Source organism: Xenopus tropicalis, chromosome 9, assembly GCF_000004195.4.
Source record: "Xenopus tropicalis strain Nigerian chromosome 9, UCB_Xtro_10.0, whole genome shotgun sequence".
Taxonomy (NCBI): domain Eukaryota; kingdom Metazoa; phylum Chordata; class Amphibia; order Anura; family Pipidae; genus Xenopus; species Xenopus tropicalis.
This window is the reverse complement of record NC_030685.2, coordinates 89,183,845-89,295,430: the sequence shown is the minus strand read 5'-3', so window position 1 is coordinate 89,295,430 and position 111,586 is coordinate 89,183,845. Positions and strand designations below refer to the sequence as shown.

The following is a 111,586-nucleotide window of genomic DNA, read 5'->3' as shown; positions in this document are numbered from 1 at the left end:
GAGAGAGACTCCTGGAGTCATGTGCTTTAGTCCAAAGACATTCCATCGTTTTCCCAACCTACAAAATGAGGATTCTGAGAGGATGAACTCTTGGGGGTTAAGATGGAGAGGGAAGAACTCCAGAGAGTAGATCGTGAGATCTCTCTGGAACAGATGGAGGTTACAGCAGTCAGACATTAGGGGACCCAGGAGATTGAACCCCAAAGGTAGTGGGGCATATGCTGTGGCATTGAGCCCATTTCATGCCTCTTTGGCTGACAAACGCAGATAGTGCTGGGCTTATTTTTAATGTAGACCTGACCATAGATGAAGAGACAGTCCACCTTGGAGATGAGGATCCTATACCTGCAGGGGTCCAGGTTAAAAGATTTGGAGAAGGGATATGTGATGGTGAAAGTGAAGGGAAGAAGGCCAAACAGAAAACATCATAATGGCTACACAACCAATCAGAATTTACACATCTAATGTGTGTAGCATACGTTCACCAAAGGCCAGATTTCTAACTTTTTCTAGTCTCTCGTCTTCAGGAGACTCGACTGACTACAAGGCTGACCTTCAGAGGGCAGCTTCAGAGTGGCACCAGGGGCCTTCATTCTGGTCAATAGCAGCTGAGCCATGTGTGGTGTGGGGTGCTGTTTAGATCTGAATTGAATGTTGTTGTACATCGACTTGTGGAATCCAGGTAGGCAGGTGTCTCCTTCTTGACATCACAGCCAGAGGCAGGAAGATGCGCCTTATTAATATCTATGGGCCCACAGTCTTGCCAAGGAAGAAATGCACTGCTGTCTGACATGAGACAGTACCTGCATACTTCCCTTCCAGTGTTTCTGGCTGGAGATTTCAACCAGGTATTAAGGCCACAAGATAGGACGGGAACTAGAGTAAATAACTCAGAAGGTTTCCTAAACCGTATCATCCGCAGGCAGACCTAGTGGATGTTGCTATCTACAATGGTCGTGCTGGCAGGCATACTTACCATTGTGCAGGGAGGTCCAGTCGTCTTGAATATGGCCTCTTGTTAAGAAGGGGAGTCATTCACTGATGTGCGTAGCAGCCTGTGGAATACTCTGACCACTTAACAGTTTTCTTTCCTATGGGGGGCTTCTTCCATCCCTAGTAGGGGGAGAGGGTGTGAGGCTTAGTACCCGTGTCCTGGCAGGGGAGTCATCAAAGCGATCTTTATGATGCGTCTTCAAAGAGCGAGATTGGTCGGGTTGACTTTTATGACTCTGTGTCATCGTGGTGGGGGATGCCAAGGAGTCTTTTCCGAACTCTCTTCAGAAAAACTATCTGTACGTAGGGGGGAGAGAAATACAAAAGATACCTGTCCCTACGAAAGAAGTTGGAGGCCTGTATTTCGGACGGGGTGGATGGGTCAAAGCTGAACCAGCTGAAGGCTGAGATCAGGCGGCATCAGTACAGCCGGTACAGATCTTTGGTTCTGGAGAGGGACTACGGGAGTTTTCACTCGCGCGGACCCTTTTTCAGAATTACCGAGAATCTGTGGCCAGGAAGTTAGTGACCGGCCCTCATGGACACCCAGGGTAAGTTGCAGAACACCAGGGAGGGCATCCTGGGTGTTGTGAGGTCTTACTATGCTGACCTTTTCCGGAACAAGGCTTGGATGGGGAAAGGCTAACTGACTTCTTGGAGGTGACTCCAGGGCCTGACACATCTAATTTGGACTTTTCCCTTTTGGAAGCAGAAATCACGGAGGCCGAGGTAAGAGCAGCTATTGACAGCCTTCATAAAAAGAAGGCGCCAGGCCCAGACGGCTTAACAGCCGAGTTTTATAAGACCTTCAAAGATGAGTTGGCCCTGGTCCTCGTGGATGTCTTTAGAGACTGCCTGGCGGAGGGCATCTTGCCCCCCTCCATGAGGGGTTTCTTCTTTGATCCTGCTTTCAAAGGGTAAGGACCCAGAGCATATTGAGAACTGGAGGCCTATTGCCCTTCTCAACAATGATAGAAAGATTCTCGCAAGGGTATTTTTTGATAGACTTATTCAGTTCTCAGGCACATTATTGTCAGGCTTTCAATTCGGCACGATGAAAGGGCGGAGCATCTTTGGGGCTCTTCTTACTATCAGGGAGACCTTAGAAGTATGCAAAGCTCAGAGCAAGGGCTGCTACCTTGTCTCTTTGGATCAGGCCAAGGCTTTTGACCGGGTGAATCATCAGTACCTGTGGTCTACTTTGGCTAAGTATGGCATCCCGGGCAAATTTATCCAATGGCTGGCAGTTTTGTATGAAGGGGCCGTAAGCTTCCCACTTGTCAATGGTTGGAGGGGAGATGATTTCAATGTGGAGTCTGGTGTGCGACAGGGTTGCCCCTTGAGCCCACTCTTGTACGTATTTGCCATAGACCCATTCCTGCGCAGTCTGGAGAGTTGTGGCTTGAGGGGTATATCGGTCCCCAGATGCCAGACATTGACATCCCTCGCCTACGCGGACGATGTGACAGTTGTGGTATCCAGTCCGAAGGACAGGAGGCTGCTTAACGAAGCCATCGGAAGCTACTCTGAGGCCTCTGGGTCAATGATTAACCGTGACAAGTCGGAGGCTTTTTGGACGTTGAACGGTGAGCCCGATTTTCATCTCTCCGAATTTTCAACTGCCCCATCCCACATAAAGATCCTGGGGATAAAGTTTGGGAGGGAAGACAATTGCAGGCTAAATTGGGATGAGAAACTGAATGCCGGAACAGCAAAGGTCCAGCGATGGAAGGGATGGAGGGCTGGCTACAGGGAAAGGGTGAAGCTTATCAAGGCCTACCTGGTCCCTCTGTTTTTGTTTGTAGCGTACGTGTACCCATTGCCAGAATCTCTCTACGCCAGGGTCCACAGCCTGTTTTTCCAGTTGCTCTGGGGACACAGGCTGAATCCAGTCAAAAGGGGGATAACGTACCTGCAGCGGAAGGAGGGAGGGCTGGACATGCTGTGTCCTGTGGCTTTCTTTGGGTCACTTTTCCTGAAGTTTAACTTTGGGGGCTTGGCCCAAGGAAATGATTCCCTGTGGGAAGTTTGTATCAGGAATTGGATATCACCTTTTGTAGGGACATGGTTTCAAGGCGATAGAATGAAGAGATTTCGGATAGTACAGGGATCCCTCCCATCACACCTAGTTCTCGCTCTGAAGATTCTGAAGAGGTGGGATGTCAGGATGAGTGAGTTGGCCACATCTCCCCGAAGGCAGTTGTATCACAGGGTGATCAGGGACTATTTTGCTGTTCCTCTCGCTTTAAGAGACTGTGTGGGGGACATCCTACAGGAAAGCCTTCGTTATCTTAATGGCAAGAGACTCCCCCCTAAGTTCTTTGACAACTGTTGGCTTTCTCTCCAAGGGAAACTCTATGTCCGGGGCAACTTGAATTACCTTAGTATTGGCAGCAAAAATTGCCCCTGGGAGTGTGGGGTGGAGGAGACCCAGGAACACTTTTTGGTCAGTTGCCCCGTGACTGGAGATGTGTATGATCAGTTGGCAGCATCTCTTAAAGTTCCCCTCTTAAACAACTTGACCTATACAGAGTCAGCCTATGGGGTTTCTGCCAGGCAACATCTACTGGACCGTGAGACCCTCTACATTATCATTGCCTGCACACGGTACCAGATCTGGCAACAAAGGTGCAGGAGAACTTTTGGTTATTCTGGTGCTACTCCTGACAACATTGTGAGAGCAACTCTGGTTCAGTTGAGTTTCCTGAAGGAAAATGATATAAGGAGGTCAAACACTAATGAAATAAGATGGCGAGGGTTGTACCTTTCTCTCATGAGCATGTCCTCTTGTTATGTGCTGTATGGGGCAACTGTAGTATCTTTATTAATATGGTCTCCTGTACTCTCATACCACTCTCCTTTTCTTCTCAGGGTGATGGTGGTAACATTTTCCAGCCTGGAGTACAAGGATTGGCTATTGTTTTTGTGTGTTGGGGTGGTATAAAGGCCATATGGACAATAACAAGACTTTGCAAGTTTGGCCTTATGAATTGGTGGGTTGGAGGACTTTTCTTTGGACTATTGCCTATGGACAGAGGGATGGACTCTGCGGGCAGGAGGGTGTATGGGTGGGTTTGTGACTTTCGGATTTGCTGATTATATGTTATGTTTTGATGAATTAATGTAAGTGTATTTTTATAATAGAAATTCCTATATATTAGGTACCTACCTAGTGCTACCAACCCCTATTTCTGTAGGGAAATGAGAGCAGGGCAGGCAGTAACCCTTCCAACACTTTCCCCTGTCTCTGCCCCTATATATTAGGTACCTACCTAGTGCTACCAACCCCTATTTCTGTAGGGAAATGAGAGCAGGGCAGGCAGTAACCCTTCCAACACTTTCCCCTGTCTCTGCCCCTATATATTAGGTACCTACCTAGTGCTACCAACCCCTATTTCTGTAGGGAAATGAGAGCAGGGCAGGCAGTAACCCTTCCAACACTTTCCCCTGTCTCTGCCCCTATATACAGTATTAGGTACCTACCTAGTGCTACCAACCCCTATTTCTGTAGGGAAATGAGAGCAGGGCAGGCAGTAACCCTTCCAACACTTTCCCCTGTCTCTGCCTCCTATATATTAGGTACCTACCTAGTGCTACCAACCCCTATTTCTGTAGGGCAATGAGAGCAGGGCAGGCAGTAACCCTTCCAACACTTTCCCCCTGTCTCTGCCCCTATATATTAGGTACCTACCTAGTGCTACCAACCCCTATTTCTGTAGGGAAATGAGAGCAGGGCAGGCAGTAACCCTTCCAACACTTTCCCCTGTCTCTGCCCCTATATATTAGGTACCTACCTAGTGCTACCAACCCCTATTTCTGTAGGGAAATGAGAGCAGGGCAGGCAGTAACCCTTCCAACACTTTCCCCTGTCTCTGCCCCTATATATTAGGTACCTACCTAGTGCTACCAACCCCTATTTCTGTAGGGAAATGAGAGCAGGGCAGGCAGTAACCCTTCCAACACTTTCCCCTGTCTCTGCCCCTATATATTAGGTACCTACCTAGTGCTACCAACCCCTATTTCTGTAGGGAAATGAGAGCAGGGCAGGCAGTAACCCTTCCAACACTTTCCCCTGTCTCTGCCCCTATATATTAGGTACCTACCTAGTGCTACCAACCCCTATTTCTGTAGGGAAATGAGAGCAGGGCAGGCAGTAACCCTTCCAACACTTTCCCCTGTCTCTGCCCCTATATATTAGGTACCTACCTAGTGCTACCAACCCCTATTTCTGTAGGGAAATGAGAGCAGGGCAGGCAGTAACCCTTCCAACACTTTCCCCTGTCTCTGCCCTATATATTAGGTACCTACCTAGTGCTACCAACCCCTATTTCTGTAGGGAAATGAGAGCAGGGCAGGCAGTAACCCTTCCAACACTTTCCCCTGTCTCTGCCCTATATATTAGGTACCTACCTAGTGCTACCAACCCCTATTTCTGTAGGGAAATGAGAGCAGGGCAGGCAGTAACCCTTCCAACACTTTCCCCTGTCTCTGCCCCCTATATATTAGGTACCTACCTAGTGCTACCAACCCCTATTTCTGTAGGGAAATGAGAGCAGGGCAGGCAGTAACCCTTCCAACACTTTCCCCTGTCTCTGCCCCTATATATTAGGTACCTACCTAGTGCTACCAACCCCTATTTCTGTAGGGAAATGAGAGCAGGGCAGGCAGTAACCCTTCCAACACTTTCCCCTGTCTCTGTCCCTATATATTAGGTACCTACCTAGTGCTACCAACCCCTGTATCTCTCAGTCGGTGCCCTATGTGGCCTGTAGGTGGCGCTGTGCCCGCGCAGGCAGATGCTCCGTACAATGTAATTGGCAGCCAGGCCTCGGCGCTGATCAGACCCTAATACCACGACTAGTAATTTAATCAGCTTATCCCGTTGATCTGTCCCCTTTATTGCGGTTATTGTCAGCGCCGGTGTTTTATTCCATCATGGAAAATAAACACCATTTATCATCATTGTAACGATTAGCAGCTGACAGCCGGGGTGCCGCTTTGCATAAATGTGTATTAATGTCGGGGGAACGCGGCGCAGACACGGCGGCTTCTCGGGGAGATTAAACTGTGTCACCGTCGCTTTAAGGAGCCTCTTATCACCGGCGATAATCAAAGCCTGAAACAAAGTCATTTATTGTGGGCGCCCGGTGTTTGATTGGGAAGTAATGGGGATGGGGGGGCGAGTGTATCAGGAACCGGGTCAAGAGGGACGCTCTGCGGGGTAGTGAGAGGGGAAAGAACTATATAGGGGCAGAAATGCACATTACTAATTGCTTCACTCTCACCATCAGCATAGGAAGGGGTTCCTTACTGTAAGGGCAGTCAGGTTATGGGGTTCCCTACCAAGAGAGGGGGAATGAGTGATTCATTGGGGTGGGAGGGAAAGGGGATCTCACCATCAGCATAGGAAGGGGCTCCTTACTGTAAGGGCAGTCAGGTTATGGGGTTCCCTACCAGAGAGGGGGGAATGAGTGATTCATTGGGGGTGGGGAGGGAAAGGGGATCTCACCATCAGCATAGGAAGGGGCTCCTTACTGTAAGGGCAGTCAGGTTATGGGATTCCCTATCCAGAGAGGGGGAATGAGTGATACATTGGGGGTGGGGAGGAAAGGGGATCTCACCATCAGCATAGGAAGGGGCTCCTTACTGTAAGGGCAGTCAGGTTATGGGGTTCCCTACCAAGAGAGGGGGAATGAGTGATACATTGGGGGTGGGGAGGAAAAGGGATCTCACCATCAGCATAGGAAGGGGTTCCCTTACTGTAAGGGCAGTCAGGTTATGGGATTCCCTACCCAAGAGAGGGGGAATGAGTGATTCATTGGGGTGGGGAGGAAAGGAGATCTCACCATCAGCATAGGAAGGGGCTCCTTACTGTAAGGGCAGTCAGTTATGGGTTCCCTACCCAGAGAGGGGGAATGAGTGATTCATTGGGGGTGGGGAGGAAAGGAGATCTCACCATCAGCATAGGAAGGGGCTCCTTACTGTAAGGGCAGTCAGGTTATGGGGTTCCCTACCAGAGAGGGGGAATGAGTGATACATTGGGGGTGGGGAGGAAAGGGGATCTCACCAGCAGCATAGGAAGGGGCTCCTTACTGTAAGGGCAGTCAGGTTATGGGATTCCCTACCCAGAGAGGGGGAATGAGTGATACATTGGGGGTGGGGAGGAAAGGGGATCTCACCATCAGCATAGGAAGGGGTTCCTTACTGTAAGGGCAGTCAGGTTATGGGGTTCCCTACCCAGAGAGGGGGAATGAGTGATACATTGGGGGTGGGGAGGAAAGGGGATCTCACCATCAGCATAGGAAGGGGTTCCTTATTGTAAGGGCAGTCAGGTTAAACAATCAGTTACTGATGAAGGGAACAATCCATTAGGGATTTTGGGGGGAAGCACTGGCCCCCAGTTCCCTCCCAGTCGGGTACAAGGATGATGAGGAAAGAGTTAAACAACAAATAAACCAGAGAAGTTCTGAAGGTTCTGGCCCAAAGTTGCAGTTTTGTGCTGGATAATAAGTGCCGGGTTGTGTTCCCATTAGCGCTAATTGGAGCTGATTGGATTAATGGCGCCGGGGGGGGGAGCAGATTGTCGGGGGGGGAAACAGATGTTATTTGTGATGTTTCACTTGAATATTCATTGGCGCTAATGCTCAGAGTTACATTATTATATTGTACCCGGGCACCGCCCCCCCCACGGGCAGGGACACAGCGCTAGTGTGCCAATAATCCCCATTATTTGTAGAGTGTAAGCTCTTTGGGGCAGGGCTCCCTTCCCCTCCTGTATCGGTTACTGATTGCTTTATATGTTACTCCTTGTAGAGTGTAAGCTCTTTGGGGCAGGGCTCCCTTCCCCTCCTGTATCGGTTACTGATTGCTTTATATGTTACTCCTTGTAGAGTGTAAGCTCTTTGGGACAGGGCTCCCTTCCCCTCCTGTATCGGTTACTGATTGCTTTACATGTTACTCCTTGTAGAGTGTAAGCTCTTTGGGGCAGGGCTCTCTTCCCCTCCTGTATCGGTTACTGATTGCTGTATATGTTACTCCTTGTAGAGTGTAAGCCTCTTTGGGGCAGGGCTCTCCTTCCCTCCTGTATCGGTTACTGATTGCTTTATATGTTACTCCTTGTAGAGGTGTAAGCTCTTTGGGGCAGGGCTCCCTTCCCCCTTGTATCGGTTACTGAATATGCTTTATTAATGTTGACTCCTTGTAGAGTGTAAGCTCTTTGGGGCAGGGCTCCCTTCCCCTCCTGTATCGGTTACTGATTGCGTTTATATGTTACTCCTTGTAGAGTGTAAGCTCTTTGGGGCAGGGCTCCCCTTCCCCTCCTGTATCGGTTACTGAATTGCTTTATATGTTACTCCTTGTAGAGTGTAAGCTCTTTGGGGCAGGGCTCCTTCCCCTCCTGTATCGATTACTGATTGCTTTATATGTTACTCCTTGTAGAGTGTAAGCTCTTTGGGGCAGGGCTCCCTTCCCCTCCTGTATCGGTTATTGATTGCTTTATATGTTACTCCTTGTGAGTGTAAGCTCTTTGGGGCAGGGCTCCCTTCCCTCCTGTATCGGTTACTGATTGCTTTATATGTTACTCCTTGTAGAGTGTAAGCTCTTTTGGGCAGGGCTCCCTTCCCTCCTGTATCGTTACTGATTGCTTTATATGTTACTCCTTGTAGAGTGTAAGCTCTTTGGGGCAGGGCTCTCTTCCCCTCCTGTATCGGTTACTGATTGCTTTATATGTTACTCCTTGTAGAGTGTAAGCTCTTTGGGGCAGGGCTCCCTTCCCCTCCTGTATTGGTTACTGATTGCTGTATATGTTACTCCTTGTAGAGTGTAAGCTCTTTGGGGCAGGGCTCTCCTTCCCTCCTGTATCGGTTACTGATTGCTTTATATGTTACTCCTTGTAGAGTGTAAGCTCTTTGGGGCAGGGCTCCCTTCCCTCCTGTATTGGTTTACTGATTGCTGTATATGTTACTCCTTGTAGAGTGTAAGCTCTTTGGGGCAGGGCTCCCTTCCCCTCCTGTATTGGTTCTGATTGCTGTATATGTTACCTCCTTGGTAGAGTGTAAGCTCTTTGGGGCAGGGCTCTCTTCCCCTCCTGTATCGGTTACTGATTGCTGTATATGTTACTCCTTGTAGAGTGTAAGCTCTTTTGGGCAGGGCTCCCTTCCCCTCCTGTATCGGTTACTGATTGCTTTATATGTTACTCTGTATGCCCAATGTATGTAACCCACTTATTGTACAGCGCTGCGGGATATGTTGGCGCTTTATAAATAAATGTTAATAATAATAATTCTGCCCCCCCATGGGGGCTCAGTCTCTGGGTAACCCCTGCTACTCACCAACTGGCACTGGGCAGTGGGTATCAGTATATTCCCTGGCAGAGAAATACACAGGTGCCCAGACTCCCCACTGTCAGTCACACTAAGCCCCTCCCTCATCTCCTGCCCCATGTGCCCCCAAACCTTCTCCCATTCACCTGTGTTATGCTTCTTGCCCAGACCGCTCTCCCTTGTTTCTTTCTCCTTTCCCCCAACTTCTTTTCCTGCACCTCCTTTTGCTCCTCCCTCAGCTCCCCCCCTGCACCTCCTTTAGCTCCTCCCCCTGTACCTGTGTCTCCCTCAGCTCCCCCATGCACCTCCCTCAACTCCTCCCCCAGCTCCCCCCTGCACCTCTCAGCTTCTCCCCTGCACCTGTGCCTCCCTCAGCTCCCCCGTGCTTCATTTAGCTCCTCCCCCTGCACCTCCTTTAGCTCCTCCCCCTGTACCTGTGTCTCCCTCAGATACCCCCTGCACCTCCCTCAACTCCTCCCCCTGCACCTCCCTCAGCTCCCCCCTGCACCTCCTCAGCTTCTCCCCTGCACCTGTGCCTCCCTCAGCTCCCTCCCTGCGCTTCCTTTAGCTCCTCCCCCTGCACCTCCTTTAGCTCCTCCTCCTGTACCTGTGTCTCCCTCAGATACCCCCTGCACCTTCCTCAACTCCTCCCCCTGCACCTCCCTCAGCTCCCCCTGCACCTCCTTTAGCTCCTCCCCCTGTACCTGTGTCTCCCTCAGATCCCCCCCGCACCTCCCTCAACTCCTCCCCTAGCCCCCGCACCTCCTTTGCTCCTCCCCCTGTACCTCCCTCAACTCCTCCCCCTGCACCTCCCTCAGCTCCCCCCTGCACCTCCTCAGCTTCTCCCCTGCACCTGTGCCTCCCTCAGCTCCCTCCCTGCGCTTCCTTTAGCTCCTCCCCCTGCACCTCCCTCCCTGCACCTCCTTTAGCTCCTCCTCCTGTACCTGTGTCTCCCTCAGATACCCCCTGCACCTTCCTCAACTCCACCCCTGCACCTCCCTCAGCTCCCCCCTGCACCTCCTTTAGCTCCTCCCCCTGTACCTGTGTCTCCCTCAGATCCCCCCCGCACCTCCCTCAACTCCTCCCCTAGCCCCCGCACCTCCTTTAGCTCCTCCCCCTGTACCTCCCTCAGCCCCTCCCCTGCATCTGTGCCTCCCTCACCTCCCCCCTGCGCTTCCTTTAGCTCCTCCCCCTGCACCTGTGCCTCCCTCAGCTCCTCCCCCCTGCGCTTCCTTTAGCTCCTCCCCCTGCGCCTCCCTCAGCTCCTCCCCTGCACCTGTGCCTCCCTCAGCTCCTCCCCCTGCACCTGTGCCTCCCTCAGCTCCCCCCCTGCGCTTCCTTTAGCTCCTCCCCCTTCACCTGTGCCTCCCTCAGCTCCCCCCCTGCACCTCCCTCAGCTTTATCCTGGCACGGTAATACAGGGGGGCACTCTCACTCCAGCAACTCCCAGCATCCCAGTGACAGCCGATTGGCTCGTCCCTCTCCATAAGAAACACAGAGACAAAGTGCAAAAATGATGGTTTAATTATACAAAACGGTGTCTCTGTACAGATGCGACTCACAACTCAATTCTTTTAATGTAAAAAATGCTACAAATGTTCATGAGTTAGAAATTCCGGAGCGTTTGCCCCGGCGCCTTTATACACACTATGTACAGGAATGCAGGGGGGCCCCAGTCACTGTATTGTACCGTATGGACCAGGCGGTTAACCCCTGACATGCAGCCCTCTCCCTGGGGCCCTCGCTTGCAATGCATTGTGGGAGACAGGAATCCTGTTATTGCTTTGGATGGCATTATGTGCCAGGCTGAGTTCCATGACAAACAGTAGGGGCAAAGGTCTTGCTGGAAACCCAATGGGCATGAAGGGCAGATCTGCATCCCTGTGTGTTCCTGGCACTGGCTTAATGCCAATTTGTGGCACGGGTACTGGAAGGTGGCATATGTTACAGTGTCAGTGTGTGCCTGGCCAATCACAGCCCCCATATGCCAAGTAACCCCGTGGGTATGCTGTATATCTGTAATCAAAACAAGCCACTGTATACTGAGCTGCTCCTTATCTTAAAGCCTAACAGGCTGCAGCTGGGGGGGGGGGGTGTTTATACAGAGGTATCTCAGTGGATAGCTGATTTGATTGTGCTTTACACAAGCCCTATTCATTGAAGCTAATGTTAAAAGGAGGGGTCTTTGTAGGAATTTACTGTGGCTTCTGTCTCATCTACACACCCAAGCCCCCCCCCCCCGAGCCAATACTAGGACTTACCCAATTACCCCAAAGCTACAGCCCCAAAGCTCCAGTCCATGTAACCTGCCTCCCCGGTCTATTACTGTGAGTGTGTAAAGCAGCTCTTTGCTCTCTCCCCCAATAAGATGGGAAGATGAGGACCAAGCCCCCACCCTACTGGCCAATAACAGTTTCGGGGAACACCCCCCTCCCTTCCTCACATGGAGATCTGATAACCAACTCTGCTCCACGTACCAGTAACTTGCCGATCCCCGGGGCCCTACTTGCACCCCAGTTACCCTCAGTGGCAGGACTATAGCAGCTCTCTATTCTCCCCCCAGTGACCCCAATATAAAAGACCCTCTTTCTGCTCTACACCAACCAATGAGGAGAAGGAGCTGACCTTCTGCTTTACTCACCCATGACTTTTAGTGGGAAGTCTCAGTTCTACACCGATAACCTTCAGTGCTAGGGTGATACTCTGCACCCCAATAACCTTCAGTGCTAGGGTGATACTCTGCACCCCAATAACCTTCAGTAGCAGATAATAACCAGCTCCCTACTCAATGCGCCGGAGTGGGAGGATGATAATCAGCTTTATTCTCACCCCACCAATGATCCTAAGGGTGGGAGACTATAACTTTCTGTGCTACTCGTTAAGTGATGTTACCCAGCTCTCTGCTCTACTGAAATGATACCAAACTCTTTACACCCCAATAATCTTGAGTTTAAGATAATACAACCCAATAACCTGCTAACCAGCTCTCCACCCTGCCCCCCAATGCCCCTAAAGGGGTCACCAACTATCAGTTCTACTCACCATCAACCTTCAGTGCTGGGATCATTCCCAACTCCCTACTCTGTACCCCAATAATCTTTCCTCACACTCCAATAAGCTTGATAATCACCCCAACAGTGACCCCAAGAGGGAAGGTAATTGCCAGCTCTCTGCTCTACTAAGATCTATACCTCGATCGCTTTCAGTGGCAGGACCATACCCAGCTCTCTGTCCCACCCACCCATGACCTTCAGTCAGAAGATATTAACTAACTCTCTAGTCTACTAAGATGGTACCCAACTCTTCACTCTACACCCCAATACCCTCAGTGGAAGATCATAACCATCTTGCAACTTTACATCCCAACTAACTTTAGTGGCAGGACCATACCCAGCTCTCTGTCCCACCCACCCATGACCTTCAGGCAGAAGATAGTAACTAACTCTCTAGTCTACTAAGATGGTACCCAACTCTTCACTCTACACCCCAATACCCTCAGTGGAAGATCATAACCATCTTGCAACTTTTCATCCCCACTAACTTCAGTGGCAGGACCATACCCAGCTCTCTATCCTGCCCACCAATGGCCTTCGGGGGGAGGATGGAAACCAACTCTTTGCTCTACAACTACTACTGATACTGAGCTCTTTACTCTACGCCCCAATAACCTTGAGCAGAAGAATAATGATCTACTCATCCTACCAGTAACCTTAACCGATAGGAATGTGACCTTAATTGGAAAGATTGTGACCAACTCATCGCTCGCCAACAGTCTACTGAGCAGATATTTGCCCCCACCACGTAGGGAAGATCTGCTCTTGGGGATCCATAATGTCCTCTCTGGTTTCCAGACCTTGGGGGTTAAAATGAGTGTATTTAGTGCTTTAATATGAAAGGGTCTCAATTACTCTCCTTATTGCTCTTAGTTTATATATATATATGTGGCCTGGGCAAATGGAAGGCATTGAGGTGGGAAGGGGCCAAGAATAGTGTATTTACAAGGGGGGCAGTTAGTGGGTCAATGCAATGGGAGCGTCTCAGAGCCCTAATGTCTGGGGCATCAGGTTGAGAAACTTGCTCTCCTCCGCCAGGGTAGTGAGCATGGAGCTCATGTCTCCTATGGCCATGTTGCCTATCCCGGCGGGGATGGAGGGGAGCGTCAGGGAGTTCCTGGGAGTTGTAAGGCGGGAGGAGGTCTGGGAGAAGCTCTGCAAGAGGCCGGGGCTCAAGGTTCCTGACATGAGACTCGAGTGATCCCCGTCGTCCATCATGGCGTCAAAATCTATAACGGGGGGTTGTTCCAGACCTTGGGAGTCTACGGTGCTCGTGACCTGATTTGCCCCCGGAGAGGGCAGGGTGGGCAGTTGCCGGGCCGTGCAGTCTATGCCAGGGCTGAAGGTTCCATTTGGCTCGAACATGTGAATCTGCGCGGAATAATAAAGCAAAGCGTTGTCTTTGGGGCTCGGATCTGCCTCCTCGCTGGGTCTTTTTGGTGTTGCCTCTGCCGTTTGTTGGGCCGGGCTCAGATCCCCGACAGGGTGCGGACTCCGCATGTAGGAAGGCTGATGTCCCGGGTGGATGTTCCTGGGTCGGTTAGGGGGGTGTGGGGCAGCTGGGGGTCTTGGCTGGATCATTCCGTGGTTGAACGGCTGCCCAGACATTCCGAGAGTGTTCTGTTGTGGCTCCAACCCATTCTGCTGAGTCGGGACTGTGTAGGCGTTGGGGGGGCGGAGTCCGTCTTGGTTAATGGGGAAGTTATTTGCGAAGCCCTGCGTGGGTGCTGCGCGCGCAGCGAGGTGCTGGTGACTCAGTGTGTTGCTTGGCGCCGAATGCGTGGGAACGCCGGGCCTCTCCGCCATGTTGTTACAGGATGGAGAATGCTGGCTCTGGCCGTCCTGCATTGCTCTCGGGCTCAGCATTGATTGGTTCTGGCTGTAGCTCTGTTGGGGGCCCAAGTCAGAACCGACATTTTGGCACTGGCGCAACTGCGGTTGTCTTTGTTGCATATAATTAAACCTCTGTCCGTTAAGACTGAAATTCCTCTGTACCGACTCCTGGCCCATAATATTGGGGGGCCCCTGGGCAGGCGCTGGGGTGAAGTTCTGGTACTGGGCAAAGTTCTGCTTCTGCTGGACAACCGCTAAGTTGCCTGGGGCAAGCGGCTGCTTGGGTAGATCCCCGGCATCAACCGTGCCCGAGCTGACTTCATTCCACTGGACTGGCAAGTGGTTCTCCTGCAGGTTAGCCGTCTGGCCGAGGCATTGGGCCAATGTAGGGAAGTTCCTGCCGGAGTAGGGCCCGGGGGCCCGGTGTTGTTCCGGTGGGTTGTGATGGAACGGTTTCATGTTGCTTTGCAGATTCCGGCCCAGACCGTTGTACTCAGGCAGGTTCTGCTCCGGGGCCTCCCGGTTCTGAGCTCTGAGGTACTGAACGACATCATCAGGGAGCATGAGGTCATCGTCCCCAGCGGGGACATCGGCGTCACAGGACATGGCCTCCATGGCCACATTTTCAGTGATGCTGGGGGGCCGGGGGGAATAGAGGTGCCTGTGGAGGCTGCCGTCGGAGCGGGTGTAGTGCTGCAGGCCCCCGTTTCTCCGCTCCAGTAGGGCCGGGGGGTGCAACGAGTTCATACTGTTCATGCTATGGAAGCGCTGGACCCTTGGGAGAGCTTGGCCCTCCGGCCCCCCAATCCTTCTGACCGGGTCACTAGCCCGCCTGGAGTTATTCCCCAGAATTTCATGGGGGAAGGCGGCGAGCCCCGGGTTTGCATCCCCATCGCTGCAACGTCTCGGGAGGGGGAGCTGCCGGAACGGAGGCAACGGAAAGTCTGTTCCATCCATCAGGGACAACTTGTTCCTCAGACTTATCCTGTCCATGTTGGGAAGAGGAGTGGGGGGCGGGCCGCCGGTGGCCGCGGCATACTTGGCCTTTAATCGGTACTGCTGGGCGGGGGTGAGGTTGAGCAGGTTTGGAAGGCCGCTGTGCTGGCTAGCCTCGCTGGAGCGCCTCGACGCATCGGTGGAAATGGGGTCGTAAGAATCCGCCGAGCTGGAATTATTCAGGCGGCCCCCAAACTGCGAGGTTTCGCTCGAGCGGCGACTGGAGAAGTAGGGGGAGATGCCGGAGGACCGGCGGCTGGTGTAGGCGGAGCTTACGGTGCTGCCGGTGCTGTCGCGCCGCTCATTCAGGTGGTTCAGCACCGTCACCTCATTCATGGACAGTTCCGCTGCCCGGCCGCCGAGGAGCACATTGCTGGGGACACCGAGGGCATCGAGTGACGGACCTGGGAGCGGAAGGAAAGAACATTAGGGCATTAGTGGGGTACAGCTATCATCCGTTAGACTGAGGGTAAATGGGCATTAGTGGGGTACAGCTATCATCCGTTAGACTGAGGGTAAATGGGCATTAGTGGGGTACAGCTATCATCCGTTAGACTGAGGGTAAATGGGCATTAGTGGGGTACGGCTATCATCCGTTAGACTGAGGGGAAATGGGCATTAGTGGGGTACAGCTATCATCCGTTAGACTGAGGGGAAATGGGCATTAGTGGGGTACAGCTATCATCCGTTAGACTGAGGGTAAATGGGCATTAGTGGGGTACAGCTATTATCCGTTAGACTGAGGGTAAATGGGCATTAGTGGGGTACAGCTATTATCCGTTAGACTGAGGGTAAATGGGCATTAGTGGGGTACACCTATCATCCGTTAGACTGAGGGTAAATGGGCATTAGTGGGGTACAGCTATCATCCGTTAGACTGAGGGTAAATGGGCATTAGTGGGGTACAGCTATTATCCGTTAGACTGAGGGTAAATGGGCATTAGTGGGGTACAGCTATTATCCGTTAGACTGAGGGTAAATGGGCATTAGTGGGGTACACCTATCATCCGTTAGACTGAGGGTAAATGGGCATTAGTGGGGTACGGCTATCATCCGTTAGACTGAGGGTAAATGGGCATTAGTGGGGTACGGCTATCATCCGTTAGACTGAGGGTAAATGGGCATTAGTGGGGTACGGCTATCGTCCGTTAGACTGAGGGTAAGTGGGCATTAGTGGGGTACAGCTATTATCCGTTAGACTGAGGGTAAATGGGCATTAGTGGGGTACGGCTATCATCCGTTAGACTGAGGGTAAGTGGGCATTAGTGGGGTACGGCTATCGTCCGTTAGACTGAGGGTAAGTGGGCATTAGTGGGGTACGGCTATCATCCGTTAGACTGAAGGTAAATGGGCATTAGTGGGGTACGGCTATCGTCCGTTAGACTGAAGGTAAATGGGCATTAGTGGGGTACGGCTATCGTCCGTTAGACTGAGGGTAAATGGGCATTAGTGGGGTACGGCTATCGTCCGTTAGACTGAGGGTAAATGGGCATTAGTGGGGTACGGCTATCGTCCGTTAGACTGAGGGTAAATGGGCATTAGTGGGGTACAGCTATCGTCCGTTAGACTGAGGGTAAATGGGCATTAGTGGGGTACAGCTATTTCTCACAAGAGCCCTGTACCACCCCTGCATTATTAGCCTGGCACTGCCAACCCCGCGGGCACCGGCTTGGGACCCCCACGTACCGTTTGCGCTGATGGTTGGCAGCCGGGTGTTCCTGACTGGCGGCGCCGGGTTCATGAATGAACAGGAATCTTTCACCGTTTTCAGTTTCTCTTTCTTCAGCTGCTCCAGTCTCTGCACCGCGGTTCCGCCATGTTTGCGCAGTTGCAGGCCGATCCCTGCGCCGCCGGACGACACCGTGGAGTCTACAACCGGGCTGGTCTCCTCCAATCCAAACAGCTCTCCCAGGCCCCCCTCGCCGTGCAGGCTCACGTCTACTCCACTGTCAATGCCATAGGGGGACGGCTCACTGCTGCAGGACGACTGCCCGCCGGGGCTGGACTGGTGCATCTGGCAGGGAGATGACAGTTAGTGAAGAAGGGCTGGGGGTGCTCGCAGCCCCCACGTCACAAATCAACCTTTTCCTTTTATTGAATATTTAATGGCAAACAGGATAGTTTTCAGCAATGATCTGCTGGGTTTAACATTAGCTTTACAATAGGAGGCCAGGAGCAGCCTTGTGCAGATAGGAGAGTATAAAGGCAAATTACTATCACTTTCTAATACCCATTGCTGCCCCAATCCTACTGCCCCTTGTTCATTAGCTCTACCCACGGCTTCTCTCACCTTGGCACAGCCTGTCCATGGGGGGCGCAATACAAACAGGGAGAATAACAGGAAGGTTAGTTACACAAAGAGCAATGAGTGATTAGTTACACACAGAGAGTTACACAAACACTGTGCCCTAGTGAGCAAAACTGCACAAGCACCGACCCCCCCCAGGAAACATGGACACACCCCCTGGGAAACATGGACACACCCCCTGGGAAACATGGACACACCCCCTGGGAAACATGGATACCCCCTCCCCGAGAATCACCAACATTGGCTACCATTATGAGATATCCAGAAACCTGTTATCTAGAAAGCTCCAAATTATAGGAAGGCCGTCTCCCATAGATACCTGTACTTGATCCCAACTAAGATATAATTACCCCTTATTGGGGCAGAACAGCCCTATTGGGTTTATTTAATGGTTAAATGATTCCCTTTTCTCTGTAATAATAAAACAGTACCTGTACTTGATCCCAACTAAGATATAATTACCCCTTATTGGGGCAGAACAGCCCTATTGGGTTTATTTAATGGTTAAATGATTCCCTTTTCTCTGTAATAATAAAACAGTACCTGTACTTGATCCCAACTAAGATATAATTACCCCTTATTGGGGCAGAACAGCCCTATTGGGTTTATTAATGGTTAAATGATTCCCTTTTCTCTGTAATAATAAAACAGTACCTGTACTTGATCCCAACTAAGATATAATTACCCCTTATTGGGGGCAGAACAGCCCTATTGGGTTTATTTAATGGTTAAATGATTCCCTTTTCTCTGTAATAATAAAACAGTACCTGTACTTGATCCCAACTAAGATATAATTACCCCTTATTGGGGCAGAACAGCCCTATTGGGTTTATTTCATGGTTAAATGATTCCCTTTTCTCTGTAATAATAAAACAGTATCTGTACTTGATCCCAACTAAGATATAATTACCCCTTATTGGGGGCAGAACAGCCCTATTGGGTTTATTTCATGGTTAAATGATTCCCTTTTCTCTGTAATAATAAAACAGTATCTGTACTTGATCCCAACTAAGATATAATTACCCCTTATTGGGGCAGAACAGCCCTATTGGGTTTATTTCATGGTTAAATGATTCCCTTTTCTCTGTAATAATAAAACAGTATCTGTACTTGATCCCAACTAAGATATAATTACCCCTTATTGGGGCAGAACAGCCCTATTGGGTTTATTTCATGGTTAAATGATTCCCTTTTCTCTGTAATAATAAAACAGTACCTGTACTTGATCCCAACTAAGATATAATTACCCCTTATTGGGGCAGAACAGCCCTATTGGGTTTATTTAATGGTTAAATGATTCCCTTTTCTCTGTAATAATAAAACAGTATCTGTACTTGATCCCAACTAAGATATAATTACCCCTTATTGGGGCAGAACAGCCCTATTGGGTTTATTTCATGGTTAAATGATTCCCTTTTCTCTGTAATAATAAAACAGTATCTGTACTTGATCCCAACTAAGATATAATTACCCCTTATTGGGGCAGAACAGCCCTATTGGGTTTATTTCATGGTTAAATGATTCCCTTTTCTCTGTAATAATAAAACAGTACCTGTACTTGATCCCAACTAAGATATAATTACCCCTTATTGGGGCAGAACAGCCCTATTGGGTTTATTTCATGGTTAAATGATTCCCTTTTCTCTGTAATAATAAAACAGTACCTGTACTTGATCCCAACTAAGATATAATTACCCCTTATTGGGGCAGAACAGCCCTATTGGGTTTATTTCATGGTTAAATGATTCCCTTTTCTCTGTAATAATAAAACAGTACCTGTACTTGATCCCAACTAAGATATAATTACCCCTTATTGGGGCAGAACAGCCCTATTGGGTTTATTTCATGGTTAAATGATTCCCTTTTCTCTGTAATAATAAAACAGTACCTGTACTTGATCCCAACTAAGATATAATTACCCCTTATTGGGGCAGAACAGCCCTATTGGGTTTATTTCATGGTTAAATGATTCCCTTTTCTCTGTAATAATAAAACAGTATCTGTACTTGATCCCAACTAAGATATAATTACCCCTTATTGGGGCAGAACAGCCCTATTGGGTTTATTTCATGGTTAAATGATTCCCTTTTCTCTGTAATAATAAAACAGTATCTGTACTTGATCCCAACTAAGATATAATTACCCCTTATTGGGGGCAGAACAGCCCTATTGGGTTTATTTCATGGTTAAATGATTCCCTTTTCTCTGTAATAATAAAACAGTACCTGTACTTGATCCCAACTAAGATATAATTACCCCTTATTGGGGCAGAACAGCCCTATTGGGTTTATTTCATGGTTAAATGATTCCCTTTTCTCTGTAATAATAAAACAGTATCTGTACTTGATCCCAACTAAGATATAATTACCCCTTATTGGGGCAGAACAGCCCTATTGGGTTTATTTCATGGTTAAATGATTCCCTTTTCTCTGTAATAATAAAACAGTACCTGTACTTGATCCCAACTAAGATATAATTACCCCTTATTGGGGGCAGAACAGCCCTATTGGGTTTATTTCATGGTTAAACGATTTTTAAGGAGATCCAAAATATGGCATGACCCCTTATCCGGAAAACACCAGGTACTGGGCGTTCTGGATAACAGGTCCCAGACCCATAGAGCCATAGCCATAAAGCAAGGTGCTGCTAATGCTGCACAGGGTTAAGGACCCATGGGGCTGACTCGGGGCAGTTAATATGAAGGGGAGGGCGCCGCAGGCTGCAGAGCTATATTTTGCCATTAGCGCTGCTGTGTTTCTGCCCATAAAACCCAACTGCTCTCACTTTACTGCATCACAAACGTCTCCCATAAATACGCAGCTCGTTGCGGTTTAACGACCTGACTGTGTGACAGCTTTATAAGCAGCCGCCTCCCACCCCGGGCAGAATTTATACAGAGAGGTGCCCGACGTGCCCGACCCAATGTGCCACCCAACCTGTTAGCTACGGGCACGCTCACCATGTTGTCTTCGGTTTTGATGCTCCTGGCCTGCAGGCAGTCCTCCCGCTCCCTGGGGGCGCTGTTGGGGTGCTCCCTGCCGCTCAGCTTGGCGCTCGCCTCGTTGTCCCCGTTCTCCTTGGTTACGGAAGGTTTTTGGATGATGTCATTGCGGTGCTTCTTGGTCACATGGGCCTCCGGTCCATGTACCGTTTTAACGTGTTTCCTGAGAGAGCTGGGGTCCGTGTAGCGCTTTGTGCACCCCGGGATCTTACAGATGTAGGGTTTCTGCCAAGGAGAAGCCATTGAGATCAATATGGCAGCTCCCACCAATGTGCCAAGGGGCAAAGAGCCCTGCAGGGGCACCTCACTATGGATGCAGTGCTGCCCATTACCCACAGTGCAACAGCTCTCTGTATGGGCCCTAAGGGGTGCAGTTTTGCTCTAGCGCTCACTTTTGGGGGGCAATAATCAATGAGGCCCTAGACTGGCATTTAGAGTTAATGTGAGACACCATAAAGTGCCAGCGGGCCGACAGCGGGTTCAGGCCAAATGCCACCCAACCGTAACCAAGCGGCTCACATTTAACTCTATGGAAAGGGACATGGGGGTGATTTCCAGAGCTTTGGTTATAATATGTGGGGGGACCGTAAGCCTTGGGGGTGCGTGTATTTAATATCAGGACTGAAAAGAGCAATTTCTGCCCTAAATCCCAAGGGGAGACTTACTGAGCCCCGGGGTCCCCAATGGAAGAAAAAGGAGATTTCTGGGCCGATAGTAAAGGGGAAATAAAGTCCCCGGAGAGAATTGGGCCAATAATATCTGGATGTCAAGCATAACATGCGCTACTGAGGGGCGGGGCGAGGGGCGGGGCAGTTGCTGTCAGCACAATGGGGGTTATAGATGGGGGTTAAAGAATGGGGTTACAGGTGGGGGGGTTACAGAATGGGGGTTATAGATGGGAATTACAGAATAGGGGGTTATACTGTAAATGGGGGTTAAAGTATGGGAGTTATAGATGGAGGTTACAGGATGGGGGTTATAGATGGGGTTATAGAATGGGGGTTATAGAATGGGGGTAATAGATGGGGTTACAGAATGGGGGTTATAGATGGAGGTTACAGAATGGGGGTTATAGATGGGGTTACAGAATGGGGGTTACAGAATGGGGGTTACTGAATGGGGGTTACAGAATGGGGGTTACAGAATGGGGGTTACAGAATGGGGGTTATAGATGGGGTTACAGAATGGGGGTTACAGAATGGGGGTTACTGAATGGGGGTTACTGAATGGGGGTTACAGAATGGAGGTTACAGAATGGGGGTTATAGATGGGGTTACAGAATGGGGGTTACAGGAAGGGGGTTACAGAATGGGGGTTATAGATGGGGGTTACAGGAGGGGGGTTACAGGATGGGGCTTATAGATGGGGTTACAGGATGGGGGATACAGATGGGATTATAGATGGGGGTTACATATTACAATACTGCGGGGGGCCCGGGGGAAGGACGGGGTGCTTTGGGCCGGGCTCTCACCTCGTTGGAATGGGTTCGGTTCTGGTGTTTGGCTCGGTCGGACGCGTTGGAAAAGGCCTTATTGCAGCCCTCGTGCTCACAGACGTACGGCTTCTCCCCCGTGTGCGAGCGCAAGTGCGTCTTCAGGTTCTCCAGCCGGGAATAGGCCTTGTAACAGCCCTCAAACTGGAACAGACAAGTCAAGAGGTGGGGTGAGAATAAGCCCTTCCGATCCAAGGGGAAGTTAACTTTCATAGCGCCTGTTCTGCTCAGCTTTCACATGGGGGTCACTGACCCCGGCAACCAAAACCTATTGCTCTGTGAATCTACAAATCAGTATTACATGTCTTTCTATCCAGGCCGTGTCATTATCCAGACCCTTATTCACCCTACTGGCTGGTTGCTACGGTAAATTGATCCCTAGCAACCACCTGGAGAGCTGCTGAGCTAAAATGAAGACCAATGGCAAACTGTCACTGCCTTCACCATACTATAAGTTAATTTAAAGGTGAAGTAGCCCTTTAAAGGGAATTAATTCCTTAACAAAGCCCAAAGGGGTTGAAAAAAGGGTCTCTTTCCGTGACAGTTGCCCTTTAAAATACATTTTAAACAGGAACAGACGTCTTTGTGCTATTGGGTAGGAAGCGCCAGTTGCTGAGCTCGGCAGCTTTACCCCCGGAGTCGCTTACGGTGCATTTGTGCGGTTTCTCCCCCGTGTGGCGTCTCATATGAACCACCAGCATGTACTGCGCCTTGAAGGGTTTCTGCTCCCGGGAACAGTCGTGCCAGCGACACACAAACTCCTTCTTCTCCCCGTGGATGTGGTCGTTATTGATATGCTGGGGGGGACACAAAGTCACATTTGTTTAATTTTGTACTTACAAAGCATTCATCGACATCCCTGAAACAAAATCTGGCCTATTGACTGTAGCAAAGGAACAGATATACAGCCCCACCTGCTGGCAGAGGAGGGCATTGCATCAATAGTTACAGTATCCACCAAATGAACCAGAGCTGCTATTATTATTATAACATGTGTCTCTATACAAAATCTGGCCTATTGACTGTAGCAAAGGAACAGATATAACACCTGCTGGCAGAGGAGGGTATTGCAGCAATAGAATGAAACCAAATGAACCAATGCTGCTATTATTATTATTATTATTAATAACATGTGTCTCTATACAAGTAAAGGGAAACGGGTTCTAGTAGAACTACAGCCCAGTGAACTGTGTGGCCTAAGGGGATTATCCTAGTGCCAGGGGGGCCCTGTGAGGCTACAGGAGGACCATGGGCTCATACAATACAAGGCAGAACATGTATAGAATCTGGGGAAGACCCTGCAACAGGAATATTCTCACGCGCTTTGCTGTTTATAGTCCCAGCACAAAGGGTTTACTTTGCCTTTAGACTAGAGAAAGGTAATAGCGGCCCCAGAGGGGATGATGGGAAGCCTTACATGGACCAGCTGGTCCTGGGTATCGAACTCATGGCTGCAGCCGTCCCAGTGGCAGTTGGTCTCGTATATAACGTCGGGCTCCTGCTTGCACTCGTCCTTATCCAGATCCTCCTTCAGGTCGGTCAGGTGGTCCTGGGGGGGCAGAAGAGGCACAGTGAGTGGGGAGCTCTGTGATAGGCCAGGGGGCTGGTACAAACATGGGGGGGCAGAAGAGGCACAGTGAGTGGGGGGCTCTGTGATAGGCCGGGGGGCTGGTACAAACATGGGGGGGCAGAAGAGGAACAGTGAGTGGGGGGCTTTGTGATAGGCCGGGGGGCTGGTACAAACATGGGGGGGCAGAACAGGTACAGTGAGTGGGGGGCTCTGTGATAGGCCGGGGGGCTGGTACAAACATGGGGGGGCAGAAGAGGAACAGTGAGTGGGGGGCTTTGTGATAGGCCGGGGGGCTGGTACAAACATGGGGGGGCAGAAGAGGAACAGTGAGTGGGGAGCTCTGTGATAGGCCGGGGGGCTGGTACAAACATGGGGGGGCAGAAGAGGAACAGTGAGTGGGGGGCTCTGGGATAGGCCGGGGGGCTGGTACAAACATGGGGGGGCAGAAGAGGAACAGTGAGTGGGGAGCTCTGTGATAGGCCGGGGGGCTGGTACAAACATGGGGGGGCAGAAGAGGAACAGTGAGTGGGGAGCTCTGTGATAGGCCGGGGGGCTGGTACAAACATGGGGGGGCAGAAGAGGCACAGTGAGTGGGGGCTCTGGGATAGGCTGGGGGGCTGGTACAAACATGGGGGGGCAGAAGAGGCACAGTGAGTGGGGGGCTTTGTGATAGGCTGGGGGGGTGGTACAAACATGGGGGGGCAGAAGAGGCACAGTGAGTGGGGGGCTTTGTGATAGGCTGGGGGGGTGGTACAAACATGGGGGGGCACCTACCGGAGGGCTGGGGGAGTCGCGCTGAAGCCCCTCGTCTTCCATCTTGACTTTGCTGCGCTTGGGAATCACCTGATTGACGGTACTGCTCACCGCCGACTCGCTGCTCCCCTTGTTCTGCCCAATCACAATAAAGGAGATTTACCCTTACGGATTAGCTGTACCCCCAGCGCCCAATCCTACACTCTGGGGGTCACATGTCACGTGTATCCGGGGGTCACATGGTCATACAGTCACACCGGGGATTGTTGGGGTTCAGAGATTATAGGTTTATAAACCCAATAAAATGATATCAGATTGCAAAATTACTTCTTTCATTTGTAATTTGGGGAACTTCCCCTTTAAATCAGACTTTCATCCTAATAATGATAAAGGGATAAAGTTTCTCACCAGGACGGAGTCAGGGGTGGAGCTGTTGTTGCTCGGAGGAGCTGGATTGGCTGATGTGAGTGCCCCCTGCTGGCGGGGCGCAAATGTCGGCGATGGGTGGAGCAAAGGGGCGTGTCCAAACGAGGAAGTCAGGCTGCGCTGCTGGCTCAGGAGCTGCTGATAGGCTACAGGGTTTATGGGGTGCGGGAAGCTAAACGCCGGGCTGGAAAACACAGAAATGGAGTCGGAATCTCTGTTCCCTGCGTTTAACTACATTATATTCCTACCCTCAGGTTTCCCAGTGTTATTAGACTACAACTCCCAGCAACCCCTGCAAAATGATGCACCTGATGGGAATATTTCACACCCCAGTATCCCAGCCGTACAATGCTGCCCCTTACCTTATTGCCCCCGCAGAGAGGTGCCCATAGGATCCGCTGGCGGCCGAGCTGCTCCGGGAGTTGTTGATGTAGGCGACCAGGGAGTTGGGGGACGTGCGGATCATGGTCTGTAGGTCAATGCTGGCGTCCGACAGGGGGGAGATGGAAAGGGCCCTTTTCCGGCTTAGTCTCGGTGTCACTCGGGGGCTGGAGAATCTGGATACTGCATTATGGGAAACAATGGAATGGATATTGAGGAGTTGTATCAGGAGTCAGAACCAGCAGTGCAGAGAAGGGAAAGGGACAGACACAGTGACAGTTACACATAACTATAAACCCAGTGAGAATGAGGAATGAATGGATATTGGGGAGTTGTATCAGGAGTCAGAACCAGCAGTGCAGGGAAGGGAAAGGGACAGACACAGTGACAGTTACACATAACTATAAACCCAGTGAGAATGAGGAATGAATGGATATTGGGGAGTTGTATCAGGAGTCAGAACCAGCAGTGCAGGGAAGGGAAAGGGACAGACACAGTGACAGTTACACATAACTATAAACCCAGTGAGAATGAGGAATGAATGGATATTGGGGAGTTGTATCAGGAGTCAGAACCAGCAGTGCAGAGAAGGGAAAGGGACAGACACAGTGACAGTTACACATAACTATAAACCCAGTGAGAATGAGGAATGAATGGATATTGGGGAGTTGTATCAGGAGTCAGAACCAGCAGTGCAGGGAAGGGAAAGGGACAGACACAGTGACAGTTACACATAACTATAAACCCAGTGAGAATGAGGGATGAATGGATATTGGGGAGTTGTATCAGGAGTCAGAACCAGCAGTGCAGGGAAGGGAAAGGGACAGACACAGTGACAGTTACACATAACTATAAACCCAGTGAGAATGAGGGATGAATGGGTATTGGGGAGTTGTATCAGGAGTCAGAACCAGCAGTGTAGGGAAGGGAATGAGGAATGAATGGATATTGGGAAATTGCACGGAATTACATTTTCTTTCATTTGGCTGAGTTGCCCTTTAATTAGATATAAACACTGATGTGGCTAAAAGTATTTACAGAATCAGAAAGACAGATCCCCATTTAAATGGCCAATAAAGGGCCAATTTATATTCCCCCCCCCCAATAATAGCGCCTGGCCCAATCCTTACTACCCCCACATGGGGCTGCAGGGAGGATGCATAGGATGAGGGGGTTAATCTGGAATAACGGAGCTGCTTTGGGGTTTGGGATCCTATGGGGAGGGGGTATATATATTTAATACTGGGAAGGGAGAGCAGGGATTGGCTAAACACAGAGCCGGGGCAGAATGGGCACTAATTACCACGCTATAATTACCCCGGGGCCGATGAATAATGACATGAGATTTGGAGGCAAAGTATTTAGATTTGTTTCCCCCAATCCCGGCGCCATTAGCGGCAGAAAGCAGGGCAGGCCTGGCAGGCAGTTTGTCTCTGTTACCCCCCCGCCCCCGGGGAGCGCTGTTTATTAATGTGCCACTTGCCTTGATAAATTATTAAACACAAAGAAAAACCTTGTACTCATTATTCTCTGCTCTGATTTATGTCTGTGATTGGCTCCCCCCGGCCCCATTACACTGCGGCTGGATGTGCCGGGGCCACTCAAATAGTCCGGCATCAGACTGCCCCATGGAACCGGGGCCACAGCACCCCCCCATCCAGTCCCTTAGAGCTTCATATCCCTAACAGCCCCCAGACACACATAAACCCCCAGCGGTCCTTCTATCAAGGGTGACACACGGAGCGACTTAGTAGCAGCTACTGAACCCCAGGGAACCCCCTGCCATAGACAGTACTGAGAATTCCCTCTGCTAAACTCACGTAGGGGCAATTATCAGCCACTGATCAGCACTGTCTGTTTCTGTAGCTGCTACTAAGTAGCTCCGTGTGTCTTCACTCCAATAATCACGGCTTGGCTACTATGACTCAATACTCATGCCCAGGGGCAACTCATGGCTCGGCTACTATGACTCAATACTCATGCCCAGGGGCAACTCATGGCTTGGCTACTATGACTCAATACTCATGCCCAGGGGCAACTAACGGCTTGGCTACTATGACTCAATACTCATGCCCAGGGGTAACTCACGGCTCAGCTACTATGACTCAATACTCATGCCCAGGGGTAACTCACGGCTCAGCTACTATGACTCAATACTCATGCCCAGGGGTAACTCATGGCTCGGCTACTATGACTCAATACTCATGCCCAGGGGTAACTCATGGCTTGGCTACTATGACTCAATACTCATGCCCAGGGGTAACTAACGGCGCAGATTACTATACTCATACTGCATCCAGGGGCACTCAACGCGCAGCTACTATGCTCAATACTCATGCCAGGGTACTCATGGCTTTGCTACTATGATCATACTCAATTGCCCAGGGCTAACTAACGGCGCAGCTACTATGATCATACTCATTGCCCAGGGGCAATAACTGGCGCAGCTACTATACTCATAGCCAATGCCCAGGGGTACTCATGTTTGGATTACTAATTGACTCAATACATGCCATGTAACTCATGGTTGGCTACTAGATTCAATACTGCATGCCAGGGGCACTAACGACAGGCTACATGACTCAATAATCATGGCCCGGGTAATCATGGCTCAGCTATATGATCAATATAGCCCGAGGGTAACTCACGCTCAGCTATATGGACTCATATCATGTGCCGGGGTAAAGATCATGGGCTTGGCTACTATGACTCAATAAGCTCATTCCAGGGTAACTCATGATCAGCTACTATGACAAACTCTGCCGGGGGTAACTCATGGCTCAGCTACTATGTAATCAATACTCATATGCCCAGGGTACTCAGGCTTCAGCTCTATGATCAAGTACTCATCCGCAGGTAATTCATTGGCTTGGCTAACTATGATCAATACTCATGGCCAGGGGTAAGTTCATGCTGCAGGTACTAGATCAATATCCATTGCTCCAGGGGTAACTCACGGTCTCAGCTATATGATCAATACATACATGCCAGGGGTAACTCATGGCTTGGCTACTATGAATCAATACTGATGCCCAGGGGTACTATGACAGCTACTATGATCAATACTTCATTGCTCCAGGGGCAATCATGGCTTGGCTATATGACTCAATACTCATGCCCCAGGGGCACTCATTGCTTTCAGCTCTATGCTCGAATACTCATGCGTCAGGGGTACACTAACGTGGCGCTCTATGACTCAATACTCGCTGCCAGGGGCAACTCATGGCTCAGCTAATATGACTCATACTCATGCCCAGGGGTAATGACCGGACTAGTATGGACTTCAGTACTTCATGGAGGGGTAACTAACGGTCGCAGCTACTAATGACTCAATATCTGGTCCAGGGGTAACTTCATGGTTCGCTACTATGGACTCAAGTACTCATGCCCAGGGGGTAACTCATGGTTGGCTTACTATGACGTCAATTAGCTCATGCCCAAGGGCAACTGCATTGGCTCAGCTACTAGCTCAATATGCTGCCCAGGGGGTAAATCAGGCTTGGCGTACTATGATGCTTCAATACTCATGCCAGGGTAACTAACGGCGCAGCTACTATGACTCAATACTCTGCAGGTGTACTTAACGGCGCTGCTAATATGATAATATCAGTGCCCAGGGCAAACATGGCTGGCTACTATGATCAATAGTATGCCAGAGGGCAACTCATGTGGCTCAGCTACATGACTGTCAATAGTCATGCCAGGGTAACTAACGTGGCGCAGCTACTATGAACTCATACTTATTAGCCCAGGGGCAACTCATTGGATTGGCTATGATGACTCAATACTCATGGCAGGTGTAACTAACGCGTGAGCTACTATATCAAGTATCATGCCAGGGGTAAGCGTAATCGCTATTTGCTAACTATGACTCATACTCAATGAGCCAGGGTAACTCATGTCGGCTATTATGACCTAAATCATGCCCAGGGGCAACTCATGCTCAGCGTACTATGTATTCAATTACTCTTGCCAGGGGTAACTATGGCTTGGTACTATGACTCCAATACTTCATGCCCAGGGGTAACTCATGGCTCAGCTACTATGACTCATATACTATGCCCAGGGGCAACTCATGCTTGGCTACGATACTCATCTCGCCCAGGGCACTCATGGGCTCAGCTATTTTCGCTTGACTCATACTCCATGTGCAGGGTAATCTTGCCCAGGCCTTTACTAAATGAAAATCCAATGCTCATGCAGGGGTCAACTCACGCTGTGTACTTATGACTCAATACTGTTGATGCTGAATCCGAAGGCGAATTCTGGGCAGAATTTCCAGGGAAAGGGAATGGTGTTATTTTTTGTTTATTTGAGCAGCGGGTGATGAATATGAGGGAAGGGGAGAGAGCGTCGCCTTGTTCCACAGGAGGTGTCGGAATGTGCCCGAAGTTGGCACCGGATCTAGGAATTAGGCGATCTGTGTCTGCGCTCGGTGCCAGAACAAACGTCAGTGCCGGCTCTGCGCAGCACAAGGACAGAGCATCAGTCGTAGTCGTCGGACTTGCAGTCTGAGTGAGATTTATTCAATCGGGGCCTGTGGCTGCAGGCCGGGGGCAACGCTTCGCATAACGAGCAAATTCAATGTGCAGCATTCTCTATGGCGTCAACTGCCGTACTCGTGCTACAAAAAGCCCTCGTTCCACCCCTTACAGACAAACTGCGTATAAAGGAGCGTTACCTACAGTATGGCCCAAATCGAGCGTTACCACAGATGTGAGCTACTGATTGTTACTACAGATGGAGCACCAGCAAATATACAGATGAGCAACTCGTCGTTTACTACACATGAGCTAATCTGAAGCGGATTACCTACAAGATGAGCTTGAGGCGGTCCTACAGATGGAGCAATGAGCGGTTACTACAGATGGAGCCCACTGAGCGAATTACCTACAAAATGGAGCCAACTGAGGGGTTTACCTATAAAGATGGAAGCAATCTGGGGGTTACCTACATGATGGGAGCAACTGAGCAATTAACTAACAAATGGAGCAACTGGAGTCGGTTACCTACAGTGGAGGCAACCGAGGCAGTTTACCTACTAGATGGATGCAACGAGCGGTTACTCAGAATGGAGCAACGAGCAAATACTAAAGATGGAGCCAACGCGAGGCGTTTTACCTACAGATGGAGCTAACTGAGCGGTACAGTAAGATGGAAGCTTGTAGTGGTTAAGTACAGATGGAGAAACTGAGCAGTTACCTATCAGATAGAAGCCAACTTGGAGCAAATTACCTACAATATGGAGCCAACTGAGGGGTTACCTACAGATTGGAGCCGAAACTGATGGTTTTACTTACGATGGAGCCAATGATGCAAATTACTGACAATGGAGCGCCGGCGTTACCTACAGATGGCCCAACGAGCAGTTACTACAGATGGATGCACCGAGCGGTTTACTAAGAGATGGAGCCGAACCGAAGCAATTAACCTACATATTGGGGCCAACCGAGCATTACCTACAGGAGGAGCCTAATACTGAGCGTTACCATACAATGGAGCACGAGCGGATACTAAATGGATTGAACCGAGTCTGGTGGGGGGTGGGGGGGGGGGTGGGGGGGTTGGGGGCGTGGGGGGGGGAGGGGGGGGGGGGGGGGGGGGGTGGTGGGGGGGGGGGGGGTTTTACCTTACAATGGAGCCAACCGAGCAATTACCGTACAATGGAGGCCAACCAAGCAATTAAGCATGACAGATGGAGCAATGAGCGGTTACCGTAGAATGGGCCCAACCGAGGATTATCTACAAATGGAGCCAATCCGAGCAATTACCTACGATGGGGCCAACGATGCAATTTAACTACAGATGGAGCCAACTGAGCGTGTTACCTACAGTGAGCCAACCGAGCGGTTACCTACCAGAATGGAGCCAAGATGGCGGTTACGTACAGATGAGCAACTGAGCGGTACCTACAGTGGAGCCAACTGAGGGGGCGTTGCCTAATAAAGATGGAGCCAAATGAGCGGTTACTACAGATGGCCACTGAGGTTACTAGATGGGCAATGAGCGGTTACCTCAGGATGAGACAACCGCATTTACTTAGATGTAGCAACCGAGCGGTTACCTACAGATGGAGCTCAAATAGCGGTTACCTACAGATGGAAGCAAACCGAAGCAATTACTAAAGATGGAGCAACCGAGCGGTTACTAAGATGGAGCACTGCGGGGTACTACAGATGTGATGTCAAATGAAGCGGTTGACCGTACAGATGGAGCAAACGAGCAAATTTACCTATCAGAGGAGCAACAGAGCATTAAACCTACAGATGGAGCCAACTGAGCGTTATGCAGATTGGAGCCTAACTGAGCGGTTCTAAGATGGAAGCAACCGAGCGGTTTAATACGAGATGGAGCAACTAATAATACTACAATGGAGCCTAATTGAGCAATTACTACAGATGAGCAATAAGGCGGCTACTAAGATATGGAGCAACTGAGCAGTTACCTACAGAGGAGCCAACGCGAGCGGTTACTATCAGATGGGAGCAAACTGAGCGGTTTACCTACAGTATGGAGCCAACAACGCGGTTACTACAGATGGAGCATCTATAATTACTACAGAGAATGAGCCAACTGTAGCATTTACTACAGATTGGGAAGCAACTGAGCGCTAACCTACAGAGACTGAGTCCAACTAATAAATTACCATACGAGATGGAGCTACTGAGCGTTAGCCCTAAGATGGAGGCCAACTGATGGTTAGAGCTAAGATGGAGCCAATGGCGTTAACTACAGATGTAGCAACCAGAGCATTACTTACAGATGGACTACTGAAGTGCGCTTCATTTAAGATGAGCAAATGAGCGGTTAACTACAGATGATGCTAACTGAGTGGATTACCCTAAGATGGAAACGCCAAATGAGCGGTTAACTAAGATGGAGCCAACTGAAGCGGTTAACTAAAGAGGAGCAAACTGAGCGTTAACCAACAGATGGAGCAAACTGGCAGTTACCAAACAGATGAGCAAACGTGAGCGGGTTACACAGATGGAGCAACTGAGCGGTACTACAGATGGAGCAACTGAGGTGGTTATCCTACAGATTGGAGGAACTGAGCTCGGTTTAGCACTTACAGATGAGCACCGATGGCGGTTACTACAGATTGAGCACTATAAATTACCTACAGGAGGAGCAACTGAGCAATTTACCTACAATGGAGCAACTAAGGGGCATCTAACAGATGGAGCAAAGCTGAGGAGTTACTACAGATGGAGCAACCGATGGTGTACTAACAATGGAGCAAACTGAGCGGGATTTCCTACAGATGGAGCCACCGAAGCGGTTACTTAAGATTAAATTACTACAGATGGAGCAACTGAGCAGATTGTGAGACTGAGGCGCTACTACAGTAGATGAAGCGAATTACCTACAGATGGAGCCTACTGAGCGTTACCTACAGATGGCGCAACTGATACCACGATGAAGCCAACTTCCCTAAGATGGAGCCAACTGAGCGGTTACCTACAGATGGAGCCAAATGAACGGTTACCTACAGATGGAGCCAAATGAACGGTTAACTACAGATGGAGCCAACTCAGCGGTTACCTACAGATGGAGCAAACTGAGCGATAACCTACAGATGGAGCAAACTGAGCGGTTACCTACAGATGGAGCAAACAGCGGTTGATTACAGAAATGGAGCAAACTGAGCAGTTACCTACAGATGGAGCAAACTGAGCGGTTACCTACAGATGGAGCCAACCGAGCGGTTACCTACAGATGGAGCCAACAAATAAATTACCTACAGATGGAGCCAACTGAGCAATTACCTACAGATGGAGCCAACTGAGCGGCTACCTACAGACTGAGCCAACTAATAAATTACCTACAGATGGAGCCAACTGAGCGGTTACCTACAGATGGAGCCAACTGAGCGGTTACCTACAGATGGAGCCAACTGAGCGGTTACCTACAGATGGAGCCAAATGAGCGGTTACCTACAGATGGAGCCAAATGAGCGGTTACCTACAGATGGAGCCAACCGAGCAATTACCTACAGATGGAGCCAACTGAGCGGTTACCTACAGATGGAGCCAAATGAACGGTTACCTACAGATGGAGCCAAATGAACGGTTAACTACAGATGGAGCCAACTCAGCGGTTACCTACAGATGGAGCAAACTGAGCGGTTACCTACAGATGGAGCAAACTGAGCGGTTACCTACAGATGGAGCAAACTGAGCGGTTACCTACAGATGGAGCAAACTGAGCGGTTACCTACAGATGGAGCCAAACTGAGCGGTTACCTACAGATGGAGCAAACTGAGCGGTTACCTACAGATGGAGCCAACCGAGCAATTACTTACAGATGGAGCTAACTGAGCGGTTACCTACAGATGGAGCCAAATGAGCGGTTAACTACAGATGGAGCCAACTCAGCGGTTACCTACAGATGGAGCAAACTGAGCGGTTTCCTACAGATGGAGCCAACTGAGTGGTTACCTACAGATGGAGCCAAATGAGCGGTTAACTACAGATGGAGCAAACTGAGCGGTTACCAACAGATGGAGCAAACTGAGCGGTTACCAACAGATGGAGCAAACTGAGCGGTTACCTACAGATGGAGTCAACCGAGCGGTTACCTACAGATGGAGCAAACTGAGCGGTTACCTACAGATGGAGCCAACTAATAAATTACCTACAGATGGAGCCAACTAAGCGGCTACCTACAGATGAAGCCAACTGAGCAATTACCTACAGATGGAGCCAACTAAGCGGCTACCTACAGATGGAGCCAACCGAGCGGTTACCTACAGATGGAGCAAACTGAGCAGTTACCTACAGATGGAGCCAACTGAGCGGTTACCTACAGACTGAGCCAACTCTGCTCCATCTGAGCCAATCTAAGGCGAATGCCCGGTAACACTGACTCCACCTGTACTTCTACTCCAGGTGTAAACTACAACTCCCAGCATGCTCACACCAACTGCATCATTTGGTTAATCTCCCCTTTAATGTGTAACAGTTCTTCCCAAGGGGCCGGGAGTGCCAACACCTCCATACTGAATAATCTGTAGGGTGCGCTACTCCTTTAAGGGAGAAATCTGTTTTTTTATATGCGGTCGCCTCTGGCAGAGAAGGCGTTAACTTCAATTACCCAGCACCCCCTCCTACTCACTCCAAGTTATACAGAGGCTTGGCTGCCATAGTGCTTGGCACTGGATTTGCTTGGGTTTCACACAAAAAGCAGAATGCAGAACAAACACAGGGCGTCTCCATGGTTTCCTCCAATATGGGGGAGTTGGGAACCTTAGGGGGGCACTTTCAGGTTTATATATATATATAATTGTATTAAAGCGCAATAATATGGGTTATAAACAGATAACAGTGCTCTTGGGGGATACTGGGAGTTGTAGTTGAACAGCTGCGGGCTGGGCCCCCCCGGGTTACAGATACCTGGGTAATACCCATCATGCCCATGACTCTCCTTACTGAATAAAACTGGGGGTTCCCTGTGGGGGGTTCCCTATCTGGCCACTAGAGGCCAGTGCTTCATATATTTGCTGTGTCCCCCCCCCAGTAGCTCAGTCACCGGCAACTCCAGGCAGCAGGACTGAGCCATTCAGATAAAGGGCAAATCATCCCGTGGCCCTAAATAGAGCTAAACTCCTTGCCATAAAGCAAGATGGGGCTGTGGTGCTTTTGCCTGGAAGGAAGTAGAGACACAGACCCTGGTCGGAATCGATTCCAAGACCCCACGTTACTGACCCTTTCCCACAGTGGCGCATCGCTCGGCGCAGCTGCAATAATAAAGTCGCATTCAGGTCCTGGGGGGGGGGGTAATGTATCTGGGGGGGTATCAGGGGCAAAACTACAGCGCATCGGGGCCCCAGTATTTACAAACAGTAACCAGGAGCTGAAGTGTTTTGTTTCTTGCTGTAGGGGTCTGGGGGGGGGGGGGGGTAGAACTGAGCCCCCGGGGGGACCCACATCTTTCTGCAAGTAATTACCCCCAGATTCTCTCATTTCTCTTTGTTTCATTGCGGAGACTGATAAGAGGCTACAGCTGACGAGGGCCCGGCCTGGGAATACTGGGAATATAATGGGAATACTGGGAATATAATGGGAATACTGGGAATATAATGGGAATACTGGGAATATAATGGGAATACTGGGAATACTGGGAATATAATGGGAATACTGGGAATATAATGGGAATACTGGGAATATAATGGGAATACTGGGAATATAATGGGAATACTGGGAATACTGGGAATATAATGGGAATACTGGGAATATAATGGGAATACTGGGAATATAATGGGAATATAATGGGAATACTGGGAATATAATGGGAATACTGGGAATATAATGGGACGGGCTGGGACTGACACACTGGGGCCTCTGTGTTGGGCACAGGGAAACCCTACACCCCGGCCGACAGCAGGAAGCCATTAATGACATTTTGTAACAATACAAAACATTGTGCGAGTGTAAGGGGCACAGGGGCGTGTGTGCGGCCCCCCGGGGGTAATTGCACTGCGACCGCCCCAACCTCACAGGGAAACTCTGGGTATTGGGCTGAAAGCTCAGCCCCCCCCCCCCAATCCCTCCAACAAACAGTTTGAGAATAAGCAGAACTGGGTCTATCAGCTGGTACCATCTCAGCTGGGAGTCGGAACAGGGAGTGCAGGAATGTCACTGTAATACAGGGGGGGGGGGTCATATAAACAGCAGTTATAGGGAGGGTTAAATGGGGCAACAAGAGGAGTTACAGGGAGGGTTAAATGGGGCAACAAGAGGAGATACAGGGGGGGTTATATGGAGCAGTAGGAGGAGTTATAGGGAGGTTATATGGAGCAGTAGGAGGAGTTACGGGGGGGTTATATGGAGCAGTAGGAGGAGTTATAGGGAGGTTATATGGAGCAGTAGGAGGAGTTATAGAAAGGGTTATATAGAGCAGTAGGAGGAGTTATAGGGAGGTTATATGGAGCAGTAGGAGGAGTTATAGAAAGGGTTATATAGAACAATAGGAGGAGTCTTAGGGAACAAAAAATAATATTGCAGCTATAGTTTCCCTTTAACCATTAAACACAGGGCCAGTCTGTGACAGAGGAACCAGCCCCCCAGGCGTTATAATGAGCAGGTCCAGACTGGGGTTCTAATGAGCTCCTGTCACTTACCCAGAGGCCCAAACAGGCCAATAAGTAGTGTCTATGGCATCTCCCAGCCCCCCCCTGGCATTCCCTGTACCCACAGACTGCCAGTCTGGTGGGGGAATCCCAGGAATGGCAGCCAGTCCTGTTTGTACTGAATGGATATAGGGGATAGATGTTACCTGCCTGTCACAGAGAGGGTTAAACAGACACCTGGGCAGTTGGGCAGATACGGCAGGCACAGGGTTAAACAGACACCTGGGCAGTGGGGCAGATACGGCAGGCACAGGGTTAAACAGACACCTGGGCAGTGGGGCAGATACGGCAGGCACAGGGTTAAACAGACACCTGGGCAGTGGGGCAGATAGGGCAGTCACAGGGGAATAATGGGGGGTAACAGTACATGTGGCACTTACCATCCATGGGGGTGAGGTACTCGTGTAGATGCGCCGTGTTCCCCGCCGCCGCCGCCGCGCTCTGTACCAGCAGCTCCCCGTACGGACTGGCGTGACTGGCCAAGATGGCCATTTGGTGGCAGTATTCTGTGGGGGCGGTACCAGGGGGCGCTAAGCCAAAGATGCCCCTTTCTTTTAAGTGCTCATGGGCCACTGTAGGAGAAACAGATCAGAAAGACTTTATTCATCCGGCCCCACGGGGCAGTCATGTCAAAGGCAGGGGCCCCCCAGTTACTCAGCCAAAGGCAGGGGCCCCCCAGTTACTCAGCCAAAGGCAGGGGCCCCCCAGTTACTCAGCCAAAGGCAGGGGCCCCCCAGTTACTCAGCCAAAGGCAGGGGCCCCCCAGTTACTCAGCCAAAGGCAGGGGCCCCCCTAGTTACTCAGCCAAAGGCAGGGGCCCCCCAGTTACTCAGCCAAAGGCAGGGCCCCCCCAGTTACTCAGCCAAAGACAGGGCCCCCCCAGTTACTCAGCCAAAGGCAGGGCCCCCCCAGTTACTCAGCCAAAGGCAGGGGCCCCCAGTTACTCAGCCAAAGGCAGGGCCCCCCCAGTTACTCAGCCAAAGGCAGGGCCCCCCCAGTTACTCAGCCAATGGCAGGGCCCCCCAAGTTACTCAGCCAAAGGCAGGGCCCCCCCAGTTACTCAGCCAAAGGCAGGGCCCCCCCAGTTACTCAGCCAAAGGTCTTGGCAAATGGTGCCAAAAGGGCATTTATAGGGGTGATATACAGATATCTGCTCAGTAAAGGGAAGGATTTGCTGTCTTTACTTCCCCTTTAATATCAGCTTGAGTCCTAGTCAGGGTAAAGGGAAACACATGGAGCAGTAGAAGTTCTGAGCCAATGAGAGTATTTCCCCCCCAGCTGCAGCCCCTCAGCCCAACACCCTGAAGAGATGACAGGGGGGGGGGGCACTTGGAGTAAAAAATAAACACCCAGAGTAACGGCCGCTCTCGGGCATTTAGGGGAGACATGAGGTTATTTTGTAAGTGCAGAGACTTGGTTGGGGCATTTGGCTCCCGGTGGTTCTTAATCACCTCTGTGCCTGAACCCCCCCAGCAACACCCCAAATCTCTAGTTTTTATGCCCCCCAAGTAAGTGATTGGGCAATTTCCTCTTTAGTTAGTGCTGAGGCAGTGCCAGTGGGTATTGGGTTTAATACTGAGCAGGATGGGGGGCACTGCCAGTGGGTATCGGGTTTAGTACTGAGCAGGATGGGGGGCACTGCCAGTGGGTATCGGGTTTAGTACTGAGCAGGATGGGGGGCACTGCCAGTGGGTATCGGGTTTAGTACTGAGCAGGATGGGGGGCACTGCCAGTGGGTATCGGGTTTAATACTGAGCAGGATGGGGGGCACTGCCAGTGGGTATCGGGTTTAATACTGAGCAGGATGGGGGGCACCACCAGTGGGTATCGGGTTTAATACTGAGCAGGATGGGGGGCACTGCCAGTGGGTATCGGGTTTAATACTGAGCAGGATGGGGGGCACTGCCAGTGGGTATCGGGTTTAATACTGAGCAGGATGGGGGGCAGTGCCAGTGGGTATCGGGTTTAATACTGAGCAGGATGGGGGGCACTGCCAGTGAGTATCGGGTTTAGTACTGAGCAGTGGAGTACTGAGCAGGGGGGCACTGCCAGTGGCGGGTGCCTGTACTGAGCAGGATGGGGGGCACTGCCAGGGTATCGGGTTTAGTACTGAGCAGGATGGGGGGCACTGCCAGTGGGTATCGGGTAGTATAGAGCAGGATGGGGGGCACTGCTGAGCAGGATGGGGGAGTGCAGGGTATCGGGTTAGTACTGAGCAGGAGTGCCAGTGGGTATCGGGTTTAATACTGAGCAGGATGGTGCCAGTGGGTATCGGGTTTAATACTGAGCAGGAGGGAGCACTGCCAGTGGGTATCGGGTTTAGTACTGAGCAGGATGGGGGGCACTGCCAGTGGGTATCGGGTTTAATACTGAGCAGGATGGGGGGCACTGCCAGTGGGTATCGGGTTTTGTACTGAGCAGGATGGGGGGCACTGAGTGGGTATTGGGTTTATACTGAGCAGGATGGGGGGCCACTGCCAGTGGGTATCGGGTTTTGTACTGAGCAGTGATGTGCAGTGGTATCGGGTTTAGTACTGAGCAGGATGGGGGCACTGCCAGTGGGTATCGGGTTTAGTACTGAGCAGGATGGGGGCACTGCAGTGATAGGGTTTAATACTGAGCAGGATGGGGGGCCTGCCAGTTATCGGGTTTAATACTGAGCAGGATGGGGGGCACTGCCAGTGGGTATCGGGTTTAGTACTGAGCAGGATGGGGGGCACTGGTATCGGGTTTAGTACTGAGCAGGATGGGGGGCACTGCCAGTGGGTATCGGGTTTAGTACTGAGCAGGATGGGGGCACTGCCAGTGGTATCGGGTTTAATACTGAGCAGGATGGGGGGCACTGCCAGTGGGTATCGGGTTTAGTACTGAGCAGGATGGGGGCACTGCCAGTGGGTATCTGGTTTAGTATGACTGAGTGGGGGTTTAATACTGGGGGGGGCAGTGCCAGTGGGTATGGGTTTAATACTGAGCAGGTGGGGGGCACTGCCAGTGGGTATCAGTTTAGTACTGAGCAGGATGGGGGGCACTGCCAGTGGGTATTGGGTTTAATACTGAGCAGGATGGGGGGCACTGCCAGTGGGTATCGGGTTTAATACTGAGCAGGATGGGGGGCACTGCCAGTGGGTATCGGGTTTAGTACTGAGCAGGATGGGGGGCACTGCCAGTGGGTATGGGGTTTAATACTGAGCAGGGGGGGGCACTGCCAGTGGGTATCGGGTTTAGTACTGAGCAGGATGGGGGCACTGCCAGTGGGTATCGGGTTTATACTGAGCAGGATGGGGGGACTGCCAGTGGGTATCGGGTTTAGTACTGAGCAGGATGGGGGGCACTGCCAGTGGGTATCGGGTTAGTACTGAGCAGGATGGGGCACTGCCAGTGGGTTCGGGTTTAATACTGAGCAGGATGGGGCAGGCAGTGCCAGTGGGTTGGGTATCGGGTTTAGTACTGAGCAGGATGGGGGGCACTGCCAGTGGGATCGGGTTTAGTACTGAGCAGGATGGGGAGCACTGCCAGTGGGTATCGGGTTTAGTACTGAGCAGGATGGGGAGCACTGCCAGTGGGTATCGGGTTTAGTACTGAGCAGGATGGGGGGCAGTGCCAGTGGGTATCGGGTTTAGTACTGAGCAGGATGGGGGGCACTGCCAGTGGGTATCGGGTTTAAAACTGAGCAGGATGGGGGGCACTGCCAGTGGGTATCGGGTTTAAAACTGAGCAGGATGGGGGGCACTGCCAGTGGGTATCGGGTTTAAAACTGAGCAGGATGGGGGGCACTGCCAGTGGGTATCAGGTTTAAAACTGAGCAGGATGGGGGGCACTGCCAGTGGGTATCGGGTTTAAAACTGAGCAGGATGGGGGGCAGTGCCAGTGGGTATCGGGTTTAAAACTGAGCAGGATGGGGGGCACTGCCAGTGGGTATCGGGTTTAAAACTGAGCAGGATGGGGGGCACTGCCAGTGGGTATCGGGTTTAGTACTGAGCAGGATGGGGGGCACTGCCAGTGGGTATCGGGTTTAAAACTGAGCAGGAAGAAACAGGTGGGATAATGGGACCCTTTCCCACAACCCCTTGACAGCTGCTGTGTGTTGCCAGCGTGCCCAATACAGATGGCATATACTGGGTGCTGTGGTGCCAATGCTGCGTGCATTCCTACAGGCGGAGGTGGGCACCCCCAGGCTGCTATGGGATTAGGGGGAGTCGGTGCCAAACAACATTCCTGAATCTCATTATGAAGCATTTCCCTACGTTCCCTGGGTATAATGATGCCCTGGCACCAGATCACAGCCGCGCTGATTGGCTGCCAACCCTCTCTGCCTCATTTATAGGAAAAAAAACCACTGCAGACCCCCACTATCCAATGGGCTAAATGCATCTAGCAGAAGAGCTTACAATCTAAATGACAGCGTTAGGCTCATAGTGTTTTGGAAACCCCCTTACCTTCTGCTGGGCTGAGCCCTCGGGCGGCCGAGATCATAGACAGGGTGGGGCTGCCGTGCACGGAGCGCAGGTAATGCTCCATGTGGGGGCTGACATAGTGGTGGGCGTGGCCAAACTCGGCGGTACCCAGCGAGTGGGGGGAGAGGCGGATTAAGGAGATGTCTGAGATCACGGGGCTACCGCTGAGAGTTGGGGGGCTGCAAAGAGAGAAATGTGGGTTATTAGCACAGTAAAACAAAGCATTGATAGATATATATAGTGAATAAAGTACCCCCTATTGTAAAATATAAGGATATTATAAGCCCCCGAGTAGTTCCTTATAATATATAGTGAATAAAGTACCCCCTATTGTTATATATAAGGATATTATAAGCCCCCGAGTAGTTCCTTATAATATATAGTGAATAAAGTGCCCCCTATTGTAACATATAGGGATATTATAAGCCCCCGAGGGGTTCCTTATAATATATAGTGAATAAAGTACCCCCTATTGTAACATATAGGGATATTATAAGCCCCCGAGGAGTTCCTTATAATATATAGTGAATAAAGTGCCCCCTATTGTAACATATAGGGATATTATAAGCCCCTGAGGAGTTCCTTATAATATATAGTGAATAAAGTGCCCCCTATTGTAAAATATAAGGATATTATAAGTCACCAAGGAGTTCCTTATAATATATAGTGAATAAAGTGCCCCCTATTGTAACATATAGGGATATTATAAGCCCCCGAGGAGTTCCTTATAATATATAGTGAATAAAGTGCCCCCTATTGTAACATATAGGGATATTATAAGCCCCTGAGGGGTTCCTTATAATATATAGTGAATAAAGTACCCCCTATTGTAACATATAGGGATATTATAAGCCCCCGAGGTGTTCCTTATAATATATAGTGAATAAAGTACCCCCTATTGTAAAATATAAGGATATTACCAACTACTGAGGAACTCCGTATATTTTATACAGATCACGGAACTCCAAAGTACTTTATTTATTATAATATACAAGTTGACTCAGTGAGTCATGTGACAGAAATGACATCACTAAGCTCCGATTATAACTGATGACATCACTAAGCGCCGTTTATAAGGATATAATTTACAGTTTGGTCCGATAGAGCAAACTGTGTATTATAGAGATATATTGAATAGAGTATCTAGTGGAATTAAGTCAAGTGGTGAAAAGTTTTCAGAAAAGTCCAGTTGTTTAGGGCTCATTAGGATAAAGGTTGTTGCTATGACGACAGGTCCGTTTGGCTTCTCCGGACAGACATGTCGTGGGGGTTCTGCTCACAATCACCGCGTTACCCTACGACTTATTATTCCTCGCCGAGACAGTTTCCAGTCTGGAAATAATTCCCATAAACACGGAGCGTTCCATCTGCCGCCAAACCCAGTAACCCTTTCCCTGCCGCTGTTCCCAGCTGCTGCAGAACCTCTTAAACCCACAAGCGCAGCTGCAGTCCCTGCGATTTCCCCGTTCCCCTATGGTGGTGCCACGGATGGTACGGCCTATTCTAAGCAACTTTTCAATTGGTCTTCATTATTTATTTGTTATAGTTTTTTAATTATTTGCCTTCTTCTTCCAACTCTTTGCAGCTTTCAAATGGGGGTCACTGACCCCGGCAGCCAAACCCTATTGCTCTGTGAGGCTCCAGTTTTACTGTTATTGTTACTTTTTATTACTTATTTTCCTATTCAGTTCCTCTCCTATTCATATACCAGTCTCTCATTCAAACCCCTCCCTGGTTGCTAAGATAACTTGGATCCTAGCAACCGAATGGCTGGTGAAACTCCAAACTGGAGAGCTGCTGAACTGAAAATTAAATATCTAAAGAAAACTACCAATAATAAAGAATGAAGACCAATTGGAAATTGTCTCAGAATATTACTCTCTATGTCAGTGACCCCCAACCCCTTGGGTGTTGCTCTCAGTGCCCCCAAGCCAGGTAGGTATTTTTGAAAAGACATAAATGAGCCCTTTATTCAGAAAGTACTGAGACTGAACCCCCTTATTCTCATATCTTTTTGGTGAACCCCAGATAGTCACATAGTTCCTATGCGTATAGTATATAGTATATAGTATGTATAGAATATGTATATATAGTGAATAAGCAGGTGCAGGGTGCTGGGAATCCTGTTCAGCTTATTGCCCCCCCCGGGGTACATCTGTTCATGTCTCCAACACCTCATTCCTGTGGAGATTTGGCAAACTGCGCCGCTGGTTGATTTGTCAGGGTTCTGCCTCCTATTCGTCCCCACGCGGAGTTGCCATGCAGCGCCCCCCCCACCCTTTATTCTCTGAGCTGCAGTGGAATTAATTGTGATACCGACTTTAAATTCTACCCCCCCAATAACCCAAGACTTTAGTTATTGCCCTAATAATGAACCATTTGCCCTGAGTGTCCCGTCCCACACTAATCCCCTTCTCTTGTTCCCCCCCCCCCCCATACAATGGGACCTGTCATTCTGTTTTACCTGCTGCAAACAACTCGGTCATTGTGTCGGGCAGCCGAACCCCCCAAATCTCTAACTCGCTCCCCAATCTCAACCAACTGCTTCTCCCACAGCCACCTACGGGATAGACCTAGGGGTATCTGCAGGGGGACACAGGAGGCTTCTGGTTAATCAGCTCCGCAGCCAACACATTCCCCAAGAAAGTGTTAGTTCCCCTTTAAATGGCTGAGATCACAGTAACCGAGACGCCTCCCGATCCTTCTTGTCCTGAGTTGCACTTGAGATGTTTAGACTGAGAATCAACTGCTCCCTGACAGTCTAAACACTTTCTGCGCTCACAGGATTCATGTTCTGTCCCGATTCATCTCCAGACACCAGAACCGCCGCTCAGCCGAGCCGGAAGCCAGGGATTCGGGAAAGGGGAAAAATCACACAGACCCTCAAAAGCAACAGAAAGTCTCTGGCTGTTCTTGGGCCATGTAATCTAGATAATCTTGGTGGTTGAAGGGTTAATGTACCCTAAAATGTACAGGGGAATCCCTATGTGCCATAGTTTTATGGTATCTCTCTGTACAGGCTATGGGCAAACTTAGGGGGCTGTTCCTGCTGAATTGTGCTTAGTACAGGGGAATCCCTATGTGCCATAGTTTTATGGTATCTCTCTGTACAGGCTATGGGCAAACTTAGGGGGCTGTTCCTGCTGAATTGTGCTTAGTACAGGGGAATCCCTATGTGCCATAGTTTTATGGTATCTCTCTGTACAGGCTATGAGCAAACTTAGGGGGCTGTTCCTGCTGAATTGTGCTTAGTACAGGGGAATCCCTATGTGCCATAGTTTTATGGTATCTCTCTGTACAGGCTATGAGCAAACTTAGGGGGCTGTTCCTGCTGAATTGTGCTTAGTACAGGGGAATCCCTATGTGCCATAGTTTTATGGTATCTCTCTGTACAGGCTATGAGCAAACTTAGGGGGCTGTTCCTGCTGAATTGTGCTTAGTACAGGGGAATCCCTATGTGCCATAGTTTTATGGTATCTCTCTGTACAGGCTATGAGCAAACTTAGGGGGCTGTTCCTGCTGAATTGTGCTTAGTACAGGGGAATCCCTATGTGCCTAAGTTTTATGGTATCTCTCTGTACAGGCTATGGGCAAACTTAGGGGGCTGTTCCTGCTGAATTGTGCTTAGTACAGGGGAATCCCTATGTGCCATAGTTTTATGGTATCTCTCTGTACAGACTATGAACAAACTTAGGGGGCTGTTCCTGCTGAATTGTGCTTAGTACAGGGGAATCCCTATGTGCCATAGTTTTATGGTATCTCTCTGTACAGACTATGAACAAACTTAGGGGGCTGTTCCTGCTGAATTGTGCTTAGTACAGGGGAATCCCTATGTGCCATAGTTTTATGGTATCTCTCTGTACAGGCTATGGGCAAACTTAGGGGGCTGTTCCTGCTGAATTGTGCTTAGTACAGGGGAATCCCGTACCTGGTTAAACTTTTCCGGGAGCCCAATGAAAACAAACATTAACCCCTTCGCATTTTTATTAGACCAACAAAATAAAACTCAGGTCGAGTTGCCCGTTTGGGAAAAACAAACCAGGAAATAAAGTTGATTGTCAGGGAATGCTGGGAGTTGTGGTCCAGCAGGAACAGCAGGGGGGCAACAGATCTGTTAATTCAGCAAATGGGGGAACCTGATCCCAAAGGAACATGGGAAAATCTCACACTTTCTGACACACTCGGCCTTAACGAGCGAATACTAATTACCTATCTCTGCCTCATTGCTCCTAATTTACTGCAGGAAAAGCCCGAATCCCCTCGTTACCGGATGTAATTAAGCGCTTTGTCCGAGTTCCCACTTACTGTGATTATTTAGCCCACGTGGAGCCGAGATCCGACTCCTGAGTCCCGACGAGCAGAATTTTATTATATTATTACCACGAGGGCGAGTCGGGCCTGTGACCTTATAATAAAAAGTGCAAACCAATCAGGTACTTGCCTTTACTGGCCAGCTGTTTGGTTGCTATGGGTTACTAGACCTCAGCTAACCATACATTTATTACATTGCCTTTAGGTTGCTACAGAATGCCCTATTTCTAGCAACTTTGCAATTGGTCTTCATTATTTATTTTTTTTATAGTTTTTGAATTCTTTGCCCCTGTCTTCTGACTCTTTGCAGCTTTCAAATGGGGGTCGCCGACCCCGGCAACCAAAAGATTATCACCCTGAGAGGCTACAATTTTATTGCTATTATTACTTTTTAATCCCTATCTTTCTATTCAAGCCCCTTTCCATCAGTCTCTTGTTCAAACCACTGTCTGGTTGTTAGGGTAAATAAGACCCTAGCAACCAGATAGCTGCTAAAATACCAAACTGGAGGGCTGCTATTTAACAAAAAGCTAAATAACTGAAAAACCATACAAATAGTTGGAGACCAATTGCAAATAGTACACATGGGTTTTGGGGGGGCTGCAGTAAAGTCTTCTTCTGGATTCCGGGTGGGTTTGGGGGAAATGTAACTGGAAAACAATGTTGAATGGGGGGGGTCTCTCCGTAGCCCCCCGAGCCCTGCGTATGGCATTTCTGCTCATTCTTAAAGGGCAAGTCGCTATAAGCCGAATGCAGACAGTGCTGATCTCAGCCAATTTGTATTAACTCTTTCATATCTCTCCATTCTATTAAATTAAAAAGGGAAAAAAGTAGACCAATCGCAAGGGGCTGGAGGGGGGGGGGTTCATGCTCTTTCCACCCCACCCTAAAAACCGAGCCTGATTAGAGGGGATTATGGGGCAGCGCAGGGTATCCGCAGGCAGATAATTGCCCCTCTCCCTGACACGGAGCTCTGAGCACTTCATTTGCTGCGCTGCTGTAATTAGGGGCTGCGGGGCCCGGGCAGTGGGGCTGGGGGGTTTGATAGATGAGGGGCCCCTGACACTCTCACATCACATTAATCATAGGAGCCAAAGAGCAGACGCTTTATTTCTCCGGCAAACATTCCCCACAAATGACTCTCTGATAAATAACATCCTGTGGGGAGGGGGGGGCAGGGGGCTCTTGCTCTGGGGCCACTGACGGGGCCACTAAAGGGCCAAACAGGAGCGTGGCTTCTATTGGGCAGCGGAAATAACGCCAGCGGGGCCCCCGGGGCAGGAGCGGCCCATTAGGGGCCCCGGGAAATGATGATGTAGAATAACGGGGGGTTCAGCGCTGTCAGGCAGGGCCCCGGGGCAGGAGCGGCCCATTAGGGGCCCCGGGAAATGATGAACTAGAATAATGGGGGGTTCAGCGCTGTCAGGCAGGGCCCCGGGGCAGGAGCGGCCCATTAGGGGCCCCGGGAAATGATGAACTAGAATAACTGGGGGTTCAGCGCTGCAGGCAGGGCCCCGGGGCAGGAGCGGCCCATTAGGGGCCCCGGGAAATGATGATGTAGAATAACGGGGGGTTCAGCGCTGTCAGGCAGGGCCCCGGGGCAGGAGCGGCCCATTAGGGGCCCCAGGAAATGATGATGTAGAATAACGGGGGGTTCAGCGCTGTCAGGCAGGGCCCCGGGGCAGGAGCGGCCCATTAGGGGCCCCGGGAAATGATGATGTAGAATAACTGGGGGTTCAGCGCTGCAGGCAGGGCCCCGGGGCAGGAGCAGCCCATTAGGGGCCCCGGGAAATGATGATGTAGAATAACTGGGGGTTCAGCGCTGCAGGCAGGGCCCCGGGGCAGGAGCGGCCCATTAGGGGCCCCAGGAAATGATGATGTAGAATAACGGGGGGTTCAGCGCTGCAGGCAGGGCCCCGGGGCAGGAGCGGCCCATTAGGGGCCCCGGGAAATGATGAACTAGAATAACGGGGGGTTCAGCGCTGTCAGGCAGGGCCCCGGGGCAGGAGCGGCCCATTAGGGGCCCCAGGAAATGATGATGTAGAATAACGGGGGGTTCAGCGCTGTCAGGCAGGGCCCCGGGGCAGGAGCAGCCCATTAGGGGCCCCGGGAAATGATGATGTAGAATAACTGGGGGTTCAGCGCTGTCAGGCAGGGCCCCGGGGCAGGAGCGGCCCATTAGGGGCCCCGGGAAATGATGATGTAGAATAACTGGGGGTTCAGCACTGTCAGGCAGGGCCCCGGGGCAGGAGCGGCCCATTAGGGGCCCCGGGAAATGATGATGTAGAATAACTGGGGGTTCAGCCCTGCAGGCAGGGCCCCGGGGCAGGAGCGGCCCATTAGGGGCCCCGGGAAATGATGATGTAGAATAACTGGGGGTTCAGCCCTGCAGGCAGGGCCCCGGGGCAGGAGCGGCCCATTAGGGGCCCCGGGAAATGATGATGTAGAATAACGGTCCCCCGGCGGCGGCAGTTGGACAGCGCTAATACATCACCGTATTTAGGGAACGCTGGCCTCTGATTGGAGCAGGCAGTTTGGTGGTGATGTTAACCCCTTGGGAACTGCATGCATGGATATACCGCTGCACACACACAAACCAGTGGCAGCTAATGAGCCGTTTCAGTCACTAAGTGGTTAAAACCCCCATGAGGGTTTGGGGCCCATTAACAGCCTTCTCTCTGCACATTTTCTACAAATACCGTTATTTTCTTACTAAAATAAAGAATTTTCTTGATTGTGCTTGACACATTTTCCCCCCCAAACAATCGGCCACTGTGAGAGTTGCCAGAGGGCAGACTGTACCCCCATATACCCCATATACCCCATATCCTTATCAAACGCTTTGGGCCTTCTGTGGGCTGAGCCCCGTCCCTCGGGAACTGGAAATGGGGTCGATCTGATTCTACAGAGAATAAAGTGTCGGTTCATCCAGCCCATGTACAGCCGGGACAGTCAGTGACTCAGAGCAGTGGGTGGGCCTAGAAATCCAAGATGGCAGCTCACAGGGAAAGGTATATGATATATACACACATGTATAATCCAACAGTCATTGCCAAGTAGGCAGGTAACTAAACTACATTGGCATTTCTTATGATGCCCATGGTTCATATACTGGCAGCACTAAGGCTACAGGAAGCTGGGGGAAGCATTTTACTTTGCTCTCCTGACTTCCTGTCCCCTTATGGCATTTAGACTGAGACAATATAATTCTGTATGTGAGTTACAAGGAAAGCCGGACTTACCCATGGAGAGCGTGAATGCTGTGGGCGTCGTAATGGTACCTGCCCTCCTGGTGGCGCACTTCAACCGGGAAGGGGGGGTGGAAGGCCGGGAAGAGAGGAGCCGGAGCTGCGGAGGAGACAGGAAAACGTCGTTAAAGGGACAATTACAGTCTTAGATAATGAGAGCAATTACACACGGCCAATAGTAACGCTGAATTGCCTGAGGGCTCGGCCACTCCTGCCGGCTGGCTACTGGCCCAATGGGTGGGACCAAACCTATGGCCTCCCTACCTGCTCTATAGTCAGGGATTCAATTGGGAAGGCAAGGGGGCCACTACATAAGCAGATCCCCCCGTGTATGGGCAGAATGGGGGCACCCACGTCTGAAAGAGCAGATTTTTAATACAAATTTGGCCTTTTCACCAGTTTCCTTTATAAGGTCACCACTAGGGGTGCTGTTCCACTAGAGTCTGAGGGCAAGTCGCCCCCCTGGGAAAATAAAGTGGCTGCTAAGCACATTTATTAGCAGGGTTTACTTTCCCTTTGGCATTTCTGTCCCCTGGTATCACAGTGTGGGGTACAGATACAGGGGTCCCTTAAGGCACAATGTGGGGTACAGATATGGCAGCTGCCGTAGGTTATGTACAGGGGTCCCATAAGGCACAATGTGGGGTACAGATATGGCAGCTGCCGTAGGTTATGTACAGGGGTCCCATAAGGCACAATGTGGGGTACAGATATGGCAGCTGCCGTAGGTTATGTACAGGGGTCCCATAAGGCACAATGTGGGGTCCCATAAGGCACAATGTGGGGTACAGATATGGCAGCTGCCGTAGGGTATGTACAGGGGTCCCATAAGGCACAATGTGGGGTCCCATAAGGCACAATGTGGGGTACAGATATGGCAGCTGCCGTAGGGTATGTACAGGGGTCCCATAGGGCACAATGTGGGGTCCCATAAGGCACAATGTGGGGTACAGATATGGCAGCTGCCGTAGGGTATGTACAGGGGCCCCATAAGGCACAATGTGGGGGCCCCATAAGGCACAATGTGGGGTCCCATATGGCCAGTGACTGGGGGGATGTTGTGGCCCTCGGGTCACAGGCAGAAGAGCCACAGATATAACCAGGGCAAGTAAGCTCTATAGCACCCCCTTATGGAAAGGTTCTGAATGGGTTGTGGTAGTGAAGAGGTTAAGCCAATAGCTGAGGCCAAACAGCAGATTCCCAGGCCCCCCCTCCCCGCTGGAAGCCCCTCGCAGTCTGTGGAACAATGGGGGGATTTTACGCCCGGCTACAATCTCATTTCACCACCTGTCCCAGCTCCTTCCCACACTCAACTGGGCACCCAAACCCAGGATCCGGCTTCCTCCCGCGTAACCAGAGACTGGGCCGAGAGCAGCGGGAAACAGCTGGAACCAGCGCCGACCCGGCCAACACCGCTCCCAGTTCTGGACAAGTTCCCCCCAAAGTGAAGGTTCCCAGGCGCCGGGATTCGCCGCTTATTTGCAATTTGTCTTTTCTACCTGTGTGGTTTGTGTTTAAACTTTCCCATCTGCTGCAGCTTTGCCAGTGTCATTGCTGGCTTGTTGCTATGGCCCCTTGACCATAGCGACTAGAATTATTAGCACAGTTACCATCTTTATAATGAATATGCGTCTATAAAGCACCAACAGGAGGGTGTGTGCGGGGAACATACAGAGTCCATAGAAATACTGGGGGGGGGGGGGGCTACATAGTGAGCCCCCCACAGTCAAAACAACATGAATGAAATACAACTCCTGGCAGTGCAACCCGGGGTTACTAACCAGACCTTAGCCCCCCCCTAATTCCCAATATGGAATTTACAGTTCAAGGTCCTGTGGGCCCTGAATTTGGAATATTTGTATTTAAGGGCCACACGTCACACTTGGGCCCTGGTTAGAGGGGTAATTAATAGAAGGATTTCCAGCGCCAGACAAATGATCGGGGGCAATAAATAGGGGGACAGGTCAGTGCCTGTAGGTAATACCCCCGTGTGTTGGTTCCAGGGGGCAGAACAGCAACGGGCAAATCTCAGTGACATATAAACACCCCACAGCACAGAGGGGCAATTACGCGCCATTACACCCCTTAACCCCCAGAGCCCCCCCCCCCTGTTTTCTTATCTCTGGAACAGGAAGTTCTAATAGAGAAACCAATAGTGATATGAATCCCGCGGGGGGGCCCCGGGGCCATAATTAAACAAAGATTTTCTGTCTCCGTTTGAAGAAAAAGAAGAAAATATATATAAATACGGGAGAAGTGAGAGGAAATGAAAATCGGGCAGGAAATTCCTGTTCCAGAAGCCGCCAGATCCCAAATCTCTATAACCCCTGCACTGCCAGGGCCCTAACGTCAGGTGGGGTCAGGGTTAACCCCTGCACTGCCAGGGCCCTAACGTCAGGTGGGGTCAGGGTTAACCCCTGCACTGCCAGGGCCCTAACGTCAGGTGGGGTCAGGGTTAACCCCTGCACTGCCAGGGCCCTAACATCAGTGGGGGTCAGGGTTAACCCCTGCACTGCCAGGGCCCTAACGTCAGTGGGGGTCAGGGTTAACCCCTGCACAGCGAGTGACCTAAGAACAGTGAGGATCAGGGTTAACCCCTGCACTGCCAGGGCCCTAACGACAGGGAGGGTCAGGGTTAACCCCTGCACTGCCAGTGACCTAACAGCAAAGAAAGTCAGTTAACCCCTGCACCTACAACCCCAATCACAGAGAGGGTTAAAAGTTAACCCCTGCACAGCCAGTGACCGAATAGCAAAGAAAGAGTTTACAGTTAACCCCTGCACCTACAACCCCAATGACAGAGAGGGTTAGAGTTAACCCCTGCACCTACAACCCCAATGACAGAGAGGGTTAGAGTTAACCCCTGCACCTACAACCCCAATAACAGAGAGGGCTTAGCGTTAACCCCTGCACAGCCAGTGACCTAATAGCAAAGAAAGAGTTTACAGTTAACCCCTGCACCTACAACCCCAATAACAGAGAGGGCTTAGCGTTAACCCCTGCACAGCCAGTGACCTAATAGCAAAGAAAGAGTTTACAGTTAACCCCTGCACCTACAACCCCAATAACAGAGAGGGCTTAGAGTTAACCCCTGCACAGCCAGTGACCTAATAGCAAAGAAAGAGTTTACAGTTAACCCCTGCACCTACAACCCCAATAACAGAGAGGGCTTAGAGTTAACCCCTGCACAGCCAGTGACCTAATAGCAAAGAAAGAGTTTACAGTTAACCCCTGCACCTACAACCCCAATAACAGAGAGGGCTTAGCGTTAACCCCTGCACAGCCAGTGACCTAATAGCAAAGAAAGAGTTTACAGTTAACCCCTGCACCTACAACCCCAATAACAGAGAGGGCTTAGCGTTAACCCCTGCACAGCCAGTGACCTAATAGCAAAGAAAGAGTTTACAGTTAACCCCTGCACCTACAACCCCAATCACAGAGAGGGCTTAGCGTTAACCCCTGTACAGCCAGTGACCTAAGAGCAAAGAAAGTCAGTTAACCCCTGCACCTACAACCCCAATCACAGAGAGGGTTAGAGTTAACCCCTGCACAGCCAGTGACCTAATAGCAGTGCAAGGCTCAGTTAACCCCTGCACTTACAACCCCAATGACAGAGAGGGTTAGAGTTAACCCCTGCACAGCCAACCCTGACAGCAGAGTGCACATACAGATCAGAAACCCACTCACTGCTGGAATAGGCTTTTAACAATTAACCAATGCAAAGACAGGACGCCGACGCTATTAACCCATGCCATAGCGACCCCCCCCGGGATATTAACCTATGCATTCCTGGCACCAGATAGGAACACTCAGTCTTATTTAACTCTTTCACTGCCTTTGGTCCCATAACTCCACAAGAGATGGATATGCCTTGTTGCCCAGTTGGTCCCAGCAGCTAAAGGCCCGGCCTGTGGCCCCAATGTTTCTGTTGGGCCCTCGGTTTTGGCCATTTCAGGCCCGGCTCCCCTTATTCCCCCCCCAATTGTAGCGCTGGAGGCAGCCCAGGTGTCAGGCTTTGGGAAGGGGCAATATTTCAAGCTAATTGGGTCGGCTCTGTGCTGCACCTGTGGCGGAGGATCCCGTCTGGAGCGGAAATGGGACACTGCCTAATTTAGTTGTATTTGTGCTGGTGACAAATCACCCCCGTTATTAATATTCCCGGCCCCCCCATTCCCCTCTAATGACTGGTGTGTGCGACGCGCAGCGACTGATGCACGAATCCATCTCTACAGACAGACTGGGGGCAAAGGGGGGGCCATTACTTATCTGCATACGGCCCCCAAACTCCAGCAGGGGCCCCCCCATTCATCAACATTCGCGCGTTTCTCCCGGCTCAGAGCCCCTGATTTGTCATTTACCCTCCGACGCATTTCTGTTGCGCAGACGCAACTTCTGGCGCAACTTCTGGGCCCTGAGCTTCCCGCAGTCTCAGCAACCGAGGCCTTTCCATTCATTCAGCCTGTTTTATAGTTCCCAGAGGTGTGAGAAAGGGGACTGATACCTGTTATAGAAAGGCCTATTCTTAGCAACTTTTCAATTGGTCTTCATTTTTTATTTGTTATACATTTTAAATTATTTGCCTTCTTCTTCTGACTCTTTGCAGCTTTCAAATGGGGGTCACTGACCCCGGCAGCCAAACCCTATTGCTCTGTGAGGCTCCAGTTTTATTGTTACTTTTTATTCCTTATCTTTCTATTCAGTCCCTCCCCTATTCATATTTCCTTCTATCTTTCAAACCAGGTTGCTAGGTTAAATTGGACCCTAGCAACTAGATAGCTCCTGAACTTCCAAACTGCTGAGCTGCTGAACAAAAAGCTAAATAATTAAAAAAACGGCAAATAATAAAAAATGATCACTCTCTACATCATAATGAAAGTTATTATAAAGGTGCCAGCCCCTTTGACTATGAGGGTGTCTATCAGCGCATTACAGCAGATCGACCAAGTTGCCCCCCTTTGGCCAATCTGTGGCATAACTGGGGGTGGGGCAGCTAAGGGATGTGCCACACAATGCAGGGCAGAGGCCTGGCTAAGCGGGCAGTTGAGGTGCTTGGGCAAAATCTACCCGTATGCCCTTACCAGCCATGCCAACTTTCAGGAGGATTTCCCCCCCCGCTTGCAGTTATCACCCAATCTCCCACTTCCCATAGTTTGGGGTATTAAAGGGGGTGGCCAAAATGCCCCTGAAATAATTTCCTGTCTCTACAGGACCTTAAAGCAGAAGGAAAGGCATTTAGGTATTTTATTGCCAATAGATTTGCCACATTAGTGCCCCCTAGAGCCCTATATTTATTCTGCAGAAAGCTTTACCTGCCTGAGTAACAGCCCTAGGGGCTCCCTCTGTTTGTGTAAGATAGCAGCCGCCATTTTAGCTCGGTCTAAGTAGCTTCCTGCTGCAGCTCTGGCACTTATAGCTCAGATTACACATTCCTAAGGGAGGGGGAGTGAGTTTAATGAATTCTTATGGGAGGGGGAGTGAGTTTAATGAATTCTTATGGGAGGGGGAGTGAGTTGAATTAATTCTTATGGGAGGGGGAGTGAGTTGAATTAATTCTTATGGGAGGGGGAGTGAGTTTAATGAATTCTTATGGGAGGGGGAGTGAGTATAATGAATTCTTATGGGAGGGGGAGTGAGTTGAATTAATTCTTATGGGAGGGGGAGTGAGTTGAATTAATTCTTATGGGAGGGGGGAGTGAGTATAATGAATTCTTATGGGAGGGGGAGTGAGTATAATGAATTCTTATGGGAGGGGGAGTGAGTTGAATTAATTCTTATGGGAGGGGGAGTGAGTTGAATTAATTCTTATGGGAGGGGGAGTGAGTTGAATTAATTCTTATGGGAGGGGGAGTGAGTTGAATTAATTCTTATGGGAGGGGGAGCAGAAGAGAGGAGAGAACTGCACAAACTGGGGCCCCGGGAATGAAGGATTGTTCTGAGAGCAGGAAGTCTGATACAGAAGAACATGTTTACAAAAAAGGAGACGATCCTTTGATAGAGGACTCAGCGCAGCGTTTCTGTGAGTGCTTATGGCTACTGAGTTTTTACCTTTCCTTCTCCTTTAATATTCAGCTCTCTGTAATATAAATGACAAATATACAAGTAAGAGGGATGGGGCGCCTTGTTATTGCCCCGTTCTGTCTCCCCACACCCTATTATGCCAAGTCCCCTCCTTTGCACCCTACAAATCCTATCCTTGCATCTCTGGGGCCCCATCAGTAGGGAGGGAGGGGGCAGCAGGGAGGGGGCAGTAGGGAGGGAGGGGGCAGTAGGGCCGCTCTAATTACGACCACAAACCCTTCCCAGTGCCCACGCTCCCGGCACTCGGATTATTTGGGTTTTTCTTGTGGCGCAGGAGAAAGGGAAACAGTCGCAGCCCCAGGATGAGGCCAAACCTGGAACATTTGGCTTTCATTCCGTCTGCCCCTGGCGGCCAAGCCCAGTAACCCCTTCCTGCCCACGCAGGAGCCGCAGAGAATGTTTGTCGCCAACACATTCCGCAGCGCCGTACAATAGCCCATCTCATGTGTATCACTTGGGCCAGATCTGGCCGGCTGAGGCATTCTGGGAGTTGTAGTTCAGAATGGTCTATGTAACCCCTCCCCCCCCCCTCATTGTCTGATTCTGGCCCCGGTCATTCTTACGGCTCATCAGCTCCAAACACAAGGGGAAGATTTACTTGAATAGAAATGTTTGGAAAGGGCCGAGGCGCAGATAAAATAAACTGCAGAGAACGAGAGAAGGTTTCCAGCTCATGTACAGATAGCAACGGGCGGATTTGCTAAAGTCCAGAAAAAAATGAGGTGACAGCGCCCCCTTTGCCTGCGTCTGCGCATTAAAGGGTAACTTCATTCTGGAGATAAATGTTATCTTTATCCCCAAGATCATGGGGCAATTTGTATTTATATTTGGGACTTATGTGGAGTCCTGCTGTCTGGTTGCTAGGGCCACTCACCCTAACGACCTTGGGATTATTGATATAGATATGTAACCTGGTGTAGACAGGAGGAGTAATATATGGGCAGGTATGTAAGTAACGCAGGGTCCGGACAAGTCTTGTTCTCCATCTGTTCCTCGGCCCAACGGGACTAGCGGATTGGGCAGAGCAGCGACTGGGCCGGAATACTAAAATCTCAGTCCTTTTCTAATGGTCTCCCCGGCGGCGCGTAGGGCTCTGGGCAGCACAAAGCCCCGGCCTTTCCCTGTGTTACCGCTCAGCAGGAGATCCGGTAATTGCTTTTGCCTCGTGTTTCCCAACTGTCCATTCACTCTGCCCATATTGTAACCAAGGAGTCTTAGTCTGACTCAGCAGCGGATACAATGCCTGGGAAAGGACCCAAATTCTACATCCCTCCTTTATAAGCAGTTACACCTCTATAAAATGATTCCAGAACCAATAGTAGTTCTATAGAGAGAAGTCCAACAGAACAGGAAGTCAGGCGTGCAAAGAGAACAGGAAGTGGGCATTGCATAGAGAACAGGAACTGAGCAAAGCAACATGGATTCCTCCTTATAATGAGAGCAAATGATTTGCTGCACAAATGCAGATTTTTAGGCAGGATTGAGCCCCCCCAGCCCAGGTTATTAGGATATTGGGGGGGGATAAGATAATTTGTGGCATTCATGAAATATCTGCGGAGCCCAGAGAAGCCCGAGGCGGATTGGGCTAAATACTGCCTATAAAAGGACCGGTGTGTGGATACGGGGAACGGGGGGGATTTATGGGCGCAATTATAGGTGCCACAAAATCCCCTTATTACCCGTGAGGTGGGGGCCGCGCAGAGATTCTGGGGACGGATAATTAGATTTATTAACTGATCGGCTCGTCGGCGCACAGGGAATAACATGCACATAAATGTGAGATAACGAGATGCAACGATAGTGACGGGGAGCCGTGACCCCCACGCTGTCTCCATGCCAGGATATACAGCCATTAACAGGGGGCTCATTACTACATTCAGCCCAGACCCCCAATATAAAGCCCCCCCCCGGCACAGATAAAACGGAACAAACTCACATTCCCTGGGTTTAATGGGTGCCCAGGTGCGCCCCCCCCTGGTAATTCTCTGTCTAATTCTTGGGTAAAAAACCCTGGATTTATGGGGTTCCTGCCTGCGATGAAGCGGCGCCATAAAACCAAATTTATTCAGTTTCCAGGTACGACCCGATACTGCGCATAATCCCCCCCCCAGCAGCGCCTTCTGCTCAAACTGGGAATAATGTTCTGCATCAACCCCCCCCCCATATGCCTCCTACATTGCATAGTAACTGCCCCCCCATATTCCTCCTACATTGCATAATAACTGCCCCCCCATATTCCTCCTACATTGCATAGTAACTGCCCCCCCATATTCCTCCTACATTGCATAATAACTGCCCCCCCATATTCCTCCTACATTGCATAATAACTGCCCCCCCCATATTCCTCCTACATTACATAGGCAAACTGCCCCCCCATATTCCTCCTACATTGCATAGGCAAACTGCCCCCCCATATGCCTCCTACATTGCATAGTAACTGCCCCCCCATATTCCTCCTACATTGCATAGTAACTGCCCCCCCATATTCCCCCTACATTACATAGGCAAACTGCCCCCCCATATGCCTCCTACATTGCATAGTAACTGCCCCCTCATATTCCCCCTACATTACATAGGCAAACTGCCCCCCCATATTCCTCCTACATTGCATAGGCAAACTGCCCCCCCATATTCCCCCTACATTACATAGGCAAACTGCCCCCCATATTCCTCCTACATTACATAGGCAAACTGCCCCCCCATATTCCTCCTACATTGCATAGGCAAACTGCCCCCCCATATTCCCCCTACATTACATAGGCAAACTGCCCCCCCATATTCCTCCTACATTACATAGGCAAACTGCCCCCCCATATTCCTCCTACATTATATAGGCAAACTGCCCCCTCATATTCCCCCTACATTACATAGGCAAACTGCCCCCCATATTCCTCCTACATTACATAGGCAAACTGCCCCCCCATATTCCTCCTACATTGCATAGGCAAACTGCCCCCCATATTCCTCCTACATTGCATAGGCAAACTGCCCCCCATATTCCTCCTACATTACATAGGCAAACTGCCCCCCCATATTCCTCCTACATTACATAGGCAAACTGCCCCCCCATATTCCTCCTACATTGCATAGGCAAACTGCCCCCCCATATTCCCCCTACATTACATAGGCAAACTGCCCCCCCATATTCCTCCTACATTACATAGGCAAACTGCCCCCCCATATTCCTCCTACATTACATAGGCAAACTGCCCCCCCATATTCCTCCTACATTACATAGGCAAACTGCCCCCCCATATTCCTCCTACATTACATAGGCAAACTGCCCCCCCATATTCCTCCTACATTACATAGGCAAACTGCCCCCCCATATTCCTCTTACATTACATAGGCAAACTGCCCCCCCATATTCCTCCTACATTGCATAGGCAAACTGCCCCCCCATATTCCTCCTACATTGCATAGGCAAACTGCCCCCCCATATTCCTCCTACATTACATAGGCAAACTGCCCCCCCATATTCCTCCTACATTACATAGGCAAACTGCCCCCCCATATTCCTCTTACATTACATAGGCAAACTGCCCCCCCATATTCCTCCTACATTACATAGGCAAACTGCCCCCCCCATATTCCTCTTACATTACATAGGCAAACTGCCCCCCCATATTCCTCTTACATTGCATAGGCAAACTGCCCCCCCATATTCCTCTTACATTACATAGGCAAACTGCCCCCCCATATTCCTCCTACATTACATAGGCAAACTGTACCCCCATATTCCTCCTACATTATATAGGCAAACTGTACCCCCAACCTGCCTCAGGAATTAACTCTTTTTTCCAGGCAGCTGGTTCTGTAGGGGTTAAGTCTGTTACATAGAGTGTAAGCTCTTTTGGGCAGGACTCTCTTCGCTGTATGTCCAGTGTATAAAACCCACTTATTGTACAGCGATGCAGAATACGTTGGCGCTTTATAAATAATCTATAGTTGAAAGAAGTGGTAGTAGATCCTGGGAACAGACTCCCAGCAGAGGCATTAATACTAAGAGACTCCCCTGATGGCGGAACCCACTGGGGCTCCCAGAATCCTTAGTAACCTTCATTGCTGATATAAAGCAGTCTGGGTAATGGGTCTCTGGTACCGGAGCGTTAGCTCTTTGGGTCGCGTCTGCTTCCGATCACCAGTGTTTAATGCTGACATCCCCCTCTGTATAAACACGAGACTCCCACCACGTCCGCTGCTTCTCCTGAAATAGTACAAAGGGAGGCCGATAGCTGGGGGGGGGGTGCAGATAGCTGGTGGGGGGGGGGGTGCAGATAGCTGGGGGGGTGGGGGGTCTCAGGTTTCTTTTGGAATTGGAGACGTCCCAGGGGTCACAATGGCAGGTAAGTCGTTCATTCCACCAAACCCTTAAACATCAAAGTTACCTTCTAGTATGTTATAGAATGGCCTATTTCTAGCAACTTTGCAATTGGTCTTTATTATTTATTTTTTATCGTTTTTGAATTATTTCCCTTCCTTTTCTGACTCTTTGCAGCTTTCAAATGGGGGTCACTGACCCCGGCAGCCAAACCCTATTGCTCTGTGAGGCTCCAGTTTTATTGTTATTGTTACTTTTTATTCCTTATCTTTATATTCAGGCCCTCCCCTATTCATATTCCCATCTGATTTAAGCCACTGCCTGGTTGCTAGGGTAACTAAAGACCCTAGCAACCAGAAGCTGCTATGGAGAGCTGCTGAACAAAAAGCTAAATAGCGGAAAACAAACCCATCGAAAATAAAAAAAACGAAGACCAATTGCAAATTGTCTCCGAATATCAACGTCTATATCATATTAAAAGTTAATAATAAGTAATAATATAATAATAATAATGTAACTTTGTATCAATCAGTTCCTTTGGTTTTAAATAATTTTTTTTCCCACTTTATCCCTAATGGGAACATGGCGCATAGAGGGTTACACAATAATAATAAACCCACCCTATATACCCCTATATCAACGCGTGGGACTGTTACACGCGGCCCTGGGACGCCGTATCGGATCAGTAACCGGAGCTCCGGGCCGGGGGCCCAATGTTACAGTCGCACCATAAAACTGAACAAACTGCAAAAATAATAAAATTGCTGAATGGCCGTGAAAATCCCCCAAAGCGCAGACTGCGCAGCTTCCAAGGGCAAGTAAACCCGGGGGGGGGGGGGGAATTCTCCAGCTGCACAGACTGAGCAAACAGTGACCCATTTACTGGGGGGAATAATCACAATAACCAATAAGATCCCCCCCCCCCCAGGATTGGAAACACATGAATCAGGGCAGGAATGGTTCAATTCCATTCTGCAGGGGATGATGGGAAATGTAGGCTCCCATGCTGTATAATAGAATAGCTTATTCAAGGTTATCCCATAGGGCAAGATCCACGTGGCATAAACAGCAGCCAAGGGGGGGTCTCAGCTCGTGGCACCGATGGGTCAGGGGGCAAATGCCAAGATGCCAAGCAGCTCAGGGGGGGCTGTCTCTGCGTGACCCCGGCAATCCATCAAGAGAGCGCAAACTGGGAGACAGACAGACACAAGCAGCTACAATAACACCAACATACTGGGGGGCAAGGGGCTGGGGGTAACAAGCACATATTCTGCCCTAGAAAACAGGTTGCTGGGAGTTGCGTCAGTCCAGGGAGGTGGAAAAGAGTTGCTCTGGGGGCAGTTACTGACCCTCGGGGGGGGGGGGGGGGGGGTCAATTAGAAGCTAAATAGGAATAGGGAACAAGGCTACACAGGTATGGGGGGGGGGAGATTGTGGAGGGGTGCTGGGAGTTGCGTCAGTCCAGGAATAAAGGTGGAAAGGAGCTGCTCTGGGGGCAGTTACTGACCCTGGGGGGGGGGGAGATTGTGGAGGGGTGCTGGGAGTTGTAGTTCATGACAGCTGGGAGCTTGTGATTTCCGCCTATAACTGTCTGGCCTAGTGGGGTCATGAAAGGGTTAAAGCCCTCCAGACGAGGAAATGACCCCCCCCCTCGGTTATTAACTCCGAGCCATTTGTCTGTCTGTTGCCCAATTCCCCATTGATTATAGGCTGGGAGTTCCCACACTGCCCCACACAATCCCCCCATTATAACCAATGGGCACCACCACATTAACTGGGGTCACTGCTTCCTGTAATCAGACTCCCCCCCCCCTCTCCCCAGGGAGGGGCACTTGGGGGGGGGGTTCCCTGGAGGCAAAAGCTAATGAGAAGCTGATGAGTTAAAGGGGCAGATAACGAGGGCAGATAAGGGCTCAGGGAACTGGCCAATTAACTGAGGGTTAAACAACAGATCTGGGGCAAGGGGGGGGAGGGGGGTTTACACAGCTCTGTAACTGAACTACAACTCCCAGAATCCCATGGCAGACTGAATCCCTGGGCACGGGGGGGGGGGATACACAGCTCTGTAACTGAACTACAACTCCCAGAATCCCATGGCAGACTGAATCCCTGGGCACGGGGGGGGGGGGGGATACACAGCTCTGTACCTGAACTACAACTCCCAGAATCCCATGGCAGACTGAATCCCTGGGCACGGGGGGGGGGGGGGGGATACACAGCTCTGTACCTGAACTACAACTCCCAGAATCCCATAGCAGACTGAATCCCTGGGCACGGGGGGGGGGGGGGGGATACACAGCTCTGTAACTGAACTACAACTCCCAGAATCCCATGGCAGACTGAATCCCTGGGCACGGGGGGGGGGGGGGGGATACACAGCTCTGTACCTGAACTACAACTCCCAGAATCCCATGGCAGACTGAATCCCTGGGCATAGAGGGGGGGGGGGGGGGTTACACAGCTCTGTAACTAAACTACAACTCCCAGAATCCCATGGCTGCACAAGGGTGGCAGTATTTCCATGTATTTATAAAGGGCAAAAAAAAACATCAGTTACCCCAGTCCCTGCCCCAGGGGGGGCACTTTCCATTTCTCAGAGTGTAGGGTGGGGCTTTTGTAAGGAGGAAACAGCCACCAATCAAAGCCGAGCAGCAAAAGCTCCACCCCCTGACACACTACAGAGCAGAAAGCACACCCTGCATGCACACAGGGCAAATCCATGGGAATTTCTTTTAAATCTCCCCAGCAGAGCTTGCAATCTAATTTCCCTTCACACACACACTCTTCCGCCCTTATTGGTCTCCCTCACAGCCCTTGGTCCCTTTGTGTGGATCTGTGACACGTTCCAGCTGGGGGATCTGTCAGCACCCGGGGGTTAGAGGTCGGGACGCAGGGGGGGGGACCCAGTGACTATGGGCCCAGACTAAACAGAGTTCTGTGTTCCCGGCGCTGTTAGACGGTAAAGAGCGACTGACTCGGGGCCCTTACTCTCGGGGGCCCCACAAAGTGCAACAGTGGGGGGCAAAAACATCTGCAATCATGTATCTCAATCATGGCCATCCAATCAGCAGCTACTGAACTACATTTCCCAGCATCCCCAGCAGTAGGGCCACTGCCACAGCAAACCTGGTGCCAACAATGGGACTAAAATAAAGGCAAAGTAAACCTTTCATACAAGATATTCATTTCAGCAGCAGAGGAAGGGCCGCAGCCCACCTGTATTTGGGGGTCTGGGGCTATGGGGGGGCATTTAGCCACAAAGCAGGAGAAACGAGTCATTCGGGCGCCCGAAATAGGTTCCCCTGAGCCAGCAGTGCCCCCCGCGCCCGCTGCTATTTTAGTCGGCGCAGAATCCCATCCAGGTGTGGCCAGAAATAGATGCGGAAAGGTCGGACTCCCGGCGCAACTCCCGGGGGCTGTGATGCACGCGGCGGCATTCCCACGCACATTGCAATTGGTCAGGTTTTCTGGTTATTAATTATTATTATTATTAACATTTATTTATAAAGCGCCAACATATCCCGCAGCGCTGTACAATAAGTGGGTTTCATACATTGGGCATACAGAGTAACATATACAGCAATCAGTAACCGATACAGGAGGGGAAGGGAGCCCTGCCCCAAAGAGCTTACACTCTACAAGGAGTAACATATAAAGCAATCAGTAACCGATACAGGAGGGGAAGAGAGCCCTGCCCCAAAGAGCTTACACTCTACAAGGAGTAACATATAAAGCAATCAGTAACCGATACAGGAGGGGAAGAGAGCCCTGCCCAAAAGAGCTTACACTCTACAAGGAGTAACATATAAAGCAATCAGTAACCGATACAGGAGGGGAAGGGAGCCCTGCCCCAAAGAGCTTACAATCTACAAGGAGTAACATATAAAGCAATCAGTAACCGATACAGGAGGGGAAGGGAGCCCTGCCCCAAAGAGCTTACAATCTACAAGGAGTAACATATAAAGCAATCAATAACCGATACAAGAGGGGAAGGGAGCCCTGCCCCAAAGAGCTTACACTCTACAAGAAGTAACATATAAAGCAATCAGTAACCGATACAAGAGGGGAAGGGAGCCCTGCCCAAAAGAGCTTACACTCTACAAGGAGTAACATATAAAGCAATCAGTAACCGATACAGGAGGGGAAGGGAGCCCTGCCCCAAAGAGCTTACACTCTACAAGGAGTAACATATAAAGCAATCAGTAACCGATACAGGAGGGGAAGAGAGCCCTGCCCCAAAGAGCTTACAATCTACAAGGAGAAACATATAAAGCAATCAATAACCGATACAAGAGGGGAAGGGAGCCCTGCCCAAAAGAGCTTACAATCTACAAGGAGTAACATATAAAGCAATCAGTAACCGATACAGGAGGGGAAGGGAGCCCTGCCCCAAAGAGCTTACAATCTACAAGGAGAAACATATAAAGCAATCAATAACCGATACAAGAGGGGAAGGGAGCCCTGCCCCAAAGAGCTTACAATCTACAAGGAGTAACATATAAAGCAATCAGTAACCGATACAAGAGATAAAGAGAGCCCTGTCCCAAAGAGCTTACAATCTGCCCCAAAGAGCTTACAATCTACAACATTGAATCTAAAGCCACTTTAGTGTGAGTGTGAGTACTCACTCACTGCATCCAAATTCATGAGCATTTGAATAAAAATGGATCACTGCCCTTTCTTTGCTCAGTAGCACCCAATTAGATTGCAAGCTTTTGGATCAAGAGTCTTCTGCTACACTGTCCCTTATATGGAATATACCCCCTGCAGGGGATTCTATCTATCCTAATATTACCCAATGAGCATCTAGAGTATTTGTGTGCACAGAGCAGGGCAGCCACTCAGCTTGCCTGTGATTGGATGTTAAAGCAACCAATGGCTTTGCTGGACAGGGCAGCTCCCAGAATGCTCGCTGGGCTCTGTAGGCAAATATCCAGTGTCTGTATCGGATCTGCAAGGAATTAGGAAAGTACAAGGGTCGTTTATTCCTCAGCTCCCCTAATGGGCCGACCCAGTAACGAGCCGCTAATTGGATCAATGTGCAAAGAAATCTCCAAACAGACGTCGACTCTTCAGGAACCAATTAAATCATTTATAGGGGAAGGGGCGTCCGGCCCTGTCCCATCTGTGGCCCTTGGGGCTCATTCTGGGGCCACAGGGCAAATTATATCATCAATGTATCTGTATTTATACATAGGGGTGGGAGCTGCCATATTGGTTTCCAGTACAGTATGCGGCTATAGCATTTGCTAAAGAAGAGAAGCTGCTTTTCCCAAGAGCTGACAATCTACATTAGTTCAATTCAGTGCATGAAAACAACTCCCATCTGTTGTCTGTCCCGAGATGCAGGGAGTGGTAGTTCTACTGGTGCCAGGATTAGAGTTTATATATATGGAGTCCAGTCTCTGATATAAACCGTAAATGGGCCGGCTGAGCGGCGGGATTAGAGGACGCAGCCGGCTTACGTGGTCCCTCGTGTGTGGCCCGACGGCGGTTTCACAGGCGCAGCCAGAACCCAACTAATCTCTCCTTTAGGAAATGTGAAAAGGATCCAAAAAACAAGGCTGGGATGTCATTTCCCTCCGTGACATGTTATCTCCTGTATGAGCCAAGCGCCCCCCCTGCCAGCCCCTCCCCTGGCCCCTCCCCCAGCCCCTCTGCCCGCCCACATACCTGCAGCATTACTGGGACGCACACGTGACTCCCGCGGTACCGCAGCACCCCCTACCCATGTGTATAAATACAAATATACAGAGAGGGAATGTTCTGGGCACACAATAAGCTGTACCCCCATACTGTACTGTCTAAGGGAAACACTATGGCACCTCCTACCCATATGTATAAATACAAATATACAGAGAGGGAATGTTCTGGGCACACAATAAGCTGTACCCCCATACTGTACTGTCTAAGGGAAACACTATGGCACCTCCTACCCATATGTATAAATACAAATATACAGAGAGGGAATGTTCTGGGCACACAATAAGCTGTACCCCCATACTGTACTGTCTAAGCGAAACACAATGGCACCTCCTACCCATATGTATAAATACAAATATACAGAGATTCTGGGCACACAATAAGCTGTACCCCCATACTGTACTGTCTAAGGGAAACACTATGGCACCCCCTACCCATATGTATAAATACAAATATACAGAGAGGGAATGTTCTGGGCACACAATAAGCTGTACCCCCATACTGTACTGTCTAAGGGAAACACTATGGCACCCCCTACCCATATGTATAAATACAAATACAGAGAAGGAATGTTCTGGGCACACAATAAGCTGTACCCCCATACTGTACTGTCTAAGGGAAACACTATGGCACCCCCTACCCATATGTATAAATACAAATATACAGAGAAGGAATGTTCTGGCACACAATAAGCTGTACCCCCATACTGTACTGTCTAAGGGAAACACTATGGCACCTCCTACCCATATGTATAAATACAAATATACAGAGAAGGAATGTTCTGGGCACACAATAAGCTGTACCCCCATACTGTACTGTCTAAGGGAAACACTATGGCACCCCTACCCATATGTATAAATACAAATATACAGAGAAGGAATGTTCTGGGCACACAATAAGCTGTACCCCCATACTGTACTGTCTAAGGGAAACACTATGGCACCCCCTACCCATATGTATAAATACAAATATACAGAGAAGGAATGTTCTGGGCACACAATAAGCTGTACCCCCATACTGTACTGTCTAAGGGAAACACTATGGCAGCTCCCATGGAGAGGCCCCCCCTTGGCTCAGTAGTAGAATTACAGATTCCAAGAAAGTTCCTTTGTTCCGTTTAGTTAATTCTCTGATTGATCTGCTGACAGTGAATTTGGGAAAGTTCTATCCATATTCCATGAGAATAAGCAGAACAAAGCCGGAGCATTGATCACATTATAACTTTCACATGTTCCCCCCCCCCCCCCATAATTATGTCTCCCTATTCAGCGCCATTGCTAGCCAACTGGGCTATTAAAGGGAAAGTTAGACACTGATCCCACCAAATCTGTAAATTGATTCCGTGTGTTTGCAACATAAATTCGACCGCCCAAACAATTGTACTGATTAATTCCCGGGACAGAGATTCCCCCCGACAAGCAGAGACTGGGATTCCGGCAATCAGACCCCGTGCGTCAGGCACTAAGTATTTGCCCCAGGCCGGGGGTCTAGGAATGGGATTATAGGGGCAACTCACTAAGGGACAGTGTCTGCCAGATATAAATATGGGGCTTAGTTACACCTCCTGTTTGTGCAAACTTGCCTTCTCCCAAATATATATATTTTATCTATAATAAATGTGACCAATCAGAGAGGGGCAATGTCATGTGGTGTTGAGGTGAAGCTGGGGTGGGGGAGGGGGCTGGTGCTACTTGATCCCAACTAAGATATAATTACCCCTTATTGGGGGCAGAACAGCCCTATTGGGTTTATTTAATGGTTAAATGATTCCCTTTTCTCTGTAATAATAAAACAGTACCTGTACTTGATCCCAACTAAGATATAATTACCCCTTATTGGGGCAGAACAGCCCTATTGGGTTTATTTAATGGTTAAATGATTCCCTTTTCTCTGTAATAATAAAACAGTACCTGTACTTGATCCCAACTAAGATATAATTACCCCTTATTGGGGCAGAACAGTCCTATTGGGTTTATTTAATGGTTAAATGATTCCCTTTTCTCTGTAATAATAAAACAGTACCTGTACTTGATCCCAACTAAGATATAATTACCCCTTATTGGGGCAGAACAGTCCTATTGGGTTTATTTAATGGTTAAATGATTCCCTTTTCTCTGTAATAATAAAACAGTACCTGTACTTGATCCCAACTAAGATATAATTACCCCTTATTGGGGCAGAACAGCCCTATTGGGTTTATTTAATGGTTAAATGATTCCCTTTTCTCTGTAATAATAAAACAGTACCTGTACTTGATCCCAACTAAGATATAATTACCCCTTATTGGGGCAGAACAGCCCTATTGGGTTTATTTAATGGTTAAATGATTCCCTTTTCTCTGTAATAATAAAACAGTACCTGTACTTGATCCCAACTAAGATATAATTACCCCTTATTGGGGCAGAACAGCCCTATTGGGTTTATTTAATGGTTAAATGATTCCCTTTTCTCTGTAATAATAAAACAGTACCTGTACTTGATCCCAACTAAGGATATAATTACCCCTTATTGGGGCAGAACAGCCCTATTGGGTTTATTTAATGGTTAAATGATTCCCTTTTCTCTGTAATAAATAAAACAGTACCTGTACTTGATCCCAACTAAGATATAATTACCCCTTATTGGGGCAGAACAGCCCTATTGGTTTATTTAATGGTTAAATGATTCCCTTTTCTCTGTAATAATAAAACAGTACCTGTACTTGATCCCAACTAAGATATAATTACCCCTTATTGGGGGCAGAACAGTCCTATTGGGTTTATTAAATGGTTAAATGATTCCCTTTTCTCTGTAATAATAAAACAGTACCTGTACTTGATCCCAACTAAGATATAATTACCCCTTATTGGGGCAGAACAGCCCTATTGGGTTTATTTAATGGTTAAATGATTCCCCTTTTCTCTGTAATAATAAAACAGTACCTGTACTTGATCCCAACTAAGATATAATTACCCCTTATTGGGGCAGAACAGTCCTATTGGGTTTATTAAATGGTTAAATGATTCCCTTTTCTCTGTAATAATAAAAACAGTACCTGTACTTGATCCCAACTAAGATATAATTACCCCTTATTGGGGCAGAACAGCCCTATTGGGTTTATTTAATGGTTAAATGATTCCCTTTTCTCTGTAATAATAAAACAGTACCTGTACTTGATCCCAACTAAGATATAATTACCCCTTATTGGGGCAGAACAGCCCTATTGGGTTTATTTCATGGTTAAATGATTCCATTTTCTCTGTAATAATAAAACAGTACCTGTACTTGATCCCAACTAAGATATAATTACCCCTTATTGGGGGCAGAACAGCCCTATTGGGTTTATTTAATGGTTAAATGATTCCCTTTTCTCTGTAATAATAAAACAGTACCTGTACTTGATCCCAACTAAGATATAATTACCCCTTATTGGGGCAGAACAGCCCTATTGGGTTTATTTAATGGTTAAATGATTCCCTTTTCTCTGTAATAATAAAACAGTTCCTGTACTTGATCCCAACTAAGATATAATTACCCCTTATTGGGGGCAGAACAGCCCTATTGGCAGCAAAACTAAACAATTATATCTGAATTTTAGGTACATGTAATTAACAGCAACAGAGGAAAATCATCTTTCTGGTAGGCGGGGGTCGCTGACCCTAGCAACGAGACAAAATCAAAACATTCCTCGCTGAAGAGAAAACAATAATGGAAGGTAAATATCTTTGCTGTAAACTTGATCTCTCCCTGGGATAATGTGACAGTTGAAAGCAGAGTCAACTTCCCCTTTAATCCCAGCCTGTACACCAGAGGGTTAACTGGGCCCATTGTGTTTGGGACACGTGTCGCCCACAAGTGGTTATTTCTGCAAGAACCCAAATTAGCCCCCGAGTGTCCCATCTGCTGCTTCTGTAAAAAACCCAGATCTGCAACCACTTAAATCAGTTTCTGTGGGACGGAAAGCGACGTAATCCCCATCCCTCATCTGGCTGCCATCCCCGCCTAACTGCCATCCCCGCCTAACTGCCATCCCCGCCTAACTGCCATCCCCGCCTAACTGCCATCCCCGCCTAACTGCCATCTCCGCCTAACTGCCATCCCCCCAACTGCCATCCCCGCCTAACTGCCATCCCCCCAACTGCCAGCGCGCTTCCTATACTGGCACCGGCCCCGGGGTCCGGCAATGGGATCCTCCCAGGGAAACCAAATACCCCACGAGTTTCTATTATGGGAAGGATTTGCCCCAATCACAGCCCTTCCCAGAAATATGTGCTGGTTTTTATGGGATATAAAGTGTTTCTCCCATCTGCTCCCCCATAAGGAATATTCTCACTTTCCCTTGGAGAATTCCCCCCGGCCCCTGTCCCCCCCACTGTCTTACCCACCGGCCCCTGTCCCCCCCACTGTCTTACCCACCGGCCCCTGTCCCCCCCACTGTCTTACCCACCGGCCCCTGTCCCCCCCACTGTGTTACCCCCCCCCTGTCCCCCCCACTGTGTTACCCACCGGCCCCTGTCCCCCCCACTGTGTTACCCACCGCCCCTTCCTCCCCACTGTGTTACCCACCGGCCCCCCTGTGTACCCCCCCCCACTGTGTTACCCACCGGCCCCTGTCCCCCCCACTGTGTTACCACGGCCCCTGTCCCCCCCACTGTGTTACCCACGGCCCCTGTCCCCCCCACTGTGTTACCCACCGCGCCCCTGTCCCCCCCACTGTGTTACCCACCGGCCCCTGTCCCCCCAGTCTGTTACCCACCGGCCCCTGTCTCCCCAGTCTGTTACCCACCGGCCCTGTTCCCCCCCAGTCTGTTACCCACCGGCCCCTGTCTCCCCCAGTCTGTTACCCACCGGCCCCTGTCCCCCCCAGTCTGTTACCCACCGGCCCCTGTCCCCCCACTGTCTTACCACGGCCCCTGTCCCCCCCACTGTCTTACCCACCGGCCCCCTGTCTTCCCGGCCCTGCCCCCACTGTCTTACCCACCGCCCCTGTCCCCCCCACTGTCTTACCCACCAGCCCCTGTCTCCCCCAGTCTGTTACCCCCCGGCCCCTGCCCCCCCCAGTCTGTTACCCCCCGGCCCCTGCCCCCCCCAGGGTATCATTAGAATAGCAATGCTGCTATATGGCAATAAAGGGAATTTGCTACATATTACAGGAGTCGTTGCTGTTTCCCTGTGTAGGACTAATATTCTTTGCGCTATGATTTTTATAATACAATTTACTTATATAAATATTTGTTAAAAATGAAAAACGTTAAATGAAAAAACAAGGATCGAGTTTGAGTTCTTGGCACTAATTCCCCCCCCAGCGCCGGGAACACTAACAGGGCGATGAGACGACAATACTGAGTCGGAACCCCCAGTGCTGAGGGAAGTGGATTAGTGGGATTAGGCCCAATGAAAAGCCACAGAGAAACTGAGACTTGCCACGGACAAACTGCTAAAGAGACATAAGCAGGGAAAAGCCACTTTATCCGGGGGGCAGATTAAAGGCTCAGCTCTTGGGAGTAACTCCCTCGACTTTCTGCCATTTAACCCGAAAGCGACATTTACGGTGAAACTGGTGCCGGAGGTGCCGAACAACTTACAGTGAAGCCACAATCCCTTTCTGTAGTCTCTATGTTTCGCTGCCCATGGCTTCCTATTGTATGGCTACGTCCTTGCTCAGGGATAGTGGGGTCCCTGTATAGATTTCTCCCATATTTCCCACAGTCACATGACCATGGGCCCTTGGGTGCACAACGCAGGGTATTTGGGGCAGATCGGCCCCTGACAGCGGCACAGTTCACATGAAATAAATGACCGTCCCTTTGATAAATGGTTCTATCAGAGGCACAGATAGTGGGGGCAGATAGAGAGCCGGGGGGGGCTGTAAAAGAGAGGGCTCATCCCCCTCCCTCCTTTTATCCAAACGCACGTAAATAGTTACTCGCTGTGTAAATCACCCATTCAGTCTATAGTCGCCCACTCGCATGCACCCAGTAATTGCTTGGGGGGGGGTACCAGGATCCTATCATTAATAATTCCATCAGCAGCCCCCACTGCCACATCCCAGTGCAGGAATAATGTCCTCTCCTCAGCACCAACCATCAAAGCACCCGTATCACTATCAGCCAATCACAGGCCTTCCATGCGCGCACCAGCTACAGCCTAAAGGGTTAATTATGCCCCAGATGCCTTTGAAACTAATTAAGCAAACGACCCCCAAATATCATCAATAGAACAACCCACGAGGGGTGATTGGTGGACAAGAAAGAGCCCTTTTGTGTCCCAATTGGCCAAACAATGGGGCGGCAGTCGCCCTGCGCCATAAAGCACAACGTTCCCGGGGGCATTTGCCAGGCGACACAGGGGCCATTTATATCCATTTTCTGACCCCAACGAATCCCCCAATAGGGTCTCAGCTCTGGAGTAAAACAAAGGGTCTTTCTGAGTTCAACGCCGGCCCTTTAATAGGGGCCCCTCGGATGAGACTTTCATCTACAGGTCGGGCCCCATCAGCCCACAGAACTGGGGTAACACAGGGAATTACCCAGAATCCCAGGCTGGGAGGTTGGAAGCAATATGGCAGCTCCCGCTCTATAGTCTATAAACAGGGCGGGTTGGACACACCTCGTGCCGAATGCAGAGAGAATGAAACAAATCCAAATTTTCCTTACGTAAAACTGTGCCGTGACCTTTCCCCTGCCGGAGAGACCCCCCCCCCGATCCCCGGGGAAGTCATTTCAGGGGGCGCAGAGGTGTCTCTATAAATCAGGGGGCAATAATAACAAGTGGAACTAACAGCCCCGGCTCGGTCGCACCTCCGCAGCTGTCACGGGGGCATTAAATTCCAGCCAGACTCAGGGCCCCCCCCCCGCTGCTTTTACTGCCCAAGGGTCTGGCTGTGCCGCTAATTAACGAGCAGCACAAATGGGGTTAAATACCAACAGCTTCAGGAACTGGGCCCTCGAGAGCCGGGACCCCCTGGGCAACTCAACCCAATGGGGGGGAACAAGAGCCCGGACTAGGGGTAGGTACATGCCCAGTGCCCCCCCACTGCTGCCACCTAGGCAAATGCCTCTTCTGCCCCGATAGATACTGTATAAAGCACCTATGGGCCCCCCAATAGTTACATCACCGCCAGCAGGGTACCTGCCCCTGTGTCCCCCCCAAACCAACAAACAAATCCAACGTACCCCCATGCGAAGTGCTCAGGCCCCCCAACTTCTTCCCCGGATCTGGGAATCCATTTCCATCCAGAAGGGAATTCTTGGCCTCCTTCTTGTGCGCGGTGCTGACTGGGCCGGAATTCTCCATGTCACTGGCTCATATTCCGGAGCGGAAAATCTGAAAGACAAAAAAGAAATATATGAAATGAGTGAAAGTGACTGCAGGGGGGATTACTTTCCCTTTATTCCTACATCGGTTCCTGTAGCGGAAGAGCTTGCAATTGAAATTCCTTATCCCCCCCCCAGAGCCAATGAAAAGCTGCTCCGTTCCGGGGATAACGAATGGGGAATAAGGAAGGGCTGGGAAAGAAACCCGAGGATCTGGGGGCAGTTTTAGGGTAAGGGCAGGGGGGCCCCTTGGGAGCAGGGGGGGGGGCAGTGATAAAAGCACAAAGGGGGAGATAACCGTTTCCAAACAGCCCCCCCTTTGGCTCTCCCATTACCAGGGGCTCCCGCTAATCTCCCCCATCCTCTGAGATCCGATACTCCTGGCTCCCTCTCGCTCGCCTACTCCCAACGCTCCGTCACAATCTGGGTCAGAACCAGCGTCTTCTGCCTCCTCTTCCTCAGAGGTGCAAACAACTAAATAAGCCGAGACCCCTGGCCTCCAAATGGCACAGTCTCCCTCGGGATGGGGGGGCACCAACTGGACAGGCAGCCCCCCGGCCACTTACTCTTTGGTATAAATAGCCCCCTGGGCTCCCTCAATGGATCCCACTGGCAAGGGGAAGTTAAACAGCAGCTGAACGCAGAGGAATTTACTGATTGGCCCATAAATAAAGGCAATTACAGAATATTTATACTGATACAAGTGAAATATGCCTTTATTTTAACCCACTGCGTGCCATGGACTGTAGAATTGACTGTAAAGGAGCACAGTGTTATTGCTGATATTCACGTGGCAACATAAGGGGGGGGACAGATCAAATAGCTGCTGGCAGTCAACAGGTTAAAAGACCCGGCTCATCTCACTCTCCTAGTTCATGTATAACAGGCCTTACTCCCAGCAGTGCTGTACTAGGAGATTCTACTGGCAGCAATGTAAGGGGAGGGGGGGATATATAACTGGGAATGTACTGACGTGAGTGCTAGCTCTGTGGCCCACAAAGGGATTAGCTGTGCAGAATTTTCCCCCTGGCCGAGACCCTTTGCTCGTTGTTATTGGAGCCGACGGCTCTGAAGGTGATAATTGGCGTATAATTATAAATAAATGTTAATAATAATAATAATTATAGGGGTCCCGGAGATAAAGTTATGGGAAACCCCAATCTGCTGGTCTCGGGGCGACTCTCCCCGCCGACGTGACCTCATTCCCCTCTCGTTAAATATGTTTATTATTAATATATTAATATTCACATTCTCAGAACTATCAATTAAATACATACAATTAGCGGCCGGGTAATGCCCCCGACACTAGTGAACCCCCATTTTATAGAGATGGTTGGTGTAAAGCTCTGCTGCTAACGACGCGCTAACGAAGCCAAAGCGGAGAGACTAATTATAAACTAAGGGGGGGGCGAGGAAACATTATTAGGTATTTAGGGGGGGCCTTCCTATACAGACTGATCCCCCCCCCCATATTTATCTGCAGAACTTGGAATCCGTCCTTATCTGCTAATTATGTTTATCTGTTTGACTAATGACGGCAACTTAATTGTTTTACAAATAGAGAACAAAGAGCGGAGCAATTTCCATCCTGAGCAGATTTATCAATACGAGATCCCAGATACGGAAACATAAAGAATCACCCGGAAAATTCTACAGCTCATTATATTAATTAATCCATTAATCTATTCCCCTGTCTGCGCTACATCACTGGCCCAATGGCTACTGGCCCATCAGCTGTACCCCCATACTGTACTGTCTGTGGGAAACACTATGGCACCTCCTACCCATATGTATAAATACAAATATACAGAGAAGGAATGTTCTGGGCACACAATAAGCTGTACCCCCATACTGTACTGTCTGTGGGAAACACTATGGCACCTCCTACCCATATGTATAAATACAAATATACAGAGAGGGAATGTTCTGGGCACACAATAAGCTGTACCCCCATACTGTACTGTCTAAGGGAAACACTATGGCACCCCCTACCCATATGTATAAATACAAATATACAGAGAGGGAATGTTCTGGGCACACAATAAGCTGTACCCCATACTGTACTGTCTAAGGGAAACACTATGGCACCTCCTACCCATATGTATAAATACAAATATACAGAGAAGGAATGTTCTGGGCACACAATAAGCTGTACCCCCATACTGTACTGTCTAAGGGAAACACTATGGCACCCCCTACCCATATGTATAAATACAAATATACAGAGAAGGAATGTTCTGGGCACACAATAAGCTGTACCCCCATACTGTACTGTCTAAGGGAAACACTATGGCACCCCCTACCCATATGTATAAATACAAATATACAGAGAAGGAATGTTCTGGGCACACAATAAGCTGTACCCCCATACTGTACTGTCTAAGGGAAACACTATGGCACCCCCTACCCATATGTATAAATACAAATATACAGAGAGGAATGTTCTGGGCACACAATAAGCTGTACCCCATACTGTACTGTCTAAGGGAAACACTATGGCACCCCCTACCCATATGTATAAATACAAATATACAGAGAGGGAATGTTCTGGGCACACAATAAGCTGTACCCCCATACTGTACTGTCTAAGGGAAACACTATGGCACCCCCTACCCATATGTATAAATACAAATATACAGAGAAGGAATGTTCTGGGCACACAATAAGCTGTACCCCCGTACTGTACTGTCTAAGGGAAACACTATGGCACCCCCTACCCATATGTATAAATACAAATATACAGGGAAGGAATGCTCTGGGCACACAATAAGCTGTACCCCCATACTGTACTGTCTAAGGGAAACACTATGGCACCCCCTACCCATATGTATAAATACAAATATACAGAGAAGGAATGCTCTGGGCACACAATAAGCTGTACCCCCATACTGTACTGTCTAAGGGAAACACTATGGCACCCCCTACCCATATGTATAAATACAAATATACAGAGAGGGAATGTTCTGGGCACACATTAAGCTGTACCCCCATACTGTACTGTCTAAGGGAAACACTATGGCACCCCCTACCCATATGTATAAATACAAATATACAGGGAAGGAATGCTCTGGGCACACAATAAGCTGTATGTCTGTATCTGACAAGTCCCTGCCCGTCGCCACTTCCCGTCCCTGGCTGCTCGCTCTGCGCTCTAGGGCTGCGCCATTAATCCCCTCGCTGGAAAAGATCCCCAAAGGGGGGAAGAGGTCACTCCAGGTCAGAGCGGTTTCATTAAATCTGAGGGAAGGAATCAGGAACTTCTCCAGCGTATGGAAGGGATCCCAGACTCCCCCCCCCAACACACAACTGTCTCCCTGTAACAAGCACAAACCTCTCCGCACTCTCTCTCTGCTGTCTCGTGTCTGGGACACGCCCATGGGAACCCCAAATACCTTGAAAAAGACGGGGTTCTGATCAGGATTCTGACACTTATTAACTAACCCAACACTAAACTGAGTCACCCACAGCAGCCAATCAAAACGTTGCTTTCCTTTAGTAGATTTAAGCCAACTGACGGCTGTTGCTATAGGCAACTGCACTGGGGCAATTAAGTAATGAGCCCCACGGTCACTTCCTCAATGGGGGTGGGGGACAGAGGCCACAGTACCCCGGGCACTGCCATAGCCGTGGGGCTGTATGTTCTGGCACTGCCATAGCCGTGGGGCTGTATGTTCTGGCACTGCCATAGCCGTGGCGCTGTATGTTCTGGCACTGCCATAGCCGTGGGGCTGTATGTTCTGGCGCTGCCATAGCCGTGGGGCTGTATGTTGTGGCGCTGCCATAGCCGTGGGGCTGTATGTTCTGGCACTGCCATAGCCGTGGGGCTGTATGTTGTGGCGCTGCCATAGCCGTGGGGCTGTATGTTGTGGCGCTGCCATAGCCGTGGGGCTGTATGTTGTGGCGCTGCCATAGCCGTGGGGCTGTATGTTCTGGCACTGCCATAGCCGTGGCGCTGTATGTTGTGGCGCTGCCATAGCCGTGGGGCTGTATGTTCTGGCACTGCCATAGCCGTGGCGCTGTATGTTCTGGCACTGCCATAGCCGTGGGGCTGTATGTTCTGGCACTGCCATAGCCGTGGCGCTGTATGTTGTGGCGCTGCCATAGCCGTGGCGCTGTATGTTGTGGCGCTGCCATAGCCGTGGCGCTGTATGTTCTGGTTCAGCCCAGACCCAATCCCCGGGGCTCCAGTAAAACGCTGGCTCTTCCCTCCCCAGAGGCCCTTTATGTGCAGGACAAGGCCTTGTGTAAATATCCCACTGATCCCCACGTGGGCCCGGGCTGAGGGGCTGAGGGGCTGAGGGGCTGAGGGGCTGAGGGGCTGAGGGGCTGAGGGGCTGAGGGGCTGAGGGGCTGAGGGGCTGAAGGGCTGAGGGGCTGAAGGGCTGAGGGGCTGAGGGGCTGAGGGCTGAGGGGCTGAAGGGCTGAGGGGCTGAGGGCTGAGGGGCTGAGGGCTGAGGGGCTGAAGGGCTGAGGGGCTGAGGGGCTGAGGGGCTGAGGGGCTGAAGGGCTGAGGGGCTGAGGGGCTGAGGGGCTGAGGGGCTGAGGGGCTGAGGGGCTGAGGGGCTGAGGGGCTGAGGGGCTGAGGGGCTGAGAGGCTGAGGGGCTGAGGGGCTGAGGGGCTGAGGGGCTGAAGGGCTGAGGGGCTGAGGGGCTGAGGGGCTGAGGGGCTGAAGGGCTGAGGGGGCTGAAAGGGCTGAGGGGCTGAGGGCTGAGGGGCTGAGGGCTGAGGGGCTGAGGGCTGAGGGGCTGAGGGGCTGAGGGCTGAGGGCTGAGGGGTGGGGGCTGAGGGGCTGAGGGGCTGAGGGGCTGAGGGCTGAGGGGCTGAGGGGCTGAGGGGTGAGGGCTGAGGGGCTGAGGGGCTGAGGGCTGAGGGGCTGAGGGGCTGAAGGGCTTGAGGCCTGAGGGCTGAGGGGCTGAGGGGCTGAGGGGCTGAGGGGCTGAGGGGCTGAGGGGCTGAGAGGGCTGAGGCCTGAGGGGCTGAGGGGCTGAGGGGCTGAGGGCTGAGGGGCTGAGGGGCTGAGGGGCTGAGGGGCTGAGGGGCTGAGGGCTGAGGGGCTGAAAGGGCTGAGGGGCTGAGGGGCTGAGGGCTGAGGCTGAGGGCTGAGGGGCTGAGGGGGCTGAAGGGCTGAGGGCTGAGGGGCTGAGGGGCTGAGGGCTGAGGGCTGAGGGGCTGAAGGGGCTGAGGGGCTGAGGGGCTGAGGGGCTGAAGGGCTGAGGGGCTGAGGGGCTGAAGGGCTAGCTGAGGGGCTGAAGGGCTGAGGGGCTGAGGGGTGAGGGCTGAGGGCTGAGGGCTAGGGGCTGAGGCTGAGGGGCTGAAGGGCTCTGAGGGCTGAAGGGCTGAGGCTGAGGGCTGAGGGCTGAAGGGGCTGAGGGGAGCTGAGGGCTGAGGGGCTGAGGGGCTGAGGGGCTGAGGGGCTGAGGGGCTGAGGGGCTGGGGGCTGAGGGCTGAAGGGCTGAGGGGCTGAGGGGCTGAGGGGCTGAGGGGCTGAGGGGCTGAGGGCTGAGGGGCTGAAGGGCTGAGGGCTGAGGGGCTGAGGGGCTGAGGGGCTGAGGGGGCTGAGGGGCTGAGTGGGCTGAGGGCTGAGCGGGCTGAAGGGCTGAGGGGCTTGAGGGGTGAGCGGAGCTGAGGGGGGGCTGAAGGGGCTGAGGGGCTGAGGGGCTGAGGGGCGAGGGGCTGAGGGGCTGAGGGGTTCTGAAGGGGCTGAGGGTGCTGTAGGGGCTGAGGGGCTGAGGGGAGGGCTGAGGGGCTGAGGGGCTGAGAGGGCTGAGGGGCTGAGGGAGGGGCTGAGGGGCTGAAGGGGCTGAGGGCTGAGCTGAGGGCTGAGGGCTGAGGGGCTGAAGGGCTGAGGGGCTGAGGGGCTGAGGGCTGAGGGCTGAGGGGCTGGACGGGGCTGAGGGCTGAGAGGCTGAGGGGCTGAGGGGCTGAGGGCTGCAGGCTGAGGGGCTGAGGGGCCTGGGGCTGAGGGGCTGAGGGCTGAGGGTCTGAGGGGCTGAAGGCTGAGGGGCTGAGGGGCTGAGGGCTGAGGGGCTGAGGGGCTGAGGGGCTGAGGGGCTGAAGGGGCTGAAGGGGCTGAGGGGCTGAGGGGCAGTTGGGAGAAGTGTTTGCTCACATCATTAGCGACATTGTCCCACAAGCAGCGGGCAAACAAATCCTCGTGTGGCCCCCACTCCCGCCAGCGAGCCAAGGAGCCGCCGCTCCGACTACTCAACCTCTCTTATTCTTATACCTGACTCTCATTCAAACCACTCCCTGGTTGCTAAGGTACATTATACCCTAGCAACATAATAGCTGCTGAAACTCCAAACCGCAGAGCCGCTGGACAAAAAATGAAATAACTAAAAAACTACAAATAATAAAAAATGAAGACCAATTGCAAACTGTCTCAGAATATCACGCCCTACATCATACTAAAAGTTAACGGTTAAAGGTCTTTTTTCAACCTTAGCGACAATATAACCATAGAACGTTCCCAGCACACGTGAAAAAGATTTTTTCAGCTCCATTCAACAGAAATAGAGAGGTCAATGCAAGTCCCGGGGTATTTGGGGGGTGGGGAGGGGGGCAAATAATAGCCCAAAGGAATATAATAAGAGGAAAGTGGGTAATAAGCCCCAGATTAGGGTATATTGGAAATGTGTTTTCCTTCTAAAGCCCCTCAGCGACAGTAATATCCGCAGTTGGGGGTGAGAAGCCGATTTCTCAGCTGATAAGGGATTATTGAGACTCCCCCCGGGGGCAGCAGGGAAAGGGCAGCGAGGGGGTAGGAGCTCGGGCGTCTGGGTTCCCAGGATAAGTGAAACAGCGCCCCCAGTGGGCAAAGTGTTTGTTAGATCCCAGCTCTGTGGGACAGGGACCCCTAGTCACTTGGCTCTGTGGGACAGGGACCCCTAGTCACTTGGCTCTGTGGGACAGGGACCCCTAGTCACTTGGCTCTGTGACAGGACCCTCCTAGTCACTTGCTTGTGGGACCCACTAAGGGACCCTAGTCACTGGCTCTGTGGCCTCTTGGGTGGGACAGGGACCCCTAGTCACTGGACCCTAGTATTGCTGCTCTAGTCATTAGCTTGACAGGGACCCCTAGTATTTGGCTCTGTGGGAAAGGGACGCCTAGTCACTTGGCTCTGTGGGACAGGGACCCCTAGTCACTTGGCTCTGTGGGACAGGACCCTAGTTACTTAGCTCTGGTGGGACAGGGACCCTAGTCATTGGCCTCTGTGGGACAGGGACCCCTAAGTACTTAGCCTGTGGGACAGGAGCCCCTAGTCTTAGCTTGTGGGCCAGGGAACTATTCTTGGCTCTGTGGGCGGGACCCTAGTCACTTGCTCTGTGGGACAGGGACCTAGTCACTTTGGCTCTGTGGACAGGACCCTATGTCCCCTAGTACGTGGTATTATTGCATGAACCCCATTGTTTATTCACTTAACTGCTGCTGTAATCGCTGGGTTAGCCCCCCAAAGCATGAAACTAAATGAGGGCCATAAATGTGTTTATTTCAAAGGGAAAGATGACTAATTCGGTTCTTTCCTTTAAAGTTCTGTTGGGGGGGGGGGGTCGGGGGGGCTCTGTGTGACGTCATTGGGCTCATTAACCTCTGACCTCCGACGCCCACTCACATGATTCAGCTCTAAGATCATGAAAGCCCCTAAATTTAGCGGAGAATGAAAGGGGGGATTTACTGTCGCAGGGTCCGACTCAGTCGCTGGCGGAAGGTTCCGACCCCCCCCCCTCAAAAAGATGCGACCGAGCCCCAAAAATTAGATTAAAAAAAAGTGTTTCTTCTCTTTCTTTAATGGGACTTTTGTATGTGATTTGCCGAAACGTCGGCTTTTCAGTTCTTTGTATGTGAATATAGAGAAATCCAGTATATTGGGCAGTCGGGCAATAAATAGCCGGGGGGGGGGGTATATTAATAGCGCCGTGAGGGGCCCCGGGCCCTGAATAGGAACAAAGGAAACCTATAAATGTGACTCCGCAGCTGCAAACATTCCTTCACCCCCGGCCGCTTGTTATTAACCCCCGGCCGCTAGTTACATCCCTTCACCCCCGGCCGCTTGTTACTAACCCCCGGCCGCTAGTTATATCCCTTCACCCCCGGCCGCTTGTTACTAACCCCCGGCCGCTAGTTATATCCCTTCACCCCCGGCCGCTTGTTATTAACCCCCGGCCGCTAGTTATATCCCTTCACCCCCGGCCGCTTGTTATTAACCCCCGGCCGCTAGTTATATCCCTTCACCCCCGGCCGCTTGTTACTAACCCCCGGCGCTAGTTATATCCTTCACGCCACCGGCCGCTTGTTATTAAACCCCCGGCCGCTAGTTATATCCCTTCACCCCCGGCCGCTTGTTATTAACCCGCCCGGCCGCTAGTTATATCCCTTCCCCGGCGCGTTGTTATTAACCCCCGCCGCTAGTTATATCCCTTCACCCCCCGGCCGCTTGTTACTAATCACCCCGGCCGCTAGTTATATCCCTTCACCCGGCCGCTTGTTACTAACCCGGCGCTAGTTATATCCCTTCACCCCGGCCGCTTGTTATTAACCCCCGGCCGCTAGTTATATCCTTCACCCCGGCCTGCTTGTATTCAAAGCCCGCGCGCTAGTTGATATCCCTTCCACGCGCGTTGTTACTAACCCCGCGCTAGTTATATCCTTCCCCAAGCGCTTGTTATTAACCCGGCGCTAAGTTATATCCTTCACCCAGGGCCGCCTGTTATGGAAGCCCCGGCCCGTGCTAGTTTATATCCTTCACCCCGGCGCTTGTTACTTAACCCCGGCGCTAGTTATATCCCTTCACCCCGCCGCTTGTTACTAAGGCCCCGGCCGCTAGTTTATATCCATTCACCCGGCCGGTTGTTACTAACCCCCGGTGTCCGCGTAGTTATATCCTTCACCCGGCCGCTGTTACTTAAACCTCGGCGCTGAGTTATATCATTACGGGCTTGTTTTTTACTACCCGGCCGTATAGTTATATCCTTACACCCCGGGCGTTGGTTTACTACACCCGGCGTAGTTATATCCCTTCACCCCGCGGGTCCGTTGTTACTAACCCCCGCCGTAGTTATATCCCTTTACCCCCGCGCTTGTTCTAACGCCCCGCCGCGTAGTTATATCCTTCAACCCGCAGGCCGCGTGTTTACTAACCCCGCCGCGTGTATATTATCCCTTCATCTCCCGGCGTTGTTACTAACTGCCCGGCCGCAGTGTATATCCCTTCCCCCCGGCCGCTTGTTTACTAACCCCGGCGCGTAGTTATATCCCTTCACCCCGGCGCTTGTTACTAACGAGCCCGCCGTAGTTGATATCCTTGCAGACCCCGGCGTTGCTTAGACTAACCCGACGGCCGCTAGTTATATCCTTCGACTCCGCCGTTTGTTGACTACCCCGGCCCGCTAGTTTATAGACCAAGCCATAAAATCGCAGTCAATGTGGAGCTGACAAAAGGGCTCTCAGGCCCTCAGACTCTCCAGCTGGCTGTTAGACTACGGTTTTGTCTCCCGACAGAAGGACGCAAGAGGGTATTATACATGGGGGGGTTTATTCATACATGGAAGGTATTTACAATGGGGATATTATACTGGGGGGTATTTATTACATGGGGAGGGTATTATTAGCTGGGGGTATTAATTAACGTGGGGGGGATATTAATCACATGGGAGGGTAATTAACAATGGGGGGGATTATAATGGGGGGTTATTATACCATGGGGGGTATTAATATCATGGAGGGGTTAATTATGCAGGGGGATTATTAATCATGGGGGGTATTGATAACAATGGAGGATATTAATACATGGAGGGGTATTATACTGGGGGTAATTATGAGCATGGAGGTATATGATCATGGGTATTATGACATGGGTCGGGGTATTTACATGGAGGGGTAGTTATAGAATGGGGGGGAATTAACATGGGGGGGGTATGTATACATGGGGAGTATTATAACAGGAAGGAGTATTATCTGGAGGGGTATTGTAAATGGGGTTACTACATGGGAGGGTATTATACGATGGGGGTTTATCAGGGAGTGTATTATGACGGGGGTATTATACATAGCGGGTTTATAACATGGAGGTTATACATGGGGTGGTTTATCGAGGATATACATGGGGGGTATTATACATGGGGGGGTATTATACATGGGGGTATTATACATGGGGGTAGTTATAGGCATGGGGGGTAATTATACATGGAGGGTATTATACATGGGGGGGTATTATACATGGAGGGGTATTATACATGGGGGGTATTATACATGGGGGTATTATACATGGGGTATTATACATGGAGGGGGTATTATACATGGGGGGGTATTATACATGGAGGGGTATTATACATGGGGGGTATTATACATGGGAGGGTATTATACATGGGGGGTATTATACATGGGGGGGTATTATACATGGAGGGGTATTATACATGGGGGGGTATTATACATGGAGGGGTATTATACATGGGGGGGTATTATACATGGGGGGTATATACATGGGGGGGTATTATACATGGGGGTATTATACATGGGGGTATTATACATGGAGGGGTATTATACATGGGGGGGTATTATACATGGGGGGTATTATACATGGGGGGGGTAATATACATGGAGGGGTATTATACATGGAGGGGTATTAATACATGGGGGGGTATTATACATGGAGGGGTATTATACATGGGGGGGTATTATACATGGGGGGGTATTATACATGGGGGGTATTATACATGGAGGAGTATTATACATGGGGGGGTATTATACACATGGAGGGGTATTATACATGGGGGGGTATTATACATGGGGGGGTATTATACATGAGGGGTATTTACATGGGGGGGTATTATACATGGAGGGTATTTACATGGGGGGGTATTATACATGGAGGGGTATTATACATGGGGGGTATTATACATGGGGGGTATTATACATGGGGGGTATTATACATGGGGGGGTATTATACATGGAGGGGTATTATACATGGGCGGCTGGACATCAGGGCTGGCATTAGCTCATAAAGGCAAGTGGGTCTCCCCCAAGGCTGATATATTGGGGTCTTTGGAGCAGTCAGCATGGCTGCATGTAGTACCGGCACGGCCTTCACCATTCAGATACTGTGTAACTGCAACTCCCTGCAACCCCACAATAGCAGATGGGTTACAATAATATAAAATGTCCAAACTGGTTTTATTTTACCCAATTTCTACACTCCTGCCCCCCATAATGGAGACCTTACTGGGGTCCCTCAAGTTAATGCCCCTTTCTTTATACAAAACAGCACTTTATTTGCTTTGGGAGCCACTGAGCGTCACTGCCTGGAATTACACAGCTTGTTACCCCCAAACCCTCTCAGTCAGGGGAGCCCCCCAACTCACTCCCATTTACGTTAGGGCCGAGCTCTGTGGTACTAATAACACTAATAACACTGGCCCAGTTACTGCCTCCCCTGCTGTCAGACTAACAGGCCTGTAGTTTTCAGGCTGAGAGCGGGATCCCTATTAGTATAGCGGCACCACATTAGCAATGTCTCTGGGCACCATGTCCGACCGCAGTGAGTCCTGAATAACAGTCACAGCGCTGAGCTGTATGGTACCGACCCACTGACTTGGGTTACTGTATGGTACCGACCCACTGACTTGGGTTACTGTATGGTACCGACCCACTGACTTGGGTTACTGTATGGTACCGACCCACTGACTTGGGTTACTGTATGGTACCGACCCACTGACTTGGGTTACTGTATGGTACCGACCCACTGACTTGGGTTACTGTATGGTACCGACCCACTGACTTGGGTTACTGTATGGTACCGACCCACTGACTTGGGTTACTGTATGGTACCGACCCACTGACTTGGGTTACTGTATGGTACCGACCCACTGACTTGGGTTACTGTATGGTACCGACCCACTTGACTTGGGTTACTGTATGGTACCGACCCACTGACTTGGGTTACTGTATGGTACCGACCCACTGACTTGGGTTACTGTATGGTACCGACCCACTGACTTGGGTTACTGTATGGTACCGACCCACTGACTTGGGTTACTGTATGGTACTGACCCACTGACTTGGGTTACTGTATGGTACCGACCCACTGACTTGGGTTACTGTATGGTACTGACCCACTCCAAACAGAATTCACTGCGGTGTCTGGGGAAGGAGCTGGGAGCTTCCCTCAAGCTTTTGTTTGAACTGCAGCTCCCAGGATCCCCTGACAGACTTTAGCCGGGAATGCTGGGAGTTGTAGTTTAGCAGCTGCTACACAAACCCAGTTAGATACATACATGGGACACAGTACTGGGTGGGTGACAGTCAAATGGGTTGGCAGTTAGTGAGTAACTAAGAGAAGGGAAACAAATGTAATAAAGCGGGAGGGGGGGGCGGGCACCCGGCGGGGGGGGGCAGTAATTCAGCCCTTTGCCCCCTCTATACAGTGACGCAGGTTCCCCCCATTCCTGAGAGGCACGAGGAGCTCCCTGGGGCACCCAGGCGGCATAATGCCCCGGCCTACTGAGAGGGGTACTGCCCTCCCTTACTCACACTCACACACAGACAGTCACACTCACTGACACACAGACAGTCACACTCACTGACACACAGACAGTCACACTCACTCACACACAGACAGTCACACTCACTGACACACAGACAGTCACACTCACTCACAGACAGTCACACTCACTGACACACAGACAGTCACAGTCACACTCAGTCACACTCACTCACACACAGACAGTCACACTCACTGACACACAGACAGTCACACTCACTGACACACAGACAAGTCACACTCACTGACACAACAGACAGTCACACTCACTGACACACAGACGTCACACTCACTCACAGACAGTCACACTCACTGACACACAGACAGTCACACTCACTGACACACAGACAGTCACACTCACTCACAGAACAGTCAAACTCACTGACACACAGACAGTCACACTCACTCACAGACAGTCACACTCACTCACAGACAGTCACACTCACACACAGACAGTCACACTCACTGACACACAGACAGTCACACTCACTGACACACAGACAGTCACACTCACTGACACACAGACAGTCACACTCACTCACAGACAGTCACACTCACTCACAGACAGTCACACTCACTGACACACAGACAGTCACACTCACTCACAGACAGTCACACTCACTGACACACAGACAGTCACACTCACTGACACACAGACAGTCACACTCACTGACACACAGACAGTCACACTCACTGACACACAGACAGTCACACTCACTCACAGACAGTCACACTCACTCACAGACAGTCACACTCACACACAGACAGACACGCACACACACACAGACTCACACTCAAACACAGACTCACACTCACTCCCACACAGACACTCACAGTCACACTCATCACACTCACTCACACACAGACAGTCACACTCACACACAGACAGTCACACTCACACACAGACAGTCACACTCACACACACACAGACTCACACTCACTCCCACACAGACACTCACAGTCACACTCAGTCACACTCACTCACACACAGACAGACACGCACACACTAAATCCTGCCCCGGGGCCGAGATTCCCCGGATTCCCAGGAAGGCAACACAACGAGGGGATCACTTGCCCCTCACTTACTGCCGGGGGCTCATTGGGCAGTGACTCAGGGGGGATTTAAAGGCAATTTGGAGGATTTTGGACACAATTATCTCTGCGTTTGGCTTTTCCCCCGGGGGGGGGGACACAAATCGGCCCCCGGTATATGGGGCACTTACTGCAAGTTATTATTTTACAGTTTTTCTTGTTCAGCCTGTAACATATAAACACTAACATGGGGCTGTCTGGGCATCAGTTGGACTGCTCTCTGGTTGCTATGGTCCCTGACCCTAGTGACAAGAAAAGTAATACAACTATAAATATAAATAATAACTAAAACCTATCTTCTCATCTATGAATCCCTAAATCCCCCCCAATCTAGTTGCTGGGGTCACTGACCCTAGGAACCAGAATCCCGTAATTAAAAACACGAGTGCAACGAATGCAGTTTAGGCGATCGCTCCCACTCGCAGTAAAGGTGGCGGTGCCCTTTAAGGCCGGGCAGGAATGCAGGACAATTAATGACGCTCTATAAAGTGATTTCAGAGGTGAAATATCCAAATAAATGCAAAGCGGTTCCCGGGGGCGATTGTGCGAGTTCAGGGGCCGAGAAATCCGGGGGGGTGAATAGAAAATCATTTCTTTGGTTCCCCCTCGTCTTTTCTCTCCAACCGCTGGAAATCTGCATTCAGCACAATGGAAATGTCAGTAGCCCCTTCTTGTCATGCTAATCCCCCCGCTCCCACCCCTGCACCCCCAGCAGCCCCTGCACATAAAGGGACTCCACTCTCTGCCCGGCACAAAGGGGTTAATGGTGCCAATCTGAGCTTGGGGGGGGGTCATCTGAAAAAATCCCTACATTTTCATTCCCTTCCTCTGCACAAAATTAATTATGGGGTTCCCTACCAAGAGAGGGGGAATGAGTGATACATTGGGGGTGGGGAGGAAAGGGGATCTCACCATCAGCATAGGAAGGGGTTTCTTACTGTAAGGGCAGTCAGGTTATGGGGTTCCCTACCCAGAGAGGGGGGATGAGTGATACATTGGGGGTGGGGAGGAAAGGGGATCTCACCATCAGCATAGGAAGGGGTTCCTTACTGTAAGGGCAGTCAGGTTATGGGGTTCCCTACCAAGAGAGGGGGAATGAGTGATACATTGGGGGTGGGGAGGAAAGGGGATCTCACCATCAGCATAGGAAGGTGTTCCTTACTGTAAGGGCAGTCAGGTTATGGGGTTCCCTACCCAGAGAGGGGGAATGAGTGATACATTGGGGGTGGGGAGGAAAGGGGATCTCACCATCAGCATAGGAAGGGGTTCCTTACTGTAAGGGCAGTCAGGTTATGGGATTCCCTACCCAGAGAGGGGGAATGAGTGATACATTGGGGGTGGGGAGGAAAGGAGATCTCACCATCAGCATAGGAAGGGGTTCCTTACTGTAAGGGCAGTCAGGTTATGGGGTTCCCTACCCAGAGAGGGGGAATGAGTGATACATTGGGGGTGGGGAGGAAAGGGGATCTCACCATCAGCATAGGAAGGGGTTCCTTACTGTAAGGGCAGTCGGGTTATGGGGTTCCCTACCAAGAGAGGGGGAATGAGTGATACATTGGGGGTGGGGAGGGAAGGGGATCTCACCATCAGCATAGGAAGGGGTTCCTTACTGTAAGGGCAGTCAGGTTATGGGGTTTTAAAGGGGAAGTGAAGATATAAACCATTAACCCTTGCTGTATCTGAGGAGCCCAAATGGCTGGTTATTCTGCTGATTTTGCCCCCAATCTGGATATTCAGCTCCCGTGTAGCTCAGGCCGGAGCAGTAACCCCCCGCGCTGTACATGCTGGATTTCTCGGGGTATTTACTTTAGCTCTTGGCACAGAGGAGGCACTGAGTGCCAGTCAGATATTTATTTAATGGCCCCTTCAGGCCGCGCTAAAAACAACCCCCCCCCCCCCCCGGAGTTTCGCACAACGAGAGTTTATAAACCAGAACTAAATGATGTATTTGTGGCCAGGCAGGAAAAGCCAGAGACGCCAGGCACTCGAATGGTTAATGTGCTTTTGGCAGAAGAGCTGACAATCAATCAGTACAAAAGGTAAATAATTGTCGGACATTCCCTGAGCGTCAGACATTGGGTCGATTCATGCAAATACCTGTGAGTCAATTGCTCCATTTATACCAGCACGGAGGGGCCCCCGGGGGCCCAAAGAGTTAAATGGATGTAATAAATAGGACATGTGACCCTGTAATGCCCATTGCTGATTGGCCCCCAAATTCTACTACTGCTGAGTGGGCCGGGAAGGCACGTGCTGGAGTGGCCCCAGGAGCCCATCACTGGAGTAGTGGCCCCCAGGAGCCCATCTCTGGAGTAGTGGCCCCCAGGAGCCCACATTTGGAGTAGTGGCCCCCAGGAGCCCATCTCTGGAGTAGTGGCCCCCAGGAGCCCATCTCTGGAGTAGTGGCCCCCAGGAGCCCACATTTGGAGTAGTGGCCCCCAGGAGCCCACATTTGGAGTAGTGGCCCCCAGGAGCCCACATTTGGAGTAGTGGCCCCCAGGAGCCCACATTTGGAGTAGTGGCCCCCAGGAGCCCACATTTACACTGAGGAACATGCTATGAAGCTATAACCACCTGTTACAAGAGACTTTTGGGTTGGGGGGGCGGGGGGGGGGGGTGACTGAACCCAAATGGGTCACAAGCTGGCACTGAGCATGATCCAGGGGCCCACGGGGCCCAAACCCCCTCTGGGGAATGAAATCAAGGCTGTGAGTCGGTTGCTACGGAGCTTCCCAGACTCCGGGTGCTCACCCAAAGGGCTCAGGGATGGGGGGGCCCCTAAAGGAAAACTGAGCCCCATTTTTACGTCTCTGAGCAGAACTGGGGGGTCGGGGGGCTCCCAAATATCACTATTTTTACTGAGTCAGAAACAGATTCAGAGGCAGAAGGTTTGGGGGGGCTGCATGATCATTGACTGCACTGCTGCCCCCCCATTCGGAGCACAGGGAGCGGTTGGGCGCCACTCAGGGTGCAGGAAGTTGGGCGCCACTCAGGGTGCAGGAAGTTGGGTGCCACTCAGGGTGCAGGGAGCGGGTTGGGCACCACTCAGGGTGCAGGGAGTTGGGCGCCACTCAGGGTGCAGGAAGTTGGGCGCCACTCAGGGTGCAGGGAGTTGGGCACCACTCAGGGTGCAGGGAGTTGGGTGCCACTCAGGGTGCAGGGAGTTGGGCACCACTCAGGGTGCAGGGAGTTGGGCGCCACTCAGGGTGCAGGGAGTTGGGCGCCACCCAGGGTGCAGCGAGTTGGGCGCCACTCAGGGTGCAGGGAGTTGGGCACCACTCAGGGTGCAGGGAGCGGGTTGGGCACCACTCAGGGTGCAGGGAGTTGGGCGCCACTCAGGGTGCAGGAAGTTGGGCGCCACTCAGGGTGCAGGAAGTTGGGCGCCACTCAGGGTGCAGGGAGTCGCTGCCCTGGGACACAGTCAAAGGTGCAGGTTGGAGACTTGGCGCCCAGAGCATTCCGTGCAGCCCCAGCCTGCAGATCAGGTTGCAACAGAGGAGATTTTTAGAATTCCTCAGCAAAATTACTCCCCCCCCCCCCCCAGAGTAAAATAGCACATCCCAGGCCCATTAGTCAGTGGGTTGTTATCAGCCAATGGCAGCACCCCCTGCACAACGGCCTGGGGGGGGGAATATCCGGCAAGGGGGCACTCGTGCCCATTCACTCACATCTGACCCTGGCACACTCACAGGGGCCAATAGGGTATGTGCCCAGCGGCGCCCACACTAGGCCAATAGGGTATGTTCCCTGCGGCGCCCACACTAGGCCAATAGGGTATGTGCCCAGCAGCGCCAACACTAGGCCAATAGGGTATGTTCCCTGCGGCGCCCACATTAGGCCAATAGGGTATGTGCCCAGCAGCGCCCACACTAGGCCAATAGGGTATGTGCCCAGCGGCGCCCACACTAGGCCAATAGGGTATGTTCCCTGCGGCGCCCACACTAGGCCAATAGGGTATGTGCCCAGCGGCGCCCACATTAGGCCAATAGGGTATGTGCCCAGCGGCGCCCACACTAGGCCAATAGGGTATGTTCCCTGCGGCGCCCACACTAGGCCAATAGGGTATGTTCCCTGCGGCGCCCACACTAGGCCAAAAGGGTATGTGCCCAGCGGCGCCCACACTAGGCCAATAGGGTATGTGCCCAGCGGCGCCCACACTAGGCCAATAGGGTATGTGCCCAGCGGCGCCCACACTAGGCCAATAGGGTATGTGCCCAGCGGCGCCCACACTAGGCCAATAGGGTATGTGCCCAGCAGCGCCCACACTAGGCCAATAGGGTATGTGCCCAGCGGCGCCCACACTAGGCCAATAGGGTATGTGCCCAGCGGCACCCACACTAGGCCAATAGGGTATGTGCCCAGCGGCGCCCACACTAGGCCAATAGGGTATGTGCCCAGCGGCGCCCACACTAGGCCAATAGGGTATGTGCCCAGCGGCGCCCACACTAGGCCAATAGGGTATGTGCCCAGCGGTGCCCACACTAGGCCAATAGGGTATGTGCCCAGCGGCGCCCACACTAGGCCAATAGGGTATGTGCCCAGCGGCGCCACCATCAGCATCATTTGTTTACCCAGCGCCAACCAGGGGTAACTGGTTCCAATTCTAAAGCAGGCCTGGTTTCCATGCAGGGGGAACAGAGTGTAAGCTCTTCAACCCAAGGTTGAACAACCCTTCCCACTGGCACGTTGGTACCCTAGGGGCACAGTGTGATTGGCCCGACCCGGGACCGCGTTGAACTACACAACTCATCATCATAACTGGAACCCCCAGGTCTCATTCTTACCCACCCCAGCACTAGGGGCCACTGTCCCAGGGGCCCATCAGAATCACCCCACTACATCTGCTCACATTCCATTTAACATTTATATTTTGGGGGTGATTGTGTGACAATGTGGAACCCCCCAGGTCCCAGAATGCATTGGGGCGGGTCTGTAGAACCCAGAAATGATTCAGCGCAGAGAAATCCCAGTGACTCAGCCCCCCCCCCCATTTACTGATCCGCACGGAACCAGACGGCACCAAATCCATCATTTTCTGCCCCCTGAATCCAACCCTGAGCACAAGAGCTTACACTCACTTTATGGGCAAATGCTAAGCTTCTGACCCAATTCCAGTCCAGTCCAGGATTTGGGGATCCCAATTTCCCTTTTACACTGCAGATTATACAGACTTTATATAAACCTATGGGGGTGCAAATGGGTCCCCCCCATATAACCACTGCTCCCCCCTACTTACCCCCCCCAAAGTCTGGGGGGCAAGGCCACCTTTATATAAGGATCAGGGGCAGATTTTTGGGGGGCGGGCTTGGGTTATTGCTATGACCTTACTTGGAGAGACGTGCGGAGGGGCGGAAGAATGGAAAACATTGGGGTTTTTTGGGGGGGGGCAAAACACTTCAGTTTGAGGAGCCTTTTGGGGCAAGATGATTGGTTCTGGACATCAGTAAAGAATTTTAGACTCAAGGCGCTGGGAGTTGAACCCCGGACCCCCCCCCCCCCCCGCACAGTTGGGTCGCTTTGATCTCAGGGTCGGTTCTAAGTGCGAGTGACACTTTCTTATCACCCCCCCCGGAGCCTTTGAACTCAGACACATGTTAATGAGACGACCCCCAAAGACTCATGGGAAACGGCCCAGATTATCTCTGAATCACAGAACCACCGGACCCCCACTTGCACCATGAAGCCTGGAGATACCCCGGGGGTCTGTAGATATACCCCGGGGGTCTGTAGAGATACCCCGGGGGTCTGTAGTGATACCCCGGGGGTCTGTAGTGATACCCCGGGGGTCTGTAGAGATACCCCGGGGGTCTGTAGTGATACCCCGGGGGTCTGTAGAGATACCCCGGGGGTCTGTAGTGATACCCCGGGGGTCTGTAGATATACCCCGGGGGTCTGTAGTGATACCCCGGGGGTCTGTAGAGATACCCCGGGGGTCTGTAGTGATACCCCGGGGGTCTGTCGTGATACCCCGGGGGTCTGTAGTGATACCCCGGGGGGCTGGCATAGAAGATTCTGTGTCTGTAAGTTACAAACCCACTTAGACTGTCAGCTCTGTGGCTCAGGGACTCGTGTCTCATAATATCCCTTGTCTCTGCCAATGAATGGGCTTGTGGTATACAAGTAGCACAATATATATATATATACAGCCCCCCCCCAGTCAGTTCTATGGGGCCCCAGATATTAGGTTGATATAACTGGGAGGAGAATTTGACCCTAAAGGGGAACTTAAACCAAACAAGTCAAAACGCCCCTCATGTTCTAAACACCCACAATGCATTTGTTATGAAGCCCCAACAAAGGGTTAATGGGTGTGCAACTAATAATCTGATAGGAAGCTGCCCCCCCCCACCCCCCATTCCTTCTCACCCTGTGTGACTTCCCAGCTATCAAAGCAATTTCCCAGCAGTCTGCAATCAGTCTGAGCTTGTGGGCTGACACCCAGCCCTCTGCCCAATGCAAACGACCAACTGGGCACAGCTGGCATCGCCCCCCCGACCCCTACCCCCGGAGTGGGCAACTGTAGCCCTGTGACTGGTGTTTAACCTACAGTAACCTACTACAGCCCTGTACCAGCTGGGGGGCTGTAATTGCCCCAACTTCCCCCCCCCCAGCAATTCTACATGTTCCTTATTTAGCAGATCTACCCCCCCAAAATAAACACAACAGCCCCCCAGGCTGCACAAAAACTTCACTTTGGCACATGTGGCAGTCGATACCCACAAACTCAGTGCCACTTTCTCTGGGGCAACTGGGCAACTCTTACCCGTGAGTCTGAGACTGGGGTAAAAGGCCAAGCTCCAAATGTGAAAGGGAATATGGGGGGGGGGGTCCCCAGATGTCAACGCGTTTCTAGTGCCAATCCCAGTAAGGGAATGCGCCCCTGGAAAGATCCAGCGCTAATGCCCCACCGAGGGGCAATAACCCGGGGTAGGGCTCAGTGCTAACGTTTCCATTTCTGCATGTAGAACCCCCAAGTCTCACAGAGCACTTACCTCTGGGTATGGGGGGGCAGTTCCAATCAGGCTGTGGGGGCTTCTCACTCACTGGTGCCAAGTGATGGAGGCAGTTTAGTTTTGGGGGTGCTCCATATCGGGGTCCTCTGCGCTCTTACTCCGACTTTATATCCATCTTTGGGGGGGTCGGTGTCACTTTCGGGGACCCATGGTGGGAAGTGAGGGGGGCGCACACTCCGGGGTTTGGGGGTCGCGGAGTCGGGGGAGAGTCCGGGGGGCAGGGGGTTCCGGGGGGCAGTTTGCAGGAAAGTTCGGGATTCCCTGTCCCCTCTGTCTCTGCGCCGCTGAGTGGAGTCAGATGATCTGAGCCCATCGCTTCAGCCCCGGACTGATCTGTTTTCAATCTCACCCCCCCCCCTCCTCCTCCTCCCCCCTCCCCCCCCCAATCCTCCCCCCTCTCTGACTTAAACCATTTGCTGCTCCAGATGGGAAGGGGAGAGGGGGGGCTTTCAGCAACTTCAATGCTTTTCAGCAGGGGTTAAATTAACGGGGGCTCTGCAGATGGGGGGGGGGGGGGGAAGTATTCAGCCATGCGGAACGGAAGGGGTTAAACTTTGGGAGCAATCGGTGCTTGTTCAGCCCTGTGGAACAGAAGGGGTTAAGTCATAGGGGGGGGGGACTCCCCAGGGGAACAGAAGTTTTGAACTAATGGGAACTGAAAAAAGGTTGGGACAGAAGGGGTTAAACTGTTGGGGGGCTCTGTACGGGGGGGGGGGGGGGGGCATGTTACCTGTTTGTGGAATAGGAAAGCCTTAACAGGAGGGGGGGGTCAAATAATGGGGTATTGGTAGGAAATGGGGGGCAGCCCAGTTAGTCCGCTGTTGCAGCCTCAGGAACAGAAGGGGTTACATTAAGGCAGATAGGGGGGCTCGGTTAGATACGGGTAAGGTGTGGCCCCCCCTGGCAGCTTTATCTGCCCCTGTATGGGGGGCACTAATGGGCCCACCCAACTGAGAAATGGCCCAAACATTGGCCAGTAGTCGATTGGGCAGGTTTGATTTTCCTGTTGGATCCAGAACGGGTCGGCTCATTGGGGGAGCCCTCACCCCAACATTCTGTACCCCCCCCCCCCCCACTGTCAGCGGCCTGATATCTGCCTATCGGCTAACGAGCGGATCTTGTAATGAATGTAAGAAACTCATCTTTGGAAATAGGGGGGCACAGTCCAAATGTAACTCTTGGGCCCCTATGGCAACATAGCCCCCCCCAGAGGGCAGATTAGAGGGGACTTTGCTGGGTGGGGGTAACATCCTGGGCTGAGGAGAATGGGTTAATTCTGCAGATGGGGAAGGGCCCAGGTACCCCCAATCCCCTCACTTTCCTCTCCTGCTCCCCCAGGCCGACCTTCTCTGTGTTCTGCAGAGTGCCAGTGGGGGGGCTTCTCCTACACTGCTTGTGGGGGGGGGTCTGTCTTCTGGCGGAATGTGTGCGGGTAGCGGCGCCCCCTGCCTGCCAGCACATCAAAGCTCCAATACCCCCCTGGGTCAATGTAAGTCTCAGGGTTTGCACCAAGTCTAGTAACCCATAGCAACCAATCAGATGCTTGTTTTCGAAGTGGATTACAGGTGACTGAGGGCAGTGGGAGCCCCCAAACGAAATGCAGAAATAAAATACAGACACTGCTGTCACTGAGCCCCAACATCGACTGTATAAGCCCCCCTTCTTTATATTCCAATTCCCCTGATGGGGTTCCACCAATGAGATCTTTGCCCGGGGCACATTGGTGCCCTGAAGTGACTGCAGCCTTTTAACCCTTAGACATCAGTTACCCCCAAACCACACAGACCCCCCCAATCTCCTCTACTGAAACAATAGGGAACTGTAAAATGTTTATTTTGTGAATATTTGGACAAGATGAGAGTTTAATATTGTGGCAGGGACCTGAGGAAGATTTGGAAAGAGTGCTAGCCCACCTGCCAACAACTTAGGGCTCAACTTCAGAAGTGATGCCCTCCCTTTCTTGGGCCTGATATTGTCCCTATAAGGGAAGCGACTAAAGGAACTAGAAGCCCCAGCGCTGGGCGGGTACAAGAAATGGGAGATTTTATTCCCTGCAGGACAATGGGGGTTAATGGGGTACTGATTGGCCATTTGTACAGTGATTATAATGCTGTGGTTAACTACAGACTATTTTCTGTAGTAATTATACTGGCACGGCTAGGGTTCATATGCCCATTATGCATTTTAATTAGGGTTTAAACCAGCATGTCTGAGGTTAATATGCTCATTATCCATTTTCTGTAGTAATTATACTGGCATGTATGGTGTTAATTATGCATTTTTTGTATTATTATACTGGCATGCCTGGGGTTAATTTGCTCATTATCCCTTTCTGTAGTAATTATACTGGCACGTATGTTGGTAATTATGAATTTTTTGTAGTTATTATACTGGCATGCCTGGGGTTAATATGCTCATTATCCATTTCTGTAGTAATTATACTGGCATGTATGGTGTTAATTATGCAATTTTTGTAGTTATTATACTGGCATGCCTGGGGTTAATATGTCGATAGCCATTTTCTTTAGTAATTATACTGGCATGCTTGGGGTTAATATGCTCATTATCCCTTTCTGTAGTAATTATACTGGCACGTATAGTGTTAATTATACATTTTTTTGTAGTAATTATACTGGCATGCCTGGGGTTAATATGCTCATTATCCCTTTCTGTAGTAATTATACTGGCACGTATAGTGTTAATTATACATTTTTTTTGTAGTAATTATACTGGCATGCCTGGGGTTAATATGCTCATTATCCCTTTCTGTAGTAATTATACTGGCACGTATAGTGTTAATTATACATTTTTTTTTGTAGTAATTATACTGGCATGCCTGGGATTAATATGCTCATTATCCCTTTCTGTAGGAATTATACTGGCACGTATAGTGTTAATTATACAATTTTTTTTCGTAGTAATTATACTGGCATGCCTGGGGTTAATATGCTCATTATCCCTTTCTGTAGTAATTATACTGGCACGTATAGTGTTAATTATACAATTTTTTGTAGTAATTATACTGGCATGCCTGAGGTTAATATGCTCATTATCCCTTTCTGTAGTAATTATACTGGCACGTATAGTGTTAATTATACATTTTTTTTGTAGTAATTATACTGGCATGCCTGGGGTTAATATGCTCATTATCCCTTTCTGTAGCAATTATACTGGTACATCTGGGTTGTGTTTTGGTAAAATGGGTGTGGCATTTAGGGGTGTGTCCAACAAGCGGATGTGGTCAGAAATTTTTTCTGTGCTGTGACAGAATAGGGGAAACCCACCTTTAGATTTGCCCAGGGCCCCCCAAGGCCTTAAAGAAGTCACATTTGCCCCCCGATACCGATTGCACACAATAGAGGAACCCACATTGCCCTTATTAGGGTTACTGGCCAATTGCATAGACGTTTGTAACTGAGGGACTAACCTGTCCTTATAATAACCCCCAGGCTGATGTATCCCCCAAACTCAGTGGTTTTAATGGTTAATGGCTTTCCTATGCACAAAAATCCATTATCCTTATCATTTACAGTAGGGGGTACATTATCCCTTATAATACATGAGTGATACTCAGAGTTCCCTGTATAACTCAGCCTGCAGCCTTGTGCCTTTATATGGGGGGCACAGAACCCCTCAGTGACTGCTAATATCCTTATCATTTACAGTAGGGGGTACATTATCCCTTATAATACATGAGTGATACTCAGAGTTCCCTGTATAACTCAGCCTGCAGCCTTGTGCCTTTATATGGGGGGCACAGAACCCCTCAGTGACTGCTAATATCCTTATCATTTACAGTAGGGGGTACATTATCCTTATAATACATGAGTGATACTCAGAGTTCCCTGTATAACTCAGCCTGCAGCCTTGTGCCTTTATATGGGGGGGCACAGAACCCTCAGTGACTGCTAATATCCTTATCATTTACAGTAGGGGGTACATTATCCCTTATAATACATGAGTGATACTCAGAGTTCCCTGTATAACTCAGCCTGCAGCCTTGTGCCTTTATATGGGGGGCACAGAACCCCTCAGTGACTGCTAATATCCTTATCACTGACAGTAGGGGGTTAGGGCACGGTGCCGGTGAGCCCCGGATGAGTTATATAAGGCTCAGAATACTCAGATTGGCACAATCTCGGCTAAAACACAAATCAATATTTTATGGATTAGGAGGGAAATTGCTGGTTAATAAATTATTTGGGCCCAAGAGCTGACACATTAGACAAGCTCAGAAATGTAATAAATTTCGGCACTGAGCGGCTAATATTGGGCAGGATCTATGGGTATTTCAGGGAGAGAGTCGGGCGGGAGCGGCGCGGGGAATATTTCACGACTCCTGAAGTTTAAATGAAGTCACAACTCACGGCGAATTGAGAATTTCGTTTGGTTTAAATCCGGCGACTCTCGTACTGAGAGGAACAATAAATAACAATTTATGGGGCGGCGGTGAATCATTCTGGGATGGAAAACGGGCAGTTTGGGTTCTGCAGACTGTAATGTTCAGCGGGACTGATGGGCCGGCACCCAGGGCACCGAGTTAAAGGGGAAATATTCCAAAAGGTGAGAGACAATGCAACTCAGGGGGCTGTTCCTGCTGAATTGTGCTTAGTACAGGGGAATCCCTATGTGCCATAGTTTTATGGTATCTCTCTGTACAGGCTATGAGCAAACTTAGGGGGCTGTTCCTGCTGAATTGTGCTTAGTACAGGGGAATCCCTATGTGCCATAGTGTTATGGTATCTCTCTGTACAGGCTATGGGCAAACTTAGGGGGCTGTTCCTGCTGAATTGTGCTTAGTACAGGGGAATCCCTATGTGCCATAGTGTTATGGTATCTCTCTGTACAGGCTATGGGCAAACTTAGGGGGCTGTTCCTGCTGAATTGTGCTTAGTACAGGGGAATCCCTATGTGCCATAGTTTTATGGTATCTCTCTGTACAGGCTATGGGCAAACTTAGGGGGCTGTTCCTGCTGAATTGTGCTTAGTACAGGGGAATCCCTATGTGCCATAGTTTTATGGTATCTCTCTGTACAGGCTATGGGCAAACTTAGGGGGCTGTTCCTGCTGAATTGTGCTTAGTACAGGGGAATCCCTATGTGCCTATAGTTTTATGGTATCTCTCTGTACAGGGCTATGGGCAACCTTAGGGGGCTGTTCCTGCTGAATTGTGCTTAGTACAGGGGAATCCCTATGTGCCATAGTTTTATGGTATCTCCCTGTACAGGCTATGGGCAAACTTAGGGGGCTGTTCCTGCTGAATTGTGCTTAGTACAGGGGAATCCCTATGTGCCATAGTTTTATGGTATCTCTCTGTACAGGCTATGGGCAAACTTAGGGGGCTGTTCCTGCTGAATTGTGCTTAGTACAGGGGAATCCCTATGTGCCATAGTTTTATGGTATCTCTCTGTACAGGCTATGAGCAAACTTAGGGGGCTGTTCCTGCTGAATTGTGCTTAGTACAGGGGAATACTCATAGTTTGCCCAGTGTGAGGCTGCAGAAGTAGTAGAGTCAGATGCCTCGTTAGAGAAGGAGGGAGACAAAGCGAGAGACAAAAAACACAAAGAATTGTTATTTACAATATAGAAATAGAATTTGGGTTAATTGGGCCGTTAGGATCCTGAGTAGACTGCAGGTGTGGGGGGGCATATGGGGGGTACATATGGGGGGGCATATGGGGGGTACATATGGGGGGGTGCATATGGGGGGGGTACATATGGGGGGGTGCATATGGGGGGTACATATGGGGAGGTGCATAATTGGGGGGTACCTCATGGGGGGGTGGCATTATGGGGGGTACATATGGGGGCGGCATATGGGGGGTACATATAGGGGGGGGCATATGGGGGTGCATATGGGGGGGGGCATATGGGGGGGGTGCATATGGGGGGTACATATGGGGGGTACATATGGGGGGGCATATGGGGGGGTACATATGGGGGGGTGCATTATGGGGGGTGCATATGGGGGTGCATATGGGGGTGCATATGGGGGGGTACATATGGGGGGGCATATGGGGGGGTCATATGGGGGGGTACATATGGGGGGTACATATGGGGGGCATACAATATGGGGGGGTGCATATGGGGGGTACATATGGGGGGGCATATGGGGGGGTAACATATGGGGGGTACATACATTGGGGGGTACAATATGGGGGGGGCATATGGGGGGGGTGCATATGGGGTGTGCATATGGGGGGTACATAGGGGGGGCATATGGGGGGTGCTATATGGGGGGGCATATGGGGGTACATATGGGGGGGCATTATGGGGGGTACATATGGGGTACATATGGGGGTACATATGGGGGGTGCATATGGGGGGTACATATGGGGGGGTGCATATGGGGGGGGTGCATATGGGGGGTGCATATGGGGGGGTGCATATGGGGGGTATATGGGGGGTACATATGGGGGGGTGCATATGGGGGGTACATATGGGGGGGGTGCTATGGGGGGGGTGCAATATGGGGGTTACATCATGGGGGGGCATATGGGTGGGTTTGTACATATGGGTGGGGCATATGGGGGGGTAACATATGGGGGGTGCATATTATGGGGGTACATATGGGGGGATGCATATGTGGGGGTGCAAGTGGGGGGGACATTATGGGGGGGTACATATGGGGGGTAATTGGGGGGATGCATATGGGGGGGGCAGCCTCTAGCTATAAATTGAGGGATTGGAAGGAAAGTATTTGGGAACTGGTGAGGCCCCCTGGGGGTGGGGTTTATGCCGGGCCGATCCATGCGACTCCGTTCCCCCCCCCCCGGCCGGGGAGTTTGGTTTTTCCCAGTGCCGGCTCCTCTCATTATTCTTCAATTGTTTTGCTGTAAAAAAGGTGAAAAGTGAATCGTGAGACAGGGCCCCCCCCCCGTGCTTAATTACCCCTCAGCTAACGAGGGGCCCAGCACTGGCACTGGGGGGGCAGCTGCTAATTCTCTCTATCTATCATCTATCTATCTATCTATATGTCTATCTATCTATCTATCATCTATCTATATGTCTGTCTATCTATCTATCTATCTATCATCTATCTATATGTCTGTCTATCTATCATCTATCTATCTATCTATATGTCTATCTATCTATCTATCTATATGTCTGTCTATCTATCTATCTATCTATCATCTATCTATATGTTCTGTCTATCTATCATCTATCTAATCTACATCTAATCTATATGTCTGGTCTTATCTATCTATCTATCTATCTATCATCTATCTATATGTCTGTCTATCTATCATCTATCTATCTATCATCTATCTATATGTCTGTCTATCTATCTATCTATCATCTATCTATATGTCTGTCTATCTATCATCTATCTATCTATCATCTATCTATCTATCATCTATCTATCTATCATCTCTCTATCTATCTATCTATCATCTATCTATATGTCTGTCTATCTATCTATCATCTATCTATATGTCTGTCTATCTATCTATCTATCTATCATCTTCTCTATCTGTCCTATCTATCTATATCTATCTATCTAGCTATCTATCTATTGTCTGTCTATCTATCTATCTATCTATTGTCTGTCTATCTATCTCTATCTATCTATCATCTCTCTATCATCTTATCTCATATCTATCTATCTTCTATCATCTATCATATATGTCTATCTATCTATCATCTATCATCTATCTATCTATCTATCATATTATCTATCATCTATCTATATGTCTGTCTATCTATCTATCTCTATCTATATGTCTGTCTATCTATCTATCTCTATCTATCTTATCTATCTATCTATCATCTCTCTATCTGTCTATCTATCTATCATCTATCTATATGTCTGTCTATCTATCTATCTATCTGTCTGTCTATCTATCTATCATCTATCTATATGTCTGTCTATCTATCATCTATCTATCTATCATCTCTCTATCTGTCTATCTATCTATCATCTATCTATCTATCTATCATCTATCTATATGTCTGTCTATCTATCATCTATCTATCTATCTGTCTATCTATCTATCATCTATCTATATGTCTGTCTATCTATCTATCTATCTATCATCTATCTATATGTCTGTCTATCTATCATCTATCATCTATCTATATGTCTGTCTATCTATCATCTATCTATCTATCATCTCTCTATCTGTCTATCTATCTATCATCTATCTATCTGTCTGTCTATCTATCTATCATCTATCTATATGTCTGTCTATCTATCAATCTATCTATCTATCTATCTATCTGTCTATCTATCTATCTATCTATCTATCTATCTATCTATCTATATGTCTATCTATCATCTATCTATCATCTATCTATGTATCTATCTATCTATCTATCTATCATCTATCTATCTATCTATCTATCTATCTATCTATCTGTCTATCTATCATCTATCTATCTGTCTATTTATCTATCTATCTATCATCTATCTATCAATCAATCATCTATCTATCTGTCTATCTATCAATCATCTATCTATCTATCAATCAATTATCTATCTATCTATCTATCTATCTATCATCTATCTATATGTCTGTCTATCTATCATCTATCTATCTATCATCTCTCTATCTGTCTATCTATCTATATATCATCTATCTATGTATCTATGTATCTATCTATCTATCTATATGTCTGTCTATCTATCTATCATCTATCTATATGTCTGTCTATCTATCATCTATCTATATGTCTGTCTATCTATCTATCTATCTATCTATCTATCATCTCTCTATCTGTCTATCTATCTATCATCTATCTATATGTCTGTCTATCTATCTATCTATATGTCTGTCTATCTATCATCTATCTATCTATCATCTATCTATCTATCATCTATCTATCTATCTGTCTATCTATCTATCATCTATCTATATGTCTGTCTATCTATCATCTATCTATCTATCATCTATCTATCATCTTTCTATCTGTCTATCTATCTATCTATCTATCTATCTATCTATCTATCATCTATCTATCTATCATCTATCTATCTGTCTATCTATCTATCTATCATCTATCTATATGTCTGTCTATCTATCATCTATCTATCTATCTATCTATCTGTCTATCTATCATCTATCTATCTGTCTATTTATCTATCTATCATCTATCTATCAATCTGTCTATCTATCATCTATCTATCTATCTGTCTATCTATCAATCATCTATCTATCTATCTATCTATCAATCTATTATCTATCTATCTATCTATCTATTATCTATCATCTATCTATCTATCTATCTATCTATCACGTCTATCTATCTGTCTATTTATCTATCTATCATCTATCAATCTGTTTATCTATCTATCTATCTATCATCTATCTGTCTATCTATCTATCTGTCTATCTATCTATCTGTCTATCTATCTATCTATCTATCTGTCTATCTATCTATCTATCTATCACGTCTATCTATCTATCTATCTATCTATCTATCTATCTATCTATCTATCTATCTATCTATCACGTCTATCTATCTATCTATCTATCATGTCTATCTATCTATCTATCTATCTATATCACACACTGCAGTTTCACAGCGCAGATAAAGGGAAATGTAGATGGGGGGGGGGATTGCCCAACGGATCAGACGGGGGGGGGGGCAGTTGCTCTGGGCCAATGGGATAATTAGTTACAAACAGGGGGCACAAATGAAGTGCTGAGTGGTCGGTATCTATAATTAGGATGTAATTAACAGAAGGAAAAGTTCAGTGGAACAATAGAAAGGATTGTGCTGTGTGGGGGGGGGGGGGGGGTGCCCTACAGTCATGTGATGCCAACGGGTCAGCGCCCCCAGTGGGCAAATCATCCCAACCTGTGGCACAAAAGAAACCTCTCATTGATCCCCCGGAACAGTGATCCCCGCACTCCCCCAAGTGGTCGGCTGTGGTTCTGCAGGAAGCTTTGCAGTGTGCGGCCTGATGCCCCTGGGGGGGAAGGGGTTAAGCAGGCAGGGGTGCAGAGGGGTGGGGGCAGGGATATTGGGGGGGCAGGGATATTGGGGGGGGGGCTGTCACGGCGTTTCAGCTGTTCACACCTTTATGGCAGTTTATGATTGGAGGGCCCCGCTGCCTGTGAGTCGGTACCTGCCAAGCTGCAGGTGGCATTGTGCCCCAGTGAATGGGGAGTCTGTGCCCGACACAAGCCGCCCATTCAGTGCCATGATGTCATGCCCGGCGCAGGTGTGCGGCACAGAGTCCCCAGACATTGGCTCCGCCGGCAGGATAAGCCACTTTCTGGCACACAGAGCCGAGCTGCCTTGGAAGCCGCCCAAAGCCAACAGCCCCGAGCTATTAGCCGCCTCGTTAACTGGAACCCTGACTGCTTTATGGGCCTGGGACTGGCACCGCTGCCCGACCCGCCCGCTGCCCCCTCTGTCACTCATTAGGATTCTGTGCCGTCCCTGAAACAATCTCACAACTGGGCACAACCCATTGCCCCAACCAGGGGCCCTCACTGGACTTTATTGGGCCCTATTATTTCTACTGAGTCAGAACCCACTGACAGACTTTAGTGCTTAAAGTTGCAACAAGATCTGAAAGGGTTACAGGTTGGGCAACAACTCTGTCTCCTCTTCCTTTACTTTCCCCATCTTGCCCTACTTTCCCCATCTTGCCCTACAATTTCCCATCTTGCCCTACTGTCTCCATCTTGCCCTACTGTCTCCCATCTTGCCCTACTGTCTCCATCTTGCCCTACTGTCCCCATCTTGCCCTACTGTCTCCAATCTTGCCCTACCTTGGGGTCCTTCCCCCATTTCTTTTTGCCCCTACTGTCTCCCAATCTTCCGCTACTGTTCCATCTTTCTACTGTCCCATCTTGCCCTAGACTGTCCCATCTTGCCCTACTGGTCCACAAATTTGCCCTACTGTCGCCCATCTTGCCTACTGTCTCCATCTTGCCCCTAACTGCCCCATCTGCCCTACGTCTCCATCTTGCCTACTGTTCCATCTGCCCTATGTCCCTATCTGCCCTACTGTCCTCCATCTTGCCCTCGTCCCCATCTTGCCGTCTACTGTCTCCATCTTGCCTACTGTCTCCATCTTGCCCTACTGTTCCATCTTGCCTTAACTACTGTCTCCATCTTGCCCTACTGTCCCCATGCTTTGCCCTACTTCTCCATCTTGCCCTACTTTCTCCATCTTGCCCTACTGTCTTCCATCTTGCCCTCTGTCCCCATCTTGCCCTACTTTCTCCATCTTGCCTACTGTCCCATCTTGCCCCTACTGTCTCCAATCTTGCCTACTGCTCTATCTTGCCCGCTACTGTCCCGCAATCTTGCCTACTGTCTCCATCTTGCCCTACTGTCTCCCATCTTGCCCAACTGCCCCATCTTGCCCTACTGTCCCCATCTTGCCCTACTGTCCCTCTTGCCTACTGTCCCATCTTTGCCCCTACCTGTCTTCCATCTTGCCCTACTGTCTCCATCTTGCCCTACTGTCTCCAATCTTTGCCTACTGTCTCCATCTTGCCTACTGGTCCCATCTTGCCAGCTACTGTCCCATCTTGCCCTACTGTTCCATCTTGCCCTACTTTCTGCATCTTGCCCTGTCTCCATCTTGCCCTACTGTCTCCCATCTTGTTCTACTGTCTCCATCTTGCCACTACTGTCTCCATCTTGCCCTACTGTCCTCCATCTTGCCCTAACTGTCTCCTCTTCCTTTACTTTCCCCAATCTTGCCCCTACTGTCCCCATCTTGCCCCTACTGCCTCCATCTTGCCTATGTCTCCGATCTTGCCTAGCTGTCCCCATCTTGCCCTACCCTGTCTCCATCTTGCCCTACTGTCCCCGATCTTAGCCTACTGTCTCCATCTTTCGACTACTGTCCCCCATCTTGCCCTACTGTCTCCATCTTGCCCTACTGTCTCCATCTTGCCTACCTGCCTTCCACTCTTTGCCCTAAACTGTCTCCATCTTGCCACTACTGTCTCCATCTTGCCTACTGTCCCTCCATCTTTCCACTGTCTCCATCTTGCCCTACTGTCTCCATCTTGGCCTACTGTCTCCATCTTGCCTACTGGCCTTCATCTGCCCTACTGCCTCCATCTTGCCCTACTGTCTCCATCTTGCCTACTGTCCCCATCTTGCCCTACTGTCTCCAATCTCCCTACTGTCTCCTCTCCTTTACTTTCCCCATGCTTGCCCTACTTGTCCCCATCTTGCCCTACTGTCTCATCTTGCCTACTGTCTCCATCTTGCCCTACTGTTCTCCATCTTGCCCTACTTTCTCCATCTTGCCCTACTGTCTCCATCTTGTCTAAACTGTACTCCATCTTGCCCTGTCTCCATCTTGCCTACTGTCTCCAATCTTGTTCTAACTGTCTCCATCTTGCCCCTACTGTCTCCACTTGCCCTACTGTCTCCAATTTCTTGGGCCCTACTGTCTTCCATCTTGCCCTACTGTTCTCCATCTTGCCCTACTGTCTCCACTTGCCTACTATCCCCATCTTGCCCTACTGGTCTCCATTTGCCCTACTGCCCATCCTGTCCTACTGTCTCCATCTTGCCTTACTTGTCTCCATCTTGCCTACTGTCTCCATCATTGCCCTAGCTGTCCTCCTCTTCCTTTACTTTCCCCATCTTGCCCTAGCGTCCCCATCTTGCCCTACTGCCTCCATCTGCCCTACTGTCTCATCTTGCCCTACTGTCCCCATTTGCCCTACTGTCTCCATCTTGCCCCTACTGTCCCATCTTGCCCTACTGTCTCCATCTTGCCTACTGTCTCCATCTGCCCTACTGCTTCATCTTGCCCTATGTCTCCATCTGCCCTACTGTCTTCCATCTTGCCCTCCGTCTCCATCTTTCCCTACTGTCTCCAAATCTTGCCTACTGTCCTCCATCTTGCCTACTGTCCCCATCTTGGCCTACTGTCTCCATCTTGGCCCTACTGTCTCCATCTTTGCCCTACTGCCTTTCATCTTGCCGCTACTGCCCTCCATCTTGCCCTACTAGTCTCATCTTGGCCCTACTGTCTCCATCTGCCGGCCTACTGTCGCCATCTTGCCCTACTGGTCTCCATCTTGCCCTACTGTCTCCTCTTCCTTTACTTTCCCCATCTTGCCCTACTGTCCCCATCTTTGCACTACTGCCTCCATCTTGCCTACTGTCCTCCATCCTTGCCTACTGTCCCCCATCTGCCCTTACTGTCCCCCTCTTGCCCTACTGTCTCCATCTTGCCCTAGACTGTCTCCATCTTGCCCTACTGTCTCCATCTTGTCCTCCAACTCGTCCCATACTTGCCCTACTGTCTCCATCTTGCCTACTGTCTCCATCTTGCCCTACTGCCTTCTCTTGCCCTACTGCCTCCATCTTGCCTATCTCTCCTCATCTTGTCTACTGTCTCCATCTTGCCCTACTGTCTCCATCTTGCCCTACTATCCCCATCTTGCCCTACGTCCCCACTCCTTGCCTACTGTCCCATCTTGTCCTACTGTCTCCATCTTGCCCTACTGTCTCCATCTTGCCCTACCTGTCTCCATCTTGCCTAACTGTCCTCCTCATTCCTTTACTTTTCCATCTTGCCCCTACTGTCGCCCATCTTGCCCTACTGCCTCATCCATTGCCTACTGTCTCCATCTTGCCTACTGTCTCCCTCTTACCTTTACTTTCCCATCTTGCCCTACTGTCGCCCATCTTGCCCTACTGTCCCATCTTGCCCTACTGTGCCATCTGCCCTAACTTTCCTTCATCTTGCCCTCTGTCTCCATCTTGCCTCACCCTGTCTCCATCTTGTCCTACTGTCCCATTTGCCCTACTGTCTCCATCTTGCCCTACTGTCCCATCCTTGCCTACTGTCTCCATCTTTGCCCTACTGTCCTCCATCCTTGCCCTATGTCGTCCATCTTGGCCCTAAGCGTCTCCATCTTGCCCTATCGTCTCCATCTTGCCCTACTGTCTCCATCTTGTTCTAACTGTCTCATCTTGCCCTACTGTCCTCCATCTTGCCCTACTGCCTTCCATCTTGCCCTACTGTTGTCTCCATCTTGCCCCTACTGTCTCCCATTTTGCCCTACTGTCTCCATCTTTGCCCTACTGGTCCCATCTTGCCTACTGGTCTCCATCTTGCGCCACCTACTGTCTCCATCTTGTCTACTGTCTCCATCCTTAGCCTATGGTCTCCAATCTTGTTTACTGTCTCCATCTCTCCATCTTGCCTACTGTCTCCATCTTGCCCTACTGTCTCCATCTTGCCCTACTGTCTCCATCTTGCCCTACTGTCTCCGATCTTGCCCTACTGTCTCCATCTTGTTCTACTGTCTCCATCTTGCCCTACTGTCTCCATCTTGCCCTACTGTCTCCATCTTGGCCTACTGCGTTCCATCTTTTCTACTGTCTCATTCTTGCCCCTACTGGTCTCCCCATCTTGCCCTACTGTCTCCCATCTTGCCCACTGTCCTCATCTTGCCCTACGTCCCATCTTGCCCTACTGTCTCCATCTTGCCCTACTGTCTCCATCTTGCCCTCTGTCTCCATCTTGCCCTACTGTCTCCATCTTGCCCTACTGTCTCATCTTGCCCTACTGTCCCCATCTGCCCTACTGTCTCCATCTTGCCCTACTGTCCCCATCTTGCCCTACTGTCTCCATCTTGCCCTACTGTCTCCATCTTGCCCTACTGTCCCCATCTTGCCCTACTGCTCCATCTTGCCCTACTGTCTCCATCTTGCCCTACTGTCCCCACTTGCCCTACTGTCCATCTTGCCCTACTGTCTCCATCTTGCCCTACTGTGTCCCATCTTGCCCTACTGTCTCCATCTTGCCTACTGTCCCCATCTTGCCCTACTGTCTCCATCTTGCCTAGCTGTCCCGCATCTTGCCCTACTGCCTCCATCTTGCCTACTGTCTCCATCTGCCCTACTGTCCCATCTTGCCCTACTGTCCCCATCTGCCTACTGTCTCCATTTGCCCCCTATGCTCCAATCTTGTCCTACTGTCCCCATCTTGCCTACTGTCTCCATCTTTGCCCTACTGCCTCCATCTTGCCTACTGCCTTCATCTTGCCCTACTGCCTCCATCTTGCCCTACTCTCTCCTCTTGTCCACTGTCTCCATCTTGCCCTACTGTCTCCATCTTCGCCCTACTATCCCCATCTTGCCATCTTGCCCTACTGTCTCCCATCTTTGTCTACGTCCATCTTGCCCTACTGTCTCCATCTTGCCTACTGTCTCCTCTTCCTTTACTTTCCCATCTTGCCTAACTGTCCCCATCTTGCCCCTATCTGCCTCCATCTTGCCCTACTGTTCCATCTTGCCCTACTGTCTCCTCTTCCTTTACTTTCCCCATCTTGCCCTACTGTCCCATCCCTACTGTCCCATCTTGCCCTACTGTCCCCATCTTGCCCTACTTTCTCCATCTTGCCCTACTGTCTCCATCTTGCCCTACTGTCTCCATCTTGCCCTACTGTCCCCATCCTTGCCCTACTGTCTCCATCTGCCTACTGTCCCCATCTTGCCCTACTGTCTCCATCTTCCTACTGTCTCCCATCTTGCCCTACTGTCTCCATCTGCCCTACTTGTCTCCATCTTGCCCTACTGTCTCCATCTTGTTCTACTGTCTCCATCTTGCCCTACTGTCTCCATCTGCCCTACTGCCTCCATCTGCCCTAGCTGTTCATCTTGCCCTACTGTCTCCCATCTTGCCCTACTGTCTCCATCTTGCCCTACTGTCTCATTTTGCCCTACTGTCTCCATCTTGCCCTACTGGTCCCCATCTTGCCCTACTGTCTCCATCTTGCCCTACTGGTCTCCATCTTGTCCTACTGTCTCCATCTTGCCCTACTGTCTCCATCTTGTTCTACTGTCTCCATCTTGCTCTACTGTCTCCATCTTGCCCTACTGTTCCATCTTGCCCTACTGCCTCCATCTGCCCTACTGTCTCGATCTTGCCCTACTGTCTCCATCTTGTTCTACTGTCTCCATCTTGCCCTACTGTCTCCATCTTGCCCTACTGCCTCCATCTTGCCCTACTGTCTCGATCTTGCCCTTACTGTCTCGATCTTGCCCCTACTGTCTCCATCTTGTTCTTACTGTCTCCATCTTGCCCTACTGTCTCCATCTTGCCTACTGTCTCGATCTTGCCCTACTGTCCCATCTTGCCCTACTGTCTCCATCTTGCCCTACTGTCTCCATCTTGCCCTACTGTCTCCATCTTGCCCTACTGTCTCCATCTTGCCTACTGTCTCCATCTTGCCCTACTGTCTCCATCTTGCCCTACTGTCCCCATCTTGCCTACTGTCTCCATCTTGCCCCTGACTGTCCCCATCTTGCCCTACTGTCTCCATCTTGCCTACTGTCCCCATCTTGCCCTACTGTCTCCATCTTGCCTACTGTCTCCATCTTGCCCTACTGTCCCATCTTGCCCTACTGTCCCCATCTTGCCCTACTGTCTCCATCTTGCCCTACTGTCTCCATCTTGCCCTACTGTCTCCATCTTGCCCTACTGTCTCCATCTTGCCCTACTGTCCCCATCTTGCCCTACTGTCCCCATCTTGCCCTACTGTCCCCATCTTGCCCTACTGTCTCTCTGTACCAATGAGAACCAATAGCTGCTGAACCCAAACCCAGTGGTTCCTGCACTTTCACCTTTAGGGCCACGGGGCTGTTAATACACAAATAGAGGCCCCAAGGGACGAGGCTCACCCCCCCCAGACCTTCACACACTGGTGATAACACAAGAGGCAGAGGCACTAATTGGGGTAAATGTGCGAGGGAAGTGCTGCCTTTTGTTGTTCAGACTCCTGTACTGTTGGCATCCTGGGGGCTTCACACATTAGTACCTGCGGGGGGAGGGGAACATGTGGATGTTATTATAGAGGGAAAGGAACAACTCCCTGTGTCTGTGGGGGGGGGGGGGGGGGTCATTGGGCCAAATGTCTGCAAATGTTTCCTCTCCTTTCACAATTCCTTCCTTCAGGAACGTTGTCCTGCACTGCCCCCTGCTGGTCACTAAAGGGAAATTAACCTTCCATAACTATATTCCTCCACCCCAATATCCATTCATTCCTCATTCCCTTCCCTGCACTGCTGGTTCTGACTCCTGATACAACTCCCCTATACCCATTCATCCCTCATTCTCACTGGGTTTATAGTTATGTGTAACTGTCACTGTGTCTGTCCCTTTCCCTTCCCTGCACTGCTGGTTCTGACTCCTGATACAACTCCCCAATATCCATTCATCCCTCATTCTCACTGGGTTTATAGTTATGTGTAACTGTCACTGTGTCTGTCCCTTTCCCTTCCCTGCACTGCTGGTTCTGACTCCTGATACACTCCCAATATCCATCATCCCTCATTTACAGGTTTATATTATGTGTAACTGTCACGTGTCTGTTCCCTTTCCCTTCCCTGCACTGCTGGTTCTGACTCCTGAACACAACTCCCAATACCAATTCATCCACCATCTCACTGGTTTTATAGTTATGTGTAACTGTCACTGTGTCTGTCCCTTTCCTTCCCTGCACTGCTGGTTCTGACTCCTGATACAACTCCCCAATACCCATTCATCCCATTCTCACTGGGTTTATAGTTATGTGTAACTGTCACTGTGTCTGTCCCTTTCCCTTCCCTGCACTGCTGGTTCTGACTCCTGATACAACTCCCCAATATCCATTCATCCCTCATTCTCTCTGGGTTTATAGTTATGTGTAACTGTCACTGTGTCTGTCCTTTCCCTTCCCTGCACTGCTGGTTCTGACTCTGATACAACTCCCAATACCCATTCATCCTCATTCTCACTGGTTATAGTTATGTGTAACTGTCACGTGTCTGTCCCTTTCCCTTCCCTGCACTGCTGGTTCTGACTCCTGATCAAACTCCCCAATACCCCATTCATCCCTCATTCCTCACTGGGTTATAGTTATGTGTAACTGTTCACTGTGTCTGTCCCTTTCCCTTCCCTGCACTGCTGGTTCTGACTCCTGATACAACTCCCCAATACCCATTCATTCCCTCATTCTCACTGGGTTTATAGTTATGTGTAACTGTCACTGTGTCTGTCCCTTTCCCTTCCCTGCACTGCTGGTTCTGACTCCTGATACAACTCCCCAATACCCATTCATCCCTCATTCTCACTGGGTTTATAGTTATGTGTAACTGTCACTGTGTCTGTCCCTTTCCCTTCCCTGCACTGCTGGTTCTGACTCCTGATACAACTCCCCAATACCCATTCATCCCTCATTCTCACTGGGTTTATAGTTATGTGTAACTGTCACTATGGATCGTATAACATGTGAGTGGCAGTTACTCTCATGTCTCGCAGTCGGACACCAGGGGGCAGTGCGGAGCCACACAAACTACTCCCGGGGTCCCAAAGACAGAGAATCCCCTGTAGAGAGAGGGCGCCAGCGAGTGCCCCCAGCTACTCAGCACTAAACACTCTCATGTGACGCTGGAGATGTCTAAAAGACAGTTTTCCACACTGAACTGGGATTGTGCTCTCCGCACAAGTGGGGCGCGATCATGAAACTTCCGCCTGAGGGCCCAACATGGCGCTACAAACACGGGGTGTTTCCCCTGCACTTACAGAGGCTGCTGGGAGTTGTAGGAACAGGATAATTGAGGCCCCTCCCCCACAGTAAATGATTGGCTCCCTTGCCCACCCCTCTGGGAGTCACTGGGTTCTCCGCCCAGAAGTCCCGGTGGCACTGAGTAGCTGAGGGCCCCACGGCCAAAGGTGGCAGATAGGAATCCAGGTATTGCCCTGGGCATTGGGTTTGCCCTACGTGGCAGCGCCAGGGGGTTACGGTTGGCAGCAGGGAGGTACTGGGCACAGGAGCAGCTCCTCTTTTACTCACAGATTGGATTTACAAGCCAAGTCTGTCGCTGTGCCCAAGAGCTTACACTTTGATATAAAGTCTCTACTGATTGGGACTTATTCTACCTCAGTTCAGGAGGGGTTGCACTTTACTGCCCCAGTGAGAGCCATGTTGGCACAAGGGCAAATTCCATACAATTTGCCCCTCCTTATCCATGTGACTTCCAGATGTTGTGCGTTAATATGTTGGGGAGCTGCATAGATACAATAGGGGCCCCTGAGAGTCTTATTACTCCCTATGTGCAATTCTGGGGTCACCGTATTCTGCCCCTACAGATCCTCAGTGCCAACTCCCTCCCCCCTGGTCCTTCTGATTGATACTGCTGCCTGCCACCCCTGTGCCCTGCTCTGTATCTGCCCCTTGCTGCTCTCTTTCCCATGGTCAGGCAGGATCCCCCCCCTGGGTAAGTGAATCCAATCTCCCCCCAGTACTTACCCAGGTACAGAGCTCTGATTCTCTGTACTTCCTGCTCCTGGGC

At 50.4% G+C, this 111,586-nt stretch overlaps 1 protein-coding gene across 1 annotated transcript; it reads right to left on the bottom strand.

Moving 5' to 3' along the window:
• Positions 1-10,820: 10,820 nt before the first annotated feature.
• On the bottom strand, positions 10,821-92,635 carry gli2 (GLI family zinc finger 2). Its single transcript, XM_002943283.5, has 14 exons — positions 92,291-92,635; positions 71,529-71,679; positions 48,267-48,372; positions 40,696-40,892; positions 36,640-36,831; positions 25,109-25,310; positions 24,729-24,930; positions 24,342-24,455; positions 23,415-23,546; positions 22,645-22,794; positions 21,977-22,141; positions 20,464-20,730; positions 16,883-17,210; positions 10,821-15,600 (listed from the first exon to the last, which is right to left on the bottom strand). The coding sequence occupies exons 2-14, from the start codon at positions 71,647-71,649 to the stop codon at positions 13,352-13,354; spliced, it is 4,425 nt and encodes a 1,474-aa protein (XP_002943329.3). The 5' UTR covers positions 71,650-71,679; positions 92,291-92,635; the 3' UTR covers positions 10,821-13,351.
• Between the last annotated feature and the right edge of the window lie 18,951 nt (positions 92,636-111,586).

Excerpts from the sequence above, each read along its gene's own strand:
- gli2 (XM_002943283.5), bottom strand. The coding sequence starts at position 71,649 with ATGGAGAATTCCGGCCCAGTCAGCACCGCGCACAAGAAGGAGGCCAAG. Across the intron at positions 40,893-48,266 it reads AGCATTCACGCTCTCCATGG|CCCCCCAACTCTCAGCGGTA; the intron begins GTAAGTCCGGCT and ends CTCTCTTTGCAG. Across the intron at positions 17,211-20,463 it reads TCAAAACCGAAGACAACATG|ATGCACCAGTCCAGCCCCGG; the intron begins GTGAGCGTGCCC and ends TCTCCCTGCCAG.